The sequence below is a fragment of the Leopardus geoffroyi genome, chromosome B1, assembly GCF_018350155.1.
Source record: "Leopardus geoffroyi isolate Oge1 chromosome B1, O.geoffroyi_Oge1_pat1.0, whole genome shotgun sequence".
NCBI classification, from domain to species: Eukaryota; Metazoa; Chordata; class Mammalia; order Carnivora; family Felidae; genus Leopardus; species Leopardus geoffroyi.
The window spans coordinates 103095821-103219047 of NC_059327.1; the positions used below are offsets into that span (position 1 = coordinate 103095821).

The following is a 123227-nucleotide window of genomic DNA, read 5'->3' on the forward strand; positions in this document are numbered from 1 at the left end:
TTGGTTTGAAAAGCCTTTAAAAATGTTGTTGCCATTGTTCACTTTTCTTTCTTGTAATTTACATGCAAAACAAAACAAAACAAAATCTTTCCTAACCCAGATTCCTGAGAGAAACCAAATATTTATACTGACCCAAAAATATATCTATTTTCTACACCCTTTAGTTCTTTTCTAGAATCTGTTGTTTTTAAACACGACAAAACATTTTTAATGCAACTCAATTTTTAAAATTGCTTTTGCCTACCTACAATCTTAGTGAAGTTTTCACATGTGTGTTTATTCAGTGAAGCAAGATTTGTCCTTACAGAAAGATTTCTTTCTATAGCTTAAATTACTTTCATATTAGTAGATCTATATCATGAAATTACATTGCTGACAGGCAAAGTCTTTGCCTTTCTTATATGGTTCTTCTTATTAATTAAAATAATATTAGCAATCCTCATTTCTCTTTCCTGACGGCTAACATTTTTTGAGAAGGATTCCTAAATTTTCCCTCAAATTCCTTCAGAATCTTTGGGTGAATCCCAATTTTTTGTTTATGTGTAGCTTTATAGCTAGACTTAAAAATAGATCCTATGTGTGCTTGAGCTTGGACTTAGGTGTTGAGGAACACACAAAATCTTTAACAGGAAAGTTGAAAATCAAGTTTCGTAACTCCGAACATCCATCTGCTTGTTTTCATTTTTTTTTCATAAGTTTTTACTTTAATTCCAGTTAGTCCACGTATAGTTAGTTTCTGGTGTACAATATAGTGATTCAACAATTCCATAAATCAGCTTTTACATTGTACTGATAGTCACACTGCCTTCTGACTGGTTTTTGCCTGTCTTGGTCTACTTAAATACATCGTATTTTATTGATGTTTATTAAGCCTCTTACTTTGAGCCAAGATGGTTCATGTTTATTCTTGAATGCTTTGAATTGAATTCCTTTTCTACTCACAGATTTCTTTACTGAAGGAAAGGCCTTTAATACTCTGACAATATATTAATCAGAAAAAGTAAAATATAAAAGTTTATATACCCTTAATCCCAATTTGCAAAAAAAAAAAAAATGCATGTGGCTTTATAAATAAAATAGAGTTGGGGCGCCTGGGTGGCGCAGTCGGTTAGGCGTCCGACTTCAGCCAGGTCACGATCTCGCGGTCCGTGAGTTCGAGCCCCACGTCAGGCTCTGGGCTGATGGCTCAGAGCCTGGAGCCTGTTTCCGATTCTGTGTCTCCCTCTCTCTCTGCCCCTCCACCGTTCATGCTCTGTCTCTCTCTGTCCCAAAAATAAATAAACGTTGAAAAATAAATAAATAAATAAATAAATAAAATAGAGTAAGTCTACCATCATTTTATTCTAAATTTTCTACATTAAATTTGTATTCTTATTAATAGTTATTATAAAAGTATTTATTACAAAGTATTAAAATACTTGTTTTTCCTATTTATTCAGCATTGTTGAGATTTGACTGTGCCAAATATTCATGCTTATATTTGGTATGGATGTGTATTTTTAAGCAATTAAATTTTTTTCATCTACAAAACTAAACTCTTTTCCCTGGACATTTATAATTTCATTTTTCTAAAAATAATCTGACCAATTTCTTGGCTTTCCAAATCTCGTTGGAATTCTGAATCTAATTGTGCTATGATCTCCATTATGTGGTCAACCACACACAATTATTTCCTGTACCAGTTCCTAATTTTTTTTAGTTTCAGGACCAAATCTTACATTTGGCTCTTTCCTTTCTTACTGTCTTTTTTTTTTTTTTCTTTTTTTAAATTTGTTGAAGGAAAACAAGCAAACAAACAAACACTGCTTTTAAAAAAGATCTACCTCTGCCAGTGTCACTATGATCTAAGATTTTACCTTTGGCAGTCTACACATAATCCCTGACCAATGGAATGCATTGGTTAAGAGCTCAACTTGGGCAAATTATTTCATCCTCCGTGAACTTCAGTTTCTTCACCTGTAAGACAAGGGATTCAGTTCCAACCTCAGGAGAGACGTCTATGGATCGAATGAGATAAGGCATAGACAATGTTGGGTGTAATGCTGGGCTCAATAAATGCTCAATAAATGCTGCCATCTCTATGACTAGCCTGGCCAGGATGACTTTATGTTTGTCATATTTCAACAAACATCCCTGAGTGAGGGTGAATGTCCTGTCTCTAGCAGAATGATACTGTTTGCTATCCATCCTGTCATTACTCATAAAAACTATCACCTCATCCACCTCTTGGTCCGTATTTTTATTACAGAATGCCACTTGGCCTTTGAAGATTTTCCTTTTTCCACTGGATCTCTGAAATACCAGTTATATGTGAGATTCACTCCCACTGCCATGTATTCTGACCTACCCAATTTTAGTCATTCCTTTTCTAGTCTTCGTATAGTTGCATTTATACAATACTAGAGGTTGCTTTAATGTAAAGCCTGTAAAGATATATGAAAAACAAAAACAAATTTTATACCAAATAATAAAATTATTTTTCTTTGCTGGTTTCTTACATAATTCATGACCCTTGATAATTCCCATCTGAACTCAATGGTTTGATATTTTGTAAAAACATAAAGAAACCAGCGTTTCTTCCATTTCACCTACAAATAAATAACCCATTCTCTATACTCAGAAATGAATAGACAAGGTCCATATAATTTTATTTTATAACTTTTGCAACTAAAAATAATACAGTGATAAACATTGATTTCAACCCCTGTGTGTCAAAGGTCATACCCTTGTGTGGAAAAAAAAAAAAGGTAATTAATGAAAGGAAAAAAAAATCCCCTTTTATGCACCTTTCTTTCTTTTCACAACTCATCCAAAAAGATGAGGACAGTCTTGGTTAATTTCGAAGGTTAAGAGGTCTCACACAAAGAGGTTTTAAAGAAATATTTATTGAATTAAAAGAAAAAAGTCTCTATGAGACTTTTGTTTTTCTAATGAGCATGGATTTTAACACTAACCCACATTTCCAAAAGTAGGCTTCTATAATATGAGAATTCAAAAGAGCTGACGTGTTCATTCTAAGTCCACAGGAAGGTGAAATGCCAGCCATTACAGAGCAAAGGTGAAGACATTCAAAATGTGGGGGTTTTGTTTTTTTATTTTGTGCTTTTTCCTACTTGGGCTTTAAATATTATGGTGAAAATAGCTCATTTGTTTTTCTGGAATGGCTAGAACAGATCATCAAAGTAATTTGATTCATACAAATGCTCTTCCTCCACATTCTTTCAGAAAAGTAAAACAAAGCACTTAATCATCTTTGTTTTGGTCTGCATTAATCTCACAAATCTCAAAGAAGATTTATTGGCCTGTGTCTTAGCGTCTGTTACATAATGAAATGCTAATTTCATTTTCATAAAATGATTCCTACATTGAGCATGAGATAATTAAAGCATCAAACCAGAGTTTATTTTGTAGGTTTAATATTTTAAGTGTTTTTTTTTTAATTTTAAAATAATTTCAAAATTATCAAAAATTTCTAAATGTACAAAGAGCTTTTTACTCCTGAGCCATTCTGAAATAAATTATCACTGGATGATTTAGTGTGCATTTCCTACCACCAGGGACAATTCTTCTGTGTAACCACAAGATAATCACCTATCTGGGAGGAGAAACTTTTCCTCTACCCTCTTGTAGGGTAGTTCAGTATCAGGGGCCTGCTAATTTAACTGACAAAGGCTGCTTAACAGGAGAAAAGTAATATACATTTATTAGTATTTTTATTTGCACAGGAGTTCACAGAAAAGAAGTGAAGCTTAAAGAAGCAGATTCAGGAACGTATATATACTTCTTAACAAAGGAAAGAGGGTGTGAGCTTCAAAGGAAGATAAATCATAGGGAAGTGAGTAGGAAGTATATGGGGGAACCAGTGGATGATAAGGGCCATTTTAGTAAGGTTTATTTATGCAGATTCATTTCGGTGCTGGCTCTCCATCTCTGTGGATAAAAGTTTCTCTTTTTATCCTGGTACACAAGAGGAGTGAAATTTATGCCACCTTCACAAATGGAAGTTTATGCTCTGCTTTTAGAGAGATCAGGGAAGGGCAGAGAATTCTTCCTGTATTTTTCTACTCTTAATTGCCTTCAGCTTAAAATAATCCTATGTCAAAGTGATATAAATTCAGAAAATGAACATTGGTACAATACTACCCTCTAATCCTCAAACCCATTCAATTTTTTGCCAAATACTTTGTTCATACCTTTCATAGAAAAAAAAAAGGATGCAACTCACAATCATAGATTGCATTTATATTTTATGATTTTAGGTCTCTTTCAGTCTGAGATAGTTCCCCAAACTTTCCTTGACTTTCATGGCCTGACACTTTAGATTACGGCCTGATATTCAGTGGAGCGTCTCTCAATTGGCTTTTGTCTAATGTTTCCTCATAATTAGATTCAGATTATGCATTTTGGGCAAAAATACCACAGATGTGAAGCTATTTTTCTCTTAATGCATCTTATCAGATGGTCAGAGTTTGGATTTTTTTCATTACAGGTGATTTTAACCTTGATCATTTGACTAAGGTGGTGCCTGCCAAGATTCTCCAATGTAAAGTTATTCTTTAGTATTTCCTTCAGTATTCACTAAGTATTGACAGGAGGGAGATCCTACGAATTATGTAAATATTCCATTCCTCATCAAAATTTTAGCCACTAGTTTTAGCATCCATTGATATTTCTTATTTGAATTATTACTGTGAGGTCTGCCAAATATTGATTTTCTAATCCATAATTTCTTCTACATTTATTAGTAGGCACTCCAGTGTAAAGAAAAGACTTCTCCTGTTCCTATTTAGGTTTGCTTTAAAATCCTTATAAGTATAAATTAATTAATGAGTTCCTATTGTAATTAATGAGTTATAATGTATTCTTCTTATTATTTGTTTTGATGCTAAAATTGTCCCATTTTTTAACCAGCCTTCTGAATACTTCTTAATTTCTGGCACAAAAAGAAATTCTAGGTTCATCCATTTTAGATTCATATGAATGTTACAAAAAAAGGGAATATGGACTATTGAAATTTTTAATAAACCGATTTACAACTATAGGAGGAAATCTATTTGGTCCAAGTCTAGGGCATAAATGTTAAACAGTGACTGCAACTTAAAAAAAAAAATCCTATAAAGAAATACAATTTTTCTAAGTTTTAAAAAAGAAAATAAACAGAAATGGGCATCAGTTATTACACATGTGTACACCACACATCTCTCTCTCTCTCTCTCTCCCCCTCAAAATTCAAAATGAAGATGTGAGCAACATCAGAAACTGGTTTTCACCTGAACTGAATGCAGAGTGCCCTCTAGAGGCTTCATTCAATCAATGCAGTATTTCCAACAGCGGATGAACCTACTTAAATTTCTGTACGTTTCAGACACAGTTCTTATTACATGCATAGCATTACTCCACACACAATAAGTGACCCTGAGTTGATTCAGCATAGGAGGGACTGCCTGTAACAAAACGAATGTAAGGGATCTGACGAAAAGTAGGCTTGTACCTAATCAACTACACAAAAGAATTGAAAACATGCCATCAGGAGATAGGAGAAGACATTAAATTATCAATCATGTCAGTTTGTAACTTTGGTAAAGCTGTTATGAAATCTTCCAAAAATTTATCACAGAAGGAATGTCTTCATAACTGATTCCACTATTTCCTCAATATCCATAGCCAAACTGGTGTAGATTCTGATGGGCAAGCTGCCTCACTCCCCAGTCTTCATTGGCTCACTATATGCCGCTGTAGACCCAGAGACTAGTCATAAATTAAAACCAAGAATGGCAACCAGGTCTTGAAATGAAACTTCAAAACAGATGTGAAAAATATCACATTTAAGCTGATATAGTTTAAATAAGTATTATTTAATGAATAATTAAGTAGAAAGGTAAACAATTTCTGCTATAAAATTTTTATACTGCTCTCAAGTATACAGTCTCTAGGGCGCCTGGGTGGCTCAGTCGGTTGAGCGTCCGACTTCGGCTCATGATCTCACGGTCTGTGGGTTCGAGCCCCGCGTAGGGCCCTGTGCTGACAGCTCAGAGCCTGGAGCCTGCTTCCGATCCTGTGTCTCCCTCTCTCTCTGCCCCTCCCCTGCTCTCACTTTGTGTCACTCTGTCTCTCAAAAATAAATAAATGTAAAAAAAAATTTTTTTTAATAAAAAAAAAGTATATAGTCTATAAATTACTTAATGTCTCAGATATAGTTATTAAAAGCATCTCTTTCTCCCCGTCTTTGCTATAATTTAGAGGAATTTGAATAAAATCCTTTTACCAGTAGCTGTTGTGTTAAAAAAAAAAAGACCTTTCAAATATTTGTCCCAGTGAAATTCAACTTTAACAATACTGATTTAAAAGAAAAGTTTTAAAATGATATTGTTTTCCTGTTGATGGTAACTGTTACCTAAATACATGGTCAATGATCCAAGAGAAAATATAATTAGACATGATTCAAAATTTAATCTTCTCGTCTTCCTAGTCACACCTTGGTATTGTATAGAGACTTGGCAGATACATTTTATGAAATTAAAGGAAAACAATAGTCAACATAAGAATGTGGTTACATAGGCTCCTGAGTGGCTCAGTGCATTAAGTTTCCGACTCTTGATTTCGACTCAGGTCATGATGTTAGGATTTGTGAAATCAAGCCCCGAGTTGAGCTCTGCACTGACGGTGCAGATCCTGTTTGGGATTTTCTCTCTCTCTCTCTCTCTCTCTCTGCCCCTCCCTTGCTGTCTATCTTCCTTTCTCTCTCTCTCAAAAATAAAATAAATACTAAAAAAAAAAAAAAAAAAAAGAATGTAGTTACATCAGATGAGTATACCAGACCTAACTTATCTTCTTTGCTTTTTTGACATAGACTCAACTGTAAAATATGTCATTTAATGTTTCTGTTGAAATTCTTATTTCTAAGAACATTGCAGGGGAGGAAAATTCTTTCCTCTGCCCATTTTAGGTCTTGGCTGGGCTTTGTAACAAAAGACAGCTTAAGAGAGAAAAACATACACATGTTCATGTGATATGGGAGCCCTTGTATGGAAATGAAGACCCAAAGAAATGGCAAAACCTAAATGCTCTTCTACTAGGATGAACAAAGAGAAGCTTTTGTGGAAACATAAAATATGTTAAAGTAAGGTTAAAGAAAGGTAAGAATTATTTAACAAGGTCTGTTTATGCAGAATTCTTTCAGTCTTCCTGTCCTTGATAATAAGAATGTTCCTTTCCTCCTGGTACAGGGAGGACATCTTTCAAAGGGGGGGGGGGGGTCTTATCCTGTTTTCAGGAAGAAAAGGGGAGAGCAGAATGCTTTTCTTACATCTACTGTTTTTCAAGTGACTTTAACCTCAAAATAATCTTGATGCTGAAGTGGCATATTTTGAAGTGGATAGTCGGCCACCCTTCAAAATTAATGATAAAATATATAACTTTTCTGTGCATGTATAGCTAGTTTAATTTTGTTCTCTTCCAGGTGTTCATCAATAAGCCAATACGAATATATTTACACTATAGAACGATGGTTCAAAAGCATTGACTAGATGATGCAAATGTTAGAGTAAGTGCCAAGGTTTTCTTGACTTAAAAATGAAAGCTTAGGGGCGCCTGGGTGGCGCAGTCGGTTAAGCGTCCGACTTCAGCCAGGACACGATCTCGCGGTCCGTGAGTTCGAGCCCCGCGTCGGGCTCTGGGCTGATGGCTCAGAGCCTGGAGCCTGTTTCCGATTCTGTGTCTCCCTCTCTCTCTGCCCCTCCCCCGTTCATGCTCTGTCTCTCTCTGTCCCAAAAATAAATAAACATTGAAAAAAAAAAATTAAAAAAAAAAAAAAAAATGAAAGCTTAACTTGTTCATAATGCTGGTTAGGAACTGTGTTTTCTATTGCTTCAATCTTTAAAATTATTCGCTTTTTATAGTCTGCTTCTTCAAGAGAATGGAATTTTAAATAAATAAAAACCAACCTTGATGATAGTATCCCATATTAAAACAAAAATAACAAAAATACCAAAGAATCTACCCCCCTATTGATCCATAAAGCTATCAAGCTATGCTCTTCCTGTATCCCTGTCAGTGGGTGAATTTTGTGTTATTTTTAACTTTGTAATAAATGGTAAGCAGAGTAATGATGTTTGCATGACCTCTTCATGTTTCTCCTTTTCCTTTCCTACCATCCCTGCTTCCGGAAGTAGAGAAACTCACATCTTAACATTCTGTGCTCTTCCGGGCTCAGCCTGTTCATGAGATCTAGTATGGTGTCATTTTCCTCTTAATAAAATCTCAGAAGTACTGTTAGGAGAGAATCATGCTTAATATTTGCCTTTGGATAAGGTTTTACCCCTATTTATATTTCTTCTCAAGTATTGATCTCTGTGAGTTTGATACCAGGGAATTGGAAAGGATTTCCCAAATCAGAAATACCTCCTGAACCTTGCTTACTGATCCCCGAAACTATACTTTGTAGCAGAAAGATGTGTCCCTGTCATAATACTCATAGCCTTTAAGCCTTTGTTGGCTCCTTTGCTCAGAGGCAGATGTATTGAAATGAGGAGGGAAGAAATAACATAACTACCATGGGGGAAAATGCATCTAAAAAAGACAGAGGAAAAGCCTACACATGACTTTTTAATATAAGCTTCTCCTTCAGTACTACCTTTTATCTTTATTGACTTCAGATCTAGTTGTTCTTGACTCTTTGTCCTCTTATCCAATATTTAATAATCCCAGCAAGGATCTGAACTGCAAGGATAAGCAAGCTAAACCTGTCCTGCTTCCAAAAGTGAATAATCTAGTGGAGAATACATGCAAGTAAACACACAATTACAATAAAGTGTAATAAGCTTTGTAATGGGAGAAATAGAGGTTGCTATGGAAGTACATAGTCGGACTGTCTCATGCAATCTAGGATTCAGTTTCCCTCCCATATTTAAGGTGAAAATCGTAGGATGGCTAACATTAAGCCAGGCAAAAAGGCCAATGTATGCACTTATTAGAGTATCTTCTGACAAAACTGTGTTTACTCACGGAAACTATATGCTACTCTCAATCTGTCACTCTGCCCTTGTGAATGAGAGTGTTTCACCTGTGCGGAACAGTTCCAACGAAGAGGCCAACTCAGTAGGATAACTGTGGGAGGATGTGGTTTCGATGTAACTTTGCTCACTGGTGCCCTTTCATGGCCTGAACAGTACCTGCAGTTCACTACATCTCTGCTCCAACCTGGCTTCTCTGCCCGCATGTTTGTCCTGGCTGCAGCCACAAGAGGATTGACTTACTTGGGCACGTGGCACATCAGTTCAGCAACCTAGCACGTTACAGAAGCTGAGAGGAAATGAATAGGGATACAGACAAGAATGCAAATTGAGTGCTACAACAGAGGCCATGTTTATAGAAATACCCCTATCCTCTGGGCTTGAGTATTAGACATGCAAAGACCATTTTTAGACACTATTTAAATTATTAAAGCACATAGCTTAGGTAAAACTTTAGAAATATCCATTTTTGCCTGAGGCCAATGCAACTTCAAAAACTCTCCGAGGAGCGTCTGGGTGGCTCAGTCAGTTGAGCATCCGACTTTGGCTCAGGTTATGATCTCGCGGGTTGTGGGTTCGAGCCCCGTGTCGGGCTCTGTGCTGACTACTCAGTGCCTGGAGCCTGCTTCAGGTTCTGTGTCTCTCCATCTCTCGGCCCCTCCTCTGCTCATGCTCTGTGTCTCTCTGTCTCTCAATAATAAATAAATGTTAAAAAAAAATTTTTTTTTAATTCTCGGAGCAAACCTTTCTCTTCTACTACCTTCTTAAGCCACAAGTGTTAAAGTTCCTAATTACTAAAGTAATTAAGACACCATGACTTTATTCATCGAAAACACGTATACACAAAGTAATCTTTTTTTTTTTTTTATGTTTATTCATTTTTTAAGAAAGAGAGAGAGACAGAGCATGAGCAGGGGAGGGGCAGAGAGAGGAGACAGAATCTGAAGCAGGTTCCAGGCACTGAACTGTCAGCACAGAGCCGGACATGGGGCTTGAACTCATGAACCACAAGATCATGACCTGAGCCCAAGTCAGACACTTAACCAACTGAGCCACACAGGCGCCCTCACAAAGTAATCTTTATTGAGTAATTTATTTCTCTCCAAATTGGCCAAGAATATGCTCAGAGTACTAATCATAATAACAAAAAGTAAAACCTAAAAATTACTCCTTCACTATAGTCTTTTAGACAACACTTCTCATTCCGAATCACCAAAGATTACACTTCCTGGGCTTTGGACATCTGGAAGCATTTCCGTTATAGAAGAACCCACTATCGATTTTTTCCTTGTCTTATATTTGCAGATATGCTTTGTTCTCCGGAATCTTTCCTAAAAAGTCTTGGCTTACCGTGTAAGATCAAAGCATAAAATGTGACCTTGGCAGCAGGCCGGGAGGAAATGTGGACATAAGAGGTGGGCGAGTGTGTGGAGGAAGGAAGAACATTAGTGTCCTTCATTCTTGCCCTGGCTTTGCTGCCATTTGACTCCCCTGAGCTTCCTTTTTCTGTCTTTAATGCAGGACTTGAATTAAATGAATTTCAGGTTATTTCTAAGATTGTAGTTATTTGTTTGTTCTTCGGGAATTTACACTACTTGCCAATAGCAATGATGCAACCATAGCATGTAACCATAAAAACCAAGTCTGGTGGATTTGGGTTGCATGCTCACCATGACTCAGTATCAGAAACTAGAAATTTCAGGTTTTAAAGTATAGATATCCAGTGATGTTAACATCAATGCACAAAATGTTTTTAACAAAATGTTAAACAAAAATTTTAACAAAATGTTAAAAACATGACCATGATACAGTATAAAATGAACCTGTTTGTGTTTTTTTAATATTTTTAATGTTTATTTAGTTTTGAGAGACAGAGCATATGTGAGGAAGGGGCAGAGGGAGAGGGAGATACAGAATCCGAAGCAGGTTCCAGGCTCTAAGCCCTCAGCACAGAGCCTGACGCAGGGCTCGAACCCACAAACCACGAGATCATGACCTGAGCCAAAGTTGGACACTTAACCGACTGAGCCACCCAGGCACCTCTGTTTGTGGTTTTAATTCAACTAATTAATGAATAATATCCAAAAAGATAAAAAGGCACATTCAAAGAGTATTCGAGGAGCTGGGTAGGTACAGGCAATTTAATAAAGGAATGTTAGAATAAGATGGTTAGATTAGATACAGTTAATGCCCTACAAGGCAGGAAACCATAACCTTTGATATTATCTTTTCTACCAGAAAAGATTCTATAAATGACAATGTCTATGCTTTAATCAAATAGTAAAACTTAAATCGTTAAATAATCCTTGGATGAGCCTATTAAACCATGGCATTGAAAGACATGCTATATCCTTTCCTTAACAATAATTTCTTGAAGGCTTCTGTAATAGAGACTCTTGAATATGTAATTGATGTCCAAAAACTCCAAATACACCTGAAATCCATTCATCTCTTTCCCTATTTTCTCTGGTTGGGCCACTAGTGAATCATAATTTTCTGATGGTAGTCTAAGGGAAATCCGCTCACACAATTTACATAATTTAGATAATTTAGACATAATTTACACAATTTACATCATTTTAAAAAGCTTCTTTTTTTTTAAAGCTTCATTGTCATATTGGATTAACCTACTATCCTACTGGTAAAATCTAATTCATATTAATACCATTTCTAAAAAACATGGGGCGCCTGGGTGGCGCAGTCGGTTAAGCGTCCGACTTCAGCCAGGTCACGATCTCGCGGTCCGTGAGTTCGAGCCCCGCGTCGGGCTCTGGGCTGATGGCTCAGAGCCTGGAGCCTGTTTCCGATTCTGTGTCTCCCTCTCTCTCTGCCCCTCCCCCGTTCATGCTCTGTCTCTCTCTGTCCCAAAAATAAATAAACGTTGAAAAAAAAAATTTTTTTAAAAAAAAAAAAAATAAAAAACATACCTTTTCTGTTTGCTTTCTATGTTGGTTTACTTTTGTAAGTGAAAGGTAAGAATGAGGGGTAATAATGCAGGAGTTTTATATTCACTTAATTCTAAATAAACAATGAATAAGCCAAGGTCTAACAGGGATTTACTAGACGTCATTGAATTCTGTCACACTCCCCTCAGAGAACTGTTGGTTTAACAATAGTCTATGTAATTCTCTGTCCACTTGCAACTGAGTAGGGAGGCCACCTCAAATAAAGATTTTAGTAGTAGTGTTTGAGTCAAAGAGTCATTTATGAATTTCTGTGGCTCCTTCATGGTAAATAAATAAATAAACAAATAAATGAAGTGTCCTCTTAGAGAAAGCCACAGTGAAATTTGATTTAAAAGTGGTCACTCAAGACAATAACTTCTTGGATCAGTGATTTTCAGCTTTTTAGGGCAAGTCAAGAACTTGATAAAAACCATAAACCCTTCCTTCAGAAAGAGACAATGAGCATATAACACATACATTATTTCATATTTCATTTTATCTGGGATGATTCATCCCATTCATGCACCTTGGTCAAGAACTCACAGCTTACTTTCCTAAGCTGCATATATAAGCTGCATAATAAGGTGCTGCATAAAAGATATGTGGCAGGTGAGACACTGATCCTCATAGCTTGACTCCCAAGCCTGTCCTAACATCTGACCTTATAAATCAGCTACATTTCAGTTGTAGACACTAGTAGGTTTTCTTTGAAGCTGAAGCAGACAACAGCCAACGAATGGAAAACCTCAACCCAATTATTTGGGGATAACATAGCCCTCTTATGGTCCTGCTGTATTGACAATTCCTAAAATCGTGAACAACCCAATCGTAGAGTGAAATGTCATGGGCCTCAGAGTGCACCTTTGTCCTGCCCTTTATAAGTGAAATGACTTTAAGAAAGACACTTCTTTTGGGCATATGGGTGGCTCAGTCAGTTAAGCATCCAACTCTTGATTTTGGGTCAGATCATGATCCCATGGTTCATGAGATCAAGCCCCATGTCGGGCTCTGTGCTGACAGCCTGGAGCCTGCTTGGGATTGTCTGTCTCCATCTCTTTTTCTGTCCCTCCTCCGCTCTCATGCTCATGCTCTGTCTCTCTCTCTCTTTCAAAAATAAATACATAAACCTAAAATGGAATGTACTCCTTTCTTAAGGCTCAAGTTACTCATCTGAATGATTAAGGAGCCGAATCCAGAGCACAGCTCATGGGAACCATAACCCTTGTTTAATCTGCTGGGTAGAATCAGGAAACAGATCCAAAGTTGAGGATATACATACCCAGTAATGCAGGGTCATGTAGGATTTGTTCTACTTGTATGTAAAAGTTTAGTAGAACGTTTTTCTTTTTCTACTCTAAATCTTAAGTCAAAATGTTATATTAAGATTATAACTATGTTTCATGCATTTAGTGATCTAAAGGGAAAAGCAGAGTTTATCAGCTGTAATTCATTCTGCCTCTCAGTTGTCAGAACGTTGAGCTTTATAAGCAAGAAATAAACCTTAGTAAATATGTTTCTTTTGTAGAATAAATCTAAGGCCAATTGAAATTCATGAACTATATATAATACATTTCACTAGTTAAAAACAACAAAAAATATTTTTATCCAGCAAATTCTTATATTAAAAGAATACTGTAAAAAGATTTGCTACGAATGTCGTAAAACCCAAATAGGGAATATGGTTACCTTTTTTTTATCCAAGGTGTGACTAAACTTTTTGATTATCTTTTGAACCAAATTGAAATTTTTCTGTGTTTTTAAAATTATTTTTCTCTTCGGCAATATACACAATGTATGGTTCCTACTTTCCAAACTCATTTGTTAGAATGCTTGGTAACAGGGCCAGGCCCTCAGAATACTAACCATGCTCTCAATTATTGAGCGCCTACCACATGTCTGGCACTGTGCTAGCCCTTGCACATATGTTATGACTAAGCCTATTGATGGTCTCCCAATGTAACATTATTTCTCTTTTTATAAACCACACCAATAAGGTTCATAGATGTTAAGGGACTTACCCTAGGTCCCACCACTAGGTTCAACTCTAAAAGCTTATTTTCTACTTTCTACTACATCATAATGCTTCTTTCAGAGGCTTCGGATGTAAGTTCTGAGGCACACTCATTACAGCGACAGCAGTGGCTATAACCATGGCAATGAGAAATAAACTCAAATCCTAACTGAGGTACACTGTCTGGAGTCCCACCCGTCCTGTGTTCTTTCGGCTCCCAGCTGGATTCCTGAGTGCCCAAACCCTGTCCCTGCCACAGTAGTCAATACTGAGACCCACCATCTCCATAGATCTTACCAGAAGCTCCTCACTTCTGGTCACCAACACACGATTCTCTTCCTCTTTGCTGTCACTTCTCCTCTTCCTGTAGTGGTCAAAGTTACCCACTGAGGCTCTCACACTGTACCAAGTCCAGGGCCCATCACCCCTATAAGACCATCCTTCTTTGGCCATTGTTCCGAGGAACATATGCTGAACCCCACCCTCAAAAGAGGGAACAGGGTCCTCTTTCGAAGCAAAACCTTTACTCACTTGTCCGAATGAAAAAGGAAAGGGTGGCTGTAAGCCTCTAAGCATGTTCCCTATTAAAATTATGACAATTGGAGAATCATCACCGTATATAATTATTTCTGCAAAACGTGAACCCTGCAATAGTGAACACTCAATGAATTATTGTTGAACATTGAAGAATTCACATAATTGAAGTGTAAATGAACAAGGCAGCCATGAAGACAGTAATAACTGACTTAGGGTGTGCATTCTAAAGCTGCTGTTAGTGTTTCCTTGCTGAATGATTTATGTCTCAACTTTATCCGTCTTATGAGTTTGAAGTTATTTGCATACATTTTAAATAAGCATCGAATCTAATGATTGGATTTGAGTTAATGACAGGTATTTTGAGTTAAATTTCATCATAGAATCACACTGATTTAATAACAAGTACTTACTGAGTTCATACTATGCGCCAAGGAAACAGAGCAGTAAATAAAAATGAAGACCCTTCTTTTAGGGGACATGTATAGGGCCTTGTATAGGGGACATGTATAGGGTCAGAGAGAAGAACAGTAAACAGATAGGAAATCAAAATAATAGAAAATAGAAAATTCTAAGAAGAACATAAAACAGAATTAAGGGGGAGTAGTGATGGGTGTGAAAAACTATTTCAGATGCTTTAGTCAGCAGAGGCTTTCTTGATGAAGTGACACTTGAGACAGGACCTGAATGGAGGAGCAAGTCATGTGGAGGGAATAGCAAATATCAAGGCCCTAAAGTGGAAGTCTTGCATAGCATGTTCTGTACACTGTGATGGGGCAAGTGTTCCTGGAAGGAAAAAGCAGGAGGAACAATAGAAGATGAGCTCAGAAACATAGCAAGGGAGCCAGAGCATCTTGGGACTTGGGGGTAGGTCATAATGGTCATATCAAAGTGGTGATCCTGTCTGGGGTTTGAAATGGCTCATTAACAAGTTTGCCACAGAGGAATATAGTACCAGAAAGTATTGTGAGCTTATGGTGGGCAAGTCTGGTTTAGAATAGGTCTGAAAGCCGCCTCAGGAACTTATTCAGTCTAGTCCAATTCCAGTGCTATTTGGGAATCTAGATAATCTGCAGGATTTGAGGCAAAGGAATTTTGTGACACTTCTCAGAGGGTTGTGGGAAACTTTGAAGCCCCAATGCCATGAATATGCAATGATGTGGGCTGTGAAGGATTTTACTGTAGACCCAGTGACTTATAAAATACAGTGACATCATATGTAGGGCTTGAGGTACAGACATTTCACAGCCTGAAAGAAAGAGTATAAATATGAAGGTCAAGGTATATTATTTAGGGATTTCACATCACAAATAACAGAAATCAAGCAAAACTAGATAGTTTTAAAAAATGGAGACAATTCATTATAAGGACATGGAGTGGTTCCCATAATACAAGGGTGGGAAGGCAGTTATGCCTTAGAAAGGGCTTTTTCAGAACTAGAAAATTGTCAGGACTCTCTCCATCTCACAGCCCTGCATTTTCCTACTCATATGCTTCATTCTTAGCTCCCTCCGCACACAGAAGAAAATCTCTTTGGCTGGGATCAGTTGTTTTCTTTTGGTCCAATCAATTATAACCAAAGACGTGAGGTCAAGAAGTGTCAACAAGCCTGGCAACAAGCTCCTGGGAGTTACTCTCAAAGAAAGTAGTGGGTTGGGCAGACAAATCAAGTAACTTCAGCCACATAGGTATACAATTAGGTCATCCACCTACACATTCATTTTATGTGCAGACAACTTTGAAAAGTCCTCTTAAAAGATCTCCTACCCCAATCCTAGGTGTTATTTTTAGGGGCTGAGAAATGACAAGGCAGGCAAAAAAAAAAAATGTATGTGAAGAAAAATCACATAATGTATGCATTTTTCTTGTGAATTGTGGTTTTAGTGAGAAAATTTCTCCATCATGGCAAGATGGCATAATAGGAAAGAAAATGGACTTAAGTCAGAAAATCTGGTTTAAATCTTGGCACTGTTAATTAATGGTCATGGGAATGTAAGCAATTCATTCTGGTTTTCAGATAAATGATACAATTGGACGAGATTCTCCTTAAGGCAAATATTCTTTGACTCTAATATAATATTTCCATTTGGTAGCAAATAATTGCTTATAAATTTGTTCTCAGATTAATTGCAAACATACAGCAAAATGGTTAAGATAGGGAATAGTTTACAATAACTAAGACAGGGAAACTACCTAACTGTCAGTAATGAATATATGAAGAAGTGTGTACACACACACACACACACACACACACACACATACACTGGAGTATTTTCAGCCATACAAAGACAAGGAAATTCAACTACTTGTGACAACGTGGATGGACCTTAAAAGCATTATGCTAAGTGAAATAAGTCAGACAGAGAAAGACAAATACTGTAGGTACTATATGATCTCACTTATATGTGGAATGTAACAACAAAGCAAAACAAAACGAAATGAGAAAACCCCCACAGAACTCTTAGAAAAAGAGATCAGGTTTGTGGTTACCAGAGGGGGTGTGGAGGGGAGCAAACTGGAGGAAGGAGATTAAAAGGTACAAACCTGCAGTTATGAGATAAATAAGTACTAAAGATGTGATGTACCATATGATGACTAGAGCTAACACCACTGTAGAATATACGGGAAAGTTGTGAAGAGTGTAGATCCTAAGAGTTCTCATCACAAGGAGAAGTGTTTCTTTCTTTTCTTTTTATTGTATCTTATAAGAAGATGGACGTTAGCTGAACCTACTGTGGTAATCATTTCACAATATATGTAAATCAAACCATCATGCTGTATGCCTTAAACTTATACAGTGATGTGTGTCATTTATTTCTCAATAAAACCGGAGGAAAAAAACCAAAACATATACACAGGCTATAGAATCCTATAGATTTGAGTTTGCTTTTGACCCTGCCAGTGTTTGACTTTGCATAAATTAGCAAATTAGTTAATTTCCTAAACCCAAGTTTGCTTCTCTACAAAATGAAGGTATGGGTGACCTCAGTGGATTGTTGTGCCACCGAATAAGAAAGTGTAGGTCCCCGGGTTCACCGTGAGCACTCAATTCTGGTCATTGTTATCAGGCTGTGAAAATGCCTAAGCTTGTCTGCATCTTACTCTATCACTTTGTATAAACGTGCAAGTAAATGAAAATTAAACTCCAATAATCCTTAAAGTGTTCCAATGGCATGGACTGATGAATAAAAATGAGATTAGAGACCTGGAGATTCTAGAGAGGTACTGTACACAGATAAGACCTCCGTGCCATTGACAAACTCATTGTATCCCTGAATAATTTGTAGTTAACTTTGTAAAATGTGACTTTCCCATGTCCCCAAGCAGATGCGAAAGCATGGAGTTGGACAATAAAATCAGAGATCTGATCGAGAGGAATGATTCTCCTGATCTTAAAGGGGCCACCCCAGGAGCCACACCAGGTCACAGAAATTCAGGTTTTCTAAAGGTAAGAAACCACCTTTTTTCTACTTTTTCTCAAAACACCCTTCAACAGTGTGTTCACTCAGAAGAGTTTGGGACAGTCCCCAGATCATTTACAGTAATGTGCTTCCTTGATGACTGAGAGGTTATAAAGCCAACCCACTCTAAAACCCTCTTACACAGTCACTTCCTGTTACTAAGGAAACCCTTCAGCACAAACACTTTCCCATTTAAAGCTTGATACCAGGCAGGCAACTGTGACAACAGGGAAGCAGGAACAAACTTGTGCTATGAAAAATAATGTTTAATACAGCAACATCTCTTTTGGAGAGAGGAAGTACCCCAATTTGTGTAAACTCTCTTACCTTGGTTACTAAAATCAGCATAATCTGTTGTCCATTTTTTAAAGAAAAAACAGGCTTTCTGGATAAAAGGAGTGGTCCGACTTTGAGTTTCCTCTTGTTTCAGGATATTTGTTTACAGTGCTTCACGGAAGCAAATAAAATTCCAGGATAAGCTCAAGCTAGGAACTTTGTGGATAACTTCCTAGAAATGCATTATAAATGACAATATGAACCCATAGCTGTTCTGATTAGAAACCATCTCTAATGACCTTTTAAAAAAATCCAATAGAAATAAATTTGAAAGCATGGCTGACAAAAAAAAGACCAAAAAACAAAAAAAAAACAAAAAAAAAAAAAAACAAGGGTGCCTGCGTGGCTCAGTCGGTTAAGCATCCGACTTTTCCGACTTTTGCTCAGGTCATGATATCATGGTTCGTGGGTTTGCACCCGGTGTCAGGCTCTGTGCTGACAGCTCAGAGCCTGGAGCCTGTTTCAGATCTGTGTATCCTTCCCTCTCTCTCTGCCCCTCCCCTGCTCGCACTCTATCTCTCTCTCTCTCAAAAATAAACATAAAAAAAAAGAAAAGAAATAAATAAATATCTAAAAAATAAAAACAACTTACATAACTTCTTTAGTCCTTATTTCTAAAGTAACTCATGTTCATTGTGAAAAAGTTATCCTAAGCATAGAGAGAGAAAACAGTAAAAATCATGTGGAAACAGATTTCTGGTGGACCTAGTGAAGCTTGGATCCCCATAGCCAAATATTTACTTAGGTACTTAATTTACATTTATACATTTGTATCTTTTTCTTTTAAAGGAGGCCCTAGAATTGTATATGGTATAAACTTCTGGCCTCACTACACTTATATCTGTCTCTGAAATCTCCTTTTGGCCCACCACTCCCAGAGAGCATCTCTTAGCATTTGGGGTCTCTCTGTGTCTCTCTTTTTGGCACATACACACACAGACACACACACGCACACAGAGGCACACAGAGGTTTGTTGAACTTACCTTTTTTCACTTTAAAAATATGTTATGGTCACTCCCGTAACTCTTTTGCATGCATTTAATAAATGCATATGTGTAAATATGCATTTATACATGTATTGTGTTTGTTCGGTATCTATGTACTTCTGTTTAGAAATCCACTTCTTCCTGAAAAGGTAGTATCTATTTTTTTTTAATTTTTCTTTTAATGTTTATTTATTTTTGACACAGGGAGAGAGAGAAAGAGCATGAGTGGGGAAGGGGCAGAGAGAGAGGGAGACACAGAATCCAAAGCAGGCTCCAGGCTCTGAGATGTCATCATAGAGCCCGACACGGGGCTTGAACTCATAGACCACAAGATCATGACCTGAGCCAAAGTCGGATGCTTAACTGAGCCACCCAGGCACCCCAGTAGTATCTATTTTTAAAGTTAGAAATGAGTATCTGCTGATGGTTAGGAGCCAAGGAAGGTTTAGTTCTCCACTTCTTTCTTCTCATCTTACCCCATCCTCCCAACCCTCACACATACACATCTAACTCCCACTTAGGACTTTCTTTCTTCATAGAAATGTATGCTTTTCTCAAGTGGCCTTCTTGTCTACTCCTGAAAATAAGATTTTATGGTGAGACTTTGAATCCCCTCCAGTACCCTAATCCTCATATGCTCTGATTATCAGCCCCGAGATTTATTTGCTCATGACTGACTTCCCTCTCAACTCTGTTCATTTTGTCTTCTGGATTCCTCCTTATATGGTAAAGGCCTCTTCTACATCCTCATTGCCATCCTCTTGGTAACTAGTTTCCTCTATTTTGGAGAGTTAACTAAAACTTGTACCTCTCTTTAAGATACAGCTTCTCTCATCACTTCCCTGATGAAATGTGCTCGTTTTCCTACATACCACACATCCAGCCAGGCAAAGGATTGAAGATTCTTAGCTGATGTTTTTGTTTTTGTTTTTGTTTCCTTTTCCTTGTGAAGTGTGAGATAAAAACATTGAGAGAAAGTGAGAAAATGAGAGGTGAGATCCAGTGTATATGGAAATCGGGGATGGTAAGAAGTAGGCAGTGGGAGACAGAAAAGAGGCATAAAACTGCAATGAGTTGCTGAATAGCAGTGAGGATGGAGTTAAGCTTCATGGCCACCACTTTATGATAAGTCCAGTCACTGCATGGTATTTGAGTTCCTATATCTTCCATATCTCCATCACCTCTCACCAGCTTAAAATACGTTCTTGCCTCTTCTGCTTTCTCCACTTTTAAACATATGTGAGATCCCATATTATTTTATGGGGAATGTTCTATCTCATTCTTGGGCAGTATAGCCAAGCTTATTGATCAGGCTGTCCAGGGCTGTTCTGCCCCTTGTCACACCACCAATAAGCTCTATCTTGATAAATCCAATGGTCATTTTGCATCTGATTTTTCACTTGTCTTCTCATATGCATTTGACGCTATTTACTAATTGAATCTTTTAAAAATGTCTTACTCCATCAACAACTATAAAATCAATCTCTCATCATCTCCCCTCCCTTATACACACACTTTTATTTCCTCTGATCTTTCCTTCTCATTCACCTTCACTTTTTCACTTCCATAACCTGCTTATCTTATATCAGTGTTACCCAGGGATCTGTATGTAGTCCTTGGGTCATTAAACTACAAAATATGTGCTGATGACTCCACACACACATAACTTCCTAAACATGGAGTTCTTTTCTCCATGCACATCTATTTCACTCAGTATTTTCCAAAGTGAATTCAATATCCTTTCTGCTAAAACTCCTTGTTCCTTCCCCCTTACATTTCCTACATTAGTTAATGGATCATTATTCACCCACTAATCCAAATTTGAGTATAATCCTGTATTCCTCCAGGGCTACCATGCTGCCCAACTCCAGGAGGCATTCCTAGAATAATGGCCAGCCTTCACCCTGGACCCTGAAGTTCTTGCCTTTTCTACCTTCATAAAATCTTTGGACTTTGTTTCTTTTCCTTCATTCTTACTACCATATCATGGTTCAGATATTCATTATTTCTTGCTAGACTATCCCCAGAAGATGCCTAACTGGTTGTCCTTCTTAAGCGTTGCTCAACACTAATTCATATTGACCAATATAGATGTTGCTACTGTTCAAGTGCTTAGAACTTAAAAATAGACTTCCTTACCTGCATCATAAAGTCCAAATGCCTTGACTTAATATATAAAATCCTCCAGGGTCTAGTCCTGGCCTACATTCAGAATAAAACAGTAGGAATAGAATCTAATATTTGTGGGTCAATGACCATAACAGGTATGGAGGTGTTTTATATTATGTTTGATAACTATAACAACACTTAAATATGGCTATCTCTATCCTCATTTTCCAGATAAAAAAAAAAAAAAAACTAAGGCTCATAGAAATTTTAAAATGTTACCTAAATTCATGAAGCTGTAAAGTTCTAGTCTCAAGATAGGAAGCCAAGCCTGTGCATATTTTTCTTACAGTGTCATGCTGTCTTCTACATATTCTGCCACTCTCCAAAATGCAACTTATGCTCTAGCCACCCCATAATCCCTTAGGAGACCATGCAGCTTCATATGCTATGCCTTTTCATGTGCTGTTTATTCTTTATGGAAACCCTTGCCTCCCCACCTATTTGATGAACTGTCTGTTATGCCAATTCAAACTTTTCATTGTACCGTTAACCTCTGTCTCTAGTCCCACAGAGTGGCTCGAGCCCCTCCTGCTCTGTCCTGAACAATTTACCTTCCTAATAGGTCATTCATAGACTTTGTCATGTTGGGTGTTTAATCCTTTATGTATAGATATATCATCGCCACCAGTCAGACTTCTTGAGAGTGAGGTATAAAATGTCACATGAAGTAGGTTTTTCTAGGAGGTATCAGTATGAAACAACACGTTTGATTTCATGAACCTTGATAAAGCTAGCTTTTCACTCAGCCTCTAGAGTCCATCCACAAGTAATTCTCAAAGTTTGTGGGGGAATCTCAAAGATATACTCATAGATCCAGAGTCTTATCCTTTGTGGGGAAAGTACCATTTGTTCTTGTCCATTCTGGTCTCCTAAATTATTGTCAATGGTTGTCAGGTGCTTACCTATCACTGCTACTTCTAGATGTCAGCTGTACCACCCTTAAGACTGTTATGGCACCACTCACTGTACTAAGTATGCCCAGCATGGAATATGGCCTCCAGGGTGCCAAATACAGCTAAACACTATTCCTGTCTCCACCTCAGTGGGAAGGCTTTTTCTTTCCCAATTTTAGCTTCACAGGCTCCCAATGCTCCCTTACAGATCCAGTGTTTCACAGAGATATGTGTATGGTTTTCTATTTTGGGTGTTTTAGCTACCATCTACTGAGTGATTACTTTGGGCCAGCACTTTGAAAAGCATTTATATACAATCCTTACCCATCTATAGATGGGAATAATGAAGCTAAATCATTTACCTACGGTCTAATGGAAATTGGACTCTGGACCTAAACTCAGTTCTATATATTCTGAATTGAACTTCCTGCTCTTAATTCCCTCTCCCTCACATAAATCATTTGGCAACTGGGACATACCTCAAGCTATTATCAGGAGTGATGTTGTTGTCAGAGCAACCCCTCCTCTCTGGACTTGAAGCATATCCTTGGATCAAGCCACTGTGACGAATGAACAAGGCTGGGGTTCCCTGCCTCTGCCCTGAGGGCTCAGGAAGGTCAGTTTTCCCTCCTGGAAAACCAAGATGTTGGCCAGACAAGAATTTCCGTTTGTCCTTGCCCCAGCATCCAGGTATTCAGAGACAGCTGCACTCCCCCTACCCCTGCAGCAGGGACCAGTGAACAACACGGTTTCTTGGGAAAATTCCCTTTTTCTGGCTCCATAGTATGAGGTAGGAGCTTCAGAGCAGGTCCTGGGAGTGGAGAAACTCTTTGTAGCTTTTGACCTACTTTTATCTTATCAAACAGTGTTTCAAACCCAGAAGGGAACATAACCCTCCCGTATCATGAAGGGGAAACTGAGGCACTGAGGAGCAGCCCTTTGGATATGGTTCTTACAGCTTCCATCTGAGGCTTCCATCAGGGTCCCAGTGCTTCTGGCACCTTCTTGTCATCCTCTGGCCTAAGACAGAGTCAGAATGTGTGACCCTCCCCTAATAAAATGTTCCACAAAGACAAAAGCAAGCAAACAAACAAACTTGTGCTTTTATTCTCTCTATGAGTAAAGTTTGCCAAAAACAACCCCTGGGAGTCCTTTTTCATCCCAATAGATTTCAGGCATATCTTTCTCAATTGTCGTCTGAAAGTATCTTCCAATATTTGACTCCTTGAGTAAACATAGTTTAATTTCCAGCTGGAATCTTGGCTGAGTTACTATTTACCCAAAAGCACTCTACAGGGGGACTTCTACATTCAAAACAAAATGAAAACTTTTACATTCTCACTGAGATATTGGTAGAACTGGAAAAAGTATAAGAAAATTTCTTTTTGGTGTAAGACAAGAGTGAGCCAATGACAGAGTGACAGTTGGGGGTGTCTCTTGTTTTCCACTGGATGAAATAACAATAAGAACAATAGTACAGTATACTTCCTTTCCAGGAGCAGAAAATGAATTTCTTTATAAGTTTATGAGATGGGAAAAGTGTTGCTGAATGAAGGAGACATGTTTTAATGAAAGAACCTGAGACATATGTCAAGGTTCCCTTTTTGCCCAACTACCTTTGCCAAGAATAAGAGGGAGGATTACTAGAAGAGAAAATGAACAGACTGACTGTACTTTGAGGAAAGGAGACTTTACTTTGAGGAAACAGAGAAACATTATTGATGACCATGAGAAACTCCATCAGTATGAGAGCATGCTGGGACAGTTGAAGTAGACGGTTGGCAAACAAAGGGCATCAAAAGTCTGGTAAACAAAAGAAAAATAATTGCCTAAGTAAGAAAAATATTCAAATTACAAAATGCATGTTGAGTACGAGTTACACTAAGCCAAGACACGGTCCTAATGCTATGAGAAAATTAATATATGAATATTAATTTGGGACCCTATAATTGTAGGTCTTTAAATACAAAAGAAAATGAGAGAAGAATTAAAGTGTATTTTTTGGACGAATATATTTCCAGTAATTCTTTTTTTTTAAGTTTATTTATTTTGAGAGAGTGAGAGAGAGGGAAGGGGCAGACAGAGAGGGAGAGACAGACCCCCAAGCAGGCTTTGCACTATCAGCATGGAGCCTGACACGGGGCTGTATCTCATGAAACGTGAGATCATGACTGAGCTACAATCAAGAGTCAGATGCTTAACTGACGGAACCACCCAGGCACCCCTATTTCCAGTAATTCTTAGAAACAAGGATGCAACTTGGGAGTGAGAAAGAAAACTGTCCAAATTTTAATAAGATTCACTAGAATTGAATTTGCTTAAGAACCTTGTTTTGTCTCTGGATTCTACTTTGTTTTAACTGAGAGGCAGTACCCCAAATTGGCTTTTAGTAACTTTGCACAAGTTGAGGGAGGATTTCCCAGTAACTGAGGACAAATTCTAGATCCAGACATTCTTCCCAATGTAAAAAGCCCTGGGAAAATTCTTTTGATGATTCAGAGAGTAATATAAACTTATGACACTTGGAAAGACAATAAAGGAAAAACTTCCTGCAAAATACAGTAAGCTGACACACGTTTTCTGTAACCACATTGTTAAAAAAAAAAAAAGCTAATTTCCTCTTCCTTATTTCCCTTTTTTTGAAAGCTAAGCTAGTATTCTTTATCAAAATACAATTTGGATGATCTAAATCTCGTTTTCTCATTTGTAAATTGGATTGTGATAAGAATACAAAGTGAGTGAAAAAGTAAAAGCATTTCATAAGTATAAAGAGCTAAACTAAACAAGCATAGCATTATTGCCATCACCATCACCATTATTTTTATGGTAGTAGGGTGACCTTGAACCCCCTCCATTTTTTTTCCATTTTTCTCATATAATGAGTAGCTTCTTTGAATCTCATTGTCTAATTTCAGTAGTGATGGCTTTGGAATGTTTTAATCCTTTTTTTTCTTCCTAACAGAAAAATATGTGTTGTTACATGAGTATTTGTTAACTCTTCATTAGGAAATGCCTGCACAGTTGGCTAGCTAAGCTCTGCCTGCATGTTCCCAGGCACCAAAAAGGCCTAGCTTAGCTCAGCTGCCACACCTTGCGCTTGAAGCTCAGTGTTGGCAACCTGGGTGAAGTCACTTACATGAGCCATGTATCTTTCTCCATTTGTAAGTGCAGCTATTAGTTTTGAGTCTTCTAATTCTCAAAGTATAATCAAACTTCAAAACTAAACAGGTTAGTGGGTAAAGAAGCCAAGTTGTGTTTCCCAAAAATATTTCCAGAGTTAAATTGATTCCATGGCTAGTCTAAGACTTATTCTTTCTTCCATTAATAACAAGGATTTTTAAAGCCTTCCACAATGCATGATTATCAGGTACATGTCCAGATACAGAGATCTTGCTGTGTATGCCCATCTTGAACTCTATTTTATAGTAAAGTATATCACCTAGCACAACAGAAAATAGAGACACAGGTCTGTAAGCTAAAACTGCACTCTAAGATGCAAGAATTAACTCTTACAAAAGAAGGAAGGCAAAAGCTCTCCCTAACATTTGAGAGGCATCCGTTTGGGGTAAGAGAAGTGAAGCAATAAACCGAAACACTTTTGAAAAGGACACTCTTTTCCTTACTCAAATGTTGCTCATTCCATTGCTGGGAGGATTTGCCCCAAGTTCCACAAGAAAGGGAGTTACAGAAAACTGGAAGATGCAGGTTGTCCTTTGAAAGATGGAAGCAATAGGTGGAAGAGTATTCTTTCTGCCTCAGTGAAAATAATAATTCTGGTAGCTCCAGTTTTGATCACTTGGGTCTGGAAGAACAGCATGACAACATGGGGTAAGAGTTGGGGTGGAGGCGGGGTGGCTGCTGGAGGAAGCCACCAAGACTTGGAGTGAAGAGTGACAACTGGGTGGAAATTATAATTGATTTTATAATTCCAACTGATTAAAAGAATATAAGGTATCCAGGAGTCTGCAAAGAGAAGAAAGAGAATTCAGAATCTCAGGGTTTCTACTGAACAGGTCAAAGGTGTTATCCTTCCTTTTAGAATTATTACTCTGCCTTTGATTGTCTTCTCCCACACTTGTATGATTTCAACAAGAAAATCTGAAAAAAAAAATTTAGATATGTCCTCTTTATTATGCAAGAAAAATAACATAAGCCTCTGGGTTAAGAAATTTGAAAACTTGTGATAGTATTAAAGAAGTGAAATATTTGGCTTCGGAGGTATTGTGAGTCATATGTTCGTAAGAGCTGTTAAGCAAATGTGTTCTTTATGTTCGTGATCTGTTTAGTTTTGTGACAGTTTGTAGATCACTCATAAGGACTTCTAAACCCTGCCTGGCTGGATTTTGGAATCCAATGTCTCAAAAGCCTTGTTTCTCAAGCAAGACTTCCCACTTCTAGTTTGGTTGATCACAACTTCTTTTCACAAGTGTGGGAAAAGTACTAGCCAAGTGGGCACTGTCAGCTCTCACTGAAGAATGCTCATATCATTATAATGGCTACCTTCTAGATGAAATGTATTAAGACTTTTTTTACTTTATATTGTACTTGTGGGGAAAATAAGGCTCGACCCATAAAGTTTATAGATGTCTTTTCCTACAGGATTCTGGGGTAAGTAGCAAAAACTGAGATCAATTCTTTTTTTTTTTTTTTTCCCTTTCAGTGAGGAAGCTTTACTTTTTAAAATACTTTTTTTTTTCATCACTAAAGAGCAATTAGAAAATATTTGCAATTTTTCAGACTAGCATATTTTCTTTTGAGTCAGGCTCATTTTCAGACAAAACCTTCCTAATACACACTCTTTGCATCACCTGTGTTTCCACTGATTTATCACCACAGGCTCCTCTGATTCCAGCATCATCCTTTATATACACATGTTTTTTCTTAATTATACTTAGTTATATTTTTATTTAAGAATTGTACCTAAATCTATGTATATGATGTTGGAATGTATTGTCTCAAGAAGAAAGTAGTCTCTTCTACATAAAATGTCCAAGCTAATTACTTGGTAATTATGAAATGACACAGAAACAATGTCATCATCAATGCAGTGATCCCTCTGATCTTCAGATTTATAGTAAAAAAACAGAAAATATGTGAAAGACATGTCTGTTTTGTGCATCTTTATATCTTAGTACTTAGCATAGTCCCAAATCCATAGTTCATAATCAATAAATATTTGTTATAAGAATATATACATGAATGAAACTGAGGTCAATGCATGAGCTAAGTAGGATAAAAATAAAGCAATCTGCATTAATATGGAGTGGTAAGGGAGAAGAGAAGAGAAAAGATTAAATTCAAGTCAGTTACCATCTCTAAATTTCAACTTAATCTTTGTTACCATCAGATACCTTTCCTGACAACCTTATAGGGCTGTTATGAAGTTCAAATTAAAGCAAATAAAATGTTCCAAACCACAGAGCTCATGTGTGTGAAATTATATATAATATATATATTTTTTTTTAATTAATTAATTTATTTATTTTTTTTTTCTAAACTGAATTTACCTTTGGTCTAGGACCCCCATCCTATCTCATAGAAGATAATTTAATCTGGTTGGCTACAGGAAATGTCAGTCATTTTATTGTTTTCTCAGGCAATTTTATATTGCAAAACTTCTCTCCTCTCCCTCTTTCTCCCCATAATGGAACCTAGGGTCTGTGAAGCAGATTTTGTGACGTAATGCAAGTGGAGTAGCATTGTCAGATGTAGCAAATAAAAGTACAGGATACCCAGTTAACTTTGAATTTCATAAAACAACAAAATATTGGATGGGGCATAGTTATGCATAAACAAAAACTATATCTGGAATCCAAATTTATCTGGAAGTCCTGTATTGTTTTGACAACTTTAGGGTGAAAACATTTAGGCTTCAATAATCCGCCATCTCACGATGCCATTGGGACTAATCTAAAGTACTCTTTATGGTCTTTTCATTGACCTATATCCTCACTGCAGTCACTCAAGCTTCCATACAATTCAATTCATCTCCTATCCTCAGGGCCATATGGTAAATATTCCATCTTCCTCAATTGACCACCTTTACATTCTTCTCAAGAAGGTAGCAAATTTCTGGTTCTGCTTCCACAGCTTATTAGGGTTGACCTGTCTTAGGACCTCTCTACGTAGACATGCCACAAAATCTCAGCAAGGTACCATGATGGGATGGAGAAATTCTCTTCAAGACTTGCCCTTTGCCCAGGCTTCACCCAAGGGTGAGGCTAAAGCTGTCTCTGCTCTTTGCTGTTCAATATGGGCAATTGGATACATGATGGATGAGTCCCTAGAAGTAGGGGAATGGGGCTCCATTTCTTCATGAGCCCTCAAAACCATCCAGATACTCTTTTACTCTGATCTTCCTCGTTTCCCTCAGGCCATGAAACCACTTGAAAGGATAGCCACTTGAAAGGATTTTATGACATACACCTATATGTCCACAACCTCAGTGTTGCCACCAATGTTTTTCTCTACTTGTTTACCACACATCTATCCACTTACTCACCCCTCTTTCCATCAATCAATCCACATTTGATTTTGGATCAATCAAATAAAATCCACATTATTTTCTGAGGTATTTCAAAATAAACTGCACGAAAGGAATTAGTCTTTAAATTTTTTTAACATAATTTTCAGGAAAAAAATACTAGCTTTTGCAATTCAAGCTTTGGTTTTCAAAGTTGGTTTTGGTCTCCAGAGTTTGGAGAGTCTATTTTGAAAATGACAGGTTGAACAAGGCTGTTTGTCCCTTTGCATTTACAGCAAATTTAATCAGTGCTGGAGACAAAAGATACCATTAACCAAGTAAACAAAGGAGTGGTTACATAAAACAAAGAGCAGTGTTCATTTGGAGGGATCATCAGTTAATACTTCAAGATATTAACTTATCTCCTAAGATGTAAAAAGCACTGTGCACATTTAGGAAATATTACTGAAGATCACATTTATGCCTTTTAAGAATTCCCACATAGTAGGACACCTAGCTGGTTCAGTCACTTAGTATCTGACTCTTGATATTGGCTCAGGTTGTGATCTCATGGTAGTGAGATCAAGCCCCAGGTCTGGCTCCATGCTGAACTTGGAGCCTGCTTGGGATACTCTCTTCCCCTCTCTCTCTGCCCCTCCCCCACTTACACTCTTTCTCTCTCAAAATAAATAAACATTAAAAAAATAACAAAAGTTCCCCCATAGCTTGTACAATTATTTATATTGATTATTTATTAAATAGTAATCAAGGGTAAGAGAAAATTAAAGGGGGATTTTTATGGAGATAGATATAGATGATACAGATATAGATATAGATACATAGATATGGATAGGTAGAAAGATATAGATAAATGATAGATAGAGAGATAGATCATATAACCAAAATAGGAAAGGGTAAAATATTTATACATAAAGAGAATAAAGTGAATAAAAAGTGAATCAAATAGAACAGTTTTAAAAAAAATACATTGATATTCCTACTTGATCTTTTTTGATTTCGAGGCAAAGTGTATAACTTTGTATATCACTGTGGTCGTTACGAGAAGCAGAGGTGTGCTATGATTTCCTACTGAAAATTCATGCATAAACTGATTCATTCAATAAAAATGAACAGTATCACTACTCTGAACTCTGAAGGTACTGTGTTAGTTCCCAATGTTCAAGTGATAAAAATTGAGTCTACTACCTTCAAGAAGCTTACAGCCTCACAGAAAAGAAAGGTACATAAAATTCATGACTGTTTTACTGTAAATACTGGAAGTGATACTTCACAAAGCACCCTGGGATCACAAAGGAGGAAGTAACTAACACTACTTTGGAGAGCCAAGGGAGACTTCAGAGGGGGACTGATGGTCAAACTGGCTCAGATCCTTTAATACTTTGTGCAGTGCTGAGAAATCTTCAGACATGGAAGTTGCATAAAGTCTGCAATTTTGTAAAGACTACAGACTAGTTGGCAAAAGTCAATTTGCCCTAAGATGTATCTGAGATGCACTAAAAACTAAAAGTATATAGTGGAAACAGACTTCAAGCAACACTTGTAAATTGCATGAAAAAATTGCTTCAGAGTTACAAGCTGGAGAGACATAAGCATTTAGCTCCCATGAAGTTACAGGATTTGGGACTCCTCTCTCACCCAACTCTCTTAGTCCAAGCCCAGGCTTGGGGTCTGAAAGAGAGGTGATTTACTAGTTTTGAGGCTAAGAAGCTGAAACTCTGATCTTTATATCTTTCATAGTCTCTTAAGAAGATAGCTGATTCAGGAATATTCTTGATTTAGTTTTTGGGTAGGGAGGGGCCATTATGTGTGTCTGAACATTATGTGCATGTGAGTAGGTACTAAAATAATTGGCATTATTTCAGATTTGAGAAATATGGAATGAACACAAGAGACAAAAATTATTGTCAATGAAGTTTACATTCTAATGGTGGAGAGCAACAAAGAAGAAAAATATGTAGTATCTTATATATAGTACTATGGAAAAATACAGCAGGAAAGGTAGATAGAAAATGCTGGGTTGGAGAACAATTTTATATTGGGAGGTCAGGTAAGAACTCAAGAAACAGGTGACATTTAAGCAATCACCTATTGAAGGTGAAGGGATTAGCCATGTGGGTATTTAGGAAAAAGAAGTTCTAAGCAGAGAGAACAAGGAGTGTGCATAACAGGCTCATGGGGCAGCAGTGTGGACAGGACACAGAGCAGAGTGAGCAAAGGGAAGAATACTGAGAAAGAGGCCAGAGAAGCACAGGCTACAGTGTATTTGGTCTTGTGGGCCACTCTACAGAGTTCTGCTTTCATCTCTGAGTGAGATGAGAAGTCACTGAAAGGTTTTGTGCAGAGAAGTGACATGAAATGACATGTTCTTAAAGACTCACAATAGCTACTATATTGATAATAGATGGAGGAAGGGAGCAAGAGTGGAAGCACAGAGGCTATTAGGTTATTGCAATAATCCATGTAAGGGATGCAGGTGGCTTGATCAGTCCAAAGATGCTAAGCATCTTCCCAAGGTCACATAACTAGTAAACATAGAAGTAGGATGTGACACGAAGTCAGATTTCAGCCCCTATTGGATGTTCTCTAAAAATTTTCATGTGAATAAAATCAGGACACAAATGCTAAAGTTCTCATTTTGAAAAAGTTATTAAAAGGCATGTTTATTTCACCTTGCCACTCTCTCATTAAATTGGGTCTTGTGCCAATGTGTTGCTCTCCTTTCTGGTATACTTTTGAAGTGCCTGCAAAATGTTCAGATAAATTGGATACAGGTTGTGTGAGAAAGAGGAATCAAATATATCAACTCCAAGATTTGTAATATAGAGCATGAAAGTCACCATTGACTGTAATGGGGAAGACAAGTTTTATGGGGAAGATCAGGAAATAAGTTTTACGCAAGCAGAGAAAGAGGTCAATCCAGATAGAGATGACAAGAAGACAATTAATATAGGAATCTTCCTGATTCATTCTGAGTGCCCTAGATGAACTGATTGTTAAATATCTGGATTACCACACGCTGTTAAATATTTCAAATATTGTTTTTGATAATATCTACGAAGTGGTATTGCAGTTCTCAATCTCACTCATTTGTTACATAATGCACATATCGAGGTCTATTTTTATGAAAACGCTACTTAGATCATGTAAAATTCCTTTTCTCAGGGATCTTCAGTGGCTCCCCCTGGCCTATGCAATAATCTCAAAATTTCTTAATGTGAAATTTAAAGTCTTTCACAATTTGATCCTAATCAACTTTAGATGAGCTCTACTCTAGTTACAGTGGGCTCGTTACAATTCTTCATACTTAGGTTTGTCCACTTCCATTCCGTTTATGTTGTTCACATTATAGCAATATGCCTCAGCTTTTACCATCTATCAAAATCCAATCCACACTTCAAGGCCCAGCAGAAAGTACAGCTCCTTCCATAAGGATTAAGGCCGGGAGTGAGCTCTCTGAATTCTTGCAGGCAAGCGGATATATATTATGTGTATACATATTAATTTAATTGGAAGCGGGACCTTTGCTTATTTTCCTTTGGCATCCATTCAGTGCCAAGTGAAACATAAATGATTGATGGTCCTTTCCTTTTTTCATATTATTTATTGCACAAATAATTTGATCAATGTCCCCCTATCTTTAAGATCATATTATTAGCAGTAGTATCTAAGTTTTTATATGTGTTCTCACAAGTAGCAAGACGACACTATTAGGCCCCTAGGAGAAGGACACTATTACTATTCTCATTTTACAAATGTGGAAGTTGCACCTTAGAGGCCTTAAGCATCATGCCCAATGTCACGGGTAGTGAATGGGAGAGCCAACATATGAATCTAGATGACCTGAGTCAAGAGTCAGACCTTTTTGTCACCAGCCAAGGTTCTCAGTCCTGCCTGGATAACACACTCACCTAAAAATTCATGCAAATAGATTCAGGAAGCAAAAGAGGTTTTCAACCCTCATTCTAAAAGGATAATAAAAAAAGGGGGGGTATGTTTATTTTACCTGATTAAGAATGCCTCTTAGCATTTGTAGAACTGTGATGATCTGTCTTAGACTAGTTCTGAGAGAATTATCATCAACTCAGATGAGAGTTACAAACTAACTAGTGGCTGGTAGTTCCTTGGTCCTTTTTCTTCACCATATCTCTCTTTGTTAATTATTTTTCTCTGTGTAATATTTTAGTGACTTGAAAAATGAAGACTCTTCAGAATCCCCTTGGAAACACGTCTTTTTCTCTGAGAGTTATTGCAGCTAGTAAGACTTCTCACAAAACAAAGCTTGGCTGAAAGCCAGACTCTTTTTTTTTTTTTTTTTTTTTTTTTAGAAAGAGAGAGCGTGAATGGGGGAGTGGGAGAGAAAGAGAGAGAGAGCGAATCTCAAGCAGACCCTACACTCAGGGTGGAGCCCAACACAAGGCTTGATCCTCTGACCATGGGATCATGACCTGAGCCAAAATCAAGAGTTGGATGCTCAACCAACTGAGCCACCCAGGTACCCCTAAGAATCATACTCTTAAGTACATAGTACATGTAAGCGGGCTGGAGGTGAGGTAAGAAGGGCATATGTAACAGAAAATGTCCAGTTTATTTCTAAGACTGGCCTAGTGCAAGCTCCTATTTTCTCAATCCAAACTTGGGGCTCTCCAGAAGAGTTATTGTTAATTCAGGAATTACCACATGTCTCTCTGAAGCTAATAGAAAATCTGTTTGCTGTTAAACTGCATAGCAGAAGACACAAAGGAATTGTAATGAAAAATGTAATGGTATAGGATTTCCATTCAATGGAAGCCATCACACCACGCTGTGCTGAAACAGTTGAGTATGCATCAGGATACTGTACAGAGGAGACCCAAAAGACACCAAGGCCAAGCACTGTACTTTCTGTCAAGAAATGATCTTTCCGACTACTTTTCTAGGTCAATGTTACCATATCCACTGGGTTATTACTACCAAATACACAGATAAGGCTGAAAGGAACCTTGAACTGCATCTATATATCTCTATCTCTACCTCTATCTCTGTAGCTCTATCTCTATCTCTCTTTGTCTCTATCTCTATCTCTATCTAAATATATCTATGTTGTGGGGGATAGCGTTTGGAAGAAAATATTTTATTTTTTTTAATATTTATTTATTTTTGAGGGAGAGAGAGAGACAGAGTGGGAGCGGGGAGGGGCAAAGAGAGAGAGGGTGACACAGAATCTGAAGCAGGCTCCAGGCTTCCAGCTGTCAGCACAGAGCCCAACGTGGGGTTCAAACCCACAGACTGAGAAATCATGACCTGACCCAAAGTCAGCCGCCTAACCAACTGAGCCATCCAGGAACCCCTGGAAGAAACTATTTTCATGTTAGAGTTTTTTTTTTTCTTTTTGGATGAGCAGGTTTTAGTGTTAACGAAGTGTCAGTCTCCAGGAAATCTCTGCTTATGTCCCCTAAAATCAGATCATATGTGAGTCATAACTCTTACTTTTAGAAATCAGAACAATTTGATTCCCACCTGCATTTTTGGATATTGCCTTAAGGAAATATCACTCCATTTCACAAGTGTACCCCCAAACCAGACCAAGAAACTAGCAAAAAACAAAACCATGTATACATACACACACACAGCAAAAGTCTGTAAATGTGGCATGTAGATATTCATCAATTTATTCACTCAGCAGAATGTGTTGAATATGTGCTGTGTGTCACAGTACTGTAGATACGGAGGTGAACTTACAAACGTGTAAATACACTATGTAAATGCTAAGTAAAGGCTCTGGTTGGTAAAAGGAGATCAAATAAGGTTATGGGGTAAGAGAAGCATTAGGCAGATTTCCCAGGTCAACTGGTTGGAGGGGGCCCAGACAGGGGAATGTTCCAGCCAGAGAAAGCCTCAGGTGGTAGGTACATGGCTTGTTTCAGGAAATGAAGGGGGTTCAGGATGGCTGGATCACAGGCAGAGTTAGAAAGTGGTGCTAGATATGAAGTAGGAAAAAAAAAAGACAACAGCCACATCTTAGATACTCATCATTCTCTTTTAAAGAATTTGAATTTCAGGAATTGTAGGATTTATCCTGCATACAAGTGGCTATCTCATAGGAAGGTGTAAACAAAAATGTAAATTAAGTAATTGACTGTAAATTCTTTGTTTTCTTCCTTCAGCAACACATTCTTTTCTTTCTGCATTCCTGGCTCTTCTGTGGTCCCTCTCCTCCAAGTCTGGAATGAGGTCTTCTGTTCTACCATGACTCATTTGTGTAGCTCCAAGCATCATCTTTGCACGCTTTTATCTGCATTACCCAGTATTTCATTCCCTCAATACCGTATGAGTCAACTCATGAATACTAAAATATTAGTGCCAAAAAAACAAAAGATTGAACCGCAAATGGATCATGGAGAAATCTGGGCTTAACAAACCACCATCAAGACAGTCTTAAACTTCAGAACCAAGTTTAAACTTCCTGCCAATATAAAACATTAGCTTTCCAAACAATGCCCATTTTTGCTCTAATGAATTTTCTCTTTTAGTTCCATAGGAATTAGTAGCACGTACAGAATTACGTATGACTCATTAAGTTCTACACAGCTAAGCTCACAGTTAGAAGGCATTGCCAGAAAATCTTGCCTTCAGGGAAGCAAGTAACCGAGTTGTCAAAAAGTCAATAGTTACCTAACTCTCTGGGAAATACAATGAAGTTATGGCAGTCTGGCTACTGAGGAAAGACTTGGTTTGCCCAGGCTTTCTGTGGTAACTTCCTCCTCCAGTGGGAGAAACTGCCAGTAAAGGAAGAATGACAATTTACATACCATAGTGAGGCTAATCGGCCTCTCCCTTAGTCACAGCCTGCCTACTTGAGACATCCTGGGAAATCCCTATTTGGAAGAGAAGAAAAGTTAAAATCACAGATGCTGTGCTTATAACCTTATTCTGTGTAATTCATATACAGAGTCACTTCTGTTCACTTTTAATGAAAAACAATTGCTGTTATTTTCCACCATGAGTTAACAGTGCGGTCTTTTAAAAATTTTGTATATTTGGTTTCACTTTAAAAGATACCACAAGAGACATTTTCTTTCTCTTTTTCCTTCTGTCTTCCAAGACTCCAGGAAAAACAGCTTCCATGGCATATTGCGTACAGGGCACAACTAGGATGAGTGCTGCAGAAAGTTCTTCGGAGCATGGAGAGGTAAGAATACATCTTTAGGGGATGAATTGACCATATATAGCATCAATTGCATTTTTAATGGTTAATTATGCAATGATGGATAAGAGTAGAAACGGCTACTTTGCTTTCTTTAGATAATAGCTGCTCTGTATTTTTTTAAACTTTTTTAAATGTTTATTTATTTATTTTTGAGAGAGAGAGAGAACACAAGCCTGGGAGGGGTAGAGAGAGAGAGAGAGAGAGAGAGAGAGGGAGAAATAAAATCTGAAGCAGGCTCCAGGCTCAGAGCTGTCGGCACAGAGCCCGACCTGGGGCTCAAGCTCACTAACAGGGGGATCATGACCTAAGCTAAAATCGGATGCTCAACGGACTGAGCCATCCAGGCACCCCTTTGCTTTGTATTTAATCAATGTTATTTAAGGAGGAAAAAGTGTCTGGGTGACTGTTGCATTTTCTTTGATCCCTCTGAGCTCCATTTCTTCTTTTACAAAGTGAGATTAAATCCTGTGCAAAGGCCCTACAGCTCCTCAGTTCTGTGGGCTCCATATTTTGTTCTTGATTTAAAGAAATTTGGTTCAATATAAATTTCAAAAAGAATATTTGTACAGTTGGAAATAGAATACAATATAGCAATAAAGTATCTCTAGTAAAATATTTATGGATGTACAATGAATACCATAGTTTTTGTTTGGTTACTGGTTACTGCAACACTTACCCAACTGAATGAATGAATGAATGAATGTTCTTTCTTAAAGTTCTATTTAGAGATTAGCCAAGTTATAATAGCAAATTAAGGGAACTCTTTTGTTCTTTAGATACTTAATTTAGCGTGTCAGGATTTGAATATCTTAGAAGTTGGTCCAGGTGTTATGGTAAATGAGAAAGAAATGCCCAGACACTTTAAACACACATTGCACCATATAAGGAATAATTGTTCTGTAAGTGGGGCCCTTAGTAGAACTAATGACTAAAAATCTTTGTGTTTATTGAAACATCAGATACCTTCATTAGCAACTGGAAAGCAAAGCAAATACAAATGAAAAATTTCCCCAAATTTTGTGTTTGATTGACTTTGTTCCATTTTAATACATACCTGAGACATACGAACCATAGTAAAATAAATGTTGATTAATCTCCAGAGAAACTCCTGGTGATACATTTATGGCTTTTAAACAATTCTTATTACTGTGCTTTCTCTCTCTCACTTGCAGATTTAGTATCTAGCTTTTCAGTAACTCTTATTTATAAATAAAAAATCAAAGTCCAAAAGTTTTACTATTTCTTTGCAGAGAAAGTTATATATGGCAAAAAAAAAAAAAAAATGCACAGTATATAATTAATCTTAATCTGGATTCCCCGAAGGCTAAATCATACAAATGTTTGCTAGACACAGATTTTTTTTGTCTCTATCACAAATAGCAAGGGAACTTTTTAAGGACCCCAAATCTGTGTTCCCAAGAAAGGTCTGAAATAGGAGAACCTTGAACTTTAGTGTGAATCACTATAACCTCTGAAATTTATTGAAAGTAGAGAAGGGATAAATACGCTGAGCACAGAGGATTTTTAGGGCAGTGAAACTATCCTATATGATACTATAATGTCATTAAACATTTGTTCAAACTCATAGAATGTACAACACTAAGAATGAACCCTAAAGTAAACTATGGATTTGGGTGATGTGTCAGTAACTATTCATCAATTGTAACAAATGTAACACTCTGGTGAGAGATGTTGATAAAGGTGTAGGTGTGGGGGTAGAAGGCATATGGGAAAACTCTGGCACCTTCCGCTAGATTTTCTTGTGAACCTAAAACTGCTCTAAAAAAATAAAGTCTATTAAAAAAAAAATGGAGGAGCTACGATTCCCTTTTCAGAAATTCTTTTTCAGTGTTCGTGGTGCCCTACATTTTGCATGCTTCCATAGTGACTTCTATGCGTTCTTATAGTAAGAACCACTGATCTGGAATCTGGTCTCACTGTATCTCTGCTTTGCTGAGCTCAGGTTACACAACATACAGTTGGCTCACAGCATTTTCCAGATCAAAGGTACCTAATATTCAATCTGTTCTGATCCAGAATGAGTCTAGACTTTCTAAAAAAGGGAAAGCCCAATTTGAAGACCCAACATATTTGTCACCTGGATTTTGATGTTACTTCTGGAACTCAGACAAACCAGCTTCTTGAGGTCAGAAGCAAATAGAATAATTCTGAATTTATAGACACATGGAAGAATATCTTTTAAAATGAGGTCTTAGGGGCGCCTGGGTGGCTCAATCAGTTGAGTGTCCGACTTCAGCTCAGGTCATGATCTCACAGCTCCTGAGTTCAAACCCCACATCAGGCTCTGTGCCAACAGCTCAGAGCTTGGAGCCTGCTTCAGATTCTGTCTCCCTCTCTTTCTGCCCCTCCCCCGCTCACGCTCTGTCTCTCTGTCTCAAAAATAAGTAAACATTAAAAAAAATTAAAAATTAAAATAAAATAAGGTCTTAACTGTACATGGGTCTAGGAAGAAGCTAAGAAAACTAAGGGCAGCTTCTATAAAGATGTAACATATGATCCAGCCCTAAAATATTGAGTGAGACATAGGTAAGCAGAGAAAAGATAGAAAAATAGTTTTATAAATCATTTCTAATGAAAAAAAGCCCTTGAAACCCCATGATGATTGTAAAAGAACACTCCCTGTAAGTGCTTTTGGCAAAAGCCAACATGTTTTGAAAATATTTAATTGTTCATGAATATCTTTAATTAATTTCCATAACTATTGAGCTTGAAACTAAGTAGCAGATTTAGGACTACCCTCATCACCAGATTTGTTGTACTGTTTATATGACTCAGAGATGAGATGGTAACAAGACTATTGAGTTACTATAGAGGAAACAGCACTTAAGTGAGCTTTGTTGGTGGTCCATTTAGACAGATGGCCCACAGTTTCCAGAGCATTTGTGCTTTCTTTAAATAAATACCCCCAACACTGAGGGGGAAAAAAAAAACTGAAAAGAAAGGTGGTTAACTTTTTCGTTGTGCCAATGATTTATTATTTAAACTTATAACCTACTGGCTTTATTCAAAGGGCTGGTTAAAATTGCACAATACCAGATAATCTATGTCAATCTCTGTATAACATAATTGTATGAAGGACACTGAGGTAGCTAGTTCATTACAGTCTTAGAATGGATTTGCTGCCTTTTAGTTTTATGTCTTTGTCTGTTTTTCTTGATGATTCTGTCATTCCTCTGGCTTTTGTCAGGACCACTCTTCAGATATGGACATGTCTACAGAAATGACATTTTAGAAATGTTTATTACTATGTAAATACCCAAAATGTATCCATGAAACTTACCTGATTTCCATAAGCATTATACTCTGAATTTCCATTTTTTGGGAAAAGGATTGAAATCCAAACTCATAAAATCCTAATTTCTTGTTTGACTAATGTATACATTTATAATTTATTAGAGAATTATTTTGTTAATTAATTCATATAAAGGAATTTGAAATATAATATAATGCTTCTTCATCAACAGGTCTCTATGAAGGAATAATGGTGTGAGGATTGTTACCCCTAGAAAAAGATATTTTTATAAATCACAATAGGAGAGTTACCCAAATGCATAGAGTTTGTGAAGGACATTTCTCCTGCTTATTTTATAGAAGATTTTGTTTCACAATTTCTCTTTCTTTTTTTTTTTTGTTTTTGTTTTTGTTTGTTTTAAGCATGATCAATCATCAAGCAGAAAGAACTTGACAAGTTCTCTTGAACAAAAGATAAGGTGCTTGGAAAAACAGAGAAAAGAGGTAATTTACAAATATTAGCTGAAGCAACATGTATCATGAGTTAATGCTGAGAATAAAATAGAGTCTAGAGTATTTTATTTTTGTTATTGGGTCACAGTATTTATCTCTAGGATTTTGGACTGCATTATTTTGAGAGGAAGTACTTTTTTCTTATTCACCTACATTTCTCTTACCCAGTCTTTCAGTGTTTGTGTAAATGAGTGAAAAATGACAAAGTCTTAAATCTAATAATTATCTTAATTTTTCTCAAAACTTAGATGTTTCCTCCACATGGACTATGTGAGCTTATCACCTGTACCTTATGCCTTGCAACTTGACATGCCTTGAAACTCAAACTGTCAAAGGCTTTAGGTGTAATTGACTTAGGCGCTATGATTTCATGAACTGGGTATCCAGCCACATAGGGGTTAAGGAGCATTATTGAAAAAAAATTTTGTTGTTGTTTATAAAATGCCATTAGGAATGTGATGGATATTATTATGAGTTCTGTTTTTCTGAGTTTAATGAATGTTAGAACCTCTTTATTCTTCTTGAAGATGAAGAAGTGAAAAGTGTAACAATTTTAACACTGTGTATGTTGTCAAATTTTAAATTAGTTTCCTAAACCATTGTATATGTTTTATCCTTCATGTTCTTCTGTATGGTGCCTTCTACTACTCCTCTTTGATATTACATAAAATATTGTATCCTTCTGGAAAATTATTGAACTATAGCAGGGTAATGTTACCATGGCATAGAAATGTTAATCCTTAAAATGCCAACAGATATCTTTATATAATAATATAATATAGTCTATACTAAATACCCATAGCTATTTCCAGCGTAAGATTTACCTAGGGACTGGGTGTCTGGATTAGATATTTTGTTTTATAATTAGGAGAATATGTTGCTTCCTTTTAGTCATTGTAACTATCTTCTCAATCTCTGTCCCATATTGAAAGTGTTGGAATTTCTCTTGATGTAGGAAGTTACAGGCTTCCCTTACAAGAAAACTAAAACACAGGACATAGTTTTTTTTCTTCCTTTTATTTAGCACATAATTTTAAAGCTTCTAAATTGCAGCCTAAATTATTTCTAAATATTCTTATGACAAAACTATTATTCCTTGAAAATCTATAATTTCAAAATGGTGATATTATCCATTCGTTACATATACATTACAAGTCATGTGTTGATTTTAAAAAGCACAATATTGCAAGCACATGATGGTAAGTTATTGGGATTTGGAATTTGTTAATATAAATTCTGCTTTAGAAAAGCTAGAAGAAATATTTAATTATAATAATCAGTGTAAGCACACAGAAAAATATGGAAAGGTTTGAAAAAAGACCCTTATATATTAATAAATCTTACAGAAAACCATCAATACTCCCAAAGTTTTACTGGATTTTGATTGTATTAAACAAAGATGAAAATTTCAAATAACAAGCAAAGTTGAAAGTTCTAATAACAGTTCAGCTGACTAGTCAAGATATACATAAGGCTAAATGGTTTTTCATATGTTAGCCAGTTATGAAAAGACGGAGTGTGCTCAATTCAATCATCCCAGCCCTACAAGAACTTGGTGGAAGGAATACTGTGTTCAACCGTGGCTTGCAAATCTTACTAGCCCCCCAAAAGTGATTTCATTTTGGCCAAATTTCCAAATGGGCAGAAATCCGTATTGATTCACCAAATTTTAATAATTTCAGCTCCTGGAAGTTAACCAGCAATGGGATCAGCAATTTAGAAGTATGAAAGAGTTATATGAACGAAAGGTAAACACCTCTCTGTTTAGTATTTGCTTTAGATCAGTAAGCTGGGGGACCAAGTCTGTGAAGATTCTCACTGGTTTCAGCTGAAGGAGACATGTGGCTAGACAACTGTTGAAAAAATGATGAGGGGTGGGGGGTAGGGAGAAGGTGCTGAGTGCATTATTGGTCTCTTGGTACTGAAGATTAGTGAAGGATATCAGTGAATTATCTTGAGCATGGCAAAAAAAAAAAAAAAGGTACTAAAAATAGCCTTTAGCCTCTGGCGATGTCTCTAGAGTTCTTATGCACATTCATCATAGCTCATGGAATAACCTGTTTTGGATTTGTTACTAGCAGCCATAAATACACAAAGTTATATGTGAGGTAGGATATGGCTTAAAGTTCATACTGTTTTATACAAGGCCATTTCTCTAATTCTTTAATTAGTTGGCATAAGCTATTTCCACAGATAAAGAAATGAACAATGGTAACAGTGACAGTGTGAGGGGAAGTGGGGCATTCCCTCTTCCCCCTACAGCATATTCCCTGTCAAGAATCTTTTGCTTTGATGAGAAAGAACTTTTTGGAGAGAATATCTTTTAATAGGTCAAAGTCAATTTGTAATTTAAATTATTCCACGTTCAAAAATAGAGAAAAGGAGAAAGTAAATTCCCCTAAATAATTCAGAATTAAGAAACCTGACCACAAGTGAGTAACAGAGCAGTATTGCTCTCTTCTTCCCCATTTTTTTTTTTTTTCAACGTTTATTTTTATTTTTGGGACAGAGAGAGACAGAGCATGAACGGGGGAGGGGCAGAGAGAGAGGGAGACACAGAATCGGAAACAGGCTCCAGGCTCTGAGCTATCAGCCCAGAGCCCGACGCGGGGCTCGAACTCACGGACCGCCAGATCGTGACCTGGCTGAAGTCGGACGCTTAACCGACTGCGCCACCCAGGCGCCCCACTTCTTCCCCATTTTGATACACTGAAGCATTAAATTTAGTCAGTGCAGGATAATGCTCCCACTATAGCAGGCCTGTTATATTCAGTCTGGGGCAGCTTTGGGGTCTCCAAATTTTAAAGAACATGGTCCCAGAGAAAATGTGTAAGCTGCTCAGGAAGAACGGCCTGCAAGTGTGTGAAGACCCTTGGTTAACAGTGGGCGTAATTCCCATCTTTGATGAAACACCCTTTTCTAAGGCCTCTCTTACTGGACCGTCGTGGCTCTGAGAACTAGCTTGGCATTTCGTAGGGCGTCAAGCATTGCAGATTACTGAGGAGTTAAAAAGCCATGTCTGTTTTTCTCTGGCCCAGGCAAATTCACTCACCCCCTAACCCCATGCTGCCCTTTTCAGGTCAGGCAAGGCACATTTTGAGAGTTAGGAATAGAATGACAGGCTCAGAAGCGTCCCCGTCTAAGATCTAAATCTTTATTCTCTCGGAAGTGGTGTGGTTCGGAGAAAGGAGGGAAGGGGCTTAAGGCTGTTTCGGTGTTTACTTTTTCCGGTAGGGGAAGCTCTTCCTTAAGTGCACAGGTCCTGACCTTTGCTAAGGCTGGTGGGAAATAGAACCTCTCTTAGGGGCCGCCCAGGAGTGGGGGCGTGTCCGTCCCTGCGTGCACGGGGTGGGGGAATAAATCCGGGGGTGGGAGGGGGTGTGAATTTCAGAAGTGGTGTCTGCCACACTGTGTAAACGACTTCCTCAGGTCGCAGAGCTGAAAATGAAACTGGACGCCGCAGAAAGGTTCCTCAGCTCGCAGGAGAAGGAGCGGCTTCAAAGTCAGAGAGAGAGCGACCGGCTGCACGACCAGACCCGCCAGAGGCTGCGGCTCGAGGAGGTGGGCGGGGCTCAGGGAGAAGACCTTCCTGGCCCCGGGGCCTGAGCACGCTCGGCGGAGAGTAGTGGGCGGAGACTGGTGGGCGGAGACTGGTGTGCATACGAGCGGATGGGTTACGCAATTCCCCGATTCTCGGCAAACTGAAGGAAGGAGATGCCCAGCTTGCGTCCTCCTTTGTTGTCCAAATGAGCAGGCCTTTGCGTGCCAGGCTCTACCCGCAGAGAGTGCTGATCCATAGATTTGGTGCCATCTTTCTAGAGCATTTCAGCCTAGGAGATTAAATTGACCCTTTTGCTTTTACTCAGATACAGTTTTTATTTCGAGTGTTAATAATAATGGGACACTACCTTGTGTTTGTACAGCTGCTTTTGAGCTTACATAGTTTTACAAATAGGTATTGCGTTTGTAATCATAAAAAATAAAACATTTAAAAAACTGCCTCACCTTCACGATTTCATTTAACATTCTCAGCCCATCTGTGAGGGAAATGGTATTTCTGCAATTTTTTTTTTTAGCTTATTTATTTTGAGAGAGACAGTGTGAGTGGGGGCAGAGTGGGGGGGGGGGGGGAGGGAGAGAGAGACAGGGAGAAAGAGAATCCCAAGCAGGCTCTGCACTGTCAATGCAAAGCCTGATGTGGGTCTCAATCCCAGGAATCTGGAGATCATGACCTGAGCTGAGATCAGGAGTCCCACCCTAAACCGTCTGAGCCACCCAGGTGCCCCCTATTTTTGCCATTTTAAAGCTGAGATGTGAAGAGGTTACAGGACTTGCCAAGCTTGCCAACCTAGTACCTGGGAAAATGGGATTTGAACCCAGCCTCCAAATTTGAAATCTCCATTACTCCCCACTGAGAACAAGATGGTGGCCATTAAGGTGACAGTCTTCTTCTAAAATACTCTCGGTTTTACTCTTAGTTATGGGGCTTAATGGATATTATAGAAAATGGGAGGAAAATCTTAAGCTCTAATGGAGGCACATTTTTTTTTATGTATGTTAAGAAAAAATAAGAAGTGTAAATAGTCTCAGGTGTAGCCTTGTGACAGATATCATGAAGCATTGGCTGTATTTTAACACATGCACCAATCTTAAGGCAATAGCTGAAATCAATGCAGACAGCCATTGGTGTAGATTTTCTTACCTCGATAAGGTTCTCCCTGTCCCAGTGAGTCAGAGGAAAACAAACAAGGTTTAGCAACTCCCTTCTGACCTTGTTGCAGTCCCTTCCTTTTCCTGACCAGGAATCATGACAATTGTTCCCTCATGAAGTTGGAACCATTTACAATGTGAAGTCACTTTTAGATTATGTCAAATTAGAAAATGATTGGCTCATTTTCTAAGTGTATATAAGCCCACTCTATTTAAGTGAAAGCAAATAGGAATGTTTTCATTTAAAAAAAAAAATCACCTCATGTAGATATCTTTTTTTAAAAAACTTTTTAACATTGATTTGTTTTTGAGAGAGAGAGAGAGATGGTGAACGTGGGGAAGGGCAGAAAGAAAGGGAGACAGAATCTGAAGCAGGCTCCAGGCTCTGAACTGTCAACACAGAACCCTACAGGGGGCTTGAACTCAGAAATGGTGAGATCATGACCTGAGCTGAAGTTGGATGCTTAACAGACTAAACCACCCAGGCACCCCACATAGATATCTTAAATCTAATTATTGTTTTGGGAAATATTAATTACTAAAACAACATATTCTAACATGTGTGTTAGCTATTTTCTCATCTTGATTTACTTAAATTCTGGGATGTTTGTTTTATTAGGTTAAAGTTTCAGTGCCATTAAGAATTCAGTTCATTCCAGGAGTGCCTGGGTGGTTCAGTCATTAAGTGTCTGACTCTTGATTTCAGCTCAGGTGATGAACTCAAGTTTGGTGGGATTGACCCCACATCGGGCTCTGCGTTGACAGCATGGTTTCTGCTCGGGATTCTCTCTCTCTCTCCCTCTCTCTGCCCCTCCCCACCATGCTCACGTGAGCTTGCTCTCCTTTTTTTTTTTTAATTTTTTTTTTTAACGTTTATTTATTTTGGAGACAGAGAGAGACAGAGCATGAACAGGGGAGGAGCAGAGAGAGAGGGAGACACAGAATCTGAAACAGGCTCCAGGCTCTGAGCTGTCAGCACAGAGCCCGTCACGGGGCTGGAACTCACGGACCGTGAGATCATGACCTGAGCTGAAGTCGGACGCTTAACTGACTGAGCTACCCAGGCGCCCCTCCTTCTTTAAAAATAAATAAAACTTAAAAAAAAATGCAATTCACTCCACAAAAAATTTACTATCTAAAATATAAAATTAAGAATTAGAAGATAGATATTGTCAGCTAACCTTGCTTCAGTTATGTAAAACAGAGGACTTCTTGAAGGTAATCGGAAACATGGAGGAGTGATGGCATTGGACTTGTTGATCTCTCCCTTTTCAAAGCAATGAACACAACAATACAGTGCTCTGAGTAATTATCTGCAGTGAAGGGTCTTATTTGCCTGAAGTTTTATCCTCTTCTCCCTCTCTTCAGTTCAGAATGATGCAGGCAGGATTGGTCTTTGAGATATTTCATATTTTTTATTGCAATCGTACTTTTTTTTTTTTCTGTGTAGAACTTTACTTACTTTTACTAAATCGCTTACCCATCACTCTGTAACAGTACATGGGAACTTGCTTATTCTCTGAACCCATTTGACCCTTGAAAGTGAGGACTGAGGATTTTGAGCTTTTTCTGGGGTCATGAAACTTACTTAGTAGCACTAAGGAGCAAAGAAAGATTTTTTTCTATCTGAACCCTGTCCTCCAACCAAAGAATATTGCTTAAATGGAATGTCAAGGGGCGCCTGGGTGGCTTAATTGGTTAAACATCCAACTTCTGCTCAGGTTATGCTCTCACAGTTCGGTTCATGAGTTCGAGCCCCTCCTTGAGCTCTGTGCTGACAGCTCAGAGCCTGGAGCCTGCTTCAGATTCTGTGTCTCCCTCTCTCTCTGTCTGTCCCCTTCTTATGCTCTGTCTCTCTCTCTCTTGCTCAAAAGTAAATAAATATAAAAAAAAAAAAAAATTAAAGGAACGTTAAGTGAAAATCTAGCAGGTTCTGTTTTTATTGTATTTCAGAAGTATTCCTACAACATTATCTCATCTGAATTTTATTGATTTCGGTTTTGTTTTCTTGCTGTTTATTTCAGAAGGAAAAGGAGAGCCTAAGTGAAGAATTACATGAATTGAAGAAAGAAAATAAGCTTTTGAAGGAAAAAAACACTCTTGCGAGCAAGAAGAAGGAACAGTATGAATGTGAAATAAAGCGCCTCAATAAGGTACCAGTCCAGGTCAATCTGGGGAGCTGGAAGGAAAGGTCCCTGTAGAAAGAGCACATTCCTAACTGAGAGTCACAACACAATCTGTGCAGCAGTACAGCTCCTGGTCTTGGGAGCCTGCACAGGAGCTTCTCTGTAATTTTATAAGTCACTCGTAGCTGCATCTTTCAGCCAAGGCTTTAAGCAATACATGTCCCTGCAAAAAATCATCATGAAAAAGAGAAATGAGGAGTAACTTCAGAAGACAGTAAGAACTTTTTTTTTTTTTTTTTTTTTTTAGTTCAAAGAACCACGTAAAGCAAGTGGGTGTTTGGGAACAATAGCATATCTCTTGGTCAACCACAAAAGTTTCCTGAGGAAACAGGCTGCTCTTTAAAATCATCACTATGGAGCTGGGTATGATGCAGACTGTATGGAATCATGCTAAAGGCCAGCCCCAAGGCTGATATGGTGGCCTTCCAGAGAAGAAGCCTAAAACTCATTTTTAATTAGGGTGTGGGGTCTGGGGGATGGGGGGGAGGAATGGAGGTAGGTGTGTTAGAAAAACACAAGTGGTTAAGTGCCTTGCCTTCAACTTAACTATTCGAAGGGGCTACTTGTGGAGTGCTGCCAAAGGATGACTCTAGAGAATTTGTGCATTTGTGTGTGTGTGTGTGTGTGTGTGTGTGTGTGTGTGTGTGTGAGAGAGAGAGAGAGAGAGAGAGAGAGAGAGAGAGAGAGAGTTTTATGGACAGATAGCTTAATTTCCCTGGGGAAGGGATTGCTCACTTATTCAAGTTAGCAATTAAATCCTTTGCTGTTGATTTTTCAAAGGGCCACATCAGATGTGGACCATAGGAGCACTTGTAGTACATGTTTGAGTCAAGATATTCATCTCTCAAGTTAGATATCTCTTGACCTAAGTAATAGAAATTGCCTTCCAAAACAAGAGTGGGTGATTGGCCTTGAAAAAGTGGTCAGTGCCTGTGCTTTTCGGACTGTGTATATTTTAGTCTGGACTGTGTATCTTTTTAGTGTTCAGAGGATCATTTAAAGATCCCCAAAGGGTTGAGTATGTGCCTGTATGGTTGACAGAATGCTTTACAAATGTGATGCTGCATTTGATCTGTTTGTGGGGCAAGTTACTGGTCAGGAGAAAATGGGAAAGTAGAGACTAACATCATAAACAATGCACTTCTCTATCCTCTATGAGAGGAAACAGTGTTCAGAGATACAAATTTAGAGCAAATAAATTTTCCCTTTTATCCTCTGTTGGAAATCCTCCACAGATGAATTAGAGGAACTAATGTTGGGATTATGCTTGAAATCTTTCCCATCTGTGATATGTTATTTGATAAGTTTTCTTCTGCTCTCTAATTCATTTCTGTAAATGTTGACACAAGAATATATGCCCTATAGAAATTAGAACAGCCATGAACTCTGTTTTTTGCTCCTATGTGTACCCTTAATTTTTGTGTCTCTGTATTTATAGTCTAATATTTTCAAAGTTAGTAAAACATTTTTAACTCTTGTGATTATAATAAAATTGAGAAAATGAGAGAAATCAATTTGAGTAAAATTCAGGCCTTTATGCAAATGTCACCTTCTCAAAGAGGATTTTTCTGGCTACCCTAATTAAAATTACATATTCTGTCTCTGATATTCCTATTTTAATGTTTCGTTGGAATTTATTGCTATCTAATATATATTTAATGTCTCATATTAATTACCCTATTTGTTTCCTGTCTCCCAATCTTGATTGTAAGCTCCATGAGGGTAGGACTGCACAATCGACTTCTCTATTTGGCATAGTAGGCACAGTATTGAGGGCTCATAATACTTTTAGTGGCCTATTAATATGTTTAATTTCTCTCAAAATCTGAAAAAAAATGGACCTTTAAGTCAAAAAAACATTTTCATATTAATATGAAATATATTCATCTTTGTAAGAATGCAGGTAGGAAACATAATTTTAATATGCATTTATTTGGAGGAATGGACTCACAAATACAACATAATGTAGCCTAAGTTTTTCTAATTTTTTCATTCCTGTGTTCTGGATGCCAACAATAGGGCATTGCTCACAGTATGTTCTTAAATATTTATTGAATGGATAAATTAATTAAATAATTTAGCTGGTACATAATATGTTCAGTAGCCAATTCTGGCCCCAAGATTCATGCTTTTTTTTTTTAAATTTTTTTTTTTTAACGTTTATTTATTTTTGAGACAGAGAGAGACAGAGCATGAACTGGGGAGGGTCAGAGAGAGAGAGGGAGACACAGAATCTGAAACAGGCTCCAGGCTCTGAGCGGTCAGCACAGAGCCCGATGTGGGGCTCGAACTCACAAGCCGTGAGATCATGACCTGAGCTGAAGTCGGATGCTTAACCGACTGAGCCACCCAGGCACCCCCCAAGATTCATGCTTTAGCAGGCATAACACAGTACTTATGAGTAGTGAAAAAAAAGTAATAAAAGGATACTTTAAGCCAGATGTACTTCCACTACATCTATACCTTAAAATATCATTTAAAAAGCATAGATAGAAAGTGATGAGCTATGAAAGGTTTTTTTCTCATTTAGTGAATGTATTAGTATCTAATGAAACGTAAGCAATTACTATTCATACATACACTGTGGATTGTTTCTTCTCTTAGCACAGGAATAAATAAAAGTTACTTAAAACGTTCATTTGGGTAGTTGATTTTGCACACCCTCCATCACAGCTGGAATTCAGGGCCCACCCTGCTTGCACTAGCAGACCCCCTGCTGACCCATTCACCACAGCAGAAATTTGTAGCATATCAGCTTAGTAATTAACATATGGTTTTCAGAAGTTCACACAACTCTGTGTACTCAATTCGGCTTATTTGCTTTGAAGGAAATACCCAAGGGCATTGTTTTCATTGAGTTCTTAAAGAGAAGCCAGATGTTTAACCAAAGTGAGAGAAATTACCTGTGGCTCGTCAGCCAATGCCACCCATGGGCAAAATTGATTTGTCCAACATCTCACCATTGTGAGATGGGTAGATCTGTTTAGTATGCCTGTGCTGATAGTAAATTACTATTCTGGAATAGGTTACAGGTATTTGTTCAAGGAAGTTAAAAAACCCCAAGATGGAATAAATGTCTATTAAACTCACCTTTCAGTTATGACTCATTTGAAAATTTTCTAGAAGCCTGAATAGCATGAAAGGTAGACCAGGAAATTCAAATATAACAACACCCACAAAAATAATCTGTTCATAGGTGTAGAATATGAAATCGGCATAGTTGATTGTCTTTAACTCATTTGGCTCACCCCATCCTAGATTTTCTCCACTTTTAAAAATTGTAACTAATATACTACTTCTTAAAACCATGTAGCTTAACAACAAGTTCTAACAAAACATAAATTATGAAACAACTTTTATTGTTTCTTTAAATTCTTCTTGGAGGAAGAAAAAAGTTCTTGTTTCTCTTGCAACTTCATGAAAAATGATATTTACATTAGGCTAGACAGTATCCATAGACTATAAACACATTCTGTTAGGAAATTCCTAGCCTGCCTACAATATTTAAGACCATAACTTTGTTTTGTTTTTCCTACTTTTATGATCATGTTGTACGGTAATGCAGGAAAGTAAGTTACAAATAGTACCACCGAACGAACGTCATTGAAGCTACTAAAGAAATTCAGAGGAAGTGAAGTCTTGGAGTTCTGAAAGTGAAACTTTTCTGTTTGTATAAAGGGATCATTTGATAATGAGCAAGTAGTCATATCGTATGTGGGCTCTGAGACCACACCAGGATGAGGTGTGTTGTGTCTTAATTTTGGCGGCCGTTTTATTGAACTCGATCATGAACCAAGGTCTTCAGGATAGAGAGAATGTATTCTATATGATCTGACAAAGTATAGGATATGTAAGGTATTATGGTCTAGTGAATAATGATGGTTGTCTAAGAGACTCTTGTTTCCTTCATCTCCTCACCCCACAGTAAAGCTAATAAGTTGTACTGAATGTCAAGAAAGCAGAGCTTCTCTGCACCCTGTAGTGAGTTCATGCATGTTTTCTTGGAGAATAAATATGACTGTGGCTAAGCCAGGGCATGGTATACTGAGGAGGACAGTACAACAGATCTAAGGAATAGTGATCTGCACAGGTTCACATTTCTGTGGGTTTTCTTCTCTCCTATTGGAAGCAGGGCTGTAGAACACAGTATCACTCAAAATGTCATCTGGAACCAGCAGCGTCAGCTTTTGAGGATTGCAAATTCTTAGACCAACTCCTTAGATCAACTGTTTCAGGATCTCTGGGGAAGATGCCCAAGGATTTGCTACCTCTCCAGCTGATTCTGATACTCTAATGTTTGAACATTATTGATAGAGACTGCTTTTGATTGAAGCAGGAAATCTGAAAAAGGGCTATTGACATGTTTTCTTTTCATGGTTGGCTTGGTGGAGCAGGACATCCCTGACATCAGTATCGGAAGCCCTCCTTAATAACAATGACAGTTGAATAACATAAGCATCATCATGGAGAAAAGACAGATTCTGAAAAAAAAAAAATCATATGCTAGAAAATGAGAAGGAAGAAAAGTAATTCAGTCATAAAAGGGGCATCAAAATGGAGTTCTTTCTTGTGGGGGGGCATTTGAGATAATTCTAATAATCATAGAAGAATTCATAAGATGTGGTAACTCTCAGTTCAACGGTGTGCTTATCTTATAACCTAGGCTCTTCAAGATGCCTTGAAAATCGAGTGTTCTTCATTTCCGGAGGATTGTTTGGGAAAATCTGAACTGGAGTGCAGACATAAGGAGATGAGAACAGAAATGGAAGTTCTCAAACAGCAGGTGAGAAGTGGAAAGTGACATGATCATGTGGAGAACACAGGGCCCATTGTTCATGCTCCTTTGGATGGTTTTGGAAGTCTTCCTATTCAAAATGTGTCCAAAATTATTGCATTTATTTTCATTAGAATTATGTAATTTTAAAGCTTGATAAGAGAATATACATCGGCTAGCCCAACTTCCACTTTATGAAAGAGGGAATTAAATTTCAAATGGGTTGAATGGCTTGTCCAAGATCATACGGTTAAAAGAAGGACTTACTAATTAACCTTTTTGGTGAGATTTAATTAGCACTGGTCCAGAGAACTTCATGTAGACATGATTTATTTTGAAAACACTATTAACACAAACCCTGGACCTTTTCAGCAAATGGTAGCAGCCACGCTGTTACTCCGTAGCCGCTGGTTTCCAGGCCTTTGAACAATGAGGACAGTTTTAAAGGGAAATACTGTGCAGTGATCATAATCTCTGAAGAGCCAGATCTGCTCATCTACCACCACCACCTAGCAATTTATTGATGCACTTCTCCTTCCTCTTCCCCACTCACCCAACCTCACTCCATGTCACCAAGTAGACAGAAGAGTAAAGGAGGCTTTCTCTAAGCTTCTATATATATCAGCAACATAGGGCTGTGGGCACTGCCTAACCTATCTGGGTCTAAATTTAGTTCAGCCAGCTGGAGCTAGCTTAGCCGAGGGGCCACCCATGCATAACACATCTCTTTTCCTGTAGAAGGTTAAATAAACTAATGAAGGTAAAGAGCTGGGACAGTCCATGGCGATGTCAATAAATATAGGATACATGCAGGAATTCTAATCTCTGAAGCACGCATTGTCAGTAATATATTAGCAATGGGGGAGAGGATGTTATGGAACAAAGGGCTGGGAAGTATGTCCCTGGAACTGATTTGTTGACTGTTTTGCTCTGAGCAAGGCCATTTACAAGGACTTTTGATGCAATACACCAAAGAATTAAGCAATTGTATTATTGTTGTTGCTGTGTATTGTTATTATTTCATAGGAAGTAACCTATCTGTAAATGTAAAAAATTCAGAGAAGCTGATGTTAAAGTTGAATTTTTTCTTCTGTCAACCCCATTTGAATAATCTGCCTCATTACATTTAGCTTCAAATATATAGTTTAAAATAAGCCTATGAAGAGAGTAAGAGTATTAAAACTCTGCCAAATTCTCAACTCCTAAAGTACCATTGGCACTAGCCAGGATTCCTCTGAAAAAAAAAAACTACTTCTTATGTTCGGACACTTGAATCATCTTGGATGCTCTCATATAATGTATCCCACATGCAAGTGAGTCACTCTTACACATGCATGGAGTTTACAACAAGGGTTTAGCTCATGTTGGATGCAGACAGTGGCAGGTATCCTTTTTTTCACTATCCTCAAGAGGTCCAGAATCCATCTTCTTAGTTTTTCTGTGGCTCTTTTGCTAACTTTATGCATACACATTTTAACTGTGCATATTTCTAAATGCTCAGCCACAATCACTGTTTCACTGAATGTCACATGATACACTAAAGGAGTTAAATTCACAAAGAAACTGAGTTGGAATCTTGGCCACCTGACTGACGTGATGACAACGCTATCATATTGTATTTGATAAAGAGTGTTCAGTTTTGATCAGATGAGCTTCTCCCATTTCAAATGCCTCTGGTAATTGTTTACAGAGCATTGGTTTGACTCTGTCTGGAAATGAGCCTCAGCCCTTAACTAAAACCAAAACCAAAACAAAATGTCAGCTTAGCTGGGTGTAGTTCCCTTGCAATGCTTCTGGTGAATAAAACCTTCAAAATTAAATGTGTATATCTTCATCTAGATATATATACAATGTTTGATTTCATCCTCTCTTGCCTATTATATTCTGTTCTATTATTATTGACTTTAATCAGCCTCTAGTTAAAATGTGCTGCATTATTGGGGGTGAAGGTGCAGTGTGCATTAGTACTAATAGACAGAAATCTAGCTACTAAGTTCCCGTGTAAGTTGTACTTTAAATCCTTGTCTTAAAGGAACTCATTCCCTAAGCTTCATTTATTTTCATAGTTCCATATACTAGCCTCTAAGCCATCAGTCGACACTATGCCAATTAAAAACAATAATGATTAAATCTGTTTTTCTTTTGGTTTGATTGCTTTTCTGGAATATTTGGAGTATTTCATGAGAGGCACTCCACTAAAATATTACTATGCTTGTTTGTTTGTTTTTAATGATATACCCCCAAAATTACTGGGGCAAATTGTGAATACCTTTTAACAATCATTTTGTTTTTCCACATCCATGAGCCTTTCGTTTCTATCTGGTGTTCAACTTATTGTTATATTTGGAACCTAGCATGCCAATATTTACTGGCTTCACTTAACAGCTATTGTCAGTAAACTGTCTTTTAGAACTTCAAGCACCCTTGGTACATCAAAGCCTTGTGTTAGGGATGGGTGACTTGCTCCAGGATAGTGACACTTAACCCTGGGGGGCGGGGCTCATCACAATAAGGAAATGTGCAGCAGAATAATGGGTGAGGACAATGGGTGAGGATAATGGGTGAGGGGAATTGTTTTTCCAAAATATCTGTGCTGTTACCTTAGTTCTGAATTCCTGACACATACTCAAGGAGGAAAAAGTTGAGAACTACCATTCTAAACAAAGCAAGAGATGAAATTTTGGCCATATTCATTAGAATAGAGTCTCACCATGAAAAAATATACATGAAGAGGATAGAGATTATTCAGATAGGACAAACCCAGATAGTACCTCTTCTGAAATTCACTTACAATGACTTAGGATAAAAGGATGCTCACAGTAACAGTAAATCAATATTTCCTAGGTGCAAATATATGAAGAAGATTTCAAAAAGGAACGATCAGACCGTGAAAGACTTAATCAAGAGAAAGAGACCCTACAGCAAATTATTCAAACTTCTCAATCCGAGTTGAATAGGCTGAATTCTCAGGTATCAGTCAAAACAAAAATAATCTTTACCAGCTCATGCGTATTGTTTTTAATTTTTTTCATTAAAAACTTTCAAGACTTTGGGCTTCTGTTAATTGACATTGATTTTCTCTGAGAGGTAAGCACCTGGGATGAAATCACTCTTAAGCAATCTCATAAAGAGATGAAAATGACTGGAGATTTCTTTTAACTTAAGTATATTAAGGAGTAACCTAAGAATTTGGATTCCAAAGTCGTGTATAAAATCCAGTTCTTCTGATCTTTTTCTCATAATATTTATCTTGGTGGAATGGGAGTTGAACTACCTAGTACTCAAAATTCAAATCCAAAATGCGCCAGCACATTGAAGTTGTTTCTAAACTCTTGTCATTTTCTTTGAAGGTCTATGGTGGAATGTTCCTGTCTTCCAAAAACATACATATCTCTGAATGTCATTTATATATATAAAATACTGAGAATTTTGTTCGCTGGGTTCCCCAGCTAAATGTGACTGGCACACTCTCAAGGAAGCCACATAGCATTTGCCAGTTTATTGAAATAAAATATATTAAATATAAGCACATTACAATTAAATGCAATGCGATATATTAAGAGTAGACTCAGCAAGTTGCCACGATGGGTAAATATTGATGTTAATGAGGAAGATGTAGCTAACACAATTTTGGCTTAAGAAAAGAAAATGAACCACAGAATTTTTGATTTGCAAAATCATCCAATACTTCTAAGTAAATAGGAAATTGTTGCGGGACATGGTGTGACAGCTCTGGAGCTGCAAGATTCTTAGTCTCCAAAGAAATTTTTAACTATTTGTCATCCCCTTCTTCCTGATAGAAAGTATACTGTGAATTAAATTTAATTTCTTTTCCGATGTTTTTCAAGGATTCACTTGAAATTCCTAATTTTACATGCAAAAATCATTTGGCAGGACTATTTTCCAAGAAATGGAAAGGAATAAAATCGTGGTAAAAATATAATAAAATGAAAATAGTGAAACCAGTTCAGTTCTGATTACTCTCGGTGAGGAAATCACTCTGAATTTGTATCCTTTATATGCAGAGCTCCCTTAATTTGTTCTAAGTTGTCACTGCACAAGTTATCTTACCTCCAGCCATATTTTAACTTGATTCATTCTACTGTATTAAGTTCAGACTGATGATAAGTTTATGTCTGAAATTGGCAATGTCCTTGTCATTGTAGAAGGTCTAGTGCATCCAGGAACACATAACCATCTAATTATACTATAGACTATAATCCACAAGTAATTTTCATTTCTGTGTCATCTGCAAACCAACTTTCTGTTGATATTAACAAAATAATGCATTGTCTACATACAGTATGGGATAACTGTGTTAATGAACTAAGGGATAATCTTAATGATATCTTAAAACTACCAACATTTTTCTTTAAATAATGATAGTCCAAACATTTATTTTTCAAAAGCCTCACTCACTCTGGTAAAAGGATGGTAGAGTTCACAAAGGGAACTGGTAGATGGCTTAACAATCTATGTTAAATGTATTAACAGCAGATTAAATGCCATGATATAATAGAATCGGCATGATGTTATTTGAATAGCATATTATCTGTGGTCCAAATGGGCCATTTGACCAAAAAGGAATTTTTAGGTCAAATCATTCTGGCACTAGTTGCTTACATACCAGAGGTTATTCATTCTATCACTAAGGATATTTTAAGTCAATGACTGATAAAATAAAAGTGTGGTGAAGGACAAGATACTTAGAGATACTTAGGAGTAGGAGAAATTTAGGGGTAAAAGCTTTGTGTTTGTGCCCGCTTTGACAATCAGGAATGACATTGAGCAAGTTTTCCAACTTTTCTGTGCTTCCTTTTTCTTCCTTCATCTGTAAAATGACAAAGTCGAACCAGATGACCTCTAAAATATTTCTTATAACTCTAAAAGCTCTGTCTCTAAAAGTGAGTTACTAATTCTCATTATACTCACCTGTAAAATATGGATGATGGTTCCTACCTCATAGACATCGCAACGTTGTTTTCAGGGTTAAATGAAAACAATCTATACAAAAACATCTAGCTTCGGTCATGGATCACAGGTATTTCACAAATGATTTTTGTCTATTGGAAGGGGACGTTTTTAAGTAGAGTTTAGTTGTACAATTAACATGCCACCTTTAGTTCCTTGTAATTTAATTTTGATGCTCACTTTCTTTCTGCAAGGCACTTTGTTATATACTATGAGGAAATAAAAAAATGATCCTTGCTACTATTAAAGACTCACAGTACAATGAGGGGGACATATATAGTCTATCCTTATCATTTGTGGACTCCATGTTTGTGAATTTGCCTACTCACGAAGGTGTATTTGTCACAACAAAATCAATACTAGTGCCACCTAAAGTCATTTGTGAACATGCAGTGAAAAACTTGAGTCACCTTATATGCTTGTTCCCAGTTGAGGTCCAATAAGTCCTTGCCTCCTCGATTTGGCTCTCAGACTATAAAAAATGTCCTTTTTATGGTTTATTTTGTGTCACATTTTCTCATTCTTGTTCTTTTTGTTGGTTCTTTCATTGCTTAACATGGCCCTCAAACGTAGTGCTGAAGTACTACCTAGTGTTCCTTGGCACAGGAAGGCTGCGCTGTGCCTTACAGAGAAAAGACACATGCTAGATAAGCTTTGGTTAGGGATTAACATAGTGCTGTAGGCCAAGAGTTCAATGTTAATGCATCAACGTTATATGTGAGATGTCTTTAACAGAATCATGCATAAAACAAAATTATATATTGATCGGTTAACAAAAATGGTATGACCAGAGGCTCATAGGAACCTAACCCTGCATTTCTCTACGAACACTGGTTCAGTTAGCCACTTTAGTGTTCATGGTGACTTTATTAGAACATAACTACCGCAGATAATGAAAGTCGACTGTGCACAATACACATTGGACTATAAAAAGTCACACGGAAAATGTATAATGTTAAATGGGAGGACAAAGGAAGTAGAGAATAATTCTGATAGGTGAGACTTGGAATGGTATCATTCAGTGGGGATATATGCCTCACAGGGTTGTGGACCATGCTGTGGAGGGATGACGATAGCATGACTAATGAGTCCAAGAAAAAACAGCTTTCTGTCGTTGTGTCAGAGGTTGAAGGAATCCAGAGTGGGTGACTCTGACTGAAGAGGTTGGGTCTTAAACAGTGAGAAGCCAGAAAGTACAGTACTGTGACTCTGAACAAGTTACTCAACATCTCATGTCTCAGCGTCCTCATCTGCAAAGTAGTGATAATAATATTTAAGTATCACACAGAGGCACTGGGAGGATATGGTGAGTTACTATATGGAAAGCACTTAGATCAGTGCCTGGCATGGATTAAGTACGTGTACAACTTCTAACATTTATGATGGAAGCTTTTGAGTGTACAGCTGACCAGTTCCAGTACATTCAATTGGCAGTGGAAGCTGTTTCTGTATCTGTATCTATTCCTATGTCTCTAGATATTTATATCTATATCCCAGTATATCAGCCTAAAACTTAGACTTACAATACTTTCAACAAATAGGGAGAAGAGTTTAAAACTGTATTCAACTTTCCAAAACTTCATTTGGGAATTTCAAGATAGAACCAGTACACTTCTAGAAAATCCAAAACTTGACTGTTTTCACCGTCGGCATTGCTGCTATCAGTGCTTCACCCCTTGGGCGTCTGAGCAGGTCATTGACGGCTGGGTCAGGCAAGAGTAACTTTAGGGGGCACCTTGGTGGCTCAGTCTGTTAAGTGTCTGACTCTTGATTTCATCTCAGGTCATGATCTCACGGTGCATGGGATCAAGCCCTGCGTCGGGTTTCATGCTGAGTGTGGAGCATGCTTGGAATTTTCTCTATGCGCCCCCCCTCCCCCGCCTCTCTCTCTCTCTCTCTCTCTCTCTCTCTGCCTCTCTCTTGCATGCGCTCTTTCTCTCTTTCAAAGTAAATAAGTAAACGTTAAAAAAGATGGTAAAGGGTAACTTTAGAACAAACCATGTGAACTCTTTCACAAACAGATGTCTTTGTTTTGTCCATAGATAAAAGCTTGTCAGATGGAGAAAGAAAAACTCGAAAAGCAGTTAAAACAGGTATGTTGCTCCTGACCTGAATTCAACAATCTTCTTGTCATAGTTGAAATGGCAACCTTATATTCCACCCCCACATGTATTTCCAAGCACAGCAGTTCTTCATGGTTCCAATTAAAGACATATTCAAGCTCTGCTAAAGATGGCCCAGAACACCCATACTTTTCCTTATCAACTAAAATGTCAGTGGACACATAATGCTTAGGCACATCCAAAGTTTCTCAACCCTAATGTGCATGAAAAACACATGCTTTTCGGAACATGTTAGCAGTAGCACAAGCCTTAGTGTGTGTTCATGCAAATGGAGATCTCGTCACAGACCCACGAACACCTGGGAAATATATTTCCTTGGTATTTTTTGCAATTGCTTACACAATTTACATTTCAAAAATTAAATCAATTATTTGTGCCTTTTTTTGAGAAAATACAGTATCTTCTTGGGCACTGAAGAATTCTGTCCCATTGGTTCTCTAGTAGCCTTCAGGAATGAATATTTCTTCTCTTAATTCTTGATTTCCTCTCTGGACTTTAGTTATGCTGTAGGAATCTCTGGCTACAATTTTTTTTTTTTTTTAATTTTTTTTTTTTCAACGTTTATTTATTTTTGGGACAGAGAGAGACAGAGCATGAACGGGGGAGGGGCAGAGAGAGAGGGAGACACAGAATCGGAAACAGGCTCCAGGCTCTGAGCCATCAGCCCAGAGCCTGACGCGGGGCTCGAACTCACGGACCGCGAGATCGTGACCTGGCTGAAGTCAGACGCTTAACCGACTGCGCCACCCAGGCGCCCCTCTGGCTACAATTTAAGAACACTTGTTTTATGGTTTACTGGCTGATTCTTCTTAAGCAAGGATCCTCTCTGAAGATAACTCAAAAACATCATGTTAACTCTATTCTTTTCAAGTGTTTCCAACTTCTTCAAAATGAAAAGCTAATTAGAGTTTCACCCTAAGTGAAATTTGACCCACGAGCCTTATCTATATCAGTCCAGAGTCTACATTGATACATCTACTATGTTGAGTTAGGATTATGCAAGAGTAGATTATGCAAGAGTTAAATCTAAACCTTAAGATTTAAGCCAAACCTGTGGTTGTATGAAGCAAGTATCAGTGAAGTGTCAATGTGGCTCCCCAGTTCTACCCACTTCCAGTGAACGGACAATATTATCCTCCTCAGATGTATTTCCCAATCTGTAACTGTGGCTTCAATTTCCATCTGCGGGATCCATGCACACTGGCAGACCCTGGGACTGAACAAGATCTACATAAGCACCCAGTAAGTAACAGCTTGCATTTCAACATACAAGTGCTTATATTATCTAATAAGTGCTGGTATTTTTTTTTTTTTTTTTTTTTTTGGTAAAAATTATGTCTGTTTCCGGGGCACCTGGGTGGCTCAGTTGGTTGAGCGTCCGACTTCAGCTCAGGTCATGATCTCACGGTTTGTGAGTTCGAGTCCCACATCAGGCTCTGTGCTGACAGCTCAGAGCCTGGAGCCTGTTTTGGATTCTGTGTCTCCCTCTCTCTCTCTCTGCCCTCCCCTGCTCATGCCCTGTCTCTCTCAAAAATAAATAAATATTAAAAAAAAAAAAAATCATGTCTGTCTCTGTAATCTGAGCATGTAATATTCTCCACAGAAAGAGCCTCTTTTAATCCCAGCCTCTATGTTACAGTTACAGTGGTCAATTACACTATAATCATCTTTTGGGGACACTGGACCCACAGACCACACATAGATATGAATGAATTAACTGAAATGTATCAAGTTAAGCTGTAATTCTTTGAAAGAACATATAACATTTTATATGGGTCCTTTTAAATGAAATGCCTGACTCTTCCAAGAGGACATTTTTGTCTATAAAGAAAAAGCAAAGTGAATATAGCAAGTCTGAGAGACGCCTTTTTCAGTTATAAACTTATGTTGAACTACTGTGGACATTGCTACATTTGTGCCACAGAGTTTTTGACATTTTCCAATTAAAAGGATATTCCTAAAGCATCCAAGAAAAAGTGACCCACTTAAGTTGCTCTCTGTGACTGTGTCTACCCAGGCAAAATGAAACGAATAGTGGAGCAATTATTTGTGAGTGGAATTGATTTGGACAGTCAACCTGAATAAGTCAGAACCAAAGCACCCTTCTTTCCTTTCTCCATAGCGGTATCCCACCCACCCTCCCCCATGGTCTGGATGCGTCTCTAATTTGTGTTTTGGCTACATAGACAGAATCTTTATACCGGAAAAAACATTATACATTTTTTTGCATTTTGGAAATGTTCAGACAACTCCCCTCCTCCTTAGTTTTTATTAGCTGTGTTTTTAATTATGCAAAGAATGTTGAGAATCCCTTTACCTGGGATTTTCCTAGCAGAACATGTATGGAGAGCATGATTCTTTTGATTGCCATAGTTTTGTATTTGAGTGTAACTCAAAGCCCTTTTCCCAAGGGAGGAGGTAATGACTCTTCGGGTGGCAGAAGGATGTCAGAATTTAATGAGCATCCTTTAGTTGACCCCGGTGTGACACAGCACACTGCTGAGAATTTGCTTCATTTTGTGTTGTTGCCCCATGTCACTTCTGTGACCCACCCCCATTTCCTTTTTTCTTTACCTGCTTGCTTACTTTTCAATCTTCACCAGAAACATTCCTTGGAATTCCCAAACATAGGTATAATTCCCTAAATTTGCTTTCAGAATGTAGAAGTAAATTAATATTGGGGAAAACAGAAAGAGACAGAAATGTACTTTGGAGTTATCTCCTACAGGTTGGGAAATTGTAGAATTATTCTTGTGAAAGGTTAACTTATAAAGCCAATGAGTCAGGCAAGCTCATCTAGAAGTAAAAATGACTATTGTCTTCAAATATTCATTTATGGAAAGAAGGCAGAAATTCACCTAGTCTAAAAGCTCATCAAACTTTCCTGATCAGTTATAAGAGGAGTGGTCCAGACCTTGTAAAATTATCACCAAATAAAGGTCTGTATTTGAAAAAAGATTCTGAGTCATGTATATAATGGCTTGTATTCAGTTAAACAGTATTCAGTTAAACACGATCTTGCTATAACAATAGAATTTAACTCCCAGGGTTCATTTAAAAAGAATATTTAGTGTTCTATGCTTATTTCTAAGCCTGAATTAAAACACAAGCGATAGTGTTTGTAAAATTACAGTATATTTGCCTTCTTTTGGCAACTCTCCTGGAATATAAAACTGAGGCTCACGTCACTTATCCTATGTGTTATTTGAGACATCTAAAAATAAACGAGGAGATAAAAAACAGAGGTGATCTCATTTCCTCTTTTAGCTTTTTCGTGGACCAAAAGGAGCCAAGAGTCTAGGTGTCTGAGTGGGGGTAAAGTGGGGTCAGACTGTACTAAATGCAGCATTTCTTAGTGTCTTGTCAGATAATTGAACTTTAAGGCTACTTTCAGTGGTCTGGCAGCCCTGTAAATGCTCCCTGTTGGCTCATTGTTAGAGAAAATTTCCCGGAGTTATTTTCTGGAGGTAATTGAATAATAGAACAAAAGGTCTGTATTCTCCGTGTCTTGGGGGAGGAAGGGGGCAGGGGTGAGCATTGGCAGCAGGAAGACAGACCATCCTCAGGGGCAGGTGAACCTCAGATTGCTGTGTTCCAAGTGGTTCAACACAGAGACTCTCATCTTAGAACTGAATCTTGAAACGCAGGTCTATAGCTCATGATTTATTCAATGCAGTTTGTTTGACATCTTCCTTGATATTCAATATCTAGATGTTCTTAACTGGTGAAACCTAGAAGAAAATCCCACAGGGCAAATCCAAGTCTGCCCTTTTCTCTCACTGCCTCTCTAGTCTAAACCACCTGAGTGATTTAGAGAAGAGTTTCCACGGAGGAACACTACAAAGAGAAAGATCTGCCCTGCTTCACCATCCTGAGCCTCTACAAGCCATGTCTGCAGTTAACGGTTTAGATTTCTTCCTTGTACCAGAAAACGTTGAGCTTGTAATTGTTTTCTCGGTCTTTCTTTTGCCTCCTGTGTGAGGGATTTAAACATAGTATTTATTGATGGTAAACTGCTTTGTTTTGTTTATGGGCTGTAGTAAGTTTTACAGAAGTGTTTATACTTCTGCAGATATCCAAAACACATCTGCTTAAAAAAAAAAAAAACAAAAAAAACAAAAAACAAAAAAACAAAAAACACCATGACACAACCCCAAAGTACGAGAAATTCTGGCCAGCACAGTGCATAGTGTGGATTTAGAGGGGGATTGGGAGATGGTAATAGTGATGACGGAGGTAAGAGAGATGAGCGTGATTGGCAACACGTTTGGACAAAAACTACTTTTGTGTTGCCTGCATAATAAAAGCCACATAGTATAATTATATTTTTAATGCGCCTCTATGTTTTGTTTGAAGTCCATATTGCTATAATAATGTTGTATTGTTCCACACAGCCAGACTATCAGTGGTATGCTCCTGACCAGTTTCCGCCAGATGTGCAGCACAAGGCAAATGGTAAGACCACAGCTGTATTGAGCATTCTTTCATGTTTACATTTTAATGGGGTCTTTTCGGGATGTTTACTCAACATACATTCATTCGTACTCAGGGAGGGCCTTCTCTAAAGTTGTGTTGCATACACAACTCTAATTTGATGCACCTGGGGTTAAATTGAACTCCTTCAGAAAAAGAAAATGTTCAAATGCAGAAATGCATGAATCTCAGTCCTGGCTTCTGTTCCCATTCCAGTCTCAGAGTCAGTATCCCATCTGGGGTTAGAAATGAAAACTTCAAGTAGAGCTATACTGTAACAACAACAACAAAGCTCTGTGATTCCACTACAAAGGGCAGATGCACATCCACTCTTCCAGGTTGAGTTTGCTAGACAGATGTTTTAAATGTCACTGGCAGACAGACAGAGGAAACAAAGACTCAGAACTGTGTTCCCTAGTGACTAAATGTCAGACTCCAAGTTTAGGCCAAGGTAGCCCACAACACCCACCTCTAAGTACACTGGAAAAAACCTAAAAAGGCACCTAGAAAGTATTCACAACTAACTATTCTTTTATCTTACTTTTCTTTGGTTTACCATTCTCCTCTTCTTTCCAGAATCTGCCATACTTTCTACTACTTATTTCTATGGTCTCAGGAAGCCATCTAGGAATGGGCTGTATAAACTGTGCTATAACCATAATCTTACCTCTGTTTTCATCACATATCGTCAAAAGTCAGCCATGCCTGCTACATGCTTAAAAATCTCCTGTGACACACACTTGTGACTCTATGTTGTTAATTTCCAGAGATTTTAATCTATCTACAAAAGCTGAAGATGAGCCATATTCCAATTTCAGGTTGTACTTGAAACTTGATCTCGTTTAGTTCAGATCTGAGATCATAGAATTCTGGTTTTTAGTATAAGGAGCCCATTATGGAGTGGAAATAGAAAGCTAGGGATAACATGTAGTCTTCCAGGTTGTATACTTCACAGTCCAAAGAGTTCTTCATGGTAGTCTATGCAAATGTAGCCCCCTACAACAAAAGAGCTGTGCTTTATACAACCTGGACATCTGTACCCAGCAGCACTAGGAATGGCAAATGCCATAGCTTACAGAAGGCTTATAGAAAAAAAAAAAAAAAAAAGGTAAAAAGTGAGAGCTGTATAATAAAATGTCTAGTTATTTATCAGAAAACTGTGGGTCTTTGTTTTTCTTTTCTTTTTACTATGAATATAGCCCTTGGCTTTAATGAAGTTCTTGGGTTCCAGCCATAACAGAGAGCTTTTATTAGAATGGCATACTATTAACCATAATGATTGTTGTATAATGTCTGTGTTTTTGAAATCCGTTGTTGTATAATAGCTGAACTGCCACCCAGTTATAATTTTCCACTTCATATTATATTGGTCCAGAATGAATATTAAAGATATCTTCTCTCTGAGGTGGAGTTTAATCACTAGAAAATACAATTATGCATAGAGAATTCAGTAACATCATAAAGCCATTTATATATCACTACTAGATTCTTCTTGGACTAATATAATAGAACCTAACAATTATGTAAAATAGAAATGAATTGTCATGACCTTCAGAAACTAAATAAAATTATGCAAAAATAGAATATTATAGTCAGTGTGCAAGACCCACAGATTTTTGTCTACTTGGGAAGAAACATAATGAAATTTGTGGTGTGTAATATGTTGTGTGACAGTCTATAGATTTAAAACTATAATAAGAGAAAAAAAACCTCTGTTATGTAGCAACCTGAGTATTTTTAAAATGTTGTTTAAATCTTCACAATATGCCATAAAACAGGTTTTGTTATTATGCCATTTTACAGATTAGGAAACTGAGGCTTGGAGAATTTAAGTAGCATGCCTAAATCACACAGTTGGTAAAAATTAGCCCTGAGATGAGATTCCAAATGTATAGAACTTTAAAACCTATCTTTGAATCACATCCTATCATTCTCTTGAAAACCCCCCTCTCACTATATTAAAATTTTCTAAAATGATTGATATAAAGTGAGAATGGGGGCTTTAACTTGGATAATTATATGACCAGAATCTAACCATGAATAGTCTTTTCTTTCTATGAACTTGTAACATACGTTATTTGTGCTACTCATTTGGTATTTTGCATATCATAGATAAAAGACACAGTACAATGCAAGGTTAAATACATAATAAATGCTATCAACGAGTTCATGCTTGGGCAGCCCTGGTAGAAACTGATGGGATGTGTTGCCATTTGAAACCTTTCTTTCTCCTTACCAACACAGCTCTGCAGCTAACTGTGGCTTCTCTGTAGCAGAGAAGAGGGCTGATCATGGGCCAGGCCATAGAAAGAAATTCCCTACTCAGAAATCTACCTGTTTTTGATTTCTGTGGCTCCTCTTCTAGCTTCCAAAGCTGATGCTATTTTAAAGTTCAAGCCAGGTCATAAAAATTGGCAAAAGCTCTGGAATCACTCTTGTCAAAAAACAAAAACAAGAACAAAAACATCTCATGTGCCATTATTTACTTTCAGTGGTGATTCTTCTTATTTTTTCTTTCATTTAATTGGAAAACTCCTTTTGATTTGTAAGTCCAACCCAATTTCTCAGAATTCCTTTTTTTTTAAATATTATTTATTTATTTAGAGAGAGAGAGCACAAGGAGGGGAGGGGCAGAGAGAGAGAGAGAGAGAGAGAGAGAGAAAATCCCAAGCAGGATCTGCACTGTCATTGCAGAGCCTGATGCAAGGACTCAGACTCACAAACCGTGAGATCATGACCTGAGCCAAAACCAAGAGTTGTATGCTTAACCAATTAAGATACCAGCGTGCCCCTAGGATTCCTTTTTTCAAATGTTTATGTATTTATTTTGAGAGAGAGAGAGAGAGAGAGCATGTGCACACAAGTTGGGGAGGGGCAGCAGAAAGAGAGGGAGAGAGAGAATCCCAAGTTTTCATCACAGAGCCCAATGAGAGGCTTGATCCCACGAAACATGGGATTGTGGCCTGAGCCAAAATCAAGAGTCAGACACTCAACCAGCTGAGCCACCCAGGTGCTCCCAGTTGCTCAAAATCCTTAAAAGTAGCTTTGTGGTATTATTAAATATGAGTTTAGAAATCTTTTTATTATACAGATTTTTTAAATAATAGTACTCATTGTCTTACTATATGGCTAATATGTTTATCTTTCACTATTCAGGAATATACTGCTAGCCAATATACCCTATTCTTCGGGCTATAAATACCAACAATCAAACAATGGAAGGAGAAATGAGTGGAAAATCAGGTTCTGTTTCTGATAAATTATAAACAGAAAGTATTTTTTTAATGTTTATTTATTTTTGAGAGGGAGAGAGACAGACAGAGCATGAGCGCGGGAGGGGCAGAGAGAGAGGGAGACACAGAATCAGAAGCAGGCTGCAGGCTCCAGGCTCCGAGCTGTCAGCACAGAGCCTGATGCGGGCCTCGAACTCACAAACTGTGAGATCATGACCTGAGCCAAAGTCGGACACTCAACCCGACTGAGCCACCCAGGCACCCCAGAAAGTATTTTTAAAACTCATATAAATTCTATTCATATAATAACTATGTAAGTAATTTACTTGTATTTAAATGAAAATGATCCTTTCAGAAATATGGTATTTAAATTAATACTAATTTGTATGTGTGCTTTGTACATTGCCCTAGTTCTCAGTTTTTATTAATTTCCCGTGACTCCTGACAAATTTACTTTTTTACCGCAATATATATAGCACATTATATTTTGATCCTTATAATTATTCCTCTTAAGATCATCTAACCTGAAATAGCGGCTCTGATGTCTATGCATGAAGTGTTTGTAGAGCAGTAGCCTTGTGATTTTTCAAAGGTACAGTGGGTAATGAGTGATTAAATTGCTCTGACACCACTAGATCCTCCTTTAACATTCCCAGGGCCTGAGGCAAGAATACATGGAGAGCTGCCTACTTCATGTTAAATATTTAAGTGTCATGAATCAAGTGTAGAAGCTATTATAGTCTATTCTCCTACTGATAAATATACCTGGAATGGCAGAGTGAAATTTAAAATGCTCATATTCCAACCAGTTCTGTTCCAGGAAACAGTGGCACAGGAACACCTGAGCCATGGCCCATCCCCTTCTCTTCCCACCTTTCCAGTGGGAGGGGTCTTGAGTGTGAATTTGAGTACAGCCCGTTTGCACATCCCAGCTTCATCCATATACCCCTCATTATGCTACAACAGCACCCCTTGACTTCAGGCTTGGGAAAGAGGACCACATGAGGCCTAGAAGCAGAAATAGGGTCGGTTGGGCAGGAAATTTGGGGATCTGCATGTGGGTACCAACAGCTTGTTCTAGAAGAAAGCAGACTCAGGCGGGGGAGAGAGATGGCTAGAGGAGGACCACAGCAGGGCCCTCTATAAGTGTAGACCTAATGAAGGACTTCCTGGCCAAGGATTAGTCTATTGAACAGTCTTTGAGTAAACTAATTTCCATCTTTGCTCTCAGTTACTGTCTCTGGTTATTTTAGAATGCTTTGGGGATGCATTGAAAATTAAGTCTTCTGGGGTGCCTGGGTGGCTCAGTCAGTTGAACACCCGACTCTTGATTTCAGGTCATGATTCCAGGGTCATGGGATTGAGCCCTGCATCAGGCTCTGTGCTGAGTGTGGAGCCTGCTTAAGATTCTCTCTCCCTCCTTCTGCACCTCTCTCCAACTTGCACATGCACACTCTCAATCTCTCTAAAAAAAAAAAAAAATTCACACACACAAAAAGAAAATTCTTTTTTCAAAAACTAAAGATTTAAATAAAGGTTTTCAAGACATTTAAGACTTGCTTGGCTTTCTCTCTTCATAGCACTAGATTTTAATATAGCATTTTAATATATTGAAGTACACAGATGTTGAGAGGTTACAGTTTCTGTTTAGAAACATGATTTTACGGGGGTGCCTGGGTGGCTCAGTAGGTTAAGCGTCCGACTTTGGTTCAGGTCATGATCTCGCAGTTTGTGAGTTCAAGCCCCTCATCAGGCTCTGGGCCGACAGCTTGGAGCCTGGAGCCTGCTTCATATTCTGTGTCTCCTTCTCTCTCTGCCCCTCCCCTGCTCATGTTCTGTCTCTCTCTGTCTCTTAAAAATAAATAAATGTTAAAAAAAATTTAAAAAAAAGAAATGTGATTTTACACAGAACATTTTAATTTCATTTCATCTGTTATCAGAATGGGATGCAAAATGACTTCCATGTTTCTAGAACAATTATGACATAGTTGAGTTAGTATAACTTTGAAAACATGTTTTGTTTCTTCCTTGTGAAATGTCAAAAAGGCTATGTTTTCTAATTATTTTGCCTGCCAGTCACTTCTGTACCTTCCAAATTTTTCATATGGTGCAGAGTTGAACTTTGTCTAATGAGCTAGAGCTCAATTCTTACATATTTGGAAAGACATGAAATGTAGGTATGTGAGATTGTGTTGTGAGAAAACATAATTATTTCTTTACAATACAGAAGATCAAAGTCCAACTATTATAATTGGCCTTCACTAACGTCTAATAATAACTCATTAACTGAACACTTACTGAATTCGTTTCCTAGGGCTACCATAACCAAGGAGCAAAAACTAGGTGGCTTAAAAATGGCAGAAATTTATACTCTCACACTCTGGAGGCTAGAAGTCTGAAATCCTGGTGTTGGGGTCATGCCCCCTCCAGATCCTCTAGGGCAGGCTCCTTTCTTGCCTTTTCCTGCTTCTAGTAGCCCCAGAATGTACTTGGCTCGTGGTAGCAGAACACCAATCTCTGCCTTGCTCTTCACATGGCTGTCTTCCCTCTTATCTGTGTCTGTGTCCGAATTTTCATCTTCTTGTAAGGACTCCAGTCCTGTTGGATTAGGCTAATCCAGTATAATCTCATATTAACCTGATTCTGTACGAAAAATCCAGTTTCCAAAAAAGGTCACATTCACAGGTACCAGGGGTCACAATTCAACCCATATCACTAATCCTGTGTCTGGCACAGGATTGCTCAAAACCTTATAGCAACCCTATGAAATGAGTACCACTGTTGCTCCTGTTTTATAATTGTGGAAACTGAGGACCAGAGACGTAATGTCACTTGTCCAAATCCACATAGCTGGTTATTGCCTACAACATAGACAAGCCCGAGCAGTCTAGCTCCAAAGCCCACATTGGAACCACTGAGCAATATGGACAACCCCTGGCTATACATTAAAATATAGTAGTGTTGTTGTTTTCATATATTTTATTTAAATAAATTCATTTTTTAAATATTTATTTATTTATTGAGAAATAGAGCAGACACGCATGCACAGGCAAGCAGAGTAGAGTCAGAGAAAGAGGGGGAGAGAGAGAGAATCCCAAGCAGGCTATGTGCTATCATCAGGGAGCCCAGCACAGCACTTGAACTCATGAACCTGAGATCAAGACCTAAGCTTAACTGACTGAGCTACCCAGGCACCCCTATTTAAATAAATTCTAAGGCCCTGTGCTGAAAGCCAGAATCTTTCTCATTTTGTGTCTTTTTATAACTGTCTTTGTATCTAACCATTACTGGTAATTTTACATTGGTAAGACGGCTGGATTAGTTGGACTTTTTTTAGTACCTGGTGATATGAGGAGATACAGGAACCAGTGTAAACGGTAAAAGCTACTTAAGAGATGTAAGAAACAGAAGAAAGTTAGAGGCTACATTGGGTGGTTTTCACGACAGATGGGTAAAATATTAAGCATATTTTTCTTTTATAAAATACATTACTTACTTGGGGCACCTGGGTGGCTCAGTCAGTTAAGTGTCTGACTTCAGCTCAGGTCGTGATCTCATGGCTGGTGAGTTCGAGCCCCATGTCAGGCTCTGTGCTGACAGCTCAGAGCCTGGAGCCTGTTTCAGATTCTGTGTCTCCCTCTCTCTCTGCCCCTCCCCCACCCATGCTCGCTCTCTCTCTCTCTCTGTCTCTCAAAAACGAATAAATATGAAAAAAATTTTAAATATATTACTTTCATAATTATCTTACCAGGAGTTAATAAAGACTATTAATCAATTAGAGACAGATAGGTTTATGCCTATTTCATTTCTGGAGTTTCACAGAAGAATTGCAGGAGAAATTATAAGGTGTCCTCACCTTATAATGCTATAAAGTTCAGCTTATTGGTAAACTAAGTGATTTTGCTAAGGGAATATTAAATAAAGTGTAAATGTATATTTTTATGTACAGGAACATATGAAAATGCAGGTGGTAAATATATTCCTATGCAGACACTGATTTATAAGCAAAGACTAAACATTCTAGTTAACATTCTATATAGATATAGGTAGGTAGATAGATAGAACCTAGATGAGAAAAATGCACACAATAAGGCTAGACTAGTCACAATTCCACTAGGTATTGCAATATACCTCCTTAAATGGGAGATAAAATTCTGTAGGGAAGCGAGGTTTATATTCCATATGGCGTCTCAACTGGGAAGAATGTTTACTTCCCTAGGTTTCCTTACTGTTGATGCGTAAGCACCCACATTCTAAGAGGTGAGTGGGCATGATCCTCCTCTTTCTTGATTGATATCTTTGCCTTCTCTGTCCCCTTCTCTCCCCAGATTCCTTAGTTCCCCTCCAACCTGAGGGGACAGGGGAGTGTGGGGGAGAGGTCCCAGGCCCAAGATTCCATCTGCTCTCCTTCCTGGATCCCAGAGGGGGACAGGGGAAGAGGGTGGCATCCCTAACCCTCAGCAGTGAGGAAGAACAGGGCTCCTAGGGCCTGAGCTCTGACCACTACCCACCATCTCCCTTCCTCCCTGCTCCCAAGACTGGCCCACTTCTGCATGGGGCAGTGGGTTACAGCTCAGTTCGCACTGAGAATGTAAGAGCTACAAAATTTCTACTAAATTAAGTTTTGTGTCTTCAAAAGAGAGAGAAAGAGAAAGCAAAGTCCCCTCAATCCTTTTAACCTTTCTGCTGCACTGGTGCACCCTCTCCTCTCAGGGGACTTCAGATTCAGCTAATCCTTGATGTAGAGTCAGACATGGCCTCTGCCACCAAGATCTCTGGGTTCTATTCAGATCACTTCAGCATCATGCTATTTAACATGCACTCTTGTGAACATAAAAGCATGGAGTGTAACACATACCATTAATAGATAATAAGCCACACATTAGTGAGTAGAATTCTTTACCAACCAATAAGGCAAAGCAGACTGTGTCTAGCACTGTGAGAACCCATGATTCCCTTGTGGCATTTCTCTTGCCCTGCCATCAGAACTGTGGAGCCAAGTCTGATGACAGAAGTCTCTTCCACATTCACTATATGGGGACACTCTGCCTTCTCTTCAAGGAACTGAAGACCTGTTTTTGCTTTTGTTCAGATTTCCATTCTGCCATGGATTATCTCGTGGGTCACAACCTCTCTCCATCTAAAACATGGAGATAAAGGGGCGCCTGGGTGGCGCAGTCGGTTAAGCGGCCGACTTCAGCCAGGTCACGATCTCGCGGTCCGGGAGTTCGAGCCCCGCGTCAGGCTCTGGGCTGATGGCTCAGAGCCTGGAGCCTGTTTCCAATTCTGTGTCTCCCTCTCTCTCTGCCCCTCCCCCGTTCATGCTCTGTCTCTCTCTGTCCCAAAAATAAATAAATGTTGAAAAAAAAAAAAATTTTTTAAAACATGGAGATAATGACCCTTGCCTCTGTGCCTATTTCACAAGAGTGCTGTAAAAACTACAGAAGAATTAATTTTTCTTCATGTTTTAAGATATCATTAATGTATTAAATCTAAACTTTAGATTGTTTTAGACCTGTGGACTATGCTTCTGGGTCCAAATTTATGTTCTTAACATATTGGATACCTTTTTAATGTAATGGCCGCCATGCTTAGAAGAATATTTTTTAAACCTGGAAAGGAAACTGTTAGTGAGTCCATTTAAACGTTTGTTTATTTGAAATACCAAATGCAGGCCAGCAAAAATAAAACATTCAATATATTCAAAATTGTTATCATGAATAGGAAAACACCTTATTTCTTGAAATTTATATAATTGTATATACTTTATTTATTTTTTTATATTTTAAAAGTTACATATATTTTTTTCTGTTGCCATGAGGAGATCTTTGATTTTGTCTTCCCTATAGTGCTTTCCTGTAGTCCTACTAAAATATACCGTGTTTTTCATATTGGTCTTCATGGGCCATTAACACACCTTAAGAACTGTGATCTTTTCTATTGCTTTGACAATAACATACCCTTTAGCACACTTAAAGTAGTTTAGGTGACAGCTGTCATTCTGTGGGCTACGTACTGAACCCCATAGTATCATATATGACTTACTTTCACAAGCAAATGCCTGAGCCACCAAAATGCCAGCAAGGATACGAGGTAGTACCGACTATTCCTCTTCAGGCGTGAGTAGAACGAGGCCACAGCTGATTTCACAAAGTGGTAAGCATATGTCAGTGCTTAAAATAATAGCCCTCCATTTCCCGCCCCTTGATTTCTCAGTGTAAACTGATGGGAACTCATGAATAAAATCTCTCTCTCTTTTTTTTTTTTTTTTTTCCTGCCAGCCTCAATGTTTATGTTCGCCTTAAGCCAGAAGAAAAGAAATGAATTTTCAGTTTTTAATCTGAAACATTTTCCTGCTGTCTTTCATAGGCTTCTCAGAAAAGAAAGTCAATCAGTAGAAGCACACACACGTGCAGAGCGTACGGGCGGAGGGAGAGCTTGGCCGAGGGCCCTCATTTCTCTTTTTCCCGTGGCTTGCGTCTGCACAACTGCGTACCATCTGCTCCATTATTTGTGCCCGGCAGTGTCTCCCTGTGGCATGGATAGAGGAAAAGACTTGTGACGGCTAAGATCGTGATCAAGTCTGAGAAGCCAATGTGACACAACCAAACACAACTTCCAGTTTCCTCGGCATGAGATTGAGCAGACAGATTATGCGCCCTTCTTTGAAACTCTCTTCAGCATATCGCTGTCAGATTTTACAGAGGTGATTTCCCAATTTCAGCGACTCCACTTTTGGTGCAGTGGTGTTATATGTTGATTGAAATATGTATTCCCTGGGGGAAAAGCATCTGCAGGGGTAAATTTGTAACATTGCTCCCCTTAGTTGTATAGGGGCTTGGTTCTTTAGCCTGTTTGATTAGATACTGTGTTCATCCTTGTTGGCCTCAGTGAACTTGTCAATAGGACTGAAGAGGTGTATATACTTCCTGAAACTCAATGAATGGTTCAATCTGAATAACATATAAACTTGAAACTGTTCTTTAAACGGATCATTCCTTTAAGATGATGGGAAATTGTGAGCCTACTTCATTTCTAGGTGGACTAGATTGTGAAAGAAAACCCTACTGTGATGATGACGGTAATGGCTGTGTTCATATACACGTCCAGTAGTAGTTCGGAGATACGTGGATTTGTAGTTAAATCTGTTTTTTCTTCCTGTGGATTTGAGTAATTATTGATGAAAAATATGTCTGACTTCTCGAACCTATTAAAATGGAAAATGAATGTATCCGAATTGTGTGACAATTAAATTGTACAGTGGCATGACAGATGTCTAAAGACTAAGCAGATTTAAAAGTATTACGTTCATCCATTTAATAAGGGTTTTGCTACGACCAACCGGAGATCCTCTTTGTGAGATATATAACAGGAGCGTGAGATCCACAGATATCTGTGATCCTAGACGTACCTAAAGAAAACCGGGAGCATCTGCTGAACCTGAAGTCACATAAAACATTCCAAGATTCTGCTGAAACTATCTAGCTCCGACTTCCCGAAGTTATACTACTTAATTCCAGCTCAGATGCTTTTCTTTTTCAGTTTCTGAATATACTTGAAACTTCGTGTAATGGAGAAGTGAAAGAGCTTTAGAAAGTTAACTACTTTCAGCCTGAGTCCAGCTACTCAAACCACAATTCCTGAGAAAGAACTATCCTTCTCTTACGTTAATTCTCTGAAGCTTTGTTTTTGTTTTCGCTGCTCCTTATTAAAGAGACAAACCATTCTTGAGCAATACTTCAGCATAAGTGAATCAGGAAAACAATGGAGTTTACAAGTCAGTTTCATGGAAACACATTTTTTTTTTTTAATTTCTGTTTCCTCGGATTAGTGGAAAAGTCATTGCAGTAACAACTTGGAGTGGTGGATTAAGTTTACCAACTGAGATGTGCCTGTCAGAATAAGAACGGAACACACATACAAGAAGTACCCTTTGATGGACTCATTCTAGGTCAATCCAACAGCAATAAAACAAGACTTAACCATCCCATTACTATTACTGAAGTCTTTCTATTATTAATTAGCAAATTGGCAAACATTGGCAAGATGGCACCAATGCTAATGTAATGGGAAAAACTCCAATTTAAGTGAGACCTAATTTAATTTGAATTCCCAGTGGGTGACTGCAAATGTGAGAAGGGGACCCCTTGCTCTGAATACACCTGCGCTTCCAAGAAGACAGATGTCTACAGCCTTGGCCATGGCCCGAGAGCCAGCCAGTCCCTCCTGGGTCCTTCTCCCCAAATCGTTTGTTTGGGGACTTCTGTCTCAGCCCATAATAAAGGTCATTCTCAGGTGTGGCACTTGCTTCATTATCACAACACAATTTGTGGAAATTGTGTGAGGAATAGCTGAGGGGAAGAAGTCCTACCACACGGTCTCTTTTATCTAGGAAATGTACAACTAGGGCACATTTTAAGTTTTTGATGATCGTGGAGAATTTGATCTTGAAGGTATCACATTCACTTTGTCCTGATTGTGATGTGAAGTCAAAAGAAAACCTTCCTTGAGGTCTGGTTAGGTCTGGGAGTTAGGCCAGCCTCTGTTGCTACTAGCAGAGAGTTTTACCTCATTTTCTTTTCAACAAAAAGGACATTTCAGACTAACTTGCTAATATTAATTATGGACAGAGTTCCACATGATTTTCTTTAGTTTATTTACTGAGCTCCATCACCCAGCAAGAGAGGTATAATTACTGCCTTGTTACAGATAATTAATCTAGGGCACAGAGAGATTCAGTCATTTCTGCAAAGTCTCAAGGCAAGGAAATGGCAGAGCCAGGATTCAAAATTGTGGGCCAGGGCCACCCAGTTCTGTGCATGCTGTAATTCTGTTTTCTAGGTTACCCCAGCAAGTTCTCCTTGTTTTTACAGTTCTTTCGGGTTTTCACAAAATTGCATTACAAGAACATACTTGTTAGGAGAAAGTATTTTAATAAGGAAAATACTGTATATCATATAGAATTTAGTAAGTTACCCCTGGAGTGAAGAGAAATATCTCATTTTGGGGCGCCTGGGTGGCTCAGTTGGTTGAGCATCCAACTCTTGGTTTTGGCTCAGGTCATGATCTCACGGTTCGTGGGTTCAAACCCCTTTCGGGCTATGTGCTGACAGTGTGGAGCCTGCTTGGGATTCTGTCTCCCTCTGTCTCGGCCCCTCTCCTGCTTGCTCTCTCTCTCTCTCTCTCAAAAATAAATAAATAAATAAATAAATAAATAAATAAATAAATAAATAAGAGAAGTATCTCATTTAGGCAACTACATGGGAAAAGAAAAATATACACTTAATGTTAAAGTGACATGAGGGGCACGTGGGTGGCTCAGTAAGGTAAGTATCTGACTTCGGCTCAGGTCATGATCTCACAGTTCATGGGTTTGAGCCCCATGCTGGACTCTGTGCTGACAGCTCAGAGTCTGGAGCCTGCTTCAGATTCTGTGTCTCCCTCTTTCTCTGTGTACCCCTCCTCTGATCACACTTTGTCTCTCCCAGTCTCTCTCTGTCAAAAATAAATAAACATTAAAATAAAATAAAGTGCATTACATGGTACAAGTATGGGCCTGAATGGTTGCTTTCATGTATCAATACATTTTTTAATGTTTGTTTATTTTGAGAGCAGGGAAGGGCAGCAAAAGAGGGAGAAAGAGAATCCCAGGCAGATTCCACATTGTCAGTGCAGAGCCCAACCCAGGGCTCAGTCTCACAAACTGTGAGATTATGACCTGAGCTGAAATCAAGAGTCAGACGCTTAACCAACTGAGCTATCCATGTGCCCCATAACATAGCTCAGTCACTAGTGAAATCAAATCTAAAAGACCTATGACCTCCCAACTCAATAATTCAATTTAACAGTATTTTTTAATTAATTTTTTCAATGTTTATTCCTTTTTTTGAGAGACAGAAAGAGACAGAGCAAGCGGGGAAGGGGAGAGAGAGGGAGACACACAATCTGAAGCAGGCTGCAGGCTCCGAGCTGTTAGCACAGAGCCCTGTGTAGGGCTGGAACCCAGGAACTGCAAAATCATGACCTGATCTGAAATCAAATGCTCAATTGACTGAGCCACCCAGGCTGTCCTTCTCTGTATCATTTAATCTTAGTATATATACTGCCTAAGTGAGCACAACAATTATTATATGAATACAGGCTTATTTTCAAAAATGTCTAGGCAGCACAAAACATCTCACACTGCTTTTGCCTCTGTGCACTATTTTTGATTGAATACATATTTGGGGGTGGGGAGAGGCAGAGTCATTTAGCAGCTTTTATTCTCCTCAATTTGAGAGCCCCTTTGCCCCCTTTTCCTTTTTGCCATTTTTCTACCCATCTTCCCAGGGACCCCAATAATATTAGATCTGAAGGTGATATAGAATCATTTGCGTTGCTGTTGCAGCTACACTATGGTCTTCCTTCCCTGCCTCAAAATTGCTTAATCTCCAATTATACAGCTTGAAAGAAAGGAAAATATTTTCTATAATCCCTACTTTTAATAATTTTAGAAATATTTTCTTTTGCTTCATCACCATTTTACCTATCTACCTCTTCATGCTCATCAGTCTTTGGTCCAAGGAAGAAAGGTGTTCTGGGGGACTCCAAGCATTTGTGATTCTATAGAAAAGGAAACTTCTACCAGCACGCACTATGCACACACCCACATATAACACACACACACACACACACACACACACACACACACACCCTGCCTCTACCTCTCTACCTTGCAGGCAACAGTTTAGGCCTCTAGTTTCTCCATTTATGTCTGGGTAGATTTATTGAATGGGAAATTTTGCATAATAAAGCTAATTTTTTTTCCGTTTTGCCTCAAATCCCTGTGTGCATAATATATTGCCAAGAATACTGACAAACTCTATCCTAAACTGCTGCAGGAAGTGATAATGTTGAGATCTAGAACCAAATAATTTGCCAGTAACTGCTGAGTAATACAAGGGGACTTTTAATGTTCATGGGAGCATGTGAGTCTCACTAATTTGTGTACTGCACGGAAAGTTAAAATGATTTCTCTCTACTCTCCTTTGACTTTATTCCATTCCAACATCAGAAGGAAGAGCGCAATTTATGAGACTCAGGAAGTACTGTTTGGTAAACTAAACCCAACCCTTAGGGCTTCCTCATGTGCTTATTACTGAGAATTAATTTGCTGGGAGAATCCATCTTATTAACTGATTTTCCTGAGTCTGCTCTTGACTGGCAGGGGTGTGCTTAGATGGACTGGTGATTTCATTTGCACATCCATGGGGGAACCTCACGGCTTCCCTCTCTCATATCTACAGCCAAAGGATGATGACCCACATTAGTCAACCACAGACACACACACAGAGGACAAGAATAAGAATGAGACCCCCTCTATTCAGAGACTACTTTGCAGGCAGATCTCGCAATGCTGAAGTAAAAGAAAAATGAACTTGGGAGACTTGTTTGTTTCTTGGTTTCCAAATGCCCACTCCATCTTTGTTTGTTTGTTTGTTTGTTTGTTTGTTGGAATAGCACCTCAGTATCCTTTAGGAGAGTTACCTTTCCCCCACTGGAACCGGTTTGACATAAAGTGACCTGCCCTCTCCTGGGTAAGAGGCAACCATGTGATCCGAACCAGGCTATGTGGACACTCCATTGCTGGAATTTGAACTTTAAGCCAGCATAGTCCTGGGGAGGCTGTGGTCATTACCTGGCACCTTAGAATTGGTCATGTTTTACAACACATTGTAGATCATGTTCTACTCACTTTGATGTGAGTAGCCCAGTGTCTCTCCAATCAATTTGTTAAGTCAGAGTTTCTTGAGTTTGAAAGAAAAGAATCTTAATTAATTGCAAGTGTGAGAGTTAAAGGTCAGAAAGTAACCGTCAAGTATATTGTGAGAAATAAATATACGTTATGCACACACATTTTTTATATCTTTAAAAATGGAAAGTCAACCTTATAATAATATAATCAGATGGGTTAATTTGAATGTCATGCTTGCCAGTCTTACAAAATATTATCTTGGATCATGGTGCAATACATTTTAATATCTTTTAAAGTGGAAATACCACAATGAAAAATAAAATATACCTCTTCATTTGAATTTTCTCCTAAATCCGAAAAGCCCTTCAAGAAGATATTTTAATGAGGCAAACTTGGGAGAAGTTCCAATGAAGTAAAACCACCAAAGCCCATGTCTAACTTTCCTATTTCTTTTTTTGAAGTGCTAACTTGGATATAACTGTTAATTTACATTTTCATAGGTATTAATTAATAAATTATAGGAAATAGCATTCCTTTGTGTGGGAACTATGCCAAATGAATTCTGCTTTAACATCTCAGTGGGATGATGTTTTGTTTTGTTTTCCCCCAGCAAAGTTAAACGCTAACATTATAAACTTCAGATTGTTCTGTAACAGAATGTTAATTGAGATACAGGGTAGCTCCTCAATGAGAAGTTAAGGTAAAATTGCTGATGGCTTCAAAATCATCTGAGTTAGTACATTCAATTCTACACATATCCTGACTCTCATCTTGATCGAATATCTATTTTGAATGTTATTATTTGTCAATGCCACTCACTAGGAACATGTTTTGTTTGCATAAAAATGTGTGTGCAGTGATGGGTGATGTAAAAGAAATAGAGGCACTTTCTATTCTTTCTATTGTCTAAGGAAAATTATTCTAGCAGTTGTAGGGAAGATGGACTGAAGCCAGGGAGAGTGAAGCTCCTTTTAATTTTCAACGTATATTTCGGCCTTTCAACATCTTTGGAAGTATCATCCTTTTATAGAAAGCACAGAAGAAAGATAGTCAGAATTTAGCAATTTATATTAAGCAAAATATTATAATATTCAAGTGCTCTAGCAAATTTTTAAAATTTTCTTACAAAAATGTATTATTTTAATAATTGGCAAAGTCTAGAATAATTTTCTCCGAAAGGACAACTAGCCTTTGATTTATTTTTATAGTATTATTAGTTCGATACGGCTCTAGCAGTATGACAGAAATCCACCTTTCTCATAAGACATTAAAAGTTAATCCCAGAATGTAGATTATTAAGAAAATTTATAAGTTAAAATGGATTTTTTTTAGATTCAATGAAGTGGAGAGCCAATGTTCTGGCATAAATTAATTTAATTTTTTTTCCAGTTTTATCATGTTTCCCTAAAGAAAATTATTACTAATACTATTTGGCAAACTTTAAATTTTCCTTTGGACATTCTTTCTTGCTTCATCACCAAATAATTTAGGATCTATCTCCTTCACTCCTCTACCAACTGAGGAGACAGTGTGTGTTAAGTTGATTTCCAGTAAGATGAAAAAAATAATCAGGTAAAAATAAGTTTTTGTGATTTTTTTTTCATTTGTTTTTTTGTTTTTTGCCGATAGAAGTAGCCAAGGTAGTTTAAGAGATTTTATTCTAAATCCTTCAGGAGATCCACTTTTAGCAAAAAAAGTATAATGAATGAGTATAGCAAAATTTTGTAGAAAGAGCATGGATTTGGAGTCAGGTACAGATTCTACTCCTGGTTGTACCAGGTGTGAACACGAACAAGTGTGTGTAAGTCAGTGAACCTCAGTTTCTGTAACTGAAAAAGGACAGTAAGAAAACAATCTCAGACAATTTTTATAAAAATTAATTCATATCAAATATATAATGTTTGGCCCTGGGTGGTATTCAGTATACATTAACTTCCTTCTGCTTATTGTGATGGTTAAAGAGATCTCTCTCGAATAACATTCCTAAAATGTGCTTGTTGGAAGGGAAATAGGAGCTGTACAGGAAAGGATTCCATCCCCATGAGTGTAAGATGTGTTTTATCCAACTCAGCCTTTACTGTAGGACACGTCTCATATCTCTTCACGTGAAATTGCAAATTGCAAAACTTACACTGTGAATTTCTCCCAACATGTAAAGATTTTAAGTTGTGTTGGTAAGGAGAACATACATAGAATTCACACAAAAATCAGATGCCAGTCAAGATTGATCTCTGCAAGAAAGAGGCATAAAATTCTAAATTCTTTACTAAATTTAGATATTTTATGTTTATTAAAAGATAAGACCACACACAGGAAGGGTTATGATATTATATATGGGTGAATGGGTGTGATATGCCAAATAGAAGGAGACAGAGACAAGGGAATATGTATTCCAACAAGGAGTAACAATTTTGAATTTTGTTCAAGCTGAACGTGACTGAAAATAGATCAAAGCATGCAAATCAAAAGGGCTCATCCTGATCCAGAAAGAATGAAGTAGAATATCTGGACACATTCTGAAAAAAAAAAAAAAAAAACAACTGTATTGCAAAGATAATATAATAATCATGAATTTAAAAATAATTCTGGGGGCGCCTGGGTGGCGCAGTCGGTTAAGTGTCCGACTTCAGCCAGGTCACGATCTCGCGGTCCGTGGGTTCGTGCCCCGCGTCGGGCTCTGGGCTGATGGCTCAGAGCCTGGAGCCTGTTTCCGATTCTGTGTTTCCCTCTCTCTCTGCCCCTCCCCCGTTCATGCTCTGTCTCTCTCTGTCCCGAAAATAAATAAACGTTGAAAAAAAAAAAAAAATTCTGATACAAGTTATCAAGCTAAAAAAATCAATTGGTTTACAAAGGAACAATGGAGGGACACCAACCAATCCTGGACAACACGACGTACAGGAAAACATTAATGGAGTAGCACTTGCCATTTTTTCTTTGCATGATACTTTTATTTTTCATTTACTTTTTCACTCACCTTTCAGGTATCAATGTAAATAACATACTGAATGTATATAAATACTACACTGAAATTGTATTAAATTTTATATAAATTACTCTGTAATTCCTAATAACTTATTATAAGGCAGTTATAAATACCTTATTTCTTAGTAATATATATTTGTACTTTTAAAAATACATGTAAGTTTTATCATATCTAGGGTTAGTTAGAGTGTAGCAATGATACAATGCAAGGAGCCTGCCTCCCTGAGAGTTTATGTTCCAGTTTTGAAAATCTGAAGGTTTTATTACTGTTCTAATGTATAGGTCAAAGTTCAAGCCAAAGATTACTTGATTAAGAAATGTTTTATTTTTGAAAACTAACAGCATTTTACATTTTGGCCATTGCACAAAATCCTTTTTTATAATTTTTTATTCTATCTTGCAGTTCAGAAGAAATTCAAGTAAAACTCAGATTTCAGGTTTTCGTGTTTATATCCCTTAGAAAAACAAATCATCTCATGGAAGGAGAAACTAAATCACAGATGTGGATATAGAGTTACCAATCTAGCAGAACTACAGCTTTTTATATAATTTTCTAGTTTGTAGGCACCTTCAATGAAGCCAAACTTGCATATGCCACCTTACATAGAGGAATTTTGGAGATCTGACAATATTCCAGGGTAAAGCAGCTTCGGGCACATTCGTGATAGTAATGTCTACAAGACACCTCCAATTCCAAAAGACAATTAGATCGTTGATTAGTTTCAACAGAATATGTATCCAAGTTCTTAATTAGGTTATTTCAAAAATTAGAAGCATAAGTACTCCAAAGATACACCTGAAGCTATTTGTTTAAGTAAGAGGAAATCAGTGGTAAAAAGCATAATATCCAAATATTTTTCCTTTATAATTAATCTGTCAAAACAACTTATATACAATTTATATATATCAAATAATGCATATATTTCTTAAGTGTAACACAAAATAGACAATTAAAATATTCTACCAGAAATGTAATAATGAAAGAAGAACTAAGCTTCTGAGAAAAATATTTTTCTTTCTTTTGATAGCTTTCCAAAAGTTCTTTTGTACCAATAAACATGCCACCTGGTGCATTTCATTTCAGATTTTTGAAAAAAGTTTATTTATTTATTTTGAGAGAAGGAACTTATTTTGAAAAAGTTTATTTATTTTGTGAGGGGGATGAACAGAGAGAGGGAGAGAAAGAATCCCAAGCAGACTTTATGCTGTCAGCACAGAGCCCCACGCAGGGCTCAATCTCATGAACCATGAGATCATGACCTGAGCCGAGAGTCAGATGCTTAACCGACTGAGCCACCCAAGCGCCCCTTTAAGAATCTTTATAAGAGATATCCAAACTGATTGCTAAGGATGTGGTATGCAGCCTGTAAAAGTTAGAAACAGTCATGCTGGTGGGGCATTTGCATGTTCGTGGACAGAAGATTGCTAGAATCAGAAGCAGAATTCAGAGTGTAGTAAGCTTAAAGGAAATTCTTCTCCCATTTTCATCTAATCTGCCCCCTTTACAACCTTCTGATTTTACTAGGCTTGTAAAGTAAGGGGTAAGGAGTTGGCAGGCAAAGAGATGAAGGGTTGATTGATGAGGTGGAGGAAAGGTAACATCAAAGAACACCCATCATCTGATGCATCTATGAGCAAAACAAAACAGCTTCCCTTAATTGCAAACCCTGGGAACGTTACAGCCTGAAGTCAACTTAAGTGCCAATGTCTTTGAAGCACTGAGGTCCTCTGGTAAATTAGCATCCACTACAAGCTACATTGTGACCATCAACCGGGCCAGCCACCAGGAAACTTTTCTGTGAAATGCCATCTGTATGGCTCTTTATGAAACAAAAGTCATCATGTTCTTTTCTGGAGTTTTTGAACCTGAGCACACAGTTCACAGCCTAAGAAGTTTCTCTGTTCTTTGCTAACATCAGGTCAGCTCTGAGAGCCCACAACAGAAAGTGGCTGTCTTTGCTCTGCTATACTGGCATTTACCAAAATCACTGGATTTTCTTCTTTTATTCTCCACAAACTTTCTTAAGAAAAAAGCTGCTTTTTCCCCCCTTCACTTTTTCATCTACTCACAATTACTGTCTTTGGTTTTTTGAAGATGGTATTTGATTGAGGACCTCCCCATATTGACCCAACACCAGCAATGCTAAACCATGTGGTCCTTCCCTCAGAGGGTCAGGACTATATTCCCTCACCTTCTACATGGCTGACACCAGCCCTCAAAAGTCAGAGATGATCCTCATAAAATAGCGAAAAGAAAATACTGTGACCCGATGTACTTGACAAAATCTTGTACCACGAGCTCCCATATACAGGAGCTCAGAAAACATATCACCCATGTGAATGTCTAAATAAAAATATTTTAAACATACATTGTAGCTAAAGAACACATTCTAGAAGGATTAAAGAGTAAAACAATGTATATATATATATATATATATATATAACCCTATAAGCAATATTTAGCATAATGGAAGAAACAACAACTGAAACCAATATATTTGATTTATAAAATGCTAGCATAAATATGTAACTATAAACTAGGAAAATGTGTAGGCAAACACCATAAATACCATATGTGGTATTTACATGTAACATATAGGTGAATATCTTATAAACAACATAAATGTGTAAACATAAACCAGAAATATATATGTACATCTCATATGATGGACAGTTGGCTAACATCCTAATATATAAATAGTTTTAATAAATTTTTAGGGGCGCCTGGGTGGCTCAGTCGGTTGGGCGTCCGACCTCGGCTCAGCGACGTCGTGATCTCACGGCTCGTGAGTTCAAGCCCCGCGTGGGCTCTGTGCTGACACCTCAGAGCCTGGAGCCTGCTTCAGATTCTGTGTCTCCTTCTCTCTCTGCCCCTCCGCTGCTCATGCTCTGTCTCTCTCTGTCTCAAAAATAAATAAAAACATAAAAAAAAAAATCTTTTTAATAAATAAAAAATAAATAAATTTTTAAAAGCACATTTATTTAACAAATATTGATTAAGCACTTATATTCTATTCCATCTAAAATAAGCCTGGAACCTTCATATACTACTAGTGAGAATGTAAATTAGTTTACCTTTTCTGGAAAGCAGTTGATGCCATGTACCATGTGTTTTAATAATGCTCTTACTCTTTGATCCAGTAAAGTCCTCTTCTAAGAATCTAAGGAGTTAGTGATATGATCAAAGATCTATATGAGAATTGTTAAATAAGTTAAGAAACACATCACGAGCCATTTTGTCATTATTAAAATCATCTACAAAAATTTAACATAGTAGAATGTTAATTTAACTTAACTGTGTAAGTAAAGAAAAATCACCACTTAAAAAAACCTACTTAGGTTCACAATTCATCTTCAATTCTGAAATCTAAGAATTTCCAAATAGCAAAAACTATTTTGTAAGGCATTTAATAGCAAAATATAACCTGAATTTATATGAGGCTATTTATAGTCTTTATTCATCTTATTTATTGTAAAAATCAAAATTTCAGTATTAACGTATTTGATTGCAGGGTCCTTCCCCAGACCACACTAGGGCTATTATGTAATACACAGTTTATACCTCATTATCTTTTTATAGCCAATCAATTCTCAATTCCCAAGCATACTTTGGCTCCAAAAATTCAGGTAAGGGATAGAAGACCTATGCTACAGCCTTTATATATATATATATATATATATATATATATATATATATATACACACACACATATATCCGGGGTGCCTGGGTGACTCAGTTGGGCGTCCGACTTCGGCCCAGGTCATGATATCACGGTTTGTGGGTTCGAGCCCCGCGTCAGGCTCTGTGCTGACAGCTCAGAGCCTGGAGCCTGCTTTGAGTTCTGTGTCTCCCTCTCTCTCTGCCCCTTCCCTACTCACACTCTGTCTCTCAAAAATAAATAAAACATTGAAAAAAATTTATTCATCTGTATATTTATTTTTAATTCTATCTAGATGGATAGATGGAAGGAAAGAAGGGAGGGAGGAAGGGAAAAGGAAAGAGTACAGGCATAAGAAAGCAAGGAATTTTTCTAAAATATTAGTAGTTATCTATAAGCAGTAGGATTATGGATGGTTTTATTTTCTTTCTCTTTAATGTTTTGAATGTTCTGAAATAAGCAAGATATTAGAACCAAGAAAAAGCAAAAACATTACAAAAATATTATTTTGGAGTTATTTTACATTAGAAGCTCTTCATGGAAAACACAGAGATAAAATATTTAACCAATTTAGTGTATGAGTTATCACAAATTTACATTTTCTATCACATCTTTTCTCTCCCCCATTGCACTTACCGCCTTCTATCATAGTACATTTATTAATTTATTATGTTTATCATCCCTACTAGAATGTTAACTCATCGGGGTTTGGATCTTTTATTGATTTTGTTTCACAAACGTATCTCAAGTACCCAGAACAGTGCCTGGAACATATTAGGCACTCAGTGCATATTTGCTGAATTAACAAATATATATATAATTCTGATATACTCAATAACAAAGAGAACAACACACATTCAGTAATTCATAGAATCGCATAATTATCAGAATCATATTATCTGAAGGAAGCCTGAGCTCTCTTTAGTATAAATATGGCTTAGCTGAACATGGTTTTAGGACATTACTCACTATTAGATAGGCTATCCAAGTACATTATTTATTTTATGCTAAGAAATGTTTATAATCAGTTTCTAGTAGAAAATTTTCTTGAGGTTTCCTTTTCTTTAATGTTTTTCAAGTTTCCAAAGAGAAGATTAAGAACTCTTCTAGTGATACTATCATGTAATTCTGGCTTGGTGATTTATTAAAATATATCCCTTTGACCCTTTTAATCTTGTCTGAGAAAAAAAAAATCCTATCATCTAGTTTTCAAGGGTAATGTAGAGCATAAGAATATGCAATATGAACAAAATTATCTACATTAGTTTCCACTGTGTTACCTTCATAATCTACTTCATTTGATAGTACTTTTAAATTGAATTCATAGAACCTAAAGAGCCCATGATTCTTCCTGAGAAAAAATGGCTTCCTTCTCATCTACCTGTGCCTTTTCTCCCACAGGGTACCTCAATCCTAGGATCAGGCACACAGTAACGCTGAATGTAGCCTTCATGAATTTGTGTATGTGTAAACACAAAGAACACATGGAGTTGTGCAGGGGAAAGAGGCAGCTAAGCCAAACACGATTGCTCTCCCAGCATTCTTCAGGGCAAGTCATAATCCTTCTGATACTTTTGTATGCACTAGCTGTGAAAATGGACATAAGATCTTAGGCTGCTTTTGCTTTTGACAACCTGAAGTCAGAGATTAAGGGGCACCTGGGTCGCTCAGTCGATTAAGCATCCGACTCTTGACTTTGGCTCAAGTCGTGATCTCAGGATCTTTGAACTTTGGCTCAGGTCGTGGCTTGTGGGTTTTGAGCCCCGCATCAGGCTCTGCTTGGGATTCTCTGTCTCCTCTCTCTGCCCCTCACCCGCTTGTTCCCTTTCTCTCTCTCTCTTTCTCAAAAATAAATACATTAAAAAAAATAAAGTCAGAGATTAAATTCCCAAATAGCAGAAGAGATAGAAGAAAACATTGATTTTTTTTTCCTTTTCTTTTGTTCCTCTAAGTGTATCTTTCACTTATACATTCTATTTTAGCATGGTACCTGCCATGCTAAAAGTTTCTCCCCATTGGGGGAGATTGACTTCTGTTGCTCTATGCTGTGCTGTGTAGCAGACACTTGCTTTTTTTACTGAGCCCTTTTACTTATTGTAAAACCCATATTTGGCACCGGTATTCAGTCTCAGGGAAGATTAGTCCTGTCCAGTCTCAGCCCCAGAGGGCAAATCTTGATTACCTTCAACCAGCCATAATACAGTAGTTCTATTTCCCCTGCCATTTTGAAATTGAGTCAGAAGGAGGTACCTGGCCCAATTCTAAGTAATAAGACAAGAATGGAAATCTGCTGGAGTACCTTGTAGGGAAAGATTCTCTGCTCTTAAAAAGGGACCTGAGAGAGAGAGCTCTTGTGCTTGTTTTGCCCCTGGACATTGATCTGTGAGGATGTATGGTTTGAAGATAGAATCATTTTGCAAACATTAGAGGCCTATCAGAGATACCAAAGTTGGTAGAACAAAAGGAAAGACTCTGAGTATTTATTTAATGGCATTCTTAAATTGCTGAATTAACAAACCCTGGAGTCTCTCTACATCTGAAACACTAGTAAAGTGCAACAATAAAGTTTCCATGTTAACCTAGCCACTTTGAGTAAAAGCTAAAGGCATGCCTCTTCAGCAATATAGTAGCAAGCTAATTTGCAATTTTTTTGAGACAGGTTGGCTATTTGCAATAATAATGCATCCTTGCATTATTTTTCAGTTTTTATCTTAACTTAAACTGATAAGTTTTCAGTTCTTATCTTTGCCAACCTCAGTCTGATTTCATTTTGAGCAATCACTTGGAATTTTTGAAGTGGTCTATTACCTAAGTCCCTTTGCTTTTTGGAAAAAAAAAAAAAAGTAGAATACAAAAGGCATATATGAGAAAAAAAACCTGGAGATCTAACTAGCTACAAATCAAATAATTGACTCACCCACAGTCTTATTTCAAAGCTATTCTTTGAACTTAAAATTTGGCCTAAATTTGAGTATTCTCTTTTTCAACTTTTTAATGTTTATTTTTTTGAGAGAGAGACAGAGAGAGTGTGAATGAGGGAGGGGCAGAGAGAGAAGGAAACACAGAATCTGATTTAGGCTCCAGGCTCTGAGCTGTCAGCACAGAGCTGGACCCGGGGCTCAAACTCATGAACCGCAAGATCATGACCTGAGCCAAAGTCGGGCGCTTAACCGACTGGGCCACCCAGGTGCCCCTGAATATTCTTCATCATATGGAATAGATGTGTTTCAGAATGATGACTGTGTTATGAAACTAATGCTGGTGATTTATTTGTTGTTTGGCATGATAAAATTAAAGGCATATTCCCAACCAAAAACTCCTCCAAGGAGAACTGAATTTTAAAATTTCCAGCAAAAAGAAACTGTCAGGTTCAAAAACGTGCTTGTTAATATCCTTCACAGTCATTTGAGAACTTGTAAAGATTTCTCAGATGGGATATTTTATTTCTAGCATTGCTACCAATTTTCAGTAACTCCAAAGTTATGGAACTTCTCACATTTTCCCAAATTTTTTTGACCACACGTTTGTGATTCTCTAAATTTAATACTTCTTCTACTTTTAATTGGGTTTATACTATATAAATGAGGATCCTGTGGTGAATTCAATAGGAAAGAATGTTGAATAAGATTTTGGAACTCTGTCTTCCTTGTACTTGTGTCTGAGCTTACACCCAGCACTGAACATCATTTTCTCACCTTTCACACAAGTAAAATGAACTTGACCCAATGTTTCTAAAAGTTTCCCACTGAAGAACCTCTAATGGGAAAGCAACAATGAATACCTTTGCAATATAGACACTTTGTGAAAGATTTCCATCATAGATAGAACATTCAGGCCAATGTTGCCATCTAAGTCATGATATAATTTGTTTTCATATATAAATATTGAATAAATGAGATGTCAGAAAGATGTGCCATACATATTCTGTGACCACACTCTACTTCTACTCCAGATATACCATATTTCTCAAGGAATATACATTCTGTAGTTTTAAAACTTGACAAAATAGTTTCTTTCTCTTCTAAAATCTTAAGAATTTGTGTCTAATGATGTTAGACTGCAATATCATAGATCGTCAATAGGTGCCACCACTTAATAGAATTTACTAGAATGTGACAATTCTTTAGTTCAATGTCCATAAGTTAATTAGTACATTTTTAAAAAAGCATCATAAATGTGAAGATGCATAAAGTAGCTTTATTTAAAATAAGGGCATTTTCCATAAGGAATCTAGAAGTTAAGTTGTCTGGATAAATGCTGTAAAAAAGGCTTTGTGAAATTTAATGAAATCAATGAAGGATAATGAATGCATTTTTGGAAAGCATCCATTATTTTCCTGGAGTTTGGGATACCAAACTTTCTATTATGATAGATTATACCGTATTCAACCTTGAACTTTTTTTTAATGAAAAGATCTGATTGTTTCCAAATATATGAAAATCATTCTCTCTTCTTAAAGAAGTAAAGAAATAATAACAGCAAAGTGTCGTGGTGGAAAACACATGGGATTTGGAGTCAGACAGACTTACATTTGATCCCAGCTCTTCCACTTACTACTTCAACAATCTTAAACAATTTACTTGACTTTTTTTTTTAAACCACAGAATTTGTATATCTTAATTGCAAGGCGTCCACCTCTGACAGAGTTTTTGGAAGATTAATAATGCATATAAATCACCTGAGACATAGTAGTCATTCAAAAGGCAGTAGTTATTAGCAGTAGTCATGTTTCAGCAAAGCCTCAGAAACTACATTATCACCATGGCATAAATATGGTGGGGTTGAACAGTATTAATACCTGTAATATTAATTTTAATATGTTCCAGTGCACTATATATCTAATATTTAAGTGGTAAATATATTTCCATATCAAATCAAATTCCATTTAACTGTTCTTTCATTGGAAACTGAAAATGTACTTAGATTAACTAATCTGGTGACAAAACGTGGGGTAAGAAAAAAGACTAATTCCAAATGTCTGAAGCAAAACTATTTAAAGCAATGGGTTCCCACAGCCTTCTGCGTGTACTTCTGCTGCTGCTTCCAGGATCTTCCAAGATGGGCCTTTTGGCATCACTGGGGGTCAGAGCTCAGAGGAACAAAAAGAATATCCCCTTCTCTACCCCCACCCCCCGACTCGGTAAACAACTTCAGCCTAGAGTTCCTCACAGAATTTTGTTCAGGCGTAGAGAAACCAGAAAGCAAAAAGGCCTTCAGAGGTGACATCTGAGGTGACATCTGAGGTGAGTTCTGAGGTAAAACTATCTCAGAAACTCTCAGCAGGCTTAGACCTGAGCAAGACGAATAGGAAGAACTCGGCCCACTGCTACGAAGGATCTTTCCCAATATGCTATATGGCATCACTACCACCTGCAGAGAAATCCTGACAAGTGGCTGATCATCCGAAGTGCGTAGCATCAGCAGGAATGAAGACAATGGCATCTGTGTTACGTTGCCAGGGGTGCCATAAGAAAGTACCACAGAATGGGTGGCTTTAACAACAGAAATGTATTGTCTCACAGTTCTGAAGGCCAGGAATCTGAAATCAAGGTGCCAGCAGGGTTGTTACTTCTGAGGGAGATGAGCAAGGATCTGTTCTGTGCCTCTTCCCTAGTTTATGGTGGTTAATTGGCCATTTTCTTGGGATTCTTTGGCTTTTAGAAACATCACTCCATCTCTATCTTCATCTGCACATGGTGCTGCCTGCGGGCATGTCTGTGCTCAAATTTCTATTTTTTGTTTTTTAAGTTTATTTATTTTGAGAGAGAGAGAGAGAGAGAGAGAGGAAATCCCAAGCAGGCTCCACACTGGCAGCACACGAATTGTGAGATCATGACCTGAGCCCAAATCAAGACTTGGACACTTAACCCACTGAGCCACCCAGGTGCCCCACAAATTCCTCTTTTTTTAAGGACATTAGTCATATTAGATCAGTGGCTCGTCCAACTCCAGTCTGTGTTCATTCCAACTTTAACTAAGCATATCTGTAATGACCCTATTTTTGAATAAAATTATATTGTGAGGTGCTAGGGTTAGGATTTTTATATACAAAATTTGAAGAGATACAATTCAACCCATAGCAGTGTCCCTTTCCATCTTAAAAATACCCTGGTGCTATGGTCTGAATGTTTGTGCCCCTTGCCCACCACCAAATTCCTATGTTGAAAACCTAATACCCAAGGTGATGGTATTAGGGCCTTTGGGAGGTAATTAGGTGATGAGAGAAGAGTCCTCATAAATGGGATTAGTGCCCTCACAACAGAGGCTCTGGAGAGCTAGCTCGCCCTTCCACCATTTGAGGACACAGAGAGAAGCAGGCAGAAGTTCCATAATCCAGAATAAGGGTCTTGCCAGAATACAACCATGCTGGCAGCCTGATCTTGGATTTCAGGCTCCAAACTGTGAAAAATAAATTTCTCTTGTTTATGAGGCACCCGATCTGTGGAATGTTACTGAGACACCTAGTGAACTCCACAGAAAACAGAGTTTTGAAGCAGGCCTCTACCTGGGATTGACTTTCCCTCAGCAAAAGTCCTGCCAGTGGAAAAGGTCAATCAGATAGTGATGAACAAAGGTTGGGGGCAGAGTGTACTCTTAGGGTGATAGCTCAGGCACTGGCTAGTCCAACCCTTATTGGACAGTTGACAAAAACCATGTTGAAAAAAATATTTTGAGGACTAGCTGGCAAGACAACGCAATCCTGACATATTGAATTTTGTGAGCTCCATTTCTAAAGCTCATTCCAAAAGTCTTTTCAGATGTCCTTAGAAATGCTTTAACAAATACTTAAGATCTCCACACTTAAAGTGAGATTTTCAAGTATGAAAACAAAGTCATATACATGCCTGTGCAGGGCTTTTGGTCACAGAAGGTCTCGTAGAACAAGTTTGCCTACCCCCCCCCCCCAATATTTTGTTTTCAGTCATTCCAGAATCTTCTTATTGGAATACCTTGTTTATTTTTAGCTTATTATGTGGTAACCTCCCCATCCCCTAGCTAGTATTTTGCTGTTGGTAGTGGTAATAATGGTGGTTTTCCTTTGTGGATGCTCACGTTAGGTTTGTCATGAACAAAATTAATAATGATGCCTAAGTCTTGAGAAGCAGTCTACCTGGCAATAAACAATGTCATAACTACCATGATTACATGTGATTCTTCACAAAATGGAATCATACATAAAATTTCTGACTGTCCCCCAAAAGTTAAGGATTTTTTTTAATAATTTAAAAAAGCAACATCAACAAGTTTTTTTTTTTTAATTGAAATATAGTTGAAGTGAAAGCAGAGGGGAAACATGTTGAATGGCCCGACACAATACTATCCAGCAAGATCAAGACCACCACAGCTAGAGCCTTGTAGCAAATTGTATCAGATCCCTGAACTTCTGGCACTGATTGAAGATAAGGAGAAAAGCTACTTTAAAGATGCCAAACATATGGCAAGAATTCTTATTTGGCAAATTGGAGAGCTAGTGTTAGGATCGGCAATAGATACTCTGAAACAAAGTCAGCTGTCTTGCTTTGATAAAATAAGCAAACTTCTCTAGGGAATCCCTTCAAAGCAAGGAAAATGAAGCCATAAAAATGACAATCACCATCATCGTGTTATTTCCAGCCTCCAGGACCCTCATCTGGCTGCTTTTTCTTCAGGTTATACCCATTGATTTCACACACCTTCCAAAACATTATTCGGTCTAAAAGAGACAAACAAATTTATGCATGACATCTTCAGACTTTCCTGATGAAAATAATACTGCAATAATGACTATCCAGCTTTGAATCTGTTCTTTTCCTTGGACTCACTTAGGATGAGCACATCTTCTGAAAGCAAAGCAGAAGGGACTAAACTGTAAGGACCAGATCATCCTCCATGGTGGAGAAGCCCAAATACTCACATGAGCTGACAACATACGGGTGCTGAGCACACCGTAAGTGCTTAACAGAACACAAGCTGCTTGACTGAAGTGGGCTCGGAGTGAGTCTTTCCTGATCAGTACATCTGAGATTTGTGGCTACCTGGCTCTAGCCCATATGCAGAGTGAGGAATGGCAACCTTGAAAATACTTACGTCATGGGAAGAGGGCTAATCGAGGTGCCTTTGTGTGTACAGTTAAATAGCACTCTACGTTGGCCTTAGCATTTTGCATTTATATGGGCACATTCAAGACACTCACACCACACACGCAGAGTATGTGGCTCGAAGGGGAACAAACACGTTTTTTTCCAGAACGACAGAGCCACAACTAAAGGGTGCTGGGGAGGCTGTGTCACATTGATCTCGGCTAGGCTTTATTTTACCATCTGGCTCCTTTTCTAGGGCTCCTCAAAAGGGATATCCCTAACTAACCCATCAGGGCCTTCTCTCCCATACATCAGTCCATGTAGAAACAACAAAGGAAGTCAATTGTGTGGTTTTTCTGTGTAAGGCCCCATACCAGGCTTGTTAGCAGAAGCCTCCTCCTTCACCCAGCCTGGCTGTCCTCCCCTTCGCAGTCAGGAGTCCTCACTTAAGTCCCTTTTAATGAGAGGAGCCGCTGGAACTCAATAGTCCCAACCTTCCTCTTAAAGGGACTGAGCCCCACCCTCCACCACAGCTACTTCCAACGGCATTCCTAATAAGACTGTGTCATGTTTCCTATGATACTTATTCAGTGCCTACACATTTTCTTTTTCAGAACCAACAGTGCTATTTTTCAGAGTAAGTGTTATGTTACGCTTCTCCCATTTGAATGAGGCCTCCATTACCTACTGCTTTCCCAAATGAGCTTGTAGATTGAAAGTGACCTATTAATACACCAGTTTATCTAACTGATATATACTAAGGAAAGGTTGGTCACTCACTCGCAGATGAATATTGGAAACCCCTTCACCAGTTTGAGCTTATTCCATAGTAGTTCTGATCTACTTATCATTTCATCGGGTTAAACCTGATACTGAGGAGATGCGTTCAGCAGTCAGAGAAAGAAGGACAGTGTGTAACAGCTATTTCAGTTTCCAATTATTTCAGTGATTTCTTTGGGGCCAAATAAGCCACTTAATCTAGGAATGCTTAAGTAATGCACGGGTGAGGCCTAGCTTGCTGAATCTCAGTGGTGGCTCTTTTGATTTAAGATCTGTATGGGTTCCCAGACCTGCTTGTGGACATCACCAGGAAGTCTATTCTGTGCTAGTCTCTTTGTGCTTGTTTCCAACTGACAGCGTTCTTCAAAGAGTTGCATGTTCAAAGATATATGTAGTACAAAGTTTGCTCTGATTGGTGATTGGAGCAAATATATGCTCTCAAATTTACCTGTAAGGAATCTTTTTTACCATTTGATGGAAAATTCACAACAAATGCTTATATTTTTCACGTCTTCCATTTACTTGGCATGGCCCAATCAGCCTTGCCTAAGATTGTAATCAATTCTCTTCCACTGAGGTACAATTTATGAAACGCTTCCATATTGCACCTGTCGTCTTGTGCGTGAAATCTTTGGTAAGCAGGCTGGGCAAAATTGGCAAGATCTCTTCCCTGCAGGCCGAGAGGTGCTCACATTTGCTCAAGCGTTGTCTGAACTCAGTGGCTTTACCTCAATGCTTCACAAACTGTCCACAAGCTGTGACTTTTGCCATTTAAACACTGATTTTCTCATTGGAAGAAATGACATTATTAATGTTTACAAACAATGGTTCTCAAAGTGTCGTCCCCAAGCCAGCTGCATCAGCATCTGCTGGGAGCTTGTTTGTTAGAAACACAAATTCTCAGGTCACACCCCAGAAGTTGAATCAGAAATTCCAGGAGTGGGAGTCCACTGATCTGTTTGAACAATCCCCCAGGGAGCTGATGCAGGCTGAGCTCTCACGTGTAATATACTTAGCAGACAGCAGATTTTACCTGCACATTAACACAGTCTTGTGTTGCTGGAAGTCTTAATAAAGGAATGCAGAGAAGACGTTAAATGATCTTTTTTAAGCCTTTTGCCTTCACTACAGAAATGTTGAAATTTCAATATTTTCTTGTTTTCACCCAAATCCATTTTAACAATCATGTTCTTTGACATTGCAAGTCCTGTTGAAAATATGGGGGTGAACAATTATAGGCAGTGGAACCACCAGAGACATGAACAGCAAGTATGGTTCCCACAAAATGACCCACAGGCTGTGTGCCTCTTTTAAATATTTTAAACGTACAAATCTCCACGTGCAGGATTTTTTTCTCTCTTTGTTACTGAAACTACATCTCTTATTCAGAATGGTTTTTGCCCAAGGACTCTAGTCTTCTCCTAATAGGCTTTCTTCTCAAGCAAAGTTTCTTTAATCCTCTCAGGTCAACTCTAAATACAGCCACTCTAATCACCTGTTCTGTTGTTGTTTATTGATTTGACATGCCAGTCATTCCCCTTAATCTTTTCACACAAATTCCCAAGTTCAGACCTTGAGCCCACATGTCCTTGCGGTCCTCTTCAGGCATTTTGGTCCTGTGTGGTCTTCGTTGTTTATTGACTATCTTCCACCTAAGCCATTATTTTATTAGTGTCCTTCAATTGGTCCTTTGCGTCCCATACCTTTGCCTTTTTCTGACATCTATTTAATATCTAGCAGCATCACGTGGCCTGTAAATAGGTAAGCTGAAGAACTGTCCACAGTGACAGGATGGATCCAAGCAGGATGAGATGAGGCAGTTCCCGTGTGTGTGTGAAACATTTTAACACAACATCTGTGTGTGGAAGGGGATCCAGGTTGCTAAGTGTAATAGACAACAGATGGAAGTCAGATTGGCCAGTGTGGAGCCCTAGCTTCACCATCGTTTATGTGCTCTGAACGTTCTGAAGGATCTCGGATCTCTAATTCCATCTCCCGTGCCCTGCTTTGCACATCGTTTCCAGCCTTGGCATACCCCAAGCCTTTGTGCCAGTTACAAAAGAAGTGGTCCCTGTAGCAGACCAACGATTGAAACTCACATACAGGATAGATATTTTGCAAAGGGCCCCTGCTGAATGGACTAAATGAACAAGTGTTTCTTCCTTCAGGTTGAGGTAGCTTTCAGGACTTAACAAGTGCATTAGGGGCTTTCAAGGCTCATTGCCACCAAAGCCCATCCTGAAGCTTTGTTTCTTGCTTGAAACTGCACAACCCTACCCATGGTGCTGCTTGTCTTTTCCCCCATTACTTACTGCTCTGTCTAAAGCAGTGGTTCCCAAAGTCTAATATTTGGACCAGTGGCACTATCACCTAGAAATGGGTTAGAAATGCAAATTCTCAAACCTGGCTATAGACCTTCTGCTTCAGCAAGCAGCAATCTGTGTTTACACAACCCTTCCGGATGATTCTGATGCTCTCCCAAGTTCGGAAACACTAGAAGATGCCTGGTATATGATAGGTATTTGGTAAATGTTTGTGGGTTGGATGACTAAATGAATTTCTCCATGAAAATTAAGCTCAAGCATCCCCCCTCCCTGCCTTAAGAATAGCCTCCCCCAGCCTCCGTCTTATCTGGCTGTGCCCCCTCTGCGTTCTCACAAGACTCTGTATCACTGTGTGATGGGATGCAATGCCCTGCAAGAAATCACTGGTTTACTTGGCTCTTCCCATGACTTCAACTGGCACTCCTTGAGGGTAGGAACTGTGCTTCTAGACTTCATTTCTGTGCTCCTCAGCACAGTGTTTAGTCCACAATAGGAACTCAGTTCTCATGGAAGGAAGTAAAGGAAGACGCAAGCAAGTAACCAGGCAAAGAATAAGGTAGTCACCAGACAGGAATTGGTCCCTCCCCAAAGGGTCCTGGGCTAGCAGTTTTCTTTGTATAAAATTCTAATCAGTTCAAAAACTCATGTTCAAAAAGATATTTTCTTATTGTGCCTGAAGTAATGTGCCATTTCCTCTCATTCAATTGTTTTGCTTACTCCTACTTAAATAATAACTATTTGTTTATTAAACAAATTTGTTTAAATATTTGTTTATTAAAATATTCAAGCCACTTGTGATTTGTCAAGGGTGGCATTTGCTTCCACTTCTAAGTCTACATAGGAACGGGGTAAGGGAATGAACATGCCTGGATCCTTGAGATGGTGATCCAGTCAGCCGCAAGAGTCTAAGGATGCCGGGAAGTTCACCTTGTATGGGTCAAACTCCAGGGGAGGGAATGTGTGTCAACTGTAGAAAATGGTCCCAGCACCTTCCTGTCTAGACGACTGCTTTTTAAGTTACCCAAAGGCCATTTTTATTAGAGTTATACCTTTCCTTTGCCTTCTGATGTCTCTCTTCAGCATAGCATTATGAAGGGTTAGCTCCTACATCAATAAAACTACTCTACCATAGACCAAGGATACCTCAAGAAACAGGTTTTATACTTGCTTTAGTGTTTTAATATGCTGGGGCTATCACAGCAAAACACCACAGACTGGTTGACTTAAACATTAGAAATTCTATTTTCTCATAGTTCTGGAGGCTGGAAGTCCAAGATCAATGTGTCAGTAGGTTTGGTTTCTTCTTGACTTGCAGAAATCCACCTTCTCCCTGTGGCCTCACATGGTCTTTCCTGTGGCATGTGAGCATCCCTGGTGTCTCTTTTGTTCCAAATTTTCTCTTCTTATAATGATACCAGATTGGATTAGGGCCCATTATAAGGGCCTCATTTTAAATTAACCACGTCTTTAAAGATCTTATCTCTAGGGGTGCCTGGGTGGTTTAGTTAGTAAAGCATCTGAGTCTTGATTTCAGTTCAGGTCATGATCTCACAGATTGAGTTTGAGCCCTGTGTCAGGCTCTGTGCTGAAAGTGCAGAGCCTGCTTGGGATTCTCTCTCTTTCTGTCTTTCCCTCCCTCTCTCTCTGCTCCTCCTCTCTCTCTCTCTCTCTCTCTCAAAACAAATAAGTAAACATTCTTTTTAAATTTTAAGAAAGGATCTCCAAATACAGTCATATTCTGAGGTACTGGAGGTCAGGGCCCCCCATGTGAATGGGAGGGGAGACATAAGTGAGGCCATAATGTATGCAAATCAAAGTAATGTGTCTCCTCTTCCTGGACTGAGTTGGGAGCAGGTTCAGCAATTAATTTGCATCTTAACAGGCCAATCAATGCACTTTCTTAGGTAGGCTGATGCCTGTTTGTCTATCCTTTTCCCTTTGATTATCTGTACTCAGACTTGGCTGAATTTGTGGATCCCAACTCCGTACCAGAAACTTCCAAGTTCTATCCTCTGACTTTTCTGGATGTACAAGTGCAGTTTACTCCCCTCCACTGCTCCTGATTTTATCTTTCAACATTCCTCAAATCTCTTTCATCCTCAACAAAGCGTTCTTTTTCCTTTTTGTTTTTAATTGTGGTAAAATACATACAACATAAAACGTACCGTTTTAACCATTTTTCAGTGTTCAGTTCAGTATCATTAAGTACATTCACAATGTTACATAATCACCATCACTATCCATTTCCAGAATTTTTTTTTTATCATCCCATGCTGTACTCATTAACAATAGCTTCCTATCTCTCCCCATCTCCCAGCCTCTGCTGACCTCTATTCTACTTTCAGTATTTGTGAATTTGCCTATTCTCATGTAAGTAGAATCACAAAGTATTTATCCTATTGTGTCTGGCTTATTTCACATCATGTTTCCAAGGTTCATCCCTGTTGTAGCATGTGCCAGAACTTCACACCTTAACAACAACAACAACAACAAAAAAGCCTCATTCCTTTTAAAGGCTGAATCAGATTCCATTGTATGTACGTACCACATTTGTGTATCCATTCACCTATTGATGGACACTTAGATTGTTTCCATCTTTTGGCTGTTGTGAATAATGCTGTTGTGAGTAGTAAAGCTTTTTCTGTATAGAATACTGCAGTGGTTTCAACTACTTTCCATAAAGTTCCATTAGTTATATATATATATATATATATATATATATATATATATATATATATATATATTCATTTGAGGTTGAAAATAATAGTTTCACTGGTAGAGCAGAACAAACTAAGGATTTGGAGTCAGACAGCAAATGTCATTTTTGCCTCCTATTTTCTGTGTGAACTTGTACAAGTAATTTAATTTCTATAGCCCTCAAGTTTTTTATCTGTTAAATGGATCAATGTAATAATATCCGTTGCACAAAATTTTGTGAGAACGAATAAGACAACATCCGAAAGCACCTAGTCAAATCTTTGGTGCCAAGTAAGATTCTAGTGACTGACAGCCATTAGTATTATCTTCAAATGGCCACATACTCCAGCCCCTACACTTTTAATTCAACCACGCTGCCTCCTTCACCCCCCTTGTCACAGGTCTGGGCTTTGTTCTCACTGTTTCCTCTTGTGGCTCATAAGAGTTTGATTTTAATCGCTTGCATAGATCACAATAACACTGCTTAAGTTTTTAACCTGTTTGACACTTTATTAAAAGCTCTATTCAGCAAGTTTACCTTCAGGTCTAGGCTATAACTTCTACTACAGAGAAAGATCACTAGAGAAGACATTTTTAGAGATTCAAGACTCTCCTATCCACATCTGTCTGAATTACTTTGACATCGTAATGTACTTTCCAGTACTTAAATGGCATCAAAGACAGTTGGTAAGACTCCTGTCCTGGTGAAAGGGTGAGGATAGTTAACTTCTGACACCTAGATAGAAGACTTCTAAGGCCGGTTATCACTGAGCCACTGTCTTGCAATTACAAAATGGCATTTTTGTCACCATACAAATATATGAGAATCCCAGGAGGGATATCGGATATATCTAAATGGAAGATCAGCATGGGGAGGCTCTAGAATTGGTCCCAATGTATGCAAAAGAGGTACAGAAATGCTACTTAACCTAAGACTACCCCTGGTAGTCAGTTTGTCTGCTCTGGGTTGAGCCAGTCATAGTCAAGTTATAAAAGGGATAAAAGAAAGCCAGAAATGCCCTGCCTTAAGATCCAAACACCCTTGCACCCAAAACACTATCTGTGTATTTTGAAATATTTATTCAAACTTTAATCATTTTAATTTTAAACCAAATTAAAAGTAAATAAAGATTCAATCAACCATTTGGTTCTTTTGAAATGAAATTGGTGATAGATCTGCTTAACAGAGAGCCATTCATAGAAAGAATCATTTAAGTTCATGAGGATAACCATAACAAGAGCTATGACTTCAGGCTTACTTTTTATTCTGAGTGTTCAGACATTTACTTTGTAGGCCTTCAATCTGCTTTTAAAGATAATGTAATTAGAAGTAACACTTTGCCAAATCAATTTTAAAAATCCAACCATGGTAATATTTTGGAATATGTCCAGATGATTAATATTTGAATGAACCATCTAAATAGGTTGGCTATTTTGCTATTGTGTTGCAAATTAAGCCATTAATGAGAGGTCAAGTTTTGATATGCCCAGTGGTTCACTTTGGACTGCCAGGGATATTAGTAGGTGGCCCCTCCCCTGCCATATGACTAAAGCAACTGTCTGTCAGTATCCCACTTGCTAGAAAGTGACAAGCATGTAGTTGAAGTGGGCATCCAATAAAATGCTATTGCTGAATGAATAAATAAATAAAAGATCTCTATTGCTTTGTATTTTTGTTAACACTTGTACCAGACTTTTTTTTTTTTTAATCAAGTTGTAATTATTTCTCACCTCAGTCACCCCAGCACTATCTAGATTGGTTCTCTACATTGATTAAATTAGCCAATTTTTTTAGGAAAGGGTTTTATGTAAAAGTAGGTATTTTTGTTTGTTTTCCAACTTAATCATTTAGTTTCTTGTTCAACAAATTATCTCTGCTATTATTCCAGTTAGTTTCTTCTAATGTTGACTTAGTTAAAAGAAAAAGAAAAATTTGAAATCAAAGGTTTGTTTCTAAGTAAAATGTCCACTAGATGGAACTATTGTCTCAAAAGAATGAGAGTGATGCCTTGGAAAGAGCTCATTTCTAAAACTTTCCCACTGGAAGTTACACCATAAAAACTGACAGATAATACCTTTTCTTTACCTTTTTTTTTTAACTAACTTTTTTATAAAAATGACATTAACACTTAAAAACGAATGCCATTTGACAGCTTACCTTCTGAAAACTTTTGCATCTCTGACTTTTTTAGCTAAGATGCCTCCATGCTGAGTTCTATTTTAATTTTTTTTTCCTGTATACTTCACAGGCTTAATGAAAACAAAGGAAAATATCTTACCTATAAAACCTGCTTTAAAATAAGAATCCTAGGAACTTGTTTAATGAGTCAAAAATAACTCATAGAGCTTAAATAAAAATCTTAAAGCTGAAAGGCTTAGCAAAAACAAAAACGAAAACAAAAACAAAAACAAAATAAAATAAAAAACTCTCAAGTGTGGAAACACACACATAGAGACTAAATATGAGTGTCTATTAGGTATATCTGTTAAATCCTCAAAAACACAGTATTGTTGTCCACTCACATATTCTTATCCAGTGAACACAACTGTATTTATTTATTTTTGTTTTTTTTATTTAAAAAATGTTTTTAATGTTTATTTTCTTTTAAGAGAGAAAGACAGAATGTGAGCTGGGGTGGGGGGGGGGGGCAAAGAGAGAGGGAGACACAGAATCTGAAGCAGGCTCCAGGCTGTCAGCACAGAGCCCAATGTGGGGCTCAAACCCACAAACCATGAGATCCTGACCTGAAGTCAGACCCTTAACCCGCTGAGCCATCCAGGTGCCCCGACACAACTGTATTTAAAGGGCCTATTTGACTACTGGCTAATGCAAATGGCACAGTGGAGTTGCAAATCACATTCTGCTCCTGTTTGCAGTGGCTGACATGAATATAAAAATTCTCTTTATTAACTGAAATTTGTCATGGTTTGCCCTTAGTTTAGTAAACTTAAGGCAGCTTCTAAAGCATTTTTTTTTGTTTTCATACTATAATACTTATAACTAATATTTTTCAAGCATATACTTAATATCTTATGTTTTATAATTAAACATAGCTTTAGAATTAATTACTAACTTATCTTTAAGAAGTACAATTCTGAGGAAACCAAGTTATGATGCAGTATAAAAGCATTTTACTTGAAGGCTTCAAAACTCCAACTTTTTTTTTTTTTTTAAGTTTATTTTATACACAGAAAGCGTCAATAGGGGAGGGGCAGAGAGAGGGAAAGAGAGAGAATACCATGCAGGTTCCACACTGTCAATGCAGAGTCTGATGCAGGGCTGGAACTCACAAAACCGCAAGATCATGACCTGAGCCGAAACCAAGAGTCGGACACTTAACCAACTGAGCTACCCAGGCGCCCTCAAACCCCCAACTTAATGACAAGCTTCCTCTACATGTCATCCCACAAGTGTAATAGTTTTGATCATTGATAAAGAGAAATCAATCAGCCCCTTGGCAAACTCTTTATAATAGGAAATATCAAAGAGTAGGTATTTCATAAAGCAGTCTGAGTCACCATGATGTCATTAAAAATACTGTGGGTTTTTTTTTCTTTATAGAAGCTGAGCGAATTTTTTTAATTAAGTTGAAATAGTTATAATGCTTTCTTAAAGTGTTTTCCAAAACCTTCACCACTGAAAAATATTTAAAAAAATTTTAAGAGTAAATATTCTTCCTTGCATAATTTACCTAACAGTAAAATTTAGCGAATATATTAAGGTCTTCAAAAACTAACATAGTATTTTTATACTCTTCATTTAAATCATTTGTCAAAATGAAGTTTGAGATATTAGTTTTTGACTTACTATATTATATGTACAGTACATATATGTACAATTATATGTACAATACAAAAGCAGTTCATGCTTTGTAAATTTTACTTTGAAACATCTAGAAGCTTATTTTCCTAAGGGTAGACAACTAAATTAGCCTACGAGGGGATTGTGGGCCAGTTGTTACAGTTGGCTACAGAAATGACCGCACACTGTTGGTGTTTGGTGTATATGGTAGATGTAGGACAGAAGTCAGCCCCCTCACATGATTCTAGTAGTAAATGCAAAACAGCACAAGCCCTTGATTCCAGTGTTAAAATAATTGTGTGTCTCTTTATTTTTTTATCCATCCAATTACCCCTTCACTCATCAATCAATATTTATCAAATTCCTAATATACCTATTTTTGTACTCCATGTTTTCCATGTCTTTGTTTTTAATATGCTGTCATACCTTTCTAATATGATTCCCAAATATTTAACCTTCTAAACATTAAAAAAAATTCTTCTACGACTTCCCACCTGTCACTGAAAACAAGTCCAACTCCAAACTCTTTGGTCTGACGTGAGTGGCTTTGTTCAACATAACTCCCACTTACATTTTGAGACTTATCACCTATTCCATGTATATTTCACTCAAATATTATATACTCACTGTTCCCTAAACACCACCTTCATTTTATTGATATTTTCCCTTTGCTTAAACTGTTCTCTTGCTATATAATTGTCTACACCTCTGAGTTTCTTGCGTACTTCAAGACGTCTTAGATTTTACCTCCTCTATGAGATTCCACTCCATCCCAATTCAGAAACAACCTTTTCATTCTCTAGGCTGACATGCATTGCCTTTTATTTCTAAGTCATTTGTGTCATGTCTCACTTTCTACTTAATAACAGATTTATATGCATATATTTTATCTCCCTCCTCCAAACCAAGAGAGGACTAGAATCCTGGCATATTCATCTTTGTGTCTTGAAAGCTCTTATCACACTAACTCCTGTTACCCAACCATCTGAACCTTCATCACTCCTTCCTCCTGTTACTTGGAGGGATTGTCGCTTCCTGGTAAAGGCTAATGCTTCTACCAATATCTCATACCCTCGATCCACTTAGGGATCCCCTGCCACTGGCTGTTTTCTTCTCCTTCCTTATTGGCTTCTTCAAATGGGCATCTAATGATGCTTAAGTCTCTCCTAAGGCCTTCTTTTCAATCTGATACACACTTTAGCACTCTATCTCTTTTCTTTCTTTAGCAATTGAACTTCTCGAGAGGGTTTTTTACACATGTTGTCACTATGTCTACAGCCTTCACATAGTTCTGAAGCCTATGTGATCTGGCTTCTATCCTCATCACTCAAGTGAAACTGTTCCCACAGAAGACACCACTGACTTTCTGGTTGCTGAATCCAGTGGGTACTTCTTAAACCTTTCCTTATTTGGCCTCTCTATACCAACTGACACTTGGCCATTTTTTCCTCTTTCAAGTGCCCTCTTCCCTTGAAATTCTGTGACATTTTTATGTTTCTGGATTTCCTCTTGTGTCTTAACCTGTCTGTTAAAACGTGGACTTCAATCAGCGTTCTGGTATTGGCCTTCTGTTCTAAGCCTACACACTTTCCCTGAATGGTCGTCTTATCTACAACTGCAGATGTTACTAGATTGGGGACTTGTATATCTTTGTCTGATCTCCATCCCAGACTTTTCTTCTGTGCTTTATACCCACATAAAGCTTACTAGACTTTTCTGCTTGAATGGCCCACCAGAACCCAAAGTGCAACATGTTCCAAGACAAACTCATTTTCACCCTCCTGTTGCTTATATTTTAGTTCCTCATCACACTGAAAGGCAGTAGCAGTCATCAAGCTTCCCAAGCCAGAAACCAGAGTATTTTCCCTGGATTGTTCTTCTCTTTAATTCCAAAATTCAATTCTACCAACTACAAAGCTTTTGAATATGCCCCCTTTTTTCTAATCTCTTTCCCATTGTCTTGGGTAGGACCACCATACTTTCTCACCTATATTTCTACCATGTCTTCTTTTTTAAACATTTCTTTTTTTTTTTTTCAACGTTTATTTATTTTTTTTTGGGACAGAGAGAGACAGAGCATGAATGGGGGAGGGGCAGAGAGAGAGGGAGACACAGAATCGGAAACAGGCTCCAGGCTCTGAGCCATCAGCCCAGAGCCAGACGCGGGGCTCGAACTCACCGACCGAGAGATCGTGACCTGGCTGAAGTCGGACGCTTAACCGACTGCACCACCCAGGCGCCCCGTGTCTTCTAACTCCACTTCTAGGTACTCCACCTCTAGTCTTGGTTTCTGGCAATGCATTTTCCACACTGAAGGTTGAGTAAACTTGACAAATACAGATCCGATTATCCCCCCACGTATCTCCAATGGCATCTTACACTTTATAGATGATACTGAATTGTTCTTGCCTATTTACAAACACCAGTAGGCCCAGGAATTGGTATACAGGGACTGTGTCTATTTTTTGCACAGCCATAACCACAGTACCAAATTCAGTGCCTGGCACATAGCAGTGAACAATATGTATTGCAGAGATTATATACATATATGTGTGTGTGTGCGTGTGTGTGTGTGTGTGTGTGTGTGTACATATATATATACACGTAATATATGGTGAATTTTGAAAAGTAATAAAACCTACCACACTGGAGAAAAAGGCCATCTGTGGTTGATTCATGGTTTTTTGTTTTGTTTTGTTTTGCAATGTGACTAGAAGACAATAGAAGTGATTTCATCTAAGAAGTCAAGTACATGGTCATACACATAAGCCATATCATGGAATAGTAGGGCAATTCTATCAAACTATATTTTCACAAATACACAGATGGGCAAGTCTGCACAGGTTGCCACATCATAACATTTGGGTCAGCCTACGGTAGTCAACACACCTTTAAGAGGATCAGAATAAATGAACTGGCTGGGGGACAGTCTGTATATGCAATAAATTTAAACCCAGACTGTGTATGTGTTTACACATTGTAACATTTATATTGAAGAAGCAATTTATCATAAGTTATACTGAATTACTAGAGAAATCACTTTACTTTGTTGTGTACAATTCTAGTCATTCACAAATTAAAGTGAGTTCTTCAACTCAGTTTATAGCTTTACATCAAATGTAACATTTTTAAGTGCCTAAAATAGCTAACTGCATAAAAGAAATAAATTAGTAGCAGTGTGCTTTAATCCTAGAAAGTGTTCAGTACCTAATTGCCAATAGCTGGACAAAAGAGGGTCAACTTTCTCAAGTTTTCATTGTACAGATGAGGAAAAAGGAGTCCCAAGAGGTCAGATTTCATTGTTCAGGTCACCCTACGACATAGAAGGAAATCTCCCATCTCATTAGTGGGATCATAGTGGAAACCACTGCCATACCTTCCTACCCAGGATGCTTTTCATTACATTGTGTTGTGGTTTACCACCCTCATTTCCCATCATTTGCACCTTGTGTGAATGCCCTCCACCTGGCTCAGAATTTCTAAGTCTTGCAACATTGAGAATATATTTCAATGACAGACATATTTTGTCTAGCTAGGTTTGTAAAGAAATACCACTACTACTAAGAATAAGACCTTGGGGTTCCTGGGTGGCTCAGTCGATTGAGCATCTGACTTCAGCTCGTGTCATGATCTCACAGTTCGTGAGTTCAAGCCCCGCAAAGGGCTCTGTGCTGACAGCTCAGAACCTGGAGCCTGCCTCAGATTCTTTGTCTGCCTCTCTCTCTGCCCCTCCCCCACCCTCATTCTGTCTCTCTGTCTGTCTGTCTCAAAAAAAAAAAAAAAAAAAAAAAAAAAGAATAAAATCTTATCGGGAACCATGGTAAGCAAAACAAAACAAAACAAACATACAAACAAAAAACAGATACAATCAATGGATGAGTTTTCCAGGCAATTTAACTCTTCATTGTGGAATCCCCAAAGTCTTTTCAAAGGTCCCATATTATATCTAGAGAGCAGAGCTGGAATACTACTCTAGCCTGAGGGAAGTGGAACTTTGGCAACAGGAGTTCTGGATTCTGCCATTCTCCTTGAGCTTGAAGAGAGCTGGCCAACATAACAAAGCATCACTTTGGCACGCTCATGTGCCTTCATCGTGTTAAGGTTTGTTTTGTTTTGTTTTTATCATAATCAAGCACTAAATAATTACCACAATAAGATACTAATGTAACTCAGAGTTCCAAGACAAAATGATAAAAAATTGGGGGAGAGGGGCTTTCATGCTTTCTTCCTTCGTTGTCACCTTACATGCGTTCATTCAACATCCTTTTTATTATTTATTGATTGATTTTTGTACTATTTGGGTCTTTGTTCACCAGCATCTCAGCTCTTACTGCCACAGCTTAGAGGCCTGACCGTGGGGGCCAACAGACAAAATTTTATTTTTATTAGCATAGTTTATGTTTCAGGCACTGGTCAGCCATAAAAGCATCCACACATTTCATCTGCAATGTGTCACTTTCCTCCTATTCATGACTCCAGGTCTACTCCATATTTCAATTTCTCAGTAGTTCTTCAATGTTGATTTCACATCCTAGCTCTCTCTTTCTTTTAATTTTTTTTTTATATTTATTTATTATTGAGAGAGAGAGAGTGAGCAGGGGAGGGCCAGAGAGAGAGGGAGACACAGAATCTGAAGCAGGCTCCTGGCTATGAGCTGTCAGCACAGAGCCCGATGCAGGGCTCAAACTCATGAACCATGAGATCATGACCTGAGCAGAAGTCAGAAGCTTAACCAACTCAGCCACCCAGGTGCCCCTCCTAGCTCTCTTTTGAAGCCAGGTCCAGCTCATCTAAAGGGAGATTGTTTCTTCCCTTAAACCCTTATGGCATTTGCTCAGACTCCTTTTATTATATTCGGGTTCATCATACAGTTCTCACAGTACTTGCCTTCTCTCTGCTCTGTCATCCACTCCTCTCTATAATGTACACTTCTATCTTTAAGGCAGTTGTTCTGTTACTTACCTGTGAATCCACCAGAGCAACCAGCCCAGCACTTTGAAAAATAAGAATGGGCTTTGGGAAAGACAAACTGAAGACAAATCCTAGCCTTACAATTTTTTTTTTTTAACTTAATGTGTTGGTGATGTAACTTCTCTGTATCTCAATTTCCCCAACTGCAAAATGGGGAGAAGAGCTATTTGTAATACATTGGTTAAGACTGCAAATAATGTATATAAGGTCCTCAGCCTTGGACCAGTAAAGGAGGGATATGATTACTTAATACATTATTAGTTTCATTCACATAGCATGGTTTTCTGATCTGAAGGTCACTCTGGCTTCAGTAACTGTGTTTCCACCAGGCATCCAGGGACACTGTCCTGTAAACTCTGTTTTGTAAAGACAGATTTTTTTTTTTTTCTACCCAATCTGTTTTATAATCCTCAGCACACCTAAGGGAGTGCAAGATAATGGAAAGAACAATTTGGAGCAAGAAAACCTTTTTTTAGCCTACACTTTAACTGACTGCATGATACTGAAAGAAGTCAGACATTTGCACTGTCAGTTATTACATGCTGAAAATGAGAAATCCTGTGATGTTTTCCTCACAGACTTTTTAAATGGAGCAGAGAGAATTATGTAAGTTGGAGCCATGTGGAAACTGAAGAGAGCAATACAAGTATGAATTAAACATTTGGTGGTGGTTTTTTTTATATTGACTAGGCAATATATAAACTTTGCATACGGGCGCCTGGGTGGCTCAGTCAGTTAAGCATCTGACTTCGGCTCAGGTCATGCATGATCTCGCAGTTCGTGAGTTCGAGCCCCGTGTCCGGCTCTGTGCTGACAGCTCAGAGCCTGGAGCCTGCCTCAGATTCTGTGTCTTCCTCTCTCTCTCTGCCCCTCCCCCACTTGCACTCTGTCTCTCTCTCTCTCTCTCAAAAATAAACATTAAAAGAAATAAAATAAATTAATAAATAAACTATGCATAAAATTCAAAAACTACAAATGCCCAGTAAAAGGTAAGTCCTCTCCCAGTCTTGTTTGCAGCCACTCAGATCTCTCATTTAGGACAATAGACGTCATCATGTTTTAAATTCATACTTCCATAGATATTATATTTATATGAAATTATGTACCTATTAATAAACTCTTCAACTTCCCCCCACACCTTCCTCCAGCCCAAGGTTCCACTTACCACCGCTGACACCAGCAACACCCAGGGCTGACACCCACCGTTGGCCTACTCACACTGTTAACTGTATTTACTACTAAGAGTCTCTTAGTCACTGAGAACAATTCTGTCACAAGTCTGAAAAGGCCATCATTCCCGGCACACGATCCCCACAGGGAGCACAGGGCCCAGTGAAGCCCGAAGTTGCTACATCTTCTGCTCAGAACCATAACAACTAAATGGTCCCTATCCTCACACATTCTAACTGCAGCTGCAATCCATTGGAAATCAATTGTTTTATTTTTTTTCTTCTGCATGCCCTTGCTTAACTTGGATGTATACAAAATGATGTATCTGGATTTTCCCTTACATTTGCTTGAAACAAGTATACCTGGAACAATCTTAATCTTCTTTTTCCTGTTTTTTTTTTTTTTTTAATTTTTAATGTTTATTTATTTTTGAGAGAGAGAGAGAGACAGAGCATGAGCAGGGGAGAAGCAGAAGGAAAGGGAGACACAGAATCTGAAACAGGCTCCGGGCTCTGAGGTGTCAGCACAGAGCCCGATGTGGGGCTGGAATTCGCGGGGCTCCAATTCCTGAACCTCAAGATCATGACCTGAGTGATCAGCCTCTTAACAGACTGAGCCACCCAGGAGTCCCTGAAAGGATCTTAATCTTTGGCTGACACATATGTGATATATACATCCTGCCATATGCACGAGATTATTGTGCAGATTAATTTAAGTATCCACATTACAAAGCTCTTCCAAATCTTTAGGTGAGAGGTCTGCATTACGTCAAGTATGTAGTTTTCGTATCAGGGAGTCTCCCTAATCTTACACTGCAGGTGAATGTGGTAAACCTTGAAACTTCTTGAAGACTGTGTTCTTTCTTTAAAGCCTTCTAGGAGGGACATCCTGAATTTCAGAAATCATGCCTGAAATGATCAAGATTCACGTTATGTCGTTATTTTATTTATGCTTCCCTTCAGTCACTTTACTAACAAAGTTTCTTCAATAAGAATGAAGCCGATGAGAGCGCCTGGGTGGCTCAGGTCATGATGTCCCAGTTCATGAGTTTGAGCCCTGCATTAGGCTCTGTGCTGACAGCTCAGAGCCTGGAGCCTTGTTTGGATTCTGTGTCTCCCTCTCTCTCTGCCCCTCCTCAGCTCACACTCTCTCACACTCTCTCTCTCGAAAAAATAAATAAACTTTAAAAAGAATGGAGCCAATGTAAAAATTCAAATTTCTTTCCATACAAGAAATAACGTGTACCAGTCAGGGTCCATCAGAAAACACAAATCAGATATGTTTTTAAAAGACAGAATTTAATATAAACAGGTATTAAAGAACCAGAAAGGGCACACTGGGCAAAAGGATGTAAAAGGGACACTGAGGTCTCACAGAGGTAGCAAGTGAGAAATCAGTGGGTTCCCTTGGGCACAAAGAGAAGAGGGGGAATTGAAGCCAAGAACCTGGAGTAGAAGAAGCATGGAGGGGTTTGATGCAGCTGAGATGCCCGCTCCGAGGGGGAGTCACAGTCAGGCTCCGACCACTGTCTCTGAGATGTGGGAGAGAGCCCCCCTCGCCCACGACCCAAACCACTTGAGGACTGGTGGCCTGGTGTCCCTGAGGGAGTGTACCAGACCGCTCTACAGGCCAGGAACACTGTGAACTGGGACCAACTGTTGCTACTGCCAAATACCTCCACTGCCAAGGCTAGAAGTGGCACTGGGTGAGGCAGAGAGGCACAGGAAGGAAAATAGCTGAGACAGGAAACACAGAAGGAATGTGCTCCGCCCCCCCCCCTTCACTTCAGCCTTGCACTCTCCTCCCTTTCTCCCCCCAACCCCCCAACAGCAGAACCTGACCAGGAGCAGCTGGGGAAGCAGAAGTGGGTTATTCAGGGTCCCAGCCTCAACACCACAAAGCAGGGGAGGCAGAGGAAGGTGGGTACAAAATGGAGTGAAAAGAACTAAACACCAGGCACAAAATTATATAGATAGATGATATAGATATAGATATAGATATAGATATAGATATAGATATAGATATAGATATATAGATATGTAACATGCACATTTTTGTATTCAAAAGGGAGCCTCATATATGTTTAGACTTCAGGAAAAGCATCATTTCCAAGCCCTAGCAATGAGGTAATAAATGAAACTTCTTTCATTGTTTTAGGAAGACTTGTGAACTTTCCACTGCCTCTTAAACATTGGCCAGTAGAGTGTATAAATGAATCTCTTCTATACTTTTGAGGTAACGATAATATTCTGGAAGTGTTCAATAAAACACTACGGTATTACTCTTAGTTAAGGATTAGTGGAATATAAATCCTTTCTCCATCTCCACTCTAAAGTAGAACTACTTTTCCTTCTTAAATGAATATTTGTTTCTTTAGATGCTTGAATTAGGTGTTTCACCCACAGAAAGATGTCATGTAGAAAGAAGATATTTTGCGTTTAGGTTAACATAAATGAAGTTGGCCTTTAACTTGGTTCTTCCCTCTCATATAATAAAAAAGATTTTCTGGTTCACTGGAACAAAGATAGTTCAAAAAACCTACAATAGACTAGAGGGGTGTGTGTGTCCGTAAAATATGTGTACTTATGTCAAATAGGATCTACGAGAATTGGCATCCCAAAATAAGAGTTAGAATAAAACGGTCGATATAGTCCTCTTCTACCTGACCTAATTCTGTGAAAGTCAGCCCCAAACTTATTATATTGTCAAAAGAACATGAAAATGACTTTCCAAACTAATATCACCTCTTTTGAATTATTGATGACTCTGTTGAGTTTTTGAACTTGTGATTATATGAGTTGAGGTGCCACAAATTCTTTACAGTTCATCCCATCAAGGAGTGGAGTCTACTTCCTCACCTGTTGAATCTGAATTGCTTTGATCAGTATAATGAGGCAGAAATGACCTCAATACCAGATGTCAAGGGGTCATTTCCTCATCTCTGCACTCTTTCTTCCAAGCCTTGGGGTGAACTACCCATTGCTCTCTTGTATTTCCTGTCTTCTTAGATCTTTCAGGAGCTTCCCAATACTGTGGATTAGAGGAGATCCCTTCTGGCTTCTTCTCAACCTCGGGCTATCTCACTTCCCTTGCATGCAAAGCAGCAATGGCATGAGATATCACTTTAGATTGGTTCCATAGCAAATATTTTATTTATTTAATGTGTATGAGAAAAGAAGAACATAACCAGTATATGAAACAGATATTACTTGTTAGGTTGTTAATTTCCCTTTTAAATAAGCTATTTAGTAAAACAGAAGGTCTCCAGTTTAAACAAATCAAGTAAGGGGTGCCTGGGTGGCTCAGTCAGTTAAGCATCCGACTTCAGCTCAGGTCATGATCTCACACTCCATGAGTTTGAGCCCTGTGTCAGGCCCTGTGCTGACAGCTTAGAGCCCGGAGCCTGCTTTGGATTCTGTGTCTCCCTCTCTCTCCGCCCCTCCTCCGCTCATGCTCTGTCTCTCTCTATCTCAAAAATAAATAAAAACGTTTAAAAATTTTTTAAACAAATCAAGTAATAGTAGAAGCTATGTTTAAATATGGAAAACTTTTGGGAAGTTCTGCTTTAAGGCATATTGGCTCAAATCCCACTTGGTGCAAATATACAATCCAATTTACTTTCTCTCCTTTTACCAAGAGGACTCCTCTATCTTCAAGATCCTCCCTGCTCCAGCTTTCTATCATTTTTCCTTTCACTCAGATGAAAATCAAGCTCTTCTTTGAAGCTTTCCCAACTGATAGTGAGATGGAAATTCTTAAAACATGCTGCCCTGCTCCCCCCCCCACCTGTAAATGGCATTGTCCCTACTCCATTTTGTTTTCCATTGTATAATCATCGGCTTTATGATGTACCTCTAGATTTGGTGCTAAGTCATATATCACCCCTTTTTTTTCTTGGATTTCTCCACCTCTCTGATGCATTTGCTCTTTATTTTCCTGCCTTCTTCACTTCTTAAATCTTCTGCCTCCATGTCTTTACCACTGTCGTTCACCTTAACCAGTTTACTACCAGTCTTTACTTTCTCCTGGCTCTCTATTTTAAACTCTTAACCACTATCTCTTCTTCTTTTCCCTCTCCTGTCCTCTATCTCCCTATTTCCCATTGCCTTTATTCTTCGTCTTATTGTGTTTCTTCTCCTACATGTGTCTTACTGCACTTGCCTCAAAATATAGAGGAAGAGTGAGTAGGAGGTTGGTAAATGTGTTTGCTCATGCAAAGATAGAGTCAAACATTTTAGCACTTTTGAAGGTCTTTGTGCACTTGGATCCTCCTGGATTTGTATCACTTATTCCCTGAAGAACTTTCTCTGTCAAATTACAAAAATTCTGGTCTAGAATTGATTGGATATAAGATTACCTTTAGTTTTTGAATGAGATTTGGTGTTTAACACAAATTACATATTCCTCATAAGTCAATGTGAAATTTCCTCCATAGATAAGGTCATTGAAAAGTTCTTTCAAAATCAGAATGATTTTCCTATGTTTTGACAGACGCACAAATGAGTTCTTCGAAGGTTGGTATTTCAAATGACCTCTGAGTTTCCAACCTATTTGTTCACGATGTTATTTTCCTCAAATTTCAGAAAAATGTCCAACCCCTAGGCTTGCAGTTTCATCACACCAGAAATTCCCTCAGATTTTGACTGTGCAGTTGGTTTGGGGACTGGAACTGATACACCACCACTGTTTATCATGTTAATACAAATGTATGTACTTAGAAAGAGAGCTACTGACAAAATGCTAGGAAGACAAAAAAAAAATCAAGGTTCCATATTGATTATATTTTATAGAGAGAAAATGTCACATAAGGATTAATCTGAAGAATGAAGATGATTTAGGTTATATCATCTAAGCTTACATTAGCAAAAATCAGAATTTTCCTTTAGAACACCAGGAGTTTTCAGAGTCACATCAGACTCTGTTGGAATGAAAGCTGTTTTCCCAAAATAATTTCAGTGATTAAATTACAATTTATTGCCCAGGAAAAAAAAATGGCTTTACTCCTTTTATAGGACCTGAAATAATGCAATTTTTTTCTTCAGTAGAGCATAATGAGAGTTGAGAAGTTATGCTCGGAAAATGAGAACCACCTCTGTTTCTCATTACCTTGAACATACAGATTTTGAGTTTTACAGAGTAGTGATTCACATTTGATCTAGTTTTACAATAGGATCTGATTTGGCACAATGAAGTAAATATTAAGACATTTCTTTCCTAGACGTGGTATTTAAAAGTAGAAATGTGACAAAATCCGGTGTTAACTGCTCTAATCCAATAAGGAATTTACTATATTTCAGTCTGATAGCACACACAAAGAAGCTGAGTGGAATTTTTCCATAATGCTATTCTATTCAAGAACAGTTTTACTTTTTGAAAGGGAAAATGTTTATAAGAAATAGCTAAAAATAAATGTTGATATGACTGGAGTTGACTCATTCTTTAATTATTTAGTTCATTCCCCCACATTTGTGAGGGAACACCTTGAATCTATTCCAAAAGGGGAGAAGAGAGTGTCATAGAAAAAAGTATTGCCTGGGTTCAAATTTCTTCTTGGCAAGAAATATGACAAATTCTGACAGCCTTAGTAGCTTCATCTCTAAAATGGGGATCATAATAATACCTCTGGATAATGGTTCTTGTGGGGACTACTGAATAGTAACAGTAGCAGGCACATAGAAAACCACTCAAGGAATATAAGGATTAGACAGTCAAAAGGTTAATGTGGATGACTTTTTTTTTTTTTTTTAAATAATTGATCTCTAGGGTTAACAAATTACTAGTAATGGAAACTGGTTGAGTCAAAGGTACATATAGTCTATATGTCTACTTTTTATGAGCTGCACACGATAAGACTGCAAAAATTATGTGCACCCTCCTATCCATACCGTTTTTCATAGACAAGCTAATTTGTTAAGTACCTTTAGGGAAGGACCCATACTGTGTCATTAGGAGAGAGTTTAAATGGTTGCCTAGTGAAAGACTCAGGCAGCTAAATCAGTCTGGACTACTCCACCTCCCTCTGGTTTACTTTTCCCAACTTGGGACCTGAGAGGTTTGTGGCTAGAGCTGATAAACCGGCACACTTTTGTGAACATGGTACGTGTGGTCACATTTGCTCTTATGGAGCACCAACAAGGAGCCACCAAATCAAATTCTGTGGTAAAATCCTCTCTTAAAAATTGCCCATTAACATGACAGCACCAAAAGGAGAAAAATGAATCTGTGAAAATAGTTACCAGAAAGGCTCCAAGTAATATATCAGGACAGCCTGCAGAGGCTTTGGATCAGACCCCGGCCTGGCCACTAGTGTCTCTAAATCTGTTTTCTCATCTGAGAAATGTGGAAAGTTATGTCCTTTACACTGGATATTTTAAGTAATAAGCTAGATAAATTTATAAAGAGAAACTACTAGATATAATACATTTTGTCAAACATGAAATCACTTATTTTGGTCATCCTAATGAGCAAGTCCTGAGTGTTCCATTCACGTTATTTTTTCGCTTAAAAATGGTTTTCTGATTAGGTAGGGGCAAATGATTTATGCATTTTAAGGCAAATTAAATTCAGGGATTAACAACTGCCAATTATTTAGTGCCTATTTTCGTAGCAGGCGATTTACATATTTGAAAGTCTAATTCTGACAATAACCCCATCAGGGAAATTTTATTATCCCCATTTTACAGATAAGAAAACAGAGCCTCAGAGGAATTAAACAATTTTCCGAGTTCACACAGTGACAGAGTTATTAAGAGAAATGTAGGAAATCATACCCAAGACCTCTGACTCAGAAGCCTGTGTATTTTCCAGTATATCTCATGCCATTCGGCTTCACAACATTTAAAAACTAACCAGGCTTTGTGTCTGTGTGGCCTTAAGGCAGTATGATATCACCAGCGTGGAACTGTCAGACACTTGGGCCAAATTACTCACATGAAAGAGTTTTCTTTTTAGCTGTGCCTAAACACAGCAATTCTTAAATGATCCCAAATTATAGGAACGTATTAATAGCAAGCCCCTGGACTCCCTGTTACAGCTCAGAATGCATCCTCACCCCTGTTTCTTTTGGCCCTTTTTATACTCCAGACTTTTCTCATCTCTCTATTTTTGTGTGCATGTATCTTTTGCATCCTTACAATATTGCTGCTAGCTTAGGCTTGCATTGTTCTTCATTGCTTTATAATACATCCAGTGCAGGATAGTGAAAACAGCAATCCATGCTGATTTGGTCAACAACCTGGACCAAAGAATAGTGACGGAATACCAAAGGCTGAGACTCAAGGTCATCAATAGATTCCTTCCTCTAGAACATAGGAGGAAATGTTTTCTGGATTTACATTAAAAAATATTTTAGTTTTTCCAGCACGTAACTGATAAAGTGTAATATATAAAAAATGCTGCTTTTACTAATTGCTATATTAATGTATATATTGAAATGCACAGATATATTGAAATGCAATGAATGAACAAATATATACTTTAAAGTAAAACAGATAGGGGATTTTTTTTTTTTTTTTTTTTTGGCAAGAGGAACCCATTTACTACAATCAAAAGAATCTCTCTTTTACAAATCAAGAGTGTCCTCAGGGCACCTGCCTGGCTCACTGGGTAGAGCAGGCAGCTCTTGATCTTGGGGTTGTGAGTTTGGGCTGCAAGTTGGGTGTGGAGATTACTTAAAATCTTAAAAAAATAAACATTTAAACTGTGCAAACCAGAAGTGTCCTTCTTAACTATGGCAAACGGTACTTGCTTTAAATGTTTTAAGTTTTACCCATTGCCAAGAGGATCAAGTCCAAACCTCCTCTAACATGGTCACTACAATCTGCCCAACCTATGTATCCAATTTTTTTTTCTATATTAATTCCATTAACAAAATCGATCCTAGCCAAACTATACTTCCCACTGCCTCTTAATGCATCTTGGTATTTCCTTCCTCTGAACCTTCCCCAAAAACATTTCTGTGGCTTTGATGTTCTCACCCTCTTTGCCGTCAATTCAAACCTTTCCTAAAGTGAATAAATTCTATTTTATAATTTTTATTACTCCCTTGGCAATTATCCCTTGGTGTCTGATGCTGTGACTGATATTTGAAAGCCAACTAATTTGGCACTCTTGTGCTGTAAGCACTCTGAGGGCAGGGGCAACGTCTGTCTTTCTAATAATACATCCTCAGGATCTGGCAGATAAATATTTATTGAACGTCTCAAGAAAGGAAAGAAAAAATGCCTGAACTCTTCTTGCAATGTCGTCCTGGACAATTACTATTCTATGTATTTTTCAGTATGTCTTTCAGCAGTGAGTACACTGCCTTGAACAAAGCTACATAAACAAATTTCATGAAACAAATTCATGAATTTATTTTAAAGCATGAATTTATTTAAAGTAAGAATAATTTTTCTTTGCCATGTACTAACTTAATCTTTGAAAATTCATGCAAAATTATGTTTGAGGTTTTTAATACAATTTTAGATATTTTTTTAACCCAGTGATATTTTGTAAGATAATGGTAATTCTGATGTAAGTTATATTGTATTTAAATGTAATATAGCAATTTTTTTTTTAATTTTTTTTTCAATGTGTATTTATTTTTGGGACAGAGAGAGACAGAGCATGAACGGGGGAGGGGCAGAGAGAGAGGGAGACACAGAATCGGAAACAGGCTCCAGGCTCTGAGCCATCAGCCCAGAGCCCGACGCGGGGCTCGAACTCACTGACCGCGAGATCGTGACCTGGCTGAAGTCGGACGCTTAACCGACTGCGCCACCCAGGCGCCCCGTAATATAGCAATTTTTAAATATACCATTCAACTTCTTAAACAAACTAAAACTCAAGGAAAATATGTTGATCTTATCTACACCTTTATAATTAAGGCGATTTAATTAAGGCAATTTTCTATAGTAATGGTCTCTTTGTTACATTCCCTAAATATGTTACTCCCTAATGTAACATATGTCCCTAATAGGTAACATTCCCTATATCTGTTTTTACTTCCTTCAAACCCCATTGACTCCACATGTCTATCCTTTGACCCAAGATGACTGCTCCATTTTTTAGGTTTCTGGGTGTTACTTTTTTCAAGAATTTTTCCCCAATGTCCCACTCCCACCCTCCTCATGGACTTGAACAGCAAGGCCACCCCCTTATTATATTACATGGTAATTACCTAATTTTCCACTAGACTACAGCCTTTGGGGAACAAGAGCTCTGCTTATTCTTTTATTCCAGCACCTAGCATAATGCATGGCATATAGTATGAGCTTAACAAATATTTATTATGAGAATGATTGCCCTCAGGAAGAATGAAAGGTGGCTCAGGCTTAACGTTTCAACTTTACATTAGTTCAGTGTGTAAGAGTCATCAAATCAGAGGTAATCACTAATTTCAAAAGAATTTTTGAGAACTACTTCAAGAACTGTGTAAGCATCTTTGCCATGAGAGGGTGGGATGGGGAAGGGATTGAAAGTGAGTCAACAAACAAAAGAATGCCCAGTACTGATTCAGTGGTATGGCCAGGACTATGACACTGGTTTATACAAGCTTCAGGATTTGTACAATGGTTTCTGCCAGTTCTTTTGTTCAGGTCCCCAGAGTAGTGATGCCAACCACAATAGTCTATGGAGTTAAGTACATGTATAGAAACTATATGTATAAAATGAGACATATATTGGACAAGTATAATTGAGGTGGTGGCCAATCTATAGGCAGAATACTATCATAGTATTGATGATCTTCAGTGTATTCCATTTTTAAACAATTATTTTCCATCTATTGATAATTCTATCTATTTTCATGATTGAACCTATTCCGTGTAACGGTGGTCCTCAGGAATACTTCATAGTCTTAATATTATTGAGAATCACAAGGAACTTTGGTTTACGTGGGTTATTGCTATCAGTGTTCATTATATCATATATTAAAAGATAAATTTTTAAAAATATTTATGAATTTATTTCAAAATAACTGTGGTATATCTGCTACATGTTAACATAACATTTTTTTCTGAAAATGACTATATTATCCAAAGAAAATAATTTAGTAAGAAAAGTGTCATCGTTTACATTTTTGCAAGTCTCTTTAATGTCTGGCTTAGTAGAAGTAGAAGACAGCTGAATTCTCATATCACTTCTGTATTTACTCTGTATTGCAATATGTTGTTTTGTTTGAAATAGATGAAGAATATCCCATTTCACACAGATATGTGGTTGGAAAACAGCAGCATTTTAATAAGATTCTTAATAATTCTGGATATTCTTCTTTGATGCTACAAAGTTTCTTAAACTTTGTAATTGCAGTGTGGAGTATGAAACCAAATTGGTTAATATTTCATACTCCATTATATTAACATTTTTTGATCTATCTTGTACTTTGGACATTTAACTCGTGAATGATTTTATAACATCATTTGTAATTGGCCATTTGGAAAATACTGGTTCAATGAGTTATGCAGATCTTCAAAATGTCAACACATTTCATTACACAATATCAAAAAACACATTAATTAAAATTATCACAATCTAATTACAAAAGATTTTAAATATGGGAAAGCCACCAAGCTCACAATGGCAGAAACAAGTTTTCTAAATTCTCTATTTTTTACTTGAAAGCTCATATTTTTCATTGAAAATAAATACTTCCAGTTGTTTACCTTGAAGTGACAAGGCTCACTTAACTTGTTTTGAAAAAAAGTGTTTGCAAAATATCCAAGTGTGAATACCTATAGTTTGTCAGTTGCTCTTTCAAGTAAAAAAGAAAACAGCTTGGGGCACCTGGGTGGTTCAGTCGGCTCAGGTCATGATCCCAGAGTCCTGGAATTGAACCCCACTCTGGGCTTCCCACTGAATGTGGAGCCTGCTTAACATCCTCGCTCTCTCTCTCTCTCTCCCTCTCCCTCTCTCTCTCTCTTTCCATCTCTAAAAAATAAATAAGTAAAATTTTAAAAAGCAACTAGTTTAGGGGCGCCTGGGTGGCTCAGTCAGTTAAACGTTCAACTTCAGCTCAGGTCATGACCTCGTTGTTCCTGGTTTCCAGCCCTGCACGGGGCTCTGTGCTGACAGCTCAGAGCCTGCAGCCTATTTCAGATTCTGTGTCTCCCTCTCTCTCTGCCCCTCTCCCACTCATGCTCTGTCTTTCTCTCAAAAATAAATAAACATTAAAAAAATTAAAAAGAAATAAAAAACTGCTAGTTTAGCTCACAACCTAATTACACAAGTGTTTCAATTCAAGACCAACACTGTGCTTTGGTATGCCGCAGAAGAATTTTCTGTGTACTTTCCATTTTACCACACAGAATACTAAGAGGACAGAGTCAAGAGTTTAATTTTAATAAAATAAAAAATCCTTCTGCTTCATCAAAGACATTCTTGAGTGAAAGTGACATTTGTGGCAGTGGGCACTACAACTCCTAGCATGGTTGGGCTGCACTGCCCTGGGCCATCCTCAGGTGCTAGCAGTTTTACCCGCCATTGCTTCTGTGCTGTGAGTGCAAAGATCAACACAGTTAAACAAGCAATTGATGTAATAATACAATAATACAATCTTAGAATTAATGTAACAATAGCTTTGGCCTTGCAGACCTCCCTGAAAGGGTCTCATGAACCCCTAAGGGATGTAGGCTTGAACTAGGAGTTCTCTTAAATAGCCTTGAATGATATTCTTAATTTTATAATCATTTTGAGCTTCCCCCCCAATTGAATAATCATAAAATCATAGTTTAAAAGTAATTTCAGATATAAATAATCAAATCTCTGCCAAACACTTGAATAGGGTATACTACCTAACCCTCACAAAACATCTGTAAGTCAACTATAATTCGTTCCTTTTTTATACTTGAAAAAATGAAAACATTGAAGCTCAGTGAGGCTAACCTATTTACTCCATAGCAAATAATTATCGGAGTCTAGAATTACATGTAAGTCTGTCTGACTAACGCATGTTCTATCTAATATGTCATATCACCCAAGTCTGAAAATATCTACACACACACACACACACACACACACACGCACACACCACATACATTTTGAGAAGATAGGCATATTGATACATGCAAATCGTGATGTTCTGTTCAAAACAAAAATATCTTTAGGAACTTTCATAAAAATATTCTTCATAGAGTTCTTATAGAACTTGACACATGGATTTGGCCTGTCACGAATCGTCTGCATTAATGATAAGTCACTTTAACATCTTTTAGACTCGGTTTCTTCTCAGTGGCAATTTTAAAGCACTATTTCCGCCTCTGGTTTATTCAAACTCCCCACCAACCCTGTAAGATTCATAGACTAGTTAGGGTGCCCTGTCCATGTTGAGGAGGGAACCGATGCTCAGAGAACTTCATGGAACTTCTCAGCCTTTCCCTTTCCACCTGCTTTTCCCTCAACTTCATGCAATTAAGACCAAGTATCTCACATAAGAAAAGCTAACAAACATACAACCTCCACACAAATGCTTTTCTTATAACTCTCTGTCCTTTCCCTCAAGTCCAAACTGCTAGGTAAATTAGCTTCTTCCCCATGATCCCACCTTCTCTACCCGCTCTTATCTGGATCCTTCATATCCGTAGACCATAAACTACAATTGCTTAGGTGAAGATCACAGAGACATTGGTAAAGAGTAGCAGTTGCTTCTCAGGCTGGCTGTCGTGATTCTACCACATTCTGCACTGGTCAACAGTCCCTTCCTCCCTTGGCTTCATCAACCCAGTTGTGCCTAGTTTCCCCCTCCCTCTCTGGTCTGCGTCTCTTTTTTTGGCAGGCTCCTCTTCTCCCATCAACCCCTGCGGGAACGGAACATTGGTGTTCTGCCATGTTCCATCCTAAGTCTCTTCTTGGCTGTCTTCTTCTCCCTGGCTTCAAGAAACACCCGAATGCTGATGATTCCTGATGATCCTCTAGCTTGGGTCTTCTCTTTTAGGAACAGAGAGAAGACACACTCCTTCCAGTGGACTACATAGTGCTGCACTCAGATATTCCACAATCTCCCACAACTCAACAAGTTTAAAATAGAACAAAATAGAATGCATTACGTTCTTCCCCAAACTGCCCCTCTCTATATGTTGTTCCTCTTGGCAAACAGCACCATCATTTGCCTTCTTGCCCCACCCAGAAATCTCCAACTCAGTCTAAACTACTCCTATTCTCCATTACCCTCCAAATTCAATCAATCACTAGGTCCTGTCTGTTCTGTTTCCTAAATATCTCTAGAACTGTCCCAACCTCTCAATGGGCACTGCCATTGCCTTAGTTCTGACCTAAATTTCTCTGGAAATAACCTCCTCACTGCCATCTCTCTCCTATTTGTCTTCCACAACAACAGCAGACAAAACTTTTTAAAACTCTTATCTGATGACAGTTAGAAACCATAAAATCTGTCCTTGCTTAAAGCCCTTACTAGTTTCCCAACCATGTACCCCCTTCAGGAGAGTTTTGGCTCCTTGGGCCCACAGATCCTGGTATGGCCTCGCCATGCTTACTTCCACCTGCAATCCAGCCACACCTAACTTCTCCCAGCTCCCAGGACACACCGTGTAATTTGACAATTTCCTAACCTCTTCACTTGCTTTTCTCAGTTTGTGGAATACCCTTCCTTCTCTATCCTTATTTGCCTGGCATTCTCTTCCTCATCCTTCAGAACTCTACACTAAAATCTCTATCAAGAGTACCTTCTAAAGAAGAATTAGCTGTTTCCTTTCCAGTGTTCCTACAGGAACAGGTACGCATATTTATTATAGTGATAATCCCATTTCCATTTATGCCTCAGTCTCCCCACCAGGCTGTGAGCTCCTCAAAATCAGCAAGCACTATGACTTACCTTGAAATCACAGCACCAATATCTACATAGTACACAGTAGGCACTTAATAAATGTTTGTTAATGAATGCCCAATGACCTGTTCTGGGTCATATCTGTTAAGTGCTGGAGTCACTTCTGCAGATCTTCTGAACAGACACCAAGAGATCTCTTTTTCCCACCTTATTGTCCCATATGCAAAAAAAAAAAAAAAAATCTTGCACAGTGATGTCAACAACCCTTTTAGCCGTTTAAACATTCTATGGCTTTTGCAAAACTACTTTGTGGAGTATAAACTGTTCCATAAATCCATCTATGGCAGTATTCTCACCTAGGAGCCACAAAACCTTGGGAGCCTCAGTGGACTGCCCTCTGTGACCAGGTATTTAACAAAAAGACCATAGTTGTTCATATGACCTCGGAAGGCTGATTTGCATCTTACTTATCTTCATTTCTCTGTGGCAAGAAGAGGGCAAGTATCCTTCATGCTTTCAATACTGACACTGTATCCGAATAAACTGTTTTCTGAGAACATAAAATTTGAGAGTCTAAAAACCAGGTTTGCTGGAAACTAGGTTCGCATTTGGGAAAATGAGATCACTAAATCACTCACTACTCCCCTCGCCCCCCGCCTTTTTTTCTGTGCCCTGGCCAGGTTGCTAATTAGGTAACTTCTTATCATAATTACCTAGTCAGCCTTAATGGCTTCACACACTCTGCTCCGTCTCTCACTGGTCCTGTAGGGCCGCTTTTCAATTGTTAAAACAGCTGCTGAGTTTCAAACCGGAGGAGGCTCGGTGTGCGCCGAGGGGGAAGCGCTCCCTGAGTGAAGGCGGTGGTAGGCAGGCAGTGGGGTGAAAAGTGGGACATGAATGCACAGTTTGCACACTCTGCTTTCCGCCTCCAACCTTCTGAATTTAGCTCGTCTCCCCACCCCCGGCCCCCAATCAACCCCAGAGTTCCCCCTTATTGTGCACCCGGGGCTCCCTGACGGTGCGATGGCCCCGCGTAC

General features: G+C 38.2%; 1 protein-coding gene and 1 long non-coding RNA gene across 3 annotated transcripts; one reads left to right on the forward strand and one right to left on the reverse strand.

Annotated features, from left to right (window-relative positions):
• Window positions 1-11828: 11828 nt before the first annotated feature.
• Window positions 11829-43218, reverse strand: LOC123593123. The gene is made up of 3 exons (XR_006710141.1): window positions 43005-43218; window positions 35620-35685; window positions 11829-11868 (listed from the first exon to the last, which is right to left on the reverse strand). It is a non-coding gene; the product is annotated as an uncharacterized LOC123593123 (long non-coding RNA).
• On the forward strand, window positions 17863-73483 carry TNIP3 (TNFAIP3 interacting protein 3). Of its 2 annotated transcripts, none has more exons than XM_045468657.1 (12): window positions 17863-17949; window positions 35913-35999; window positions 39693-39773; window positions 41465-41530; window positions 43212-43343; window positions 46517-46645; window positions 51342-51461; window positions 54297-54422; window positions 58466-58516; window positions 59690-59788; window positions 62941-63001; window positions 72622-73483. In XM_045468657.1, the coding sequence occupies exons 2-12, from the start codon at window positions 35934-35936 to the stop codon at window positions 72648-72650; spliced, it is 960 nt and encodes a 319-aa protein (XP_045324613.1). In that variant the 5' UTR covers window positions 17863-17949; window positions 35913-35933; the 3' UTR covers window positions 72651-73483. The 2 variants fall into 2 exon arrangements, with proteins under 2 accessions (XP_045324613.1, XP_045324620.1); XM_045468664.1 differs by lacking the exon at window positions 17863-17949 and adding an exon at window positions 26030-26175.
• The last annotated feature ends 49744 nt before the right edge of the window (window positions 73484-123227 follow it).

Coding starts and splice junctions, on each gene's coding strand:
- TNIP3 (XM_045468657.1), top strand. CDS start 35,934: ATGGCATATTGCGTACAGGGCACAACTAGGATGAGTGCTGCAGAAAGT. Junction 46,646..51,341: donor AAATAAAGCGCCTCAATAAG/GTACCAGTCCAG, acceptor CTTATAACCTAG/GCTCTTCAAGATGCCTTGAA. Junction 63,002..72,621: donor TGTGCAGCACAAGGCAAATG/GTAAGACCACAG, acceptor TGTCTTTCATAG/GCTTCTCAGAAAAGAAAGTC.